This window comes from Chiloscyllium punctatum, chromosome 11, assembly GCF_047496795.1.
Source record: "Chiloscyllium punctatum isolate Juve2018m chromosome 11, sChiPun1.3, whole genome shotgun sequence".
Classification (NCBI taxonomy): Eukaryota; Metazoa; Chordata; class Chondrichthyes; order Orectolobiformes; family Hemiscylliidae; genus Chiloscyllium; species Chiloscyllium punctatum.
In genome coordinates, this window is record NC_092749.1 from 90829823 (window position 1) to 90942945 (window position 113123).

The 113123-nt window shown below is 40.9% G+C and overlaps 2 protein-coding genes across 4 annotated transcripts; one reads left to right on the forward strand and one right to left on the reverse strand.

Moving 5' to 3' along the window:
* Positions 1 to 6645: 6645 nt before the first annotated feature.
* mgme1 (mitochondrial genome maintenance exonuclease 1) lies at positions 6646 to 39209 on the reverse strand. 3 transcript variants are annotated; one of them, XM_072581231.1, is made up of 8 exons: positions 39115 to 39168; positions 35843 to 35902; positions 18564 to 18629; positions 18323 to 18433; positions 16504 to 17105; positions 15633 to 15846; positions 9829 to 9961; positions 6646 to 7486 (listed from the first exon to the last, which is right to left on the reverse strand). In XM_072581231.1, the coding sequence occupies exons 5-8, from the start codon at positions 17060 to 17062 to the stop codon at positions 7340 to 7342; spliced, it is 1053 nt and encodes a 350-aa protein (XP_072437332.1). In that variant the 5' UTR covers positions 17063 to 17105; positions 18323 to 18433; positions 18564 to 18629; positions 35843 to 35902; positions 39115 to 39168; the 3' UTR covers positions 6646 to 7339. The 3 variants fall into 3 exon arrangements, with proteins under 3 accessions (XP_072437332.1, XP_072437331.1, XP_072437333.1); XM_072581230.1 differs by lacking the exon at positions 35843 to 35902 and having other exon boundaries at positions 39115 to 39209; XM_072581232.1 differs by lacking the exons at positions 35843 to 35902; positions 39115 to 39168 and adding an exon at positions 20660 to 20679.
* Positions 39210 to 39465: 256 nt separating this feature from the next.
* Positions 39466 to 88625, forward strand: snx5 (sorting nexin 5). Its single transcript, XM_072581238.1, has 14 exons — positions 39466 to 39523; positions 39615 to 39663; positions 49698 to 49796; positions 58802 to 58912; positions 60121 to 60242; positions 60620 to 60743; positions 70297 to 70392; positions 72265 to 72370; positions 72510 to 72585; positions 75203 to 75242; positions 78807 to 78893; positions 82409 to 82568; positions 82648 to 82733; positions 87111 to 88625. The coding sequence occupies exons 2-14, from the start codon at positions 39625 to 39627 to the stop codon at positions 87159 to 87161; spliced, it is 1197 nt and encodes a 398-aa protein (XP_072437339.1). The 5' UTR covers positions 39466 to 39523; positions 39615 to 39624; the 3' UTR covers positions 87162 to 88625.
* The last annotated feature ends 24498 nt before the right edge of the window (positions 88626 to 113123 follow it).

The following is a 113123-nucleotide window of genomic DNA, read 5'->3' on the forward strand; positions in this document are numbered from 1 at the left end:
ACCAAGGCTGTAACAAGGTCAGAAGCAAAGTGAACCTGGTAGAACTCAAATTGGGCATCACTGCTAGGTTATTGCTGAGCACTGTTGATGACACCTTCCATCACTTTACTGGTGATCAAAAGTAGACTGATTGGGCAGTAATTGGCCGAATTGAATTTGTCCTGCTTTTTGAGTACTGGACTTACCTGGGCAATTTTCCACATTGTCAAGTAGTTGCCACTGTTCTACCACAGTTAGGTGGTTTTGTGGGAGTAAGGAAAAAAAAAGCCAAGAGATTTAGAGTCTCCTTAAAAAGAAAAAAAATGATGCCACTGTTGTAATTGTACTCTTAACAGCTTTGCTAGGGGAGCAGCAAGTTCTGGAGCCCAAGTCTTCAGTAATATTGCCAGAATATCTAATGCCTCCAACTACTTCTTGATATTACATGGGGTAAATCAAACTGGTTGAAGACCGCTAGCTGTACTGCTGGGGACCACTGGAGGCCAAGATGGATCATCCACTCAGCACTTCTGGTTTAAGATTGCTGTAAATGCTTCAACCTTACCTTTTGCACTGTTGTGCTGGGCTCTTCAAATCATTGAGGATGGAAATATTTGTGGAGCTGCATCCTTCAGTGAGTTGTTTAATTGTCCACCATCATTCAGGACTAGATGTAGCAGGACTACAGAGCTTAGATCTGATTTACTGGATGTGAGATCACTTAACTCTGACTATCACTTGTTGCTAATGTTTTTTGGCATGCAAATGATCTGGTTTGTAGACCAGGCTGACATCTCATTTTCAGATAAGCCTGGTGCTGCTCTTGGCATGCCATCCTGCACTCTCCATTGAACCAGGGTTGATCCCTTGGCTTGAAGGTAATAGTGAAGGCTGCGCCATGAGGTACCAGATTGCTTTGGAGCACAATTCTTCAGCTGCTGATTGTCCACAGCTCCTCATGGGCGCCAAGTCTTGAGTTGCTAGATCTATTCAAAGTCTATCCCATTTAACATGATGATAGTGCCACACAACACAACAGACGGTGTTCTTAATGTGAAGGTGGGACCTTGGCTCCACAAGAATTGTGAAATGGTCACTCTGACTGATACTGACATGGATGGATTCACCTGCAGCCAGCAGAATGGTAAGGATGAGGTCCAGAATGTTTTTCCCTCTTGTTGGTTTACTCATCACTTGCCATAGACCCAGTCTAGTATCTATGTCCTTTAGGACCCGACCAGCTCAATTAGTAGTACTGCTGCCAAGCCACTTTTAGTGGCATACATTGAAATCCCCCAGCCAGAGGATGTGTTTCTGCCATCCTCAGTGCTTTCTCCATGTGTTCAACATGGAGGAGTATTGATTCATTAGCCAAGGGAGGACAGTATGTGGTAATCAGCAAGATTTTGCCCATGCTGATGCCATGAGACTTCATGGGGTCTGGAATCTATGTTGAGGAGTCCCAGGGAAACTCTCTCCCATCCAAGAATATCATTGCAGAATTCCTCAGGGTGCTGTCCTAGGCCCAACCAACTTCAGCTGTTTCATCAATGAACTTTCCCCTATCATCAGCTCAGAAGTGGTATGTTCAGCACTATTTGCAACTCCTCAGACACTGAACCAATCCTTGTCCATATATGGCAGGATCTGAACAACATCTAGACTTGGACTGATCAATAGCATGGCTATCACTCAAATTTCCCACTATCAATATCAGGGAGAGTTGCTATTGACTAAAACCTGGAGCTGGACGAGAAGTGGGAGAACTGGCCACTCCCCTTTCACCTCTGATTGTTGACTTAAGGTTGTGACGACCTGTGAAACGATTCTAAAGCCCATCTAACGCACACTATTCCAATATCATCCATATGTTTATCCAATGACCACTTATATGCACTTAATGTTGGCAAGACTACTACTGTCACAGGCAGGGTATTCCACGCCCTTACTGTTCTTTGAGTCAAGATGCTATTTCTGACATTTGTCCTATATCTATCACCTATCAATTTAAAGCTATGTCCCCTCATGCTAGCCAACACCATCTGAGGGAAAAGGCTCTCACTGACCACCCTATCTAACCTTATGATCATCTTATATGTCCCTATTAAGTCACCCCTTAATCTCCTTCTCTCTCAAGTCCTTCAGCCTTTCCTCATAAGACCTCCCCTCTTGGTAAATCTTCTCTGCACCCTAATATTTCCACATCCTTCCTGTAATGCAGTGACATGAACCGTACACAATACTCCAAGTGCAGCCGCACCAGAGCTTTGTACAGCTGCAACATTACCTTATGGCTCCAAAACTCGATCCCTCTTCCAATTAAAGTTAACACACCGTACACCTTAACAATCCTATCAACCCAGGTGGCAACTTTCAGGGATCCATGGACGTGGACACAGAGATCTCTCTGCATATCCACACTACAAAGAATCTTACCATTTGCCCAGTCCTCTGCATTCCTTACAAAGTGAATCACCTCACCCTTTTGTGCATTAAACTCCAATTGCCACCTCTCAGCCCAGCTCTGAAGCGTATCTATGCCACTCTAAACTGCAACATCTTTCCGCACTGTACACAACTCCTACAACTTAGTGTCATCTGCAAATTTACTAACCCATCTCATCCAGGTCATTTACTGGGCTTGTATACTCTTGAGTTTAGAAGACTGAGAGGGGATCTGATTGAAACGTATAGGATTATGAAAGGATTGGACACTCTGGCAGGAGGAAACATATTTCTGCTGATGGGGGAGTGCCGAACCAGAGGACACAACTTAAAAATATGGGGTAGACCATTTAGGACAGAGATGAGGAGAAACTACTTCACCCAGAGAGTGGTGGCTGTGTGGAATGCTCTGCCCCAGAGGGCAGTGGAGGCCCAGTCTCTGGATTCATTTAAGAAAGAATTGGATAGAGCTCTTAAAGATAGTGGAGTCAATGGTTATGGAGATAAGGCTGGAACAGGATACGGATTGGGAATGATCAGCCATGATCATATTGAATGGCGGTGCAGGCTCGAAGGGCTGAATGGCCTACTCCTGCATCTATTGTCTATTTATAAAAATGACAAACAGGAGTGGCTCCAAAACAGATCCTTGTGGTACACCACTCATAACTGAACTCCAGGATGAGCATTTCCCATCAACTACCACCCTCTGTCTTCTTACAGCTAGTCAATTCCTGATCCAAAACACTAAATCACACTCAATCCCATAGACTGTGGAATTGAAGCAGAGACTTTTGTGGACAATGGGGTTAAGCAACCACGGTTTGGTCAATACAGCAGATCAACTGTCAACTTTTATTTTGAAGTTTGGATTTCTGACAAAGTAATCAAGCAGAAAAAAAACTTCCATAAATGATCAAACTCATGACTTCGAAAAAGGAAACTCTAAAGTAAAATCTAATTGCAGGGTGTGGAATGCTAGTGGAAAGCGGTTAATAACAGAAACACAAAGCCAATTACAGCTGACTTTCACGATTAGGAATGTTAAGCATCATAGAGTTGTTTGCTGAATCCTGTCTCTGCTAACTGGAAGAATGATGCTGAAGAAGGAAGGATTTAGACAGATATGGGCCAAATGCTGGCAAATGGGAGTAGTTCAGATTGGAATGTCTGGTCAGCATGAACAAGTTGGACTGAAGGGTCTGTTTCTATATGACTTTGACTATTTGAAAGGTGAGGGACAGAGGAGTGAGAAAAAAAAAGCATGAGAAAGTAGAGTATCACTATTACTAAACACATTTTACAATACACATATCAGCCGACGTTTCACTGAACCTTTTTCAGTGCAACCACTAAAGAAGCTGGAGAAATGCAGGGATTGAAACATATGGCTGCCTGTATCTCATTACAGGCCATTCTATAAAATCACACTGTACTTTTTAACATACTAAGCAACAGATGACAGCTCTACCAACCAGCATGTCAATATATTTGTCTCCATTCCAATTGTATAGTAACAAAAGGTTACCTCACTGGTGTATTTCCCATAGTATAGCAACTCATTGATGGTCATATGATGTCTGAGGTTCACCATAGATGTCAGCCAGTCACTACTGCCATGCCAGTTCAGCTCAATTAATAACACCTTTAGAAGATACAAGGCTCTCTTTTGAAGCTGTGGCTAGATCCCATTCCAAAATATAGGAATGTATGAGATATAATGAAAGATCTCTCTGGTTGTGTGAAGATATTAGCATGTGAGCTGTACCTGTGAACAGTTTGGAAGACAATAATTTGCATAATATTTTGGACCATCTACCTAGTAGATATTGGATAGTTATCCTTGCAGATCTTCACCCACATTTACTTTCAGTTCTGTACAATACTGAATATGGTCACTCTCTACAACCAGGTGTAATGCAATGTCACCTTTGGAGGGGCATGGCTACCAGAATGCTAAACAAGGCAGACATACCAGCACCCACTTGTGCAGCAGCACTTTAACTTTATTGGAAATCAAATACTTGGGCTGGTGCTACACAGCTGGCAAGCTTGCAGGAATTCTTGCTGACACATACAGCCACGTAACTGTAACACAGAATTTTTCAAGTTGCTGTATGGCAGTCAGATAGCCCTCCCACCATCACCTCATCCATTAATACAAATTCAGTGGAGCTAATTCCACCACGTTGCCAGTTTGTTTGTGCATGAAATGCAGTCAAATAGCTGCCAAGACTCTGCTCTGGCTGCCTATTCTGTAAACAACATCAGTTTACTGCTTCAACTCCTCTTTTGTTGAGTATCAACCACATCAAATTACTGGGTTAGGCTAGTCAATATTACATGATCCAGGGAAATATATTTGCTCCCAAATCAAGCTGACAACTATCAATGTCTGGTAATGGAAAGGGCAGGAGAACGAGGGAAACAGTGTCAACATCATGAGAAGTTGAGGCAAGAGTGACAGCCCTAAACAGCAAAGCCGTATTTCACCAAATATGGCATCAAGGAGCTTTAGCAAAACGGGAATTAATGGTAAGTAGAAGGAAAACTTTTTACTGCTTGGAGTCATGCCTTGCACATAGGAAGATGGCCATCTCAGCTTCAAGACATCACTACAGGAATTCCTCAGGGTAGTGTCCTCGAGCCATCTATCTTCAGCTGCTTCACTAATGACATTTCTTCCATGATAAAAGGTCAAAAGTAGGGTTGTTTACTGATGGCTGCAGAATGTTCAGCACTATTCGCGACTCCTCGGTTACTGAAGCAGTCCATGTTCAAATGCAATAAGATCTATAATAGCCAGGTTTGGTCTAGCAAGTAGCATTTCCATCATAGAAATATGATGGAAAGATCATCTCCAATAAGAGACAAACTAACCACCATCCTTGGCATTCAATGATTTTACTATCACTGAAACATCCTGAGGTTTACCATTGACGAGAAACTTATCTGGGAACTCCACATAAATACAGTGGCTACAATAGCAGGTCAGAGGCTAGGACTACTGTGGCAAGTCATTCATTGTCTGACTCTGCAATGTCAGACAATGTGTGCGATGGAATACTCCCCATTTGCTTGGATGAGTGGAGTGCCAACAACATTCAAGAAGTCGGAATTTTCCAGGACAATGCAGCCTAATTGGTTGGCACCACATTTTTACAAACATCTACTCCCTCCATCACTGATGGTTAGTAGCAGCAGCACTGTGTATTATCTCCAAGATGCATTGCAAAAATTCACTAAAAGATCATATCAGCACCTTCCAAACCCACAAACACTTCCATTCAGAAGGACATGGCAGCAGATACATTGGACCATCACCTGTAAGTTTTCTTCCAAGCCAGTCACCATCTAGACTTGGAAAATAATCATAATGTGTACACTGTTGCCAGGTGAAAATCCTGGAATTCTCCCCTAATTGTATTGAGAGTCTACCTACAGAACATGGACTGCAGCTAATATATGAAGGCAACATCACTACCTTCACCAGGGCAACGATGGGCAATAAATGCTGGCCAGCCAATGATACCCACGCCCTTTGTTAAGAGCATCGCAACTTGTTAAATAAAAAGTGGTCCATTTTCAGTGGTCCCAATTCAAAATTGTTCCAATTTCGTCCCAAATTGCATTGCAAAATATTGGAGATTAGATTAGATTCCCTACAGTGTGGAAACAGGTCCTTCGGCCCAACGAGTCCACACCGACCCTCTGAAGAGTAACCCACCTCTCTCTGACTAATGCACCAAACACTATGGGCAATTTAGCATGGCCAATTCACCTTACCTGCACACCTTTGGAATGTCGGAGGAAACTGGAGCATGTGAAGGAAACCCACGCAGACACAGGGAGAATGTGCAAACTCCACACAGACAGTCGCCCAAGAATGGAATTGAACGTGGGATCCTGGTGCTGTGAGGCAGCAGTGCTAACCACTGAGCCACCGTGCCACCCCATTACCGGAATGATAAATGTTAGCACAAACATCAAATAGGAACATGTTGATAAGAATGTCAATTCCTTGTACAGGTTTCTGCAACAATGAGCTAATAAATGTAGTACCACTGTATGATCAGTTGAGGGTGCCATGTCACAGGTTATTGGATAAATTCTGAGAATCAGCAAGCATCAGTTGCTCTCAACCATTCTCATTTATTAAATTCTTGCTTCCATTGACAGACCTACTGTGTCATATGGGTAAATGTTTAGTAAACAAATCCATTTTAAGATATATACGTTTTATTTAACAAAAGATAGCAGTTGAAACAGTATACATTCCAGCCAGCTAAAACAAGATTTCTGGGATGGTCAAAGTGCTGCCTTACAACAACACAACTACAAAGGCTGATTCTTCATACGACCCATTTACACAGGGCTGATGTTTCACCAAATGGGTATTTCAGTTTCAGTCCATTGTATTCGCTGAAATTCTGTGTCACTTTGATTACAGCATATTTGGTGGAGCTCCACCGGACTAGCAAATTGTGACGGGCTTAATATTTGCAACCCAACATACCTCCATCAATGCCACGAAGCCTTACAAATTCAGTCATCAGTACCAAGGATAAAGGTGAAATGAACAATACTAGATTTCTCACAGTTTGTTGTTTGTAACATCGTAAACAGATATAAAACCAAGTATTTATGTGGCATTTTTCAGGACGTCCCAAGTAGGTACTTTGAAACAATCATTGTTAAAGAAGATATGGCAGTTCATTCAAGGTTCTACAAAATGTGATGTCATAAACATAATAAGATGATACTTGTTTACAATTTCAGTAAACACCCTTAACGATACAAGTATTGATTAAACTTTGCACCAACACCTGAAGACTGCTCCATGAGATGTTTTTGGGAGCTGGGTCAGTGTATTGCATTGGAGTGCTCTTTCAGCCCTGAGACAGACTCCAGCTAGTCACGTGGAAGCATGAATTTGCTTCTTGTATTTCTCCAGCCGAAGCAGCCATTTCTTCCAGCAAGTGAGGAACAGTTCGCGGTCCATGAAGTGAGCATGTGCAGGTGAACCATCTTTGTAGGCCACCACAATCAGTCCCCGCTCAACCTGAAAGAAGCAAAAAAAAATGGTCTTGTCACTTCTAAAATAACACACACCAAGTTGAAGCATGAATAAATGCATTTTAAAAAAAAACAAAATTTGCTTCGAGATCCCCTCCAACAGGTGCTCACTTCCCAAGTTATTCAATGGTATATCATGGCACTGAGCAGCATTTTGGGAAGACTCTGCACTGAATGTGTTACTTCTATTGGTTTAGACAAGAAGAGATAATTTACCTTTGTCACAGTCACACAGAATGTCATTTATGAATTTGAAAAGAACTATTTTAACACTAATGATGAGGTGGAAACCTGTTTGGAGGGATTCAACTTTCTGGCGTGGGCTGATAAATGGCAAGTAGCATTCACATCACAAGTACCAGACGATGCCCATCACCAACAAGGGGGAATCAAACCAATGCTATTGAATATCAGAGGGCAATACCATCACTGAACCCCCACAATCAACATCTTAGGACTTACTACTGACCAGAAACAAAACTGGACAGCCATAAAAATACTATAGCTATAAAAGCAGGTCAGAGGCTAGGAATTATACAGCCAGTAACTCATCTCTTGCCTCCCTAGTAGCTATTCCATTACCCACAAGACACAAGTCAGGAGTGTGGAGGAGTACTCTCTGCGTGCCTTGATGAGTGCAGCTCCGACTACAATGAAGCAGCTCAACACTAACCAAGACACAGCAGCCTGGTTGATCAGAAATCAACCTACTCCATTCATTCCCTCCACAGTGGCAGCAGCATGTACCAACTATAAGATGCACTGCAGGAACTCACCATGACTCCTTTAACAGCACCTTCCAAACCCACAACCTCTAACACTCAAAAGTATAAGGGAAGCAGGTGGATGGAGCACTACCACCTGCATGTTTCTCTCCAAACTGTACATTATCTAACTTCAAACTATATCACTGCTCATTCACTACCAATGGGTCAAAATCCTTGCACTCCTTCACTGTAATGTGGATGCATTGACACCAAATGGACTGCAGTGGTTCAAGGCATCACCATGGAGAGGAAGATACAAATTAGATGAGAGAAATTGTTACTGTATCAATTAACATGGGGACCAGGAAGCAAAATCAGCTGGTCAGCAGTTTAGGAGAAGTAGGTTTGGAGGAGGAGGAGGAGGAACTGGGTTTCATAATCAAGACAGTAGGTGAGACAGGAAGGAAACAGAAACATGCAGGTTTGAGACGAGGAGAAGGAGGAGCACAAAAGGAAAGGTTGGTCAGGTAGGCTAGTAAAAAGAAAGTTTACAGCACAGGAAACGATCAGATTAATCTTGATCTTTGTGACAAACAAATGTCCATGAGTGCTTTGTACTTTTTGGGTGCAAAGTTGGAAGAAACAGTGATTTGTAGTATAGAACAGAAAACAGAAGTTGTTGCATTCCTTTGGAGAGAAGGGAGCAGAGCTTTGAAAGCATTATGAGGGGGAACAACCAGAATGAGAGAGCAAAATAGTTTTAATGGGGCCTGGGACAAAATCTGGTGGCAACTGTTGTGTCATTCAGCAGCTGCTGGAATGGTATGGTAAATGTATGGTTAAACATTTGATAGCTGAGATTTTGAAAGTGGAGCTGTAAGTATATTGGGATTAGTACCTTCTCCCTGAGGCAGATACAGGATATAGGGTTTTTCTATGGAATTGGATCTACAGCAAGACAAGGAAATGATAAAGATGTTTACACTCGTGATTAATAACAATGTGATTGGCTATATCATGCAAGATAACAAGGTCAAATGGATTGGATGATCCTCATGGAAAGAGAGCTCAATAATAAATGAGCAGGCAATGCAAAGGGGGAATCAGGGAGTTGAAAGGGAGATTGAAAATTTAAGTCATTCAATGCAGGTGCTGAACAGGGAAAGCACTAAAGGTATCTCAGTGGCAATTTTAAAAGAATCATACTGGGGATAATGAGCGGATAATATGTTTAAATGGTATTGGTTGAGAAATAAATATTGATCAGTAAATCTTTTCTGCTCTTATTTCAAGAATGCTGTAGGATCTTGTCCTTTCACTTGAAGGAAAAATGGGCCTTGATTTACTGTCTCTTTTGATAACAGCACCCTCCACAGCATAAGCAGTGCCCTGTACTGGAGTACTAGCCAACACATCAAGAGTGGGACTTGAACCAACAATCTTCTGAGCCGGTGGTAAGAAGTTGACAAAATGTGGTGCTGGAAAAAGCACAGCAGGTCAGGCAGCATCCAAGAAACTGGAGAGCTGACGTTTCAGGCAGAACCCTTCATCACGATCCAACTCCACGGACTATCTCCTAGCAGCTTACATCGAATGAAAGGGGAGATTAAAACTTACTGACCTGAAAGTTATAGTTATCATCATGGTTCAGGGCACCAGCATATGCTGCCACCTGAAGTGGGTTATCAAAGGTGTTTCGAAAATATGGTTTTGGCTTCTCAGAGGTTTTCCAGTCTATAACACACAACGTGCCCCTGCACAAGATATAACAATTAAAAGCATCTGTTAAACTTGTATTAACACTGATCCTGGAGTTCTTTTTGAAATAGTGATCTTTTACCTGAAAATTGCTCTTGCTGAAAGAAATCCTGTTTACGAGGAAGAGACTTATTATTGAAAGGCAAAAGCAGACTTGTTGAACCACGGACCTCCACAGAGCAATTTACTGCCATTCACCATTACTAATTCTTGAATATTCCTGTCAGCCAAACAATCAAAAAAAGCAGTTTCTTAAACTGGTAAAGCTAACATAGATTGCAGGGGGCCAGATTCAGTTGGCTTAATTGTTAGGAACAATTTCCCTCAAGTCACAGTAATTAGAAAGGGAAAAAGCAGTCAGGTTTTTGCTTCTCACTTTACCTGATAATTCCAGTTGGAGAGTTCATATTGAGCAGGGATAAGTCCAGGCAGGTTTGGTAGGTTTGACTCCTACCAAGACTATTTCTTGGCAGCTCCATTGATTGTTGGTGAAGCTTTGAGCCGCTAGCTGGTGTGAGCATGGGTAGCTTGGACAGATTGTGAAAGGTATAGATGATAGCTCAGAATTAAACTGCAGAAGATCAAATCTGTCGTCTACACCAGTTTCTTTTCAGTCTCACCCCCATGCTCATCCCCTTACAACTATTTCAAAGCTAATAGTGGAGAGGCAATTCAGGCTATTAAATATCCGGTACCCCTCTAGAAAACTTCCTCTGCAGCCTCTACCACAAAATTCAATGGCTTTTAATGTAAGATAAACATGAGTAGGAGCAAATCATACAGCCCCTCATCCCATTTTGCCAATCAATACAATCCTGGTTGATTTTCTGCTTTAACTCCACTTTCTCACACACTCCCCATTTCCTTCAATTCCTCAAGAGATCAAAGAATGAATGTGGAAGGGCCCAAGCTGTTTTAGTTGGACGCAGGGTCACTTACAAAAACTTTTTCAATTTAGTATACTCCACAAATTCATGAACTTCAGGTCTCAAACCCAAATTAGGGTCATAGTTACAGCAGATGAGGTTACAAGGTGCCCATCCTGCAAGACGGCACCCTACACTGCAAAGAGCATGCAGTCCTAACCTTGGTATCACACTCTTCCCCAGTTTGGAGGAAAGTCCTGCTCAGTGCCAACAGTATGAACAAATTTGGCATATGAGTTATTGATTCTCTCCTACTCCACTTTGTTATTATCCTGGATCCAGTCCACTGGTGACCTGATCCTTGGAATTACTTTTCATCTTTAAACCATTTATAATGGTCAGATGCAAGGGACTCTAACCCAGGAGATCCTGTTCTATGGCCTATATTGGAACTTGATGTGCACCAAGGTAGAAAGGTGGATTAACAAACTGATTACTCTGAAAAAGGAGAGAAAAAAAGGAGAGAGAGAAAGAAGGGAAAGAAAGAGAGGGGAATGGGTACCATAAAAGCAGTATGTGCGCCCTGGATTTGCTTATACAACAGGAGAGAGACAATATTTAGTCATTAGCTTTAGCATTATCTAAGATCAGCAAGTTTAAAAACAGTTTAAAACTTTTTGGGTTCAGTTTGAAGGAGACCTGACTTGGGGTCAGATGCATTAATTGATTCCCCTAGAAAAGTAGAATGTTCAGAGCAGTCATGGAAATAAATTAAAGCATTAAAGGTGTAGTTTGTGAAACCTCCAGACCCATGGATGTTTGGTTAGAACTCTGCAGGTTATTTAAGGAGAAAGTTTAACCTCTCAGTTGTGTAATTATTTGAGGAAAACAATCCACATCTCACAGAACAAAACATCTGCTGTAACTATGACCCTAATTTGGGTTTGAGACCCAAAGTTCATGAATTTGTGGAGTATACTAAATTGAAAAAGCAGGAGAAAGTGAGGTCTGCAGATGCTGAAGATCAGAGTCGAGATTGTGTTGCTGGAAAAGCACAGCAGGTCAGGCAGCATCCCAGGAGTAGTAGAATCGATGTTTCGGGCCGGAGCCCTGATGAAGGGCTCTGGCCCAAAACGTCGACTCTTCTGCTCCTCGGATGCTGCCTGACCTGCTGTGCTTTTCCAGCAATACACTCTCAACTCTCTGAAAAAGCAGTTAAGTTACACCTACAGACTGGATTGAGAACAAACATTTCTCTGGATTTTGGTTAATTGTAAGGTGATAGCCTTGGTGAGAAGAGGAGATTTTTTTCTTTACCAAGGATTTAAATGTATTTTGGAAAGGCAAGCAGTGATTAGAGATAGTCAACATAGTTTTGTGCGTGGAAATCATGTCACACTAAATTCAATTTCTGAAGTAGGAATAAAAAGAGGATTGATGAGGGCAGAGTGGTGGAAGTGATCTATATGGACTGCAGTAAGTTGTCTGACAAGGTCCCTCATGGGAGACAGGTTAGCAAGGTTAGGTCACATGGAATACAGGCAGAACTAGCCATTTGGATACAGAACTGGCTCAAACTTGTGATGGCGGAGGGATACTTTTCAGACTGGAGGCCTGTGACCAGTGGAGTGCCACAAGCTTCGGTGCTGGGTCCACTGCTGTACATCATTTATATAAATGATTTAGATGTGAACATAAGCAGTATAGCTAGTAAGTTTGCAGATGACACCAAAATTGGAGGTGTAGTGGACAGCGAAGAAGCTTATCTCAGATTACAATAGGATCTTGATCAGATGGGCCAATGATCTGAGGAGTGGCAGATGGAGTTTAATTCAGATAAATGCGTGGTGCTGCATTTTGGAAAGGCAAATCAGGGCAGGACTTATACACTTAATGGAAAGGTCCTGAGGACTGTTGCTGAACAAAGAGACCTTGGAGTGCTGGTTCATAGTTCCTTGAAAGTGGAGTCCCAGGTACATAGGATAGTGAAGGTAGCATCTCATATGCTTTTCTTTATTGGTCAGAGCATTGCGTACAGGAGTTGGGAGTTCATGTTGAGGCTGTAAAGTACATTATTTAGGCCACTTTTGGAATATTGCATGCAATTCTTGACTCCCTCCTATCAGACGGATGTCGTGAAATTGAAAGGGTTCAGAAGAAAGGATTTATAAGAATGTTGGAGAATGTGAGCTATGGGGAGAGGTTGAATAGACTGGGGCTCTTTTCCCTGGAGCGTGGGAGGCTGAGGGTTGACCTTACAGAGGTTTATAAAATCATGAAGGGCATGGATAAGGTAAATGAGGAGTCCAGAACTAGAGGTTTAGGGTGAGAGGAGAAAAATTTAAAAAGGACCTATGGGATAACTTTTTTCATGCAGAGGGTAGTGCATGAATGGAAAGAGCTGCCAGAAGAAGTAATGGAGGTTGATATAATTACAACATTTAAAAGGCATTGGGTGAGTATATGAATAGCAACGGTAAAAACAAAGACAGCGGATGCTGGAAACCAGAGTCTAAATTAGAGTGGTGCTGGAAAAGCACAGCAGGTCAGGCGGCATACGAGGAGCAGGAAAATCGATGTTTCGGGCAAAAGCCCTTCATCAGGAATAGAGGCAGGGTGCCTGCAGAGTGGAGAGATAAATGAGAGGGGGGTGGGGGTGGGGAGAAAGTAGCATACAGTACAATAGGTGAATCGAGGTGGGGATGGAGGTGTCCACTTGTCCACTCCACCCTCCTCTCTGACCTATCACCTTCATCCCCACCCCCATTCACCCACTGTACTCTTTGCTACCTTCCCCCACCCTCCTCTCTGACCTATCACCTCCATTCCCATAGGAAACATGGACCAAATGCTGGCAAATCAGACTCGATTAATTTAGGATGTCTGATCGGCATGGACAAGTTCGACTGAAGGGTCTGGTTCCGTGCTGTACATCTCTTTGACTACGTGTTCATCAAATCTTTTGAACAAATGTTGTATTTAGATAGTTTACTTTGTTTTTTTTATTACTTTGGTGTAATAAACTTGTTTTATTGTTACAAAAACAGAAATTGCTTGTAAAAGCTCGGTAGATTTGGTAGTATTTGTTAAGAGAAATCAAAGTTAACGTTTTAAGTTTGGCGATCTTCCTCAGAATTCAAAACTGGACCCGAAACGTTAAGTTTGATTTCTCTTCACAGGTACTGCCACCCAGCTGAGTTTTTCCAGCAACTTCTGTTTTTGTTTGACTTACAGCGTCCGCAGTTCTTTTGTTTACTGTTTAATTGTTAATCAATCTACAACCTCGGTTGTTTGCTTATAGAGTCATAGAGATGTACGGCATGGAAACAGACCCTTTGGTCCAACCCGCCCATGCCGACCAGATAACCCAACCCAATCTAGTCCCATCTGCCAGCACCCGGCCCATATCCCTCCAAACCCTTCCTATTCATATACCCGTCCAAATGCCTCTTAAATGTTGCAATTGTACCAGCCGCCACCACATCCTCTGGCAGCTCATTCCAGATACGTACCATCCTCTGCGTGAAAACGTTGCCCCTTAGATCTCTTTTATATCTTTCCCCTCTCACCCTAAACCTATGCCCTCTAGTTCTGGACTCCCCACCCCCAGGGAAAAGACTTTGTCTATTTATCCTATCCTTGCCCCTCATAATTTTGTAAACCTCTATAAGGTCACCCCTCAGCCTCCGACACTCCAGGGAAAACAGCCCCAGCCTGTTCAGCCTCTTCCTGTAGCTCAGATCCTCCAACCCTGGTAACAGCCCTGTAAATCTTTTCTGAACCATTTCAAGTTTCACAACATCTTTCCGATAGGAAGGAGACCAGAATTGCACACAATATTCCAACAGTGGCCTAACCAATGTCCTGTACAGCTGCAACATGACCTCCCAACTCCTGTTCTCAATACTCTGACCAATAAAGGAAAGCATACCAAACGCCTTCTTCACTATCCTATATACCTGCGACTCCACTTTAAGGAGCTATGAACCTGCACTCCAAGGTGTCTTTGGTCAGCAACACTCCCTAGGGCCTTACCATTAAGTGTATAAGTCCTGCTAAGATTTGCTTTCCCAAAATGCAGCACCTCGCATTTATCTGAATTAAACTCTATCTGCCACTTCTCAACCCATTGGCCCATCTGGTCCAGATCCTGTTGTAATCTGAGGTAACCCTCTTCGCTGTCCACTTTACCTCCAATTTTGGTGTAATCTGCAAACTTACTAACTGTACGTCTTACGCTCGCATCCAAATTATTTATGTAAATGACAAAAAGTAGAGGGCCCAACACTGATCCTTATGGCACTCCACTGGTCACAGGCCTCCAGTCTGAAAAACAACCCTCCACCACCAGCCTCTGTCTTCTACCTTTGAGCCAGTTCTGTATCCAAATGGCTAGTTCTCCCTGTATTCCATGAGATCTAACTCATGTTAATTTTTTTAAAAAACCTACCAAATCTGTCTTCATTCTGGGATTGGACCTGTCCGTGGTAACATCAGGAGAGATCTTGGCAGCTCAAGTATACCTGCCTAATTCCCAGTCATAAACCTCCTGTCCCTGACATTCAGCAACTCTCAAATTGATTTAATCTTACTGGCATAAATGTCTCCAAGAACAAAGGGTCTATTATCCTCACTGTTGCCCTATACCATTTGCAATTAATTCCTCAACCCACAGATACATAGCTTAGTTATGACTGTTGGGGATTGCATTGCTGTCCATGACAGCCCCCTGTTCTGCCAATTCTTGCAATACTCAAGCCCACAACGTAAAACATTAGATGAAAGGAATGCTGGGTCTTACCGATATTCTGCAACGCAGTCTACCAGCCCCATGTACTGTAATGGCAGATGAGTCACAACACTCTCCAAGACTCGAGGTCCTCTAATGTCTGCTAAGATTTCCTGCACACTGTGTAAGTACCCTGTAATTTCTTCATCATCAGTTTTTGGAATTTTGGTCGAGAGAAGAGTCTCCTCCAAAGCAGAATGGAAAAGTTTTCCTCGATTGAGAATATCTGGGGGAAATATCGTGTCCAACGTCACTAACAGAATGGTCACAGAAATTGACAGCACATTTAAAATTTGCTCTGGTCACTCGGATTGCACAGTCTTCCATACTTAACAGCAACAAGTGATTGTGTAGGAACTTCCTACATGGAGGAAGAGACTCCAGACAGTTACTGTAGGTTTCTGTCAGCAGTCAAACGGCTAATACAAAATAGCACAAACTAAATCCTGGAACAGACTGGGTAAGATAGATATATGCATAAGAGTGAATGGGGTGACGGAAGAGTGAAAGGAAAACAAGGTGAAAAGAAGCAAGTTCAAGACCATCTAAAAACGTCATCTCTTCTTCAAGGCTATATGAACAATTGGTCTCCAAGCAGATAGTTAATACAATGTAAACACTACTCACCAAACTACCTAATTTTCAGCAAAGTAATGGGATGACAAAAATCTCAAGCACAACTGTGACTGATTTTCCTTATTCTGCAGAAAAAGGAGTTGAAGGATATGCAGATAGTTGTGGAAGAATAGAATGGAAAGAGGTTCACGCTAAGCACAAACACCTGCACATACCTGTTGGGCTGAATGTTTGAGAATGGTAAATTGGATGAAACCAGGTCAACTCAGAGTGATCACTTCTACTCAGTGCTACAAGGAATACTTACTTTTTGAATACTCCTTGAAGCCATCTTGGCCAAGCTCAGTTATCATTCTCCTTTTCCATCGTTCCAAGTAAAATGCTTGCTCCAAACTCATGGTCAATTGCAAGATGCGTGTCACACTAGGCAAGCTGGTCTTCGAGTGATCCCCCTGTGACATTAACTGCAGCGGTAGTTTGAGCACAGGCCCTGGTTCACACTCAGTATTCTGACGTTCAAAGTTCAGAAAAGGGGCCAGATTTTGGGGGCTTTCAGATTCTGAATCTGCACTGGCTGATTTTGATCTGATGGCCGGTCCGTACAAGAGGTTATCCTCATTGAGCAGGGTCTCAGGAGTCTGAGGGCTGACCTTTGTTGAGACAACAGAGCGGACCAAAGAGGCATATTTCTTATGATTCACTTGCTCATACTTGCTGAGATCCTTTCTCTGACAATTAAGAGAGAGGAAGGTAGAAAAGCTGTGATGCTTGAAGACCAGGTCTTTCTGCACTGCATGCCAACGTTGTTTGAAAGAATTATCGAGTACTCTGCAGGTTGCAGTATTCAGCACTGCAGCGAATTTCATTCTCCAACTTGATGGATGGATGCACAGTCAAATCATCTTGATTCTACAACAGAATAAAGGGTTAACATTTTTCTCAGACACTTTGAATGTTTTTCTGACAATGTAATTACAGATGTACAGTTTGACAGTGATTTTGGAAAGTAATCAGTGAATTATCCCTGCATATGTATTGCATAGGTACATAATTAAATAACTTGCATTTAATGTAGCACCTTTCATGGCCTCTAGATGGCTCAAACCAAATCACATGACAAAATTAAAACAATTCTCCTCTCCTAAGAGGGAACTAAAACCGGATTAAATATGGAAGATTCAAATAAGATGCTAATTACTAAAACTGGCTCTTGCAGCAAATAATACATAATAAAGTATCCATAGTTAAAACCTTCTAGCATCATCTGAATACTGAATCAAAATTTGCCCTTAAAAAGGGTATTTTTGGAGACTAAAATTGTATTTAATGTAATGGCAATCCTTCAAAGGAATGATGACAACTGAATCAAAACTGGATCATTTAACATGCAGTACTAATCTTTGTTGCATCTTTAATTCCAGTATCTAAATCACAAAGATCATGTGATAAGAAGGTTTTATTCAGCTGGCAACGAGTTCACACACATCCACCACACACTATTTTCATCTAAACAAATTATTCATGCAGTCCAGATTAGTTATGGTCCTAGGACATGCACAACCTACAAGTCAATGAGAAAGCTTAGAATTTTTAAATGGTTTTCCCAGCTGAATTGCTGTGTTCTGAACAAGAAGTTAATGTTGTGTTGGAGATTCAGTCACCTATCAAGGTGAGCAGGTGGTTTATAGTGAATATTATCAATGGTTTAAGCAACCAATCATTTTTTCAGAACATAAAAAAGGCTCGCTAGAGGGCAGCTAATTTTGGATGATTCTTACTGTTCAAGCCATTAGAAGTTGTTCGCTCAGCAAGATTAGAAAATGAAGCATTTTAACAGTGCACTAAAAAGATTAACAAGTTATTAAGTGAGCAGCCCACTTCTCTTAAGTATCATATCAAATATGGTGTTTCACAATTGATTCAGATTAAAAAGCGCATTAGGATTATAAAATGTATAGCAATGTGGCATGGTTCAAAACATGTATATAATGATGTTCCAATAGTTACTGGTATTTTTACTTTCAATTTCCAACAAGTACTATATTTGTCAGATGTATTAAGCAGTTTAAGAACAATGTTAAGAATTGCTATGACGATTGTGATTAACTTGATTTCATTTCACATACCATTACATTGAAACTAGTTAAAGAAGAAAGCCACTGTAGTTCTTCAAGGATTAACTGAAAGATAGCATCCCCTGGGACTCAGCTTCAGAACTCTTGGTACCTTGTATATCCCTGCAAGTACATAAGATAAAGGGATGATCTGACTGAATCATTTAATGCAATCAAAGGATTTAACAAAATGGATAAGAACTATTTCCTCTGGTGGTAGAGTTCAAAATAAAAGACTGTAACCTTAACTTACCTAGCTTCAATTTTGGAATGGTGACATTAGGAAGCACTCTCGTCATATAAAAGTGATAGTAGAAATCTAGAACAAACAAGATGAGAGGCTAGGTCAATTAAAAATTTCAAATGTGAAATTAAAGGAATTCTGAAATGCAACTGTATTAGAAGGCAGGTTGGACGGAGTTAGGATGTAGAGCAGACATGGTCAAATACAAAGGGAAAATGGGGCAGGTTGCAACAACTGTTGCCGCACATGATGCAGCAGGAAGATGAGGATGAACTGAATCACTGTATAGATTTACAAATTGCAGCACACTGGTACGTGTCCCAGATATAAATCCTTGTTGGAACAATTCCCAAATTTGGGTGGGTCTACATTAACTGGACGAGAGAACATTGCAGATGGCCACCATAATCTACTATGATCTCTGTTCCTTTATTTTTGCCATGTCCAAAATTTGGAAGCTTTACTTTTTTTCCAAACAGCACTAATATAGTTACAGGCCATGTGGCCTTCAATGCTTCAGAAACAAACAAAAAAATTGGTCTCTAGTCTAAAAAAGGTATACCTGTCATTCAATTGAGCAATGTCACGTATGAATTTCAAGGCCAGTGCAATACGAGGTATAAAGACTCTATATCTCAATGATTTGCTGATGGAGTCAAAACAATATCCCTTTGGTCATTTGCAATAGGCAGAAAACATACTGTCCTCCACCATCCAATACTCAAATTCCAAGACAAAACATTTATTGTTAGTTCTAATTTAGCAATTGGGCAGCACTTGCTGAACGATCCAAACTTATAGCTATACTAATCACTAATAAGTTAATCAGTCAAACTCACAACATGGCTCATTATACTTGTCAAAAATAACATATTCATATGTCAGCAGGCATTCTCTGCAAACGAAAGTAATACATTCAAGTCGTGTCTTTTTGAATGACCCAGGTGCTTGGGGTGACTCCAGTTTCTTATTTCTTTCTCTTTGGTAATGCTTCAACTAATCAAAGTCAACATGTCAACCAATAAACAGTTTTTTCTAAAATTTAAATTGCTGCAACAACTTGAAATTTGATGCTTTTTCTTTTGTCCAGATGAATGGAACAACACAAGTGCTTTTGGCAACATGCGTCTTTTCAGCAACATAGCAAATGGTGCCATAAGATCATCCACAGGAGGGAAAAAAACCAGGAGAACAAACAATGGATTAGTGCCATTTTGCTGCCATTGCTAAACATTTCTTAATGTATCACTGTGATGCAGCAATATAGAATTACACAATCTTTAAGAAATCTTCCAAACAGCACAGTAAATTTACCATCTGGTTTGGTTAAGTTTGATTTACATAGAAGAAACATAGAAACACAGAAAATAGGAGAATGAGGAGTCATTTGGTCCTTCGAGCCTGTTGTGCCATTCATCATGATCATGGCTGATTGATCTAAAAACTGTTGAGTTGGACAGAGTGGTGATGGAAAAGCACAGCAGGTCAGGCAGCATCTGAGGAGCAGGAAAATCGACGTTTCGGGCAAAAGCCCTTCATCCGGACAAGCTTTATTCCTGCCCAAAACGTCGATTTTCCTGCTCCTCGGATGCTGCCTGACCTGCTGTGCTTTTCCAGCACCACTCTGATCTAAACTCTGGTTTCCAGCATCTGTAGTCCTCACTTTTGTCCATCCAACTCAGCAGCCTAAGCCTGCTTTCTCCCCATAACCTTTGATCCCATTTGCCCTAAGTGATATGTCTAACCACTTCTTCAATATATGAAATATAGAAACATTTTCATGATCTAGGCAAAACCCTGAATAGAATTTCAGCTCTCTTCTTCAGCCACATAGGTTATTTTGACTCAATAAAATAAAAAGTATATGAAGTGTGTTCCCTTATCAATATTGGGATTGTGACAATAAATTTTGGTAATGACATATTTATTACTGAAAGGATTTATTGAATATTCATATAAAGTCATTCAGCGCAAACAAGCTTTTTCTGTAACACTGGCTCAAAGAAAAAGCTTAGTAGTACCATTCACATACTCCCACCTCTGCTTGGACATATCCTAGCATTTTCTTTTAACAAGCATATATCAATTTTCCTTTTGAAGCTTACTGTTAAATCTGCTTCTACCACCCTTCCAAGAGTGCATTCCAGATCTTGAGTGCTGAGCAAAAATATTTCTTCTCATCTCCTCACATCTCCATTGTCTTGAATTTGTGTTCTACAATTATTAAATTTCAAACTCTTCATTAATAAAGTATCACATTTCTTTTTTAAAACACGGTTTACAGACTCAGTGACTTGACCAATGATTGAATGCGCATTTCAATCTGCATTATTCATTCAATTATATCCTGTATAAGCTCACAAATGTTGACCATGCCATCACTTAGGTTTGCTTGTAACCACTGCAGCTCTAATCTATACTTTTTGCATTGCTTCTTGCAATAATCTTGGCAAAGTGTAACTTTATACAAGTGAACAACAAACATTACTGCCAAAATGGAAAGCTTCAAATTAAAACTGACCAATAGTCCAAGTCGGTGGTCAAATTGAAGTTTCCTTTTTTTAAAAAAATGTTGGTCTGGTTAACCAGGAAAACAGAAAATAAGTAAAAGCAAAGCAGTCATAATATGTTTATACGCATACAGCACAGTCTGAATTGCCTGGAGCTTTGTGAAGCGTGATTCTTAATATTTTTTGATGGATTATAAACAGAGTTCTCCAGCTTCCTGAATTTGCATAAACCTCCTCACAGTTGTCAAAACAGCTTTAATTGGAAAGGGACAGACATGGCAACTTTGTCCTTAAAGAAACTGCCATTGGCCCATTCATCAGACTGCTTTCTTCACCTCATGAATGCTATCCTTGTCCGTTGGGATCTCAAAAGATACTGAGATTTTTATGCAACTCGGTATGGATCTTTAGGGATGTATCAATTTTACCAGTAAAGAACACTAAGCCATAGCATGTCTTAAAACTCCCTAGTTATTGATAAACTTCAGGGCACTTAAAAAAATTCAAGTTAATCAGGCAGTCAACTTGGTTTTGAAAAAGAAATGACTAACTAGGTTACTGAAGTTCTTGGTAAGAATATCATGTGTTGGAGATAAAGGGAGACAAGTGGAAGTTCTGTACTTAGATTCTAAAAGGCATGAGATAAGATACCACTTCAAAAGGTATTACTTTCATGGTGTAACATTTTGTCATGGCTAGAAGACTGGCTAGCTAACAGGAAAGTGTGCTTCTTATTCTTTTGATGAGGAAGAAGTAATGAGTAGTATGTCACAGAGTTCAATTTGGGGTCTCAACATTTTACAATTTAAAGTGCTTGAACAAAGGGGCCAAAGTTACGGTTGCTGAATTTGCTGATGACACAATGTTAGTTAGGAAGGTAAGCTGCAAAAGAGGATGTAAAGTGGTTACAGAGCATATAGATAGATTAAGTGAGTGGGCAAAGGTCAGCCAAATGATGTTTAATATAAGAAAATGTGAAATTGTCCATCGTGACAAGAATAATAAAAAGGAAGCATTTTATCTAAACAATGAGAAATTACAGAGAGTTGAGGTCCAGAGGGATCTGATGTCCTGGTGCAAAATGTTAGTGCTCAGGACCAGCAAGTAATTAGGAAAACCAACAGATTGTTGTCATTTATTGCAAGGGGAATTGAATGCAAATGGTAGGGAGATTATGCTTCAGTTACACAGCAGACTGGTGTGACCACATCTGGGGTACCATGTTCTGCACTGATATCATTATTTAAGGATGTAAATGCATTGGAAACAGAATAGAGAAGGTATTCTGGATTAACACCTAGAACGGGTTGGTTGTGTTCTTAGGAAAAGTCAGACTGACATGGCTTGTATCTGTTGGAGATCAGATCAGCAAAAGGCAAGTTGATAGAAACATATGAGATCCCAAAGTTCTGAAAACACTGCACTGGAAATGCTAACTGTTTCTCTCTCTACAAATTCTGCCAGACCTGCTGAGTTTTTCCAGCATTTTCTGTTTTTATTTAATATTTCCTCTCAAAGAAGAATCAAAGAACCAGTGATCACTCTTTAAATAAAAACGGACAAAGAGATCAAGATAATTTGTTTTCCTCAAAAGATCATGAATCTTTGGAACTCTGCCTCAAAAAAAAAGTGGTGGAAGTAAAGTGCCTTTGAATATTTGTAAAGCAGAAGTAGATAGATTTTTGTGAAACAAAGTAATGAAGGTTAGAAGGTGGAGAAATCAGATCAGCCATCATATTACTGAATAGCAGAGCGGACTGGAGAAGCTGGGTGTTCTATTCCTGCTCCTAATCCATAGTTACTAACCCATTCATAGTACTCTCTGACCAACTTTGGTCCTTAGGTGCCAGGACCGTTCACTGTAGTTTCATCTGTGCTGCTGGTAACCACTTCAGTAAAGGGCTGTCCTACGATTGATGTAAAAGGTACGGTCTCAAACACTTCCAGTATTGTCTACAATGAATGTGCTTGAAGGATCGACTTCTATTTTCTGGTGCTAAAAAGGGCACATTTCTGCCATGTGAGATGGGTTTAAAGAGCACAGAATTTCTTATTTGGTTTCAGGAGTAACTTTGCTCACTGAGCTGTAGGTTTGATATCCAGACGTTTCATTACCTGGCTAGGTAACATCATCAGTGGCGCCTCCAAGTGAAGCAAAGCTGTTGTCTCCTGCTTTCTATTTATATGTTTGTTTTGGATGGGGTTCTTGGGTTTGGGGTGATGTCATTTCCTGTTCGTTTTCTGAGGGGTTGATAGATGGTATTTAGATCTATGTGTTTGTTTATGGTGTTGTGGTTGGAGTGCCAGGCCTCTAGGAATTCTCTGGCATGTCTTTGCTTAGCCTGTCCCAGGATAGATGTGTTGTCCCAGTCAAAATGGTGGTTTTTTTGCCTCCGTGTGCAGGGCTATGAGGGAGAGAGGGCCGTGTCTTTTTGTGGCTAGCTGGGGTTCGTGTATACTGGTGGCTAACTTTCTTCCTGTTTGTCCAAGTAGTATTTGTGGCAGTCCTTGCAGGGAATTTTGTAGATGACTTTGGTTTTGTCCATGGGTTGTACTGGGTCTTTTAAGTTTGTTAGTTTTTGTTTGAGAGTGTTGGTGGGTTTGTGTGCTACTAGGATTCCGAGGGGTCTTAGTAGTCTGGCTGTCATTCCTGAAACTTCTTTGATGTATGCTAAGGTGGTCAGGGTTTCTGGCTGTGTTTGGTCTGCTTGTCGTGATTTGTTCTTGAGGAATCTGCGGACTGTATTTTGAGTAATCTTATTTGGTTGCAATGAGACTGGCATTTTCATAACACCTTTTAAGATGTAAGGAATTCCTAATGCATTTTACACTGAATTAAGCAATTTTGAAGTATAATCACTGCTGTAACATAGGGAAACAAAATCCATTTTGTACATAGCACCCATAAACAGAAATATGAATAATGAGCAGATAATCTGTGTTAGCAGTGTCGGTTGAGGGTTAAATGTTGGACAGAATACATATAATAGGCAGGCAGTTTTGCGTAAAGAGGAGCTAACAGCTCCACTGCAGTATTAGGTGTGTAATTCTTTAGCATTCATATATACCTTCAACATGATTACATTCTGTTCATTTGCCTTTGGTCCCTTTAGTGCTTTAGTCACAATCCCCTCTTGAGAACTCCTATTTTTTCAGACTGCTTTGTTCTCAATTGTTACACCGGTCATATGTTGACACAGCTCCATAGAAAAGTATTTGAATTCATAAGCAGATCACGATACAGAGAGAGGTGGCATGAAAACCTTTTATTTTGGGGGGGTGTGGAAGAAGCTGGGTTGAGGGAAAGAAAGAAGCAAGAGTCCACTCACATTTGTAGTCTTACTGAGCTATGGCAGCAGCTTTCTTTGCAGAGCCCTTAATGCCACTTTTTTTTTGTGCAAACTAGATAAGTAGTGTGCATGGTTTCATTTAGAAGAGTCTGCATTGAAGTCAGTGCCAATTCTCACAAACCTAACTACAAAATGGACTTACAGAGGAACTCTGAATAAATATCTTCCTGTGTTAATAATTCTATGTTGCCTCTTTTTTTTGTGAAAAGATACAGTACTATTGGAATTACTAACTTACACCTCTGACTTAAACAACATTCACACCGTCAGTTTTACAAAGCCTCTTTGAAGTTATGGCACATGTGCATATGTGTACATTTGAGAAGTTAGGAATCTGATACGTTTGGGTACAGACTCAATGGGCTGAAGGGCCTCTTCTGCAGTGTATGATTCTAAGGGTTCATGTGGACCCTTTCAGCTTAGTCTAGGCAGTTCAAGAGATGTTACTCCACTGCAATCCAGCAATTAGTAGTGTAGGTACCAGTTAGAGGCATGGCACTCATCCACAGATTCAATCAATAAGCACTTCGACCTGGACCCAATATACCAACCACTGCAGCGGACAGCTGGAACTGACAACTGGAAGTGGCAGGTACAAATCACTATAAATGCTGGAGGAAACATCACAGAAGCGCTTCACAGGTGGCTCCCAAGCACTGAGGATGTCACCGAGACAGGGGACAAAACGTTTGCAACACAAATTCCCAGCTCAGAGAACAGAACCACAACAACGAGCACCCGACATACAAATCTTCTCCCAAACTTCGAATACCAGTTAGAATTTAGCAATTAATGTATACTTTATTTCAAACATTTCACAATTGGCCCTGCACAATAATACCAAAATGATACAATTGAACAGGAGATGGATGTTGAAAATGAAAATCTGCTTCCCTGGGGAGGCTGACAAGAAAGGAAAGATAGAGACTTATTCTAATAGGAAGAACTGTTTTAATTATAAAGGAACAGCTTTTTACGACAAGACACCTACTCACTATAATGCTAGTTAACACACACGACTGTGTAGAAATATACAAACAGCAGTCACATGTTTTACATGTTCAAATGTATGTTGTTGAAAGCACTTTTGGCAATTTAGTCAAGAGTCAAGTCAAAATATGCATACCTATTACATTTGATAAAAAGACATTTTTAACTGTCTTAAAATTCATGTTCAGCCAAAAGGTAAATATAATTCATATAAAGTTAGAATTTCATTCGACATTATACATCTTTATTGCAACTGTACAGAAAACACTGCAGTCTGACATTTGTAATTAGCAAAGAAACTGCTGTCCAAGATAATTTTGTAATACCATGACAGAAGATGCACAACTGCAGATCCAAAGTCTTCCACTAAAACTAAATTCATGGTCACCCAGTAACATTTTGTTAAAATGGTTTAGTTGTCTCATACTCAAGCTTTTTTTACTCTAAGCCAGAAGTTACACAGGACTGGTATCTATTTTAAACTTCAACCTCTTTTCTTCCCAATAATCTCCTTCACTTAAACATTGTCATTCTTTTGCTGATGATTTAATTCTCTGCTCACCTTTTTTGCTTGCACTCCTCAGAATTCTTACTCTCCCAGCATAATGATTTAACAGCTCAATAAAGAACATAAAAAAAGATGCCATTCGCCTCCTCAAGCTTGCCTACCATTTATCAAAATCACAGCTAATCTACCTCAGGCCTCATTCCTGATGAAGGGCTCCTAGCCAAAACATTGATTCTCCTCCTACTCAGATGCTACATGATCTACTGTGTTTTTCCAGCACCACACATTCTCGACTCAAGTCTTTTGCGCCAGCTCCTCATAATGCACCTAACCTACACATTCCTGAACACTATGGACAATTTAGCACGGCCAGAGCACCCAGATGAAACCCACGCAGACATGGGGAGATTGTCCAACCTCCACACAGACAGCAGCTAAAAAAAACAGCAGCTAATGAACTTGAAAGATCCTATACAGACACAAGCAAAACTAACGTCATTTACAAAATACCGTGCAAGAACTGTAACAAAAACACTACATTGGACAAACAGGCAGAAAACTAGCCACCGGGACACATGAACATCAACTAGCCACAAAATGGCATGACCTCTCTCACTTGTATCATTGCATACAGATAAGGAAGGACACCACTTCAACTGGGATAACACACTCCTCCTAGGACAAACCAAACAGAGACATGCACGCGAATTCCTAGAAGCACGGCATTCCAATTGGGGCTCTGTCAACAAACACAGACTTGGATCCCATCTGCCATCCCCGATAAAAAGTACAGGAAATGACATCACCAACCAAAGGAAACCCAAACATATGAATAGAAAGCAGGAAACACCAGCAGTGCTTCGTCCGGAGGCTCACTGAAGATGTTACCGATTATGGTGACAAAACGTCTGAAAATGAACCTTCCAGCTCAGCAAACACACCTCCATCCAGAACCTCAACCTGAGCTACAAATCTTCTCCAAACTTGTCCACACAGACAGCTGCTTGAGGCTGGAATCGAACCGGGTCCCTGGCGCTGTGAGGCAGCAGTGCTAACCACTGAGCCATCGTGCCGCCCCTTGTCTTTCCTTTTACTTTTATCGAGCTACACTTTAAAGCTTTTTTTTTAAACTAAGAAACCAAGCCCTACAACAATACACTACAGTGGGCTATGAACTTTATTTCATTGTGTATCATTTTACTTACAAGTGGGGAAAGAAAGATGCTATTCCACAGAATATTATATATTGGACAAAATGATAAAGACAGTACTGATAACTTATGGCATCCCTTTAATGGGATAAATAACATTCTGCTATAAATGCAAAATTGCTTAGTCCATTACTAAGTTTTATCATAATAACATTACCTGAGTGCTGAGCATTTGGAATCAAGGAGCTAGTTATTCAATATCAGCTGCTCTGAAACAGATGTTGATTGCACTTACAACTACCCTGCTGTTAAGCATGACATCATGGAACCTTTAGTCACATCTTGTATTTTTTGACTTTTCCTAACTGATAACGGAAACAGACTGAAACTGAGATTTAAACCAAACCTTCTTAGGATAGAAGAGAAGGGGAGATTGAAAGGAAGTCAAGTAGGTAAGGAAAGGATAGCTGGATATATCCCAAGATCTCTTCCTCAGATCAGAAAGAAGGTACTGAGGATGGAGGTGAAAACTGAAGGTCTAAATGTTCCATTGTAATAAAGTTGGACACCTTTGTTCAGAATACTGAGAACTGTGAGTGAAGCCCATGGGATTTTCTCGGGTTCAAAAGAATGAGTTCCAAAGGGATATGTAAAGCAAAATCTCACAGATAAAATTGTATCTTTAACTACAAGCAGGGAATGGAGGTAAGAACAACTATGAGTACAGGTGATGTGAATAAGGTAGATAGAGATACAAAGAAATTTTGTCAAAAGGGATGACAACATGTTTTACTTTAAATGATGTGGCTAAACCAAAAACTGCATGAACGGGCACTGGAGGTACTAAAACTCTTTTATAGGTGAAGGATCAAGTTTTCTTATAGAAAACGCAATAAAAGCCAAAGTGTTAGTAAAGGGAATAAGTGAAGAATATACCCGGATGCACAATGTTAACTCAGCATGCTGTGAATGTAAGAGTTCATCAGTGCTGTTAACTTCCTAAGCTGAAAGAATCAACAAGATTTTTCATACTACAGAAAGGTAAATACATTCACGAAAACATATTTGTACAATCTTCTGACAGTGGAATTGGGTACCTATAGAGTTGACAATGCCTCCTCTCTTTCTAAAATTGATCTAATGAGTACCGGCAAGTGTTGTTCAAATCAAGGGTTAAGGAGATATCTGCTTTAGTCACACCAAATAGATGGTATTAATGCCAAGCTATGCTTTGTTGGGTAATTTAATGTCTCAAATGCATTCCAAAAAGTTATGAATCAAGTCATAGCTAAAGCACCTAACCACGTAAGTTTATTTAGATGATTTTGTAATGTACAGCCCACATGTAAAGAACAGGTAAAACAAAAAGAGGACCTCTTTAAGCAATTGCAGCCCACTCGCTTGGTTATAAATCTGGTCAAAAGTGTATTCACAAATGCAAGAGCAACTGTATTGTACAACTGTATGACACCAAAATAGGTGGTGTAGTGGACAGTGAAGAAGGCTGTCTCAGCATACAACAGAACCTTAATCAGATGGGCTAATGGGCAAAGGAATGGCAGATGGAGTTTAATTTAGATAAATGTGAGGTACCGCATTTTGGTAATACAAACCAGGGCAGGACTTCCACAGTTAATGATAGGGCCGTGGGTAAGGCAAAGAGACCTAGGGGTGCAGGTGCACAGTTCCAAGAAAGTGGAGTCACAGAGAGACAGTAGTGAAGGCGACATTTGGAATGCTTGCCTTCATTGGTCAGAGTGTTGAATACAGGAGTTGGGATGTCATGTTGCAGTTGTACAGGATTTTGATGAGGCCACTTTTGGAATACTGCATACAACTTTGGTCATCCTTCTATAAGAAGGATGTAGTTAAACTTGAGAGGGTGCAGAAAAGATTTACAAAGATGTTGCCAGGATTGGAGGGGTTGAGCTTTAGGGAGAGGCTGAATAAGGTGGAGCTCTTTTCTCTGGAGCAGAGACTGACTGGTGACCTTGTAAAGGTTTGTAAAATCATGAGGGGCCCAGATAGGGCGAATAACCGAAGTCTTTTTCCTAGGATGGGGCAAGTCCAAAAGTACAGGTCATAGGTTTAAGGTGAGGGAGGAAAAGTTTTAAAAATGACCCGAGAGGTAACTTTTTCACGCAGAGGGTGGTATGCGCGTGGATCGAGCTGCCTGAGGAAGTGGTGGAGGCAAGTACAGATACAACATTTAAAAGGGATCTGGACGGGTACATGAATAGGAAGGGTTGTGAGGGGTATGGGCCAAATGCTAGTGACTTGGGGTTAGGTGTGGTCTTATTGCAAGATGGACGAGTCAGGAGTAAAGAAGCCAATTGGGGTACTTTTTCAAAAAGAATATCAATATCATCAGAAGAAGTGCTTTTTTGTGAAAAAGGAAACTTTCAGATTATCACTGGCTCTTCAATTCTTTGAACATATTCAAACAGTTGCAATGAAACATTCATCCATATGGACCATAATCTGCAAATATTCATGGAAGAGTTTAAAACTCAAAATGCAAGACCGATCAGGTGGAGTCTATTGATTCAAACATTCAACATAAATATTGTTCACACTGCTGGTAAAGGTAATGCAATCACAGATGGTTTGTCCCGCATGCGAACTGATGAAATACATTAAAGGATTTAAGAGATGATAAAATATTATAAGACTATGGGGAGAGGGAGAAAGGATAATTGCATGTAACTCTTTATTTTGTTGTTTTTTGTATGTCACATAACTTGCGATAAAACACACCTTTAAAATGGCATTTCATCTTTCCTAAGTGGAGATTCGCAAAGACTATCTTCTTATTCCCTTTGTTTTTAAACTAAAGGAATATAATACTTTAAACCAAAAGGAGACTGTGCAAAGACATGGCCACAGTTTTAGAAACCATTTATTGGAGCACATTGTATACAATTCACAATGTTGCACTTTTTACTTAGAGGGAGAGCAAAATCAGAGACTATGGAACCAATGGGTTTTCAACTAAGCGACAACTGCTTGACACAATGTTTTCATTGGCTCTTTACTGGGTGGCAATGGCATTTGAGAGGCTAATGAAGCAGACAACCACCCAACCTGTAAAGAGAAAGCATAAAAAAAATGTATATGGCAGATCAAATATAATGTGGGTAAATGTGAAGATATGTAGTTTGACAGAAAGATGATGAACTGAATATTAGTTAAATGGAGAAAGACTGCAGAACGATATAGCACAAAGGGATTTGAGAGTTCTTGTGCATCAATCTCAAAATGCGAGCATATAAATTCAGCAGGTAATGAGGCGGCGAAAGGAATTCTGGCCTTTATTTCAAAGGGAAGGAATGAAAAAAAAGGATGTCTTGCTAAAACTACACAAGGCACTAATCAGGCCACAGATGGAATACTGTGAACAGTTATGGACACCTTGTCAAAGGAACAATATACTAACATTGGAGGCAGTCCAGGGAGAATCCCACCATACATGGTGGACCATTTTATAAAGATAAGTTGAGTAGGTTGGGCCTGAATTCATTGGAGTTTAGAAGAATGTGAGGCGACCTTATTAAATTACACATGATTCTCAGGAGTCCTGACAGGGTTGATGTGAAAAATTCCTTCCCCTTGTGGGGGTATTTAGTACCAGAGGGCATAATCTCAGATTAAATGTTGCTTATTTAAGTCAGAGGAATTTCTTCTCTTAAAAGGATAGTGAATCTAAGGAACTCTTCACCGCAGAGGGCCGTCAAGACTGGGTCATTGTATACTTAAGGCTGAGATAGATCATTTTTCTTGATTAGTAAAGGAGTCAAGAGTAATGGGGAAAAGGCAGAAAGGTTGATCAGAGAATTATCAGATCTCATTGTGCAGTGGAGCAGACTCATGAGCTTAGTGACCAACCTCTAATAATTTGGACAATTTCTAATTATCATAGGTTACAGTATCATGGTCAGCTAAGACTAAAAAGGCACACAGGACCTAGCATAGAGGATTGCCTGGGAAAACAAAATACATCTGCATTTGCAACACTGAGAAAGCTTCTTAAAGGGGGTTCTACTCACTTGAAATTACTAGTTTCCCAGCTTACATTAGAGGACTGAAAACCTAATCTAATTGCTGAATAATTGAAAGTAACCTCATCATAAACCAACCCTTTCCCACCAAACTGCTACCCACCACTAATCTGCTTTACTCAATTAGCATCCTACCTGCCCAACCATGTGACCTACTAGAAGCACTTACCTGGCATCCCAGTCCTCACCCACATAACCCCAGCTCCTTTACTTGCCTTATATAGCTTCTTTCCTCAGCTGCTGTCAAATTAACTCCAGGACCATTAAAAAGTTTAACTACTAGCAACATGTACTAAAAAGAGTGCACATCTTGGCCTACATTGCTCCTGCACCAAAGAGATTTTTCCCTGGTTTCCTCCAATGAATGCATTTGAGACAAACCAGTTTCAGAATTCTGGATGGAAAGAAAAACAACACACAAAGTCTGGGCCTGAGCATATTCCCATACCGCCCACTTAAAAGTAACCCACCCAGACCCATTTCCCCTTGACTAATTACGTCGCAGGCGGCACAGTGGTTAGCACTGCTGCCTCACAGCACCAGAGACCCAGGATCAATTCCCGCCTCGGGCGACTGACTGTGTGGAGTTTGCACATTCTCCCCGTGTCTGCGTGGGTTTCCTCTGGGTGCTCCAGTTTCCTCCCACAGTCCAAAAATGTGCAGGTTAGGTGAATTGGCCATGCTAAATTGCCCGTAGTGTTAGGTAAAGGGGTAAATGTAGGGCAATGGGTCCGGGTGGGTTGCGCTTCGGCGGGTCGGTATGGACTTGTTGGGCCGAAGGGCCTGTTTCCACACTGTAAGTAATCTAATCTAATCTAGTCTGTAATAGAGGAAGTGGGGGTTAGGTAAGGGCAGCGGGGAAGTGGGTCATCAATAGTTTCCTGGTAATGGTGTCAAAACATCAGGTGATACTTATCATGCAATCTTCACTGACAAGCTTGACTTAAATAATCCAAATAATAATTAATAATTAAACTTCTAAAATTTCAGATCAAATCTACATGTGTACACATGCCTAATATGATAGCATAATATGTTTCATGTGTAACAGCTGTCAAGATCCATTCATGAGTAATGCAGCAAGCTATGGTTCATTTTGTATTATCCATCTGTAACTGACATCTGTACTGTTCACATAAATAGGATCTAAAAATGGTACAATATGGAATATAAATTTAACTAACTTGTGAACTATGACATTCTACACAAATTGTCATAGCTGAAATATCATACTTTACATATCATTTTGAAGTTTGGAGTTACTCACAGACTTTTCAGATCTGTACATTACACAAACACTGCTGATCTAATCTGACTTTCATGTTGCAAGGTAAGTGCATAACAAGTCCAAAACTTCAACATGTACTACAAGCATTGCAAAGTTAACTTATTTGTTTATAAAAGTTTACCTTGTCCAGCAGACCTAACTTAAATTTCCAAATCATGCAATGTACCTGATTTACGCCCTTTGCTCTTGTAGAAGCAGGAAGGAATCTGCCTCAAGTCAATCTTTTCCTTGGGGGGGCAGAGGGGGGGTGTTTGCATTGCTGAGACCAGAACAGCTAGCTGTTCACTCAATCATGCCTTCTGGAATCCCCTACTCCGAGAACTGCGCAGTTCCCAGTCCTACAATAATCTGAGCTTGCCAACACCACACACCATCCTGACTCAGGGCTGTCTGGAGCCTCTACCCATGACCTGGAGTCAGCCTGCCAACCTCCCCCCCACTCTCAAGGCTTGCCACACCAGTGCCCTCTCATACTCAGATGAGTGACACTCCTGCCCAACTCAATGCCAAAGAGTGGTCCAGACCAACACCCTCCTCACCAGATATCCTAACCCTAAACAACCACCCGGTGCAGCCGGACAATTCATCAGTTATGCTACTCCCTGGAGTACATGCCAGGTAGATAGGATAGTGAAGAAGGCGTTTGGTATGCTTTCCTTTATTGGTCAGAGTATTGAGTACAGCAATTGGGAGGTCATGTTACGGCTGTACAGGACATTGGTTAGGCCACTGTTGGAATTTTGCGTGCAATTCTGGTCTCTTTCCTAACAGAAAGATGTTGTGAAACTTGAAATGGTTCAGAAAAGATGTACAAGGATGTTGCCAGGGTTGGAGGATTTGAACTATAGGGAGAGGTTGAATAGGCTGTCTTCCCTAGAGCGTCGGAGGCTGAGGGGTGACCTATTGGGAGGTTTATAAAATCATGAGGGGGCGTGGATAGGGGAAATAGACAAGGTCTTTTCCCTGGGGTGAGGGAGTCCAGTACTAGAAGGTATAGGTTTAAGGTGGGAATGGAAATATTTAAAAGAGACCTAAGGGGAAACTTTTTGGAGGAATATGGGCTAGGTGCTGGCAGGTGGGACTAGATTGGGTTGGGATATCTAGTTGGCATGGACAAATTGGACCAAAGGGTCTGTTTCCATGCTGTACATCTCTATGACTCTATATGCACACCAATATACTGCAAATCCATACACAGCAAAGATGCTCAGGCAGTGGTAAATGCAGACTTTGAACAGTCTCCTCACTTGCTACCAAGAGGAATCCAAGACAAAAGGTTATCCCAGAAAGCCATCAGCCTGTGATTAGGGTATTATTCAATGAGGGAAAGTTGGCCAGGCTGGGTTTGTAGCCAGAATTTATAATGAGAATTTATCATATTGAAAATAGATGATTCTGCAGCAGCGCTTGATAGGGTGCATACTGAGAAGATATTTTCCCTTGACAGGGAGGCTAGAACTAAGGGCACAGTTTAAGGACTTTGAGATAGAGATTATTTTTTTTAATCTCAGAAGATTACTCGTCTGTGGAATTCTCTTCCTTCGAAAGTAACAGAGGCTGTGTCATTGAATATGTTCAAAGTGGAGTTAGACAGATTTTTGATATAGGGGAATAAAGGGCCTTGGAGGGCAGATGAGAAAGTGTCATTGAGACCACAACAAGATCAACAATGATCTTATTGAATGCAGAAGTAGTCTCTGCTAAAAGATAGACTTGCCATTGAGGCAGTGCAGCAAAGATTGACCAGATTGATTCCAGGGTTGGCAGGTTTGACATATGAAGAGATATTGGATTAACTGGGCTTATATTCATGAAGATTTTCTCTGGGGGGGGGGGGGGTTGGGGGACACAGGAGGAGGCCTCATTTAAATATGTAAAACTTTGACAAGGCCGAATGTCTGCTTGGAATGTAGGAATACCACCTTTGACTAGGTGTCCAGAACATGGATTCATGGCCTCAGGATACAGGGCAAAGCATTTCAAACTAAGATGGAGAATTTTGTTTTTCATTCAGAATGTGGTGAACTTGTGGAATTGTCTGCTGCAAAAGACTATAGAGGCCAATTCACTGAAACAGATATTTTGAGGCTAAAGGTGTCAAGGGGTAAGGCAGCGACGATCATATTGAATGGCAGAGCAGACTTGATGGGCCAAATAGATAGAAACTACTCTAATCAACATTTCTATGTTTCCAAGGTCAGCAGGCAGTTTTTACAAGGATGGAAAAAGACCCTTCAGTCCATCAAATCCATGTTGGTCATCAAACATCCAACTATTTTAATCTCATTCTCCAGCACTTGACCTGAAGCCCTCTAAACCTCCTGGTCCTTAGGGGCCTGGGTGGGTTGCTCTTCAGAGGGTCGGTGTGGACTTGTTGGGCCGAAGGGCCTTTTTCCACACTCTAAGTAATCTAATCTAAAGGTATGCCCCTGGATTACTGACACATTTACTCAGGGAGAACGTTTCTCCCTACTTGTGCCTATGTGAATCAGAACCCCTTCAGCTTTCTCTGCTCTAAGGAAAACAATCCCAGCCTATCTAGTTTCTCTTCATAGCTAAATCACTCCAGCTCAGGAAAGATCTTTGTGAACCTCTTCTGCGCATTATCTAATCCGAACACATCCTTCTTGTAGTGTCGTGACCAGAACTGTACAAAATAATCCAGCTGTAGCACACACACAGCTCCATCATAACCTCCTTTTGTATTCAATGCCTTCCTAACCACCTTATTGACATGTCCTGCTGCCTTCAATGATCTATGGGTATGTACACCAATATCCCTCTGATCCTCTACTTCTCAAGGCCCTATCATTCAACATGTAGTCTCAAAACACATCACCTCACTTTTCAGGATTAAATTCCATTTGCCATTGTTCATTTCATCTGAACAGCCCAGTCTAAACTGTCCTCTGCTCTGAGCTTTTCACCTCACTATTTGCCACACCATCAATTTTCGAGTCACCAGTGAAATTACTGATCATATCTCCTACATGCATGTCCAAATCATTAATGTACACAACAAACAGCAAGGGACTCAGTACCAAAACCGATGGTATGCCACTGGACACAGCCTTACAGTCACAAGAAAAGCATTCGACCATCGCCCTCAGTTTCTTGCCACTAAGCCAATTTTGGATCCAATTTGCCTTGAATCTCATGTGGTCCGCCATGAAACCTTATCAAAAGGTCTTACTGAGGGCAATACAGACTAGATCAACTACTCTACCCTCATCTACACACCTAGTCACCTCCTTGAACAATTCAATCAAATTTGTTAGACATGATTGCCCCCTTACAAAACCATGCTGATGATCCTTGATTAACATTTGCCTCTTCAAACAGAGATAAATTCTGTCCTTCAGTATTTCCCCCTCACTCCCAAGTCGCCCTAACACACGTACTGGACTCAGTGGTCTGTAGTTTCCAGGCTTACCTCTACCACCCTTCGTGAATAACGACACATTAGCTGATCCACAGTCCTTTGGCACCCTTCCTGTGACCACAGATGATTTGAAAATTAATGTCAGAAACACTACAATCTCCTCCCTTGCCTCCCATAGCAACCTTGGATACATCTCACCTGATTATCCACATTCACACCTGCTAAAACTGCTAATTCATTTCCACCCCAAGGTTAATTTGTTGAACTATATTACAGTTCAGTCTCTCCAATTTCTAGACCTACATCATCCTTCTCTAATGTGAATTCCGATGCAAAGTATTCATTTAAAATCATAGCTTCATCTTGTGGGTCCACACACACTACCACTTTGGTCCCTAACGGGCCATACTCTTTCACTGGTCATTTTCTTCTAATGTACTTTTAAAAATAGCAATTTTGGACTTCCCTTAACGTTACCTGCTTTTTTCTCACATCCCCTCTTGGCCTTCCTAAACTTATTTTTAAATAACCCCTTGCACTTTAGGGCATCCACTCTTTGCACCTTCGGTATCTACCATTAGTCTCCTTTCTTTCTCCATATCCAATCCCTTAATATCTAGGGTCTTCTGCATGGTTGGTCCTACTCTTCGCCTTTATGGGGACATGTTGACCCTGCACTCCCACTATTACCCTTTTTAATGTCTCCCATTGCTCTGATGTGGATTTTCCTGAAAGTAGCAGCTCCTGGTCCACTTTGGCCAGATCCTGTATTAAAACTGGCCTTTCACCAAATTAGAACCTTCAATTCTGGTCCTTGTCCTTAACCATAATAACTTAAATCTTACTGAATTACAGTTACTATCATAGAAATGTTCCCCCATTGCCACCTACCCAGATTTGTTTTTCTAAAATGTGCTGGTTAAGTGAATTGGCCACGCTAAATTGCCCGAAATGTTTCGAGATGTGTAGGTTAGGTCAGGGCAAATATAGGATAATAGGGTAGGGGACTGGGTCTGGGTGGGTTACTCTTCAGAGGGTTGGTGTGGACTTGTTAGGCTGAAGGGCCTGTTTCCACACTGTAAGGTTTCTATTCTATGAATTAAATCCAGCACCACCCTCTCTCCCGTCAGACTTAAAAAAGCTCCACGATACTCATTTTAAGAATTTTGTCTCCTTTTGGTTTTTAACATTTTGTTCATCCTAGTTAAATTGTGAAATTTGAAATCCCCTATTATTACACTCTTATTTTTGCATTTTTCAAAGATTTGCCTACATATTTATTTTTCTCTGTCCCTTGACAGGTCGGGGGTCAAAGTACACCTACAAAATGAATCCTCTCTTTTTGTTTTTAAATGCAAATGGCTTCATTTGGAGAATATTCCAATTTTAATTTTTTTTAAAATGTAACCTATTTTTCTAATCAACCTGTTCAGAGATGCTATAACACATCTCTGGAACAGATAAGACTTATACCTGAGCCTCATGGTGTAGTTATGGACACTACCATTGCATATCAAGATCCCTCGAGGAATGTTCTAAGATAATTTCTCTCTAATGTAGTAACTGACTCCCTGATTAGCGCTGTGACACCACCTCCTCTTTTGTACCCCATCATCTCATGTGAACATGGTATGCCCAGAATATTGACCTGACAGTCTTGTCCCTCCCTCAACCAGGACTGTGACAGAAATGATATATCTCCATGCAATAATCAACACTCAACTCACTTGCAAGATTCCTTGCATTAAAATAAATGCCATTCAGACTTGCCATGGTCCTTTGTGCCTTCACTGGGCTTGCATTACATTTTAAATTGACTTGGTTCATTTAAACTCATCCACGCTTCACACTCTACTGTACCTCCATTCTACATCCCACACCCCTAACAAATTAATTTCAACTTTCACCAACTGCACTAACAAACCTGACAGCAAGGATGTTAGTCTCATTCTGGTTCTGGTTCGGCCTTATACAGGTCCTACCTTCCCCAGAAGCAAATCCAGTGATCTAGGAATCTGAAGCCCTCCGTCCTACTCCAACTGTTCAGCCACGCATACGAGCATGCTTCACCATTAATCATTCATAGATTATAACCTTTGAAGTCCTGTATTTTAATCTGCTAATGTCTTGCTGCAGGACCTCATCCATCTTTTTACCCATGTCACTGGTCCCAACATGAATCGCAATCAGGCTGGGGCTGTTTTGCCTGGAGTGTCGGAGGCTGAGGGGTGACCTTATAGAGGTTTACAAAATTATGAGGGGCATGGATAGGATAAATAGACAGTCTTTTCCCTGGGGTCAGGGAGTCCAGAACTAGAGGGCATAGGTTTAGGGTGAGAGGGGAAAGATATAAAAGAGACCTAAGGGGCAACTTTTTCACGCAGAGGGTGGTACATGTATGGAATGAGCTGCCAGAGGAAGTGGTGGAGGCTGGTACAGTGGCAACATTTAAGAGGCATTTGGATGGGTATATGAATCGGAAGAGTTTGGAGAGATATGGGCCAGGTGCTAGCAGGTGGGACTAGATTGGGTTGGGATATCTGGTCAGCATGGACAGGTTGGACTGAAGGGTCTGTTTCCATGCTTTACACCTCTATGACTCTTGATGTTCCTAGAAGCTTGTGTCCAGGATGCAGGAAAGCAAGGATAAATTTGAGACAATTCTGGAAAATCTGGGGACAACAGGCCATCCTGTCCACTCCGTTGAACTAGGTAGTGCAGAACCAGGGTAGGCTATTTGAATCAAAGGTGAGACTTGTTTTTCATCCAGACAGTAGTGTGTGCTTATGGAATGCTCTGCCACACAAAGCAAGTTGAATGTATAAGAAGTTAGATATAGTTCTTAGAACTACGACTATCGAAGGGTATAGCAGAGAAAGTGAGAACATGGTATTAAGTTGGGTGATTAGCCATAAACATATTAAATACTGGAATAGGCTCGAAGGGCCGAACTGCCTACTCCTATTTTCTATCTAACTGCCAACGTTCCATACAACCTTATAGGTTTACGCAACAAAAATCGGTTGATTTGTAAAGTTCTAAATGACCTTTAGTATCCACTATCCATATTTTTTTGGAAGATAAAAAGAGTTTCAGATTCCCACTCCATTTAATGGGGGAAGGAAAGTGCTTTCTAATTTAACTTAATTTCCTAATTACACGCCCCCCAACCCCATATGGACCCTCCCGATTGATCAACACGGCCCACCAACACACAAAATAGCAGCAGCCTGGGCTCAAAACGGATGCTTCTTTCCTGATAGCAACGGAACGACAAGATCAACACATTAACCACAAGCCCGAATAAATTTAAACGGACTTACCGCCCAACGGCTCCCGCCGCCGATGCACGGTCAACACGCTACGAGCTGAGAACGCGATCAGGAAGCGGCACCTATTGGGAATTGTAGTTCAGCTCTCCGCTACACGGGGCAAGACGACCGGTCAAAGGCACTACAACTCCCAAAGTGCATAGCGAAGCGAGGGCACGTTCCTGCGCTGGCGCAGTCCGATGCTCTCAGAACTTGCAGCGTGCGCCATGAACCAACGGGCACGCGCGGATCGCTGCGATTTGCCGTAGCCTGGTCCCGCCCCTACCAACCGTTGACTGACATTGATCTAGACCAATGAAATTTCGTAATTATGCGAGGGGGCGGAAAGCTGTTTCACCATTAGGAAGGCAGTAAAGGCGGGGCTGTTGAGCTGACAAGAGTGTGGCTGCTGGTGGTTGAGGTCGGTGGGATTGAGTTGAGTTTTTAGATACGAGTTATTAAGGGAAGAGAAGTTTGTTGTTTGTTTCAATGTTTAATGTTTTCTTTTGCAGACGAGTAGCAATGTCTGACAGACCTGTTGACCTGGGTGAGGGCAATAAGGTATGTGAGGTGTGGTTTGAGGAGCAGTCTCTTGGCTGTTTCCTGTTTGTTCATAAACAAATGCCTTCAAGGTTTCTACAGCAATTTTGGGTATTTTATATAATTTTGCTCTTAGTCCCAAATGCTTATAGTTTAAATATGCTGCAACTGTATATCTCTTGAGTATGGGTCATGATAGTTTTAATGGAAAGTTGTTATTGCATTTCTACTTTTGTCTGTAGATCTGCTTTTTAAAAACTGGTAACAATCTTTATGGTAGTTATGATGTATTTAAAAGTTCGTTATTGATTATTAACAAATATCTATTTCAAACTCTTGCTCCAATTTTGATACTTCATTGCCCTGTAGCTTGACTACTTTTTGGCTTTACTTTCTGTCACTTTGCCACATCCCTTTTTTTTCAATTCAAAATAGTTATCCTATTTTGCAACAGTGACTCGATTTTTGAAGAGCACTGTATGTGGCTGTAAAGTGCTTTTGGATACCCTGAGTTTCTGAAAAAATGTTTTTATGTGGTGCCTCTTCATGATCAAGGTACATCCCAAAATAGAGTTGTTATTCTTGAAGTAACTTTTCATCTGTAACTTTGTAGCCATACAAAAAACCTTTCTAAGAGGAAAATCAAATGCTTAGCAAGACTTGAACTTTGAAAATGACTTTTTTTTTCTAATCAACCTCTGGATATCTCTGGAGCAAGTGGGACTTGAACCTGGACTTCCAGTGTTTCCAGTGCACACTATCAATGTGCCACAAGATAGTCTGACTTCTCTGTTTTCATGAGTGGTGCATGGCTCCACTCATGAAAATTTTTGACTTTCCCTTGACTGTAGATTGTAACTAAAATAGAGTTGTTTAAAACTGTCTACTTTATTTGACAACTTAAACATTTTTAGGTATTCAGGGTAGTCAGGTATAAATAGACCTTAGAACAGCTATTGAATATTCTGAAAGAAAATCATGGAATGATATAGCATGGGAAGTTATTTGACTTTTTGGCATGGTTAGCAAATTAGTCCCATATCTCTTTTTTTTTGCTTTTACTAGAGAACCTTGAAGTCATTTTTGCTTTAAATATTAATTCAGCTTCCCTTGAAAGGTACCAGTGCATCTGCTTCCACTATCCTTTTCTGGCTGTACACTCTAGATTGCAAATGGCTGAGTTTAATTTTAAGTTTCTTGTTCTTTTGCCAATCACCTCAAATCTATGTCCTCCAGTTACTGAGCTACTGCAAACAAGTTCTACTTAGCTATTTGAACACTTGTCCTCTTAAACCTCTCTGCTATATTGAGAACAACCTCAGTATCACCATGTAACTGAAGTCCCTTGTCACAGTACCATTCCAATAAGTTTATTCTCCCTTTCTTCAGCCTGACTTCCTTCCTAATGTGCCCATAATTGAATAACTTTCCAGCTAAAAGGTAGCCAGAATTTTATAAAGGACTAAAATAACTTACACTTGTTTGTGTTCTGTAGCTTTTTATAATCTAAGAATATTATGCTTTCTTAAAAATACTTGGCTACACAATTTGTAATTCCATTGTAACATCAATATAATTTTTAAAAAAAAGTCCTTCACAGAAGCATTACTAAAGGACTATGTGCTACTGAGCCACATAAGCTATTGGCTCACATGACTAAGGCTCTGTCAAAAAGGTTTTAAGGAGTATCATGATAGAGGAAAGCAAAGTTATAGGGAGGAAATTCCAGAGATTGGAGCTTACACAGTTGAAAGCACAACCAGCACTGGAGCAAAATCTGAGACACCCAAGGCCAGAAATAAATGAGTGCAGATATCTTGCAGAGTCCTCTGGATAAAGGAGGTTTCAGCGATGGAAGAACTTAAAAATTTGAGAGAGAATTTCATAAGAGGTTTCATGACTGTGGGCCACATGGGCTGAAGCGTTGGATGAGATCAAGTTTACCGAGGGTCGAATGTGATAAGGTGACAGCAAAGGCACTGACAATTTCAGCAATAGATAAAATAAGGGCTCAATTCAGGTCAGTGGATGTAGCTGGTTGTGCTGATGCTATGAACATGTAGTCAGACGTTCAACGAGTTAATAAGGCACCAGGATGCTAAGCTGAAGCCCAGACCTTTTGCTTAGGTAGATGTGAAATGATCCTGTTTTGCTACTTTAAACAAGAACAAGGTAATTCTTTTGTGCCTTGGCCAATATACATCCCTCTTTAATTAAGCAGTTATTGAATTGAATTGAATTGAATTTATTGTCACATGTGCGGAGGCACAGTGAAATGCTTTTGTCTTGCAAGGAATACAGTTAGATCAGAGATACCTAAATAATAGGTAAGCATCAGCAAAAATAAAAACACAGGTCTAGGTGAATGTTAAGAGTTTGAGTCATAGAGATTTACAGCATGGAAACAGACCCTTCAGTCCAACTCGTCCATGCCGGCCAGATATCCCAACTTCATCTAGTCCCACCTACCAACACCTGGCCCATATCCCTCCAAACCCTTCCTATTCATATACCCATCCAGATGCCTTTTAAATGTTGCAATTGTGCGAGCCTTCACCACTTCCTCTGTCCGCACATTCCTTATATGTACCCCATTCTGTGTGGAAAAAATTGTCCCTTGGGTCTCTTTCCATGGGGTGGGACTCCCCCACCCCAGAGAAAAGACTTTGTCTATTTATCCTATCCATGACCCTCATGTTCATGATTTTATAAACCTCTATTCATTCAGTATCCTAACAACAGTAGGATAGAAACTCTTTCGAAACCGGCTGATGCGTGTGTTCAGATTTCTGTACCTTCTCCCCGATGGTAGAAGTTCTAGAAATCATTGCCAGGGTGGGAACTTTGAGAATGTGGGCAGCTTTTCCTTGTCAACGGACCTGGCAAATGGATTCTATTAATGGGAGGTTGGCCTTTGTGATTTGTCCAGGCTGAGTTCAGCACACTCTGTAACCGTCTCTGATCTTGAATGATACAGTTGCCATTACCAGGTAATGATACATCCAGACAGAATGCTTTCAATGGCGTACCTAAAAAAAAGTTGGCTAAGGTATTCTCCATCATGCCAACTTTCCTCAGCTGCCTGTGGAAGAAGAGACGTTGTTGGGCCTTTGTAACCAGTGCGTCCACATGAAGAGTCCAAGAAAACTTGTTGTGGATGGCCACTCCCAGGAGCTTGACACTTTTCACCCGTTCTGCCTCTGTGCTGTTCATGTTACTCGTGCCCCCTACACATCTCGCTGAAGTCAGTACAGTTAATGAGTTCCTTAGTTTTGCTGGCATTGAGAGCTAGGTTGTTCTCAGTGCACCATTTTTCCAGGTCTTCCACCTCCCATCTGTAGTCTGTTTTGTCGCCATCTGACATTCAACAGACTATGGTGGTGTCATCAGTGAACTTGTAAATGGTATTAGTCTGGTATTTGGCGATGCTGTCAAGGGTGTTCATTGGGGGGGGGGGGGGGGGGGGATGGGGGCTGAGGGCTGAGTATGCACCCCAGGGGGGCTCAGTGTTGAGTGTTAGTGAGAATGAAATATTGTCCCCAATCTTCACTGTGGCCTGTGGGTTAGGAAACTGAGGATCCAGTTGCAGAGAGTGGGGCTTATAATTACATAGTTATTATCCAATTGCAATGTTTCCCACATTGAAATAGTGGTTGCACTTCTTCCAAAGTACTTAACTAGCTGTAAGGCATTTCGAAATGTCGAATTGTGAAAAATTTAAATATAAAGTGTAAATGCTGCCTAACTTTGAAGATTGTAAGCAGGCTGTCAGGGAGATGGATAAAGCTAGTAGCATTGGAATGAAGTGAGGTTCAAAACATTGGAGCCTTTTACTTCCAATATTTCTTTGGAGGAAATTCCTGCTCATCCAGTAATGGAATTACATAAGCAGTCTGATAATTTAGCAAGTGAGAAGTTGAGAGAGGTGGTTGTGGAATAAAGCTGAAGAAATGAGGGCTAAGGAGAGATCCTTGGGGACAGCAGTTTGGAAGCAAAAGGAATTTCCATTGTATGTGGAACTCTGGTCCCAATTTTGATTTATAAAAACGGTGAGGGTAATCTCAACTATGCTAAAAGCTGCTGAGTTGGGAAGGGAGAGAGTGGATACAGTCAAGCCACAATCACAAGGTGTCATTGAGAGTTTGGCAAGAGGAATTTCATACCGTGGCAAGGATACAAAATGGTGTCTCAGGAAAGATGGAAATAAATGTTGTCAACTCCCAAATTTTCAAGGATTTCAGCGGAAGGAAGGTTGAAGATAGTTATGGTTGAAGGCCATTGGGTTCAAAGGTTGTGTGGGCATTTATGGGGAGGGGTGATAGATTTAGAGACAAGGCCAGTATCTAAAATGTGAAAATTGTTTAGAATGTTTTTGTTCATTGGGACTACGAGGATATGTAGGGTAATTTGCAAGTTAGGGGGAATAGGTTTAAGAGAGTGGGCTGGAGGGGTGTGGAGCACTAGAAGACATTTGGTCTAGTGGAGGGGGAGGAACAGCAAAGAAGCTGATTGTCAAAACAAACTTACTGACAAATGTGTGCTTCCTGCATTTACTGAATTTACTACAAAGATTTATTTGTTTGCCCAAGATTTGCTGCTCCTGAAACCCCTTTTATAATTTTATAATTTTGCTGCTCCTGAAACCCCTTTTATTGCCCCATCTGTTATTTCCCTGAAGTCTGTTACTATGCTAGTCATTATTTACTTCACTTTGGGTTTTATGGTATCTGAATTGAAGTTACTCTGTATGCCCAAGTCCAGGTCAGTAATATTGATCAAAAAGAACAGCAGCCCTCATCCCATGAAATGCCAATGTAATTTCCCTCCCTTCTGAAAAATAACGGTTCATCATTATCTCATTTGGTGTCCACTCTGTCACTACCCCTTTAATTTCTTGAGCTTTTAATTTTGCAGAATGATTTGTGGCACTTGTTTTCAATCAAGAGCCCACTGCTCTACTCTGCTTCATCCAGTAATTAAAGTTATCCAATTTTGCTGGGATTTCATTAATTAGCCCATAGTTTTCCACATGCCAATTAGTTTTGTCCTGGGATTTTTGTCGTTGTCTGTGTAATGGAAATGTTTTCATAGGCTGGGCTGTAGTTCCTTGGTTTATCCCTCATCTAGGGGGAATAGTCAGACTTTAATATCTAAACTGTTCAATCCTCTAACACGAACCACTATTCTAAAGTAATGATAGGACTGTTCCCCAATGCCTCAGCTCGCAAATAGATGTCACACACGAGGAAAATTCCAGGTTCACTCACAGGCATGTGTTAACTTCTCTCTTGGCTTGCAGCCAAATAGCCAAGACTGACTGGAAGGATTGAGTCTTTCAAGGTGTCTGCTCCAGGTCATTATCAAGCATCCTCTTGCTGAAAAAGTAGATGTTGGTGAAAGACAGGATTGGTTTTATTTGTTATACCATGTCAGAGCTCAAAATGAATTGGAGAGAAGGATCCTGAGCAGAGTTTAGAATGTTTAGCTTGCTGTAGTCTGGAGTGGTTGAGGTACTTGGGATAGATTCCTTTAAGGGGAACTGCAAAGCTTGAGAAAAAGTTTTTGCATTTCTTTCAAAGAAAAGCTTTCTCATTTTTTTTCCCCTCAAGATTACGGTTTGTTTCCTGTGTTAAAGAAACTCTGGCACAACTTTCAGTCAACAAGTTGTGTGCAACTGTATTTGATTATGCTGACATTATCGCTGTGGATTACTGACAGGCAAGCATTTGGTGTTGTAATTATAATTAAATCCATCTCTTTTGCAATCTCCATAACTTAATTCCCATATTTAAAGTGGGTTGGCATTTATTTGTCATGGTTTGTATATTAATATTAGTGTCTAATCTATCTTCTAGGAAGCTGTGCAAACTTTCAATATTGTGTGAAATTTACATGAAGAATAGGGTGTTGTTTTCAAAGACTGATGCTTAGTAACCTCCGATTAAATTTTTTTTGAGTCAGTCATAGAGATTTACAGCACAGAAACAGACCCTTCAGTTCAACTTTTCCTTGCCGACCAGATATCCCAACCCAATCTAGTCCCACCTGCCAGTACCTGGCCCATGTCCTTCCTATTCATATACCCATCCAAATGCCTTTTAAATGTCGCAATTGTACTAGCCTCCACCACTTCCTCTGGCAGCTCATTCCATACACGTGAAAAAGTTGCCCCTTGGGTCTCTTTTATATCTTTTCCCCCCTCACCCTAAACCTATGCCCTCGAGTTCTGGACTCTGCCAGAAAAGACTTTATCTGTTTATCCTACCTGTGCCCCTCATGATTTTATAAACCTCCTATAAAATCACCCCTCAGCCTCCGACACTGCGTATTCAACCTCTTCCTATAACTCAAATCCTCCAACCCTGGCAACATCCTTGTAAATCTTTTCTGAACCCTTTCAAGTTTCCCAACACCTTTCCGATAGGAAGGAGACCAGAATTGCATGCAATATTCCAACAGTGGCCTAACCAATGTTCTGTACAGCTGCAACATGACCTCCCAACTCCTGTAGGAGAGCATACCAAACACCTTCACTATCCTATCTACCTGTGACTCCACTTTCAGGGAGCTATGAATCTGCACTCCAAAGTCTCTGTTCAGCAACGCTCCCTAGGACCTTACCATTAAGTGTATAAGTCATGCTAAATTTTATTTTTCCAAAATGTAACACCTTGCATTTATCTAAATTAAACTCTATCTGCTACTTCTAAGTCCATTAGCCCACTGGTCAAGACCCCATTGTAATCTGAGGTTCCCTGTTCAGGTTATTTAAATTGCTGTTCAGTATCAGTTATGTTAGGCTGAGCCGCATTAATAGGTGAACCATCATGCATCTGCTCCAATGTCTGTGGGGCTCCCAATAGTTCCTATGTCTCTGTAATAATGCATTGGGTTCTGGCATTGAGAATAGAACAATGAAAGTTGCAGCGGACATGCAGCTGTAAAGACTTGTTGCTTGATAGCAATGCTCATCAAAATAGTAAAATGACTGTTGGGGCTCAGTTTGGTCTAAGAACAAACTGGAGTGGGATCAATGGGAATTGACTTGTTCAAGTTATTAATAGCCAGTGAGTTTTTGTGGTGATTTCTCTGCTTCTATGGGAGTCCTAACTTGTAGTGTGCATTGAAAAGAGCAGTTTCTTTGCAGCAAGTGACATGCTCTTACAAGTGTTTTATACAGCTTCTCTAGGAAATCCATCGATGATATGTACTGACAGAATCTCATAACATGAGGTGAGGTGGGAGGCATACAGATGCTTTGGCTTTCTTCTGTGGAGTAAGCATTCCACGACAGGAGCAATAAATGTTGACCATGGCACCAGGAGGAATGTCCCTCTTAGTACCAGCAAATGTTTTGCCTAACTGAAAGGCCTGAGTTTAAATTCTCCTCTGAAAGATGGTTACTCAGCAATATTTGCATTGCTCATGCGTCAGCTTGGATTTTGTGAAATAATAAAACCATTTCAAGGAGACATTGGCCCACCTATTAGGAAAATAATCTTCAGTTTTATTAATTTAAAACTAAAAATCACCCTTTTATCATTTGTCTAAAGTGCATTTTTAATTTATGCATTGATATAAAGTTTTCTTTGAAAACAATAATCATACTATTACGTCTTTACACCAAACATCATGTGTTCTTGGCAGATTAAATTTGCACTCATCTGCCCACTGTCAGTGGGTGGGGAAGTAAAATGGGATTGTGCTATAAGATTACTTGATTTAATAACTTCACTCTTACTACAAGAGTTTTATTAACAGTGCATTATAGAAATTTATTTTGTCCCATTTCCCCCCTCAGTCGAAGCAAAACACTCCGAGAAAGGGAGAGAGAACGATCGTTCATGTGCATCGGGGCATGAGTTCTCGGTCTTCTCTGGAATAGCAGTTTCTTAATGAATTATTTTGTCATTGTTACAGGGAGGACCATCCAGATAAGGCAACATAGATATTGATTGGGTGATCATTAAAATCAGCGAGCAACAACAGTAAAGATTAAGCCATCTGCTGTTACACATTGTCCTTAACCTTAATTGGCTTCACGTAATGAATGCTTTTTACCTTGTTAAACTGACATTACATAATAAATTATTTTAATATTCTTAAATGGCTCTACATGATGAATGCTTTTCCACCTTGTTAACCCAATACACTTGCCTCCAGCACCCCATTGTTAACTGCAAGTTCTTATCTGATGAGTCATGCTCAGCTGAACCTTTTGTTTCACAAAACCCGTAACAGCTTTTTCCCTACCTGCTCATACCCGATACACATTCTCAATTTGATAAATCTAATTCTGACTACTTATTTAACTTTCTGACTTTTTTCCTGTACATTATAAGTATGGCAGGATACTTGTTTTGAAATATTGTAAACCAAAGATGATTGTTTCAAAAGTGTGAAATGCTGGAATCGTTTAGTATGCCAGCTAATATCTACAGAGTGAGTAACAATTAATGATTCAGTTCAATGACCTTTTATCAAACTGGCCACCATCAGCAATGAACCATGTTTAAGCAAAAACAGAATGGGGTAAAGGGGCCAATGAAAGAATAAAAAGATGTCTGGTAGGATGAAGGGTCAAAGTGATGAACCAGTTGTTGTATAAAATCTTTTCTCGTTATGAAGCCTTGTCTTAAATGAAAGAGAATTGGAAGCACAGAAGTAATGTGGTAGGAAGGAGACCAGAATCGCACGCAATATTCCAACAGTGGCCTAACCAATGTCCTGTACAGCCACAACATGATCTCCCAACTCCTGTACTCTGTACCCTGACCAATAAAGGAAAGCATACTGAATGCTGCCTTCACTATCCTATCTACCTGCGACTACTCTCAATTATTCATCAGGACTGAATGTTAAGCTGCAGAGCCTTGAACTGATCAATTGACTGTGGTGTTGCTTAACTATCCAGTTCAGTACCACCATACTGTTTCTATTAAACAGGTTTGTAGGACTTGGTCTAATGTCACCTGGCTGGTATCATTTCTAAAGACTAGTGCACTCGTGTAATCTGCATTGATCCATGGTAGATCTCCTGGCTTGATGGTTATTCTTCAGGTCAGGTAGCATCCAAGGAGCAAGAGAATTGATGTTTCGGGCATGAGCCCTTCTTCAGAAAGGGCTCCTGCTCCTTGGATGCTGCCTGACCTGCTGCACTTTTCCAGCAACACATTTTCAGCTCTGATCTACAGCATCTGCAGTCCTCACTTTCTCCTGGGTATGTTTCAGCCAAGCAATGTTCGGCATAAGGTTACTGACTCATCAGTTGAGGAAAGATGGTAGGTGAAAATAACCTTGAGATCTTGTCTGTGATTGAACTGATTTCTGGAAGCTCTCTGAAGTTTGGACTCAACATTGAGGGCTTTCAGGGCCACTCCCTTTTAACTCTTTACCTCAGTGCTCCCATCTCTGGTATGTCTGTCCTGCCTGTGGACAGGACGTAACCAGGGTAGGTAACAGATGTCTGGGATGTTGGCTGTAAGGTTTGATTTTATAAGTATGACAGACTGTTGCTGGACTAGAGTGTAGGATAGCTCTTCCAATTTTGGCACAAGTTCACAAATCTCTCATGGAGGAAAAGCAGCAGCCAACTGTCACACAGCAAGAATTCTCAAACAACAATACGATAGTGACCAGATTTTCTTTTAAAAATGGCAATTGGGGATCTATATTGGCCCCAAGACATTAGGGAGAGCTCCCTTTGCTCTTTCAGTTGTGGCTCAGATCTTTTTGCATCCATCTGAGAGAGCAGACAAGGCTTCAGTGTGACATCTCCACTACAGGACAATGTATTTAACTTTCAGAACCAATGAGAGTAATTCTCACTGCCTGTGCCTGGTATTCGAATTATGATATCCAATTTTTAAAAATGATATTGGGAAGTCAACTTTGCCATGGCAGAAAGTAATTCTGTATATTGCTTTCTATTTGAAAGGTGCTAAGATATCAAATTACTAATTTGTAATTCTCATCAGGCCTCATGTAAAATTCCACATTACTGTATACTGTCTTGCATCGAGTGTAGCAAGTAAGTGTCTACTTTTTGCTTTCAGCTAGCTTCAGTCTCCATGGAGACAGAGCCCTCCATATTGGTTGATATTCCTGATGCTCTGAGTGAGAGAGAGAAGGTTAAATTCACAGTTCACACCAAGGTAAGTCCCCTCCTTCATGTGTACACAAAGTATAAAAATGTCTAATTTCCATCAAAGCCATTCTAAACAAAATGAGATAAAAATGATTGACTGGAATAGGTGCCTAGAACTTTCAAAAGTGAATCTTAGAAATGTCATTAGAGAAAAGAATTTGCAATATATTAAATACCAACTGTTTACCATCCTATGATACTTTAGGTAGATGGGGAAAAATGGTTCTTTAAGTGTTATTTAGTAAGATTTTTAATAACTTGATCAGCAAAGCTGTCTGAATGTATGATTTATTTCTATGAATCTGTTTTCCCATCAAGACTGAGCCGTCAGTTGAAAAAAGCAAAATTTTGAAAAACTCAGGCAGCATCTGTAATTGGTGGGGGAGTGGGTCTAAACTGAGGTGAGCGGGGAGAGAATTTGTTCTTGCTTACTAAGTGCAAACTAAACAGGCTATACAGCTGTGAACCTATCATTCTTTCTGAAGAAAGACACAGGGCTGCTAATAAACTCCATTGTTTTAGGCCTGAAAATTTCCAGGGGATTACAGGTCAGCCAGTTTAACATTGCTGGAGGAAAAAAAAGAATCATTACGTAGGCAGGCAATAGAACAACTGGAAAGAGGAAATATAATAATGGATAGTCAGAATTGATTTCGAAGGGGAAAATTCTGCTTAACTAACCTTACTGAACACTTTGAGGTTTGAGTGGCAATGCAGTAGATACGTTTTGTCTGGATTTTCAAAAGGCCTTTGATAAGGTCATCCATAATAGCCTAACGAATGATTTGGGAAATATGGAATCTGAGATTGGAGGTAATGTCTCCTCTAATTGACGCCAAGACAAAACTGAAAGAAGCGATAAATGGCAATTATTTAGAAAGTTCAGTGCTGGGACCACTGCTGTTTTTAGTCTAATGATTAGATTAGATTAGTTAGTGTGGAAACAGGCTCTTTGGCCCAACAAGTCCACACTGACCCTCTGAAGAGCGACCCACCCAGACCCATTCCCCTACATTTACCCCTTCACCTAACACTACAGGCAATTTAGCATAACACTTGGATTAATAATTTTAGAATTTGGAATCAAAACTCAATTTATGTTTACAAATGATGAAATTGGAGGAAAAGCTGATACTGAGAAAGGTTGCAACAAATCAGAGCATTACCAAAATAAGGTTCAATAGATAATTTGAGTTAATGTATTTTGTGAATTCAGTAATTACAAGGTGCAAGTCTAGCTGCAGTAGAACAACAAATCTGCAAATAAAAATACAGTATTCACTAAAGGTTGTGCTACAGGTTAGCAAGCAAAGTCTTAAAGTTAAATACTGCAAACGTCAACCCATGTTTGTGGCCTTGAGTCTAGTTTTTGCATGTTAGCATAAGTTAAACCCCACCTTTAGTAGCAAAATGCTTACATTAGACATCTCAATTTTTCACACCAAAATGCATATTTTACTTAGCAGTACTTTAACAACTGAGGTCATTGTTTTGGATGCCAATAAAAATGAAAGTGACACTGTTTTGTACTATTTATTCAATAAACTGTCAACAATTTAATATGAATGACTTATGGTTTTTGTCATGTTTAAAACGCCCACATCGTGCCTTTATGCATTCTGCATATAAGCTGACTGCAGTTTTTTTTTCTTTGAGGAATTTTTATGTTTTGGAGGACAAGCTGCATTCTGAACCCCAAGATATAGAGTCTTAGAGATGTACAACATGGAAACAGACCCTTTGGTCCAACCCATCATTGCTGACCAGATATCCCAACCCAATCTAGTCTCACCTGCCAGCACCTGGTCTATATCCCTCCAAACCCATCTAAATACCTTTGAACCTTGTCAAATGCCTTACTGAAGTCCACATAGATCACATCTATTGCTCTGCCCTCGTCAATCCTCTTTGTTACTACTTCAAAAAACTCAATCTAGTTTGAGATGTGATTTCCCACACAAAGCCATGTTGATTATCCCTAATCAGTCCTTGCCTTTCAAAATACACGTACATCCTGTCCCTCAGGATTCCCTCCAATAACTTGCCCACCACTGACGTCAGGCTCACTGGTCTATAGTTCTCTGACTTGTCCTTACCACCTTTCTTAAACAGTGGAACCCATGTTAGCCAACGTCTTCCGGCACCTCAACTATGACTATCGATAAGATAAGTATCTCAGCAAGGGGCCCAGTGATCACTTCCCTAGCTTCCCACAGAGTTCTAATTTGGAGAATATACTTTGAAATGTAGGGGAGGTCAGCTAAACTTGTATAGAGCACCATTTATGCCAGAGGGAATACATTCTGTTTTTGAGATCATCTTGAGGCTCTGGAGGTGGCACAGAGAAGATTTGCTGGAGCAGTACCAGAAATGAATAGGTATGTATCAAGAAACATTGTCAGGCTGGACTTGTTCTTTCAAAGGCAGAGGGAAGACCTAGTGCAAGTCTGTCACATTATAGATGCAGAATATCTTCTTATATGGAAGAGCATTGCAAAAGACAATTGATATAAGATGGTTACCAAGGAATTACGGTTTGGAATTCATGAAACCTCTTTATACAAAGAGGTAGCAATCTGTAACTGTTAGTGAGTAGTTGAAGCAATAATACAGTTTTAACATTTTAAAGGAAAGTTAGGTCATCTGTGGGATAAAGGAATAGAGAATAATGAGGAAAAAGGGGAAGTGTATTCAAGTGAAGCATAAACTCTGAAATAGGTTCAGCCAAATGTCGCATTTCTTTGTTCTACATAAGCCGTTATGCAAGCAACTGAACTCAGCTGATATTCGGACATTGTACCATTGCAGAAATCTCATTTAGCCTTAATGGGTAAATAACCTATCTTCCATTAGACTATGTTCTGACAGAAGAGTGGACCAGCTAACTTACTGTAAGCACTGTCAACAGACAGCTGTAATCTGAGGAAACTATAAATAGGTTCTCGACTTCATGACATTGCTGCCATGTGATTGCTGCATCATATTCAATGAACCTGTACGCACTGTTTCAGTTCCTTCAAAAAGTATTAATTATCAAACGCATCAACAGTGTGTACTTTACTAATAGACTAGTAATCATAATTATCAGCTCTATTCCTTTGCTTGCATTTCTGAACTTTCTGCATACCACAAAGGATTATGAATTACACTTTCCCATCAATATACTCAAACATTGAGTAGGCTTAATAAATGTGCAACGGTTTTCTTATTTCTTATTAAAAGTATCCTCGCAACGTTCTGACTCTTACCTATCTAGTCAAATACTCTTGACTTAATCTGCTTCAGTTTTTTTTCTGTGCTTTATGGAGCTTTTTGTTTGTCTCTAGCTCAATTAATATCTTTACTAAATTATTTCTCTCCTAAATTAGGTCTCTTTTACTATTAAGAAAAGAATCTAAGGCACTGCTTTCTCTGCTTTTATGATCACAAAACTCGACCCACCTAAAAATAACATTGAGAGTTCTGTTTTTGTCCTGTTATAATCATCTGAATTTCTTAATGGCCATTTTTGCATAATAAACTGAGTCAGAAGCTGGTGCCACAGTCATTTTAGTTTTTGGGGGTGGCTGGGAGAAATTGCCTTGATTGTTCATTTTTCACGCTTCCCTTTATTTGCTAGTTCTTATCTCAAATCTCAAGTGCAGATGTTGAACAAACCCTTCCTTCAAGATAAGTGCTTTCAGCTGTACTGATAAAAGCAGTAGATCAAGGCATACAGCTCATTTATAGTGATGTGCAAAATGATGACTAGGGAAAAACTGTAAATGGCTTAAAAGGAAGTGTTTTTGAAAAGCTCTTTGTGGTTTATCTTGATATTTGAAAAAAGATTCTGAGCATTAACATTTTGGAAGATAAATGTTTCTGATAACTGATGAATGTAAATAGTCAAATATTCACAGTGACAAATCATAATGACCACTTCAAGAGATAGACACTAGCTGCAATTTAGGGTACCTTTCATTGTCCACTACTTCCTGGGAACTGAAAAACTATGCCATGTTCTTCACATCCTGCAACACACCGATTAGGATGAGTACCTTGCCAAGAAATTCCTCATGCTTCCACTTGTTTTAAGCAACCACCAAACATCAGACAGATCATTGTTTGCAGCAAATTGCCTCACCTTCAGGACAACACCATACAACCTGTCTCAGTACATACTGCAAGACTTGTCAGTGTCTACGCAGATAATACCACCATTACACGTGGGTCACCACCCATCCATGAATGCAGCAGGTACTTATGCGACTCTGCCAACGTTGCCTATCTCATACGCTGCAGGCAAGGATGCCTGAGGCATGGTATATTGGTGAGACCAAGCACAGGATGTGGCAACAGATGAATGGACTCCACGCAACAATCATCAGTTAGGAGTGTTCCCTCCCAGTTGGGGAACACGTCAGCAGTCTGGGATGTTCAGCCTCTGACCCTTGGGTGACATCTTCGAAGGCAGACTTCTGGACAGGTGACAGCACAAAGTGGCCAGGCAGGGGCTGATGGGCAAGTTCGATACCCATGGGGATGGCCTCAACTGAAACTTTGGATTCGTGTCACACTACAGATTACCCCACTGCACTATACACTCTCGCATGCACAGGTGTGTGCGCACGCTCCCTCTCTGACTTCTGTGCCATTATGTGCTCTCTCAAGTTTGCGTGGTGAATTTGTACTTTCGGAATTACGTTTTATTTTGATCAAAAACTGCATAAATCCGTGCAAAATTCTGTAACTCCCACTTTAGAAATTGAATCCATCTGACCTAACATTGGGACACAGACGCAATTTAACTTCACACTTTTTTTAATGCATTATCTGAGTTGACACCTATTGTTAAAAGCTGTTTTGAGAATGTAACTTTAAAAAGGTTCCGGGGGTGGGGGAAAGGGAGGTGTGTGTGTGTCTGTGCGTATGCGTATGAGGAGGGTCTGTCTAAGTGTGCGTAGTATAGTGGAGTCACCTGTAGTGTGAAATGCTCTTGGGTTCATTTCATGTTACAGGTGACTGCACTACATTATTCTTGTGCGCTCTCTCTCGTACACACAGACCCTCTCATATACACACGCTGTCTCTGTCAGACACACCCTCCACACTCAACCATGCATACACCTTCTCACAGGCTTATACTCTGTCACATTCTCACACGTGTGTGCACAAATAGTCTCCTGCTCACTCTCTTTCCACCTCCTATGCGTGTGTGCACACCAGTCTATAGGGTGATTTTGCATTTGCAGATATATTCTATTTTCCTCCGTGCTCAATCTGCAGGCAGTCAATCCATATAACACATTATAAATTCCTACTTTGGAAATAGAACCAGTCTGAGTCAAGATTGGGATACAGACCGACTCTAACCTCACACCTTTAATACATTGTTTGAGCTGAGATGTCACCTTTTTTACATAAAACCTTAAGTTACTTTGGGACCGTGACTTGAAGTTCTGGGATTTACATGTTGATGAACCGAAACCTGCAACCCATTCTAAAAGATGAAAGACTTAACAGCAATCTAAGTGTGTTCAATACGTTGTCTAAGTTGCATGACAGAGATTTTGCTATAATTTGATCCTGCCCCACTACTTTTGTGATGGAGCAACACTTTGAAAGCTAGTACTTCCAAATAAACCTGTTGGACTATAAGCTGGTGTTGTGATTTTTAACAAGGAAAGGTCAGAAGACAGTGTATCTTGTATCAGGCAGATGTGTTCAGCTCTGTGGAGAGATTGGAGCCTTGGGAGTGAGGAAGAAGTTCTCTGCATGAAAGAGACCAGTGATTTGGAACTTTGCCAGCGTGTGTCTAAAGCGCTGATGGAAAATGTTCAGAAGCAGAGTTCCACTGATATGCACTGTGGAAAAGAAGGTCACCAATGTGTGAGACACCGATCATTTTATTGGTAATGGTTTAGAAATTAACCTTCAAGGCGAAGTCTACTTGTTTTTTGTTGAGTATCTATTATGCTTTTGTTGGAAAAAAAACAATTTTGAAGAACTTGTGCTCGAAACATTGACTCTCCTGCTCCTTGGATGCTGCCTGAATTGCTGTGCTTTTCCAGCGCCATACTTTTTGACTCTGATCTGCAGTCCTCAGTTCCTCCTGATTTCCAAATATAAACCTGTTGGACTATAAGTTGGTGTTGTGATTTTTAACAAGGAAAGGTCAGAAGACTGTGTTCTTGGATCAGGCAGATGCGTTCAGCTCTGCGTGGAGAGTTGGGAGCCTTGGGAGTAAGGCAAACTAAGGCAAAATGCATCAAAATGGGTATCCCTTTTGAATTCTGCGCCAAGCAGTCAACCTTCTTGTAACTGAGCATTTTATATCAAGCCACTGAGCCTGCAGCTTGAGTTGTGTGGAATGAAAATTGACACTGAAAATTCTAATAAAAATGTTCAGTCAGGCTCTTCCAGGGATGAGCTTATGCATGTTATAATACTGACCAAGGTACCGAGCTGCTGAAACTGTGCTAGTTGCACCTTTCCTAGCTTCAGGATTGTGGAAAACCTTAGTGAAATTCATGCTGACATCTGTTATGGTCTTTGGTATCATTTGGCCTCTGGCCAATGTAAAATGTGCTCCTGAATGTCATTCTAATTGTGAGAGAGAGAACCTTTTTTTGTACAAGAAGCTGCGTGGAAGTCTTATGGTTTTGTAGAATTCTACCATGCAGAAAGTGGCCATTGGCCGCATCATTGGGTAGCTTTTTCAAAACAGCAATGATTCCTCCCTTTTTGAAGTTGTGGGTTTGTTCACCAAGCCATTGTCCTGCAAATGTTTTGTTGCCTCGCTGGATGACAATGTATCTTTAAGGTGTTGGTGGCCTGTCCTGTCTGCTATTTCTAGTTCTGTGTTTGTATACAGGGTCCAGTTCCCTGTGTCTATTGATTAAATTCCAGTTGGAGGGCTAGGCTTCAAGGAATTCTCTGGCATGTCTCCACGCAAGGATGCTTACATCGTCTCAATTGTCCTTGTCTGTGTGGTTGGAAATGTGTGCTGGTTGTGTCTGGCAGTGGTGAACTTAGTTTGTGCACTCGCATGGTCAGTTTTCTTCCTGTTTGTCCCACATAGTGTTTGCCCTGTTGAATGTGGTTGTTGGGTCTTTTAACCTCCTGAGCTGGTGGAAGGTTTACTGGTTTGTGGGCCAGTAAGGTTCCTCACTTTGCTTTTCCTGTATCCTTGCAAGTTTCCCTGAAGTATTTATTCAATTTTCTCTTCTAAGGTGTAATTGAATCATCTACATCATCCATCCTGTAAGAATATTTACAAACTAGTGATATATGTAGTGACCAAGTCTTGTAAAAGTTATTTTGGGGCTGGCTTGTTTGCTTTACACAGCTGGGCAAAGTAGTAGCAGTGAGCTTCACATTGATTTCAAGCTGTCTTGTCCTGTGCATGGTAAATGTTGGTTTTTGAGAGAATAAATTGTTCTTGGGTTTCAGGAAATTAGATTGTTTGATGTTTTCCCACTGCTAGAGGGCTCCATATAATATGTGCTGTAACAGATATATCTTCCAGGGGTTTTGTCTGTATGTTTGTGAGAAGGTAGAATTTGCCTCTTTTAAGAGGGAGTGCTCTCTCTTATCAATAGTAGATTTGTTAGCCCACACTTGTTGGGCAGAAAACCTCACCCCATCACCAGGGACTGACTTGTACAATGGTCTAACTTAGACACATTTATGCTGGTTATGATTCTTTTTTGTGGAATAGTACCAGATTTGTCAAGGTGCAACTTAGTCTTTGGTTATCTCTCAAAATAAGAATTTCTAAAATTTGAATTTGCACCCATGTAAAATACAAAGCAGGTTCTTTATATTTAGTAACTTCTGTGGATTTGCAAAGATGGTTAGCAGAGTTCCTTGTTTTTAAAGAGGTCAGCTAAAAGGACTGTAGGGATGTTTTATTATAAGTGCAGACCACCTGTCTGGGGCTGGGTTTATCATGATATCAGGTTTCAGCTTTTGCTTTGGAGTTTGATTATTTGTCTATCTTATTTGGTGATTAACTTGGGAAAGGATAATAACTAACTTCCCAGTTCAACACTCCTGTTTCTGAAAAATCTCTTGGGGGTCTCATCTGGTGCTTGAGGCCCTGGTCCAGTCTGTACCTTGACTATCATCCTGATAGATCCAAAAAAATTTAATACTATTTCCTGAGTGGGTACATTGGCAAAGATCCTAATAACAACATCTATTTGTATTTATTGATGACATCCTTTGTATAACTGAACATCACACCAACAGCCCCAGCTGAATATTCCATGCCTTTAAATTTTTTTTTGTTGTTTTCCAAAGTGTGGTGTTCACACAGCGAATTTCTGAAGAGGCAAGTCGTTTCTTGAACCTGTCATTTGGGTTGTTCACAGCAGTAAATGTTATGCTTTCATATTACAATTTATTAACCAGTCTTGCATTGTCATTGACGAAGTCTTGTCTATAATTGGTTTTGTATTTTTAAAAAATCTAGTGGTGGGATCTTTAATACAAAGAAAGCATCTAATTGGCCATGTCAGGAACTGTGTAAATCAATTAAATTTATACTGTGACCCATGGAGTCATGATATTAGAGAGAAACAGTGCACTTCTCCCATCTCAGTCATAACACAACTTAACATCCAGCATTTGTGTTCGTTTTGAAGATTTTTCAATGAGTCCTATGAATTAGCTTTATAATAATAAAAGGCTTGATGACCAGCAGAATTTGACATTGTTGCCCAGAACGGAGAAGATTTCACTGCAAACCACCAAGTGCATCCCTTTTGTGAAGGCTTTTTAAAATTTTATTTGGTTCTGCTTATCGGGTGGCACTTACTGCATCTTAAATTTGGCAATCAATTCTGGATTTTTTTTTAATAGTTGGGAATTGGGCATAGAGTGATGGTGGAAAATTGTTGGCCTTTGAAATGTGGGTGGAGCCAGCAATTGCTGCTAACTGACAGTGGTTAAAAGTCTTTGGGCAAGAGATGAAGAACTCGGTGTGCTCATGATTTGGGATATGCTAACATTTGATATCTTCTCATTCAGACCACCCTGCCGTCCTTCAAGAAATCAGAGTTCTCAGTTACCCGGCAGCATGAAGACTTTGTTTGGTTGCATGACACCTTGGTCGAGAACGAAGATTATGCTGGTATTATTGTGAGTAGCCGAAAAACATTTAACAGTTGCTGACCATGTAACTGCATGTGATTAATGTTTCATGTGGATACAATCCATTATTTTCTTAATGGTGAAAAAGTCAAAGTCTGGAAGAACAAGATTTGTGTCCAGGTAAATATCGCTGAAAGCAAATAAAAGCTGACAAAATCTAATGAAAATGGCTGAAGGAATACCTGTATTGGCACTTATTTTTATGGTGACTGCAACAAAACAGGGGAGGGAGTGGCATTTCAGAGAGCCAGAGTTAGACTTCATCTGGATTTGTTTATGAATCTAATGAAGGCCTAGGAAGTTCAATGCGGATTAACCCTTTCAACTTGGCATTATTTAAAATTAAAGGGAGAATTGTATAACGATGACTTGTATTCCCTTGAGTTTAAAAGGCCTTTGAAATAATAAAAGGGATGAAGCAGGATAGAAACAGTGAAATGATTTCTTGGAAAAGCTAAAATCAGGAGCAACAACTTTAAAATTTGAAAGTAGGCCATTTATAAGTGAAATTGGAAAATAGTAATCCTTTCAAAAAAAGATACGGTCGGTTCTGCTATAATGTGTGTTTCTTCAACAAGAATTGGCTATAATGCGATTGAAGAATTTTAGACCGTTATTTGTAGAATATGAACTTTCCTTACCTGTGTTAGTTTAAATGGTGCTGCTATTAAGTGATTTTCTTTAAATGTGGGGTCATACAGGAACAGAACTATTGCATTATATTGGAACTGACTGTAGTGAAAGTTTTTAACTTTGTTTCCAAAAGAATTAGTAATCTAGCAGTCAACTAAAGCTTTCTATAGATAAGCAGATTCTAGACATTGAGGGATATAGAGCAGAGGTTCATAGTGAGAATTAAGATACAGATCTAGAGGAATACTGGAAGAAGTTCAAGGGGGTGAATGACTGCTTGATGTTTTCTACTTAAATTTGTGTGTAGCTTTAATGATCTGTGTTAAAAATTTTTAAAAATGTTCGTGTTGAAACATTGAACATGGGGTTAGACAAAATTAAGTATGAAAAGGAATCAGATTTCATGTGATTTGTAATTGTTTTGGAGAAGTAGAGAGTATTTGGATCTTATGCAGATGCATTTTTGGTGAGGGAACGTAAAACATATTTTTACTGAAAGTATTTATTTTGTTGAGGTCAACCTTTTTAAACATGTCTTTCCTTCTTACTCCACCTCCACTTAGATACCTCCAGCACCTGCCAAACCAGATTTTGATGTTGCAAGAGAAAAGATGCAAAAGCTGGGTGAAGGGGAAGGCTCCATGTCGAAAGAGGAATTTAATAAAATGAAGCAAGAACTTGAAGCGTAAGCGATTGAGAAAAATGTCATCTTTTGATTTGTGACAAGTCCAATCTCAGCTGTTACACTCAAGTTGGAGTACAAGCAGAGATGGGAGCTGGTTTTAAATCTAATGCAAGGACAGGGAATAGGCTGACTAACAATGTGATTTTTCTTGTTGAAGTACGACTGCTGTTTGCATTAAATTTGGTCAGAAATTGAGTACAATTTTTAAGATGCTGTTTTAAAGCCAAATTTTGCCCAAGAATTATTGATTTTGTAAATATGACCTAGTCATTATTTTCACTCCGTCAAACATTTAATTTATGCAACAATTAGAATCAATAATTTGTGATTATCTAGTATAACTGATTCTCACTCTCTTCCTCTTTTTTTGGGTTTAGGGAGTACTTGGTTGTCTTTAAAAAGACTGTGTCCATCCATGAAGTCTTCCTTCAGAGACTTGCAGTTCACAGTGTGTTGGGCAAAGACCATAACTTCCACGTTTTCCTGGAATACGACCAGGATGTAAGGCACTTAAAAATGACACTTTCTTCCTTGAAAGCCTCTGAGGCAGAATGTTCTATCCTTGGCTTTATTTTTGGGTGGGAGGAATGTTGATGGTGAGAAGTGAGAGCTAATTCAGTTTCTCTAAACCAAGGTTCAAAAATTGATGACAACCAGTAGTTTTGTTTCAGATTGGTAGTACTGCAGGAAATGTCTTGGTCAGAACAGGTTTTAATTTAAATCTGACACGCTTTGATCTACAGAAGGAATTACTAACTTTAACACTTCTGCACAATGTAGTCCTATCCACTTCGTTGATGCATTAGCTTTTATTCATAATTGTTCCTTTGCCTCTTTGAATAATGCTACACAAAGGCTAATTGTGCCATAACAAGCGTTCTCTTTAAAGGCTATCCAATTAGTCTCACCCCACGCTCTTTCTCCCTTCCTCTGCACATGTCCCTTCTCAAGTATAATTAAGCAGTTCAAACAATTCCGTCTGCTGTGCTTCCATCAGCATATTCCAGATCATTGTGATGTACTGCTTTTTAACAAAAAAAACCCCTGGTTTTCAACGAACCAAAAAAAATTGAAAACTGGATGCTGGAAATCAGGAACAAAAAGAAATACAGAAATTGCTGGAAAATCTCAGCAAATCTGGCAGCAGCATTTGTGGAGAGAAAACAATTATCATTTCAGGTCCAGTGACTCTTATTCAGAATTGCTAGCAAGGAAAGGGTTGGTATTTATGCGGAAGATGTGGTGGGGAGAAGGGTGGAGTAAATAAAAGGAGATAGACAAAGTGGCTAAAGGTCAGTCTGGGAGAATGAATAGCTGCTAATGGGAATGATTAGCTAACAATGAGTTGTGTGCACAGACTGAGTGACCACCTTGCAGAACATGTTCTGTCTGGAAAAATGACCCAAGCTTCTAGTTGCTTCCCACTTCAACACGCTGTGGTTCCTGGCCAACACCGCTGTCTAAGGCTTGCTGCAGTGCTCCAGTGAAGTTCAGTGCAAGCTGGAAGAACAGCACCTCCTTTTCCAATTGGAAACTGTGCGAACTCCCAGACTCCATCTAGAGTTAAACAATTCTAGGGCTTGAGCAACTTCGCCCATGTTCTTACCCCAACCCCATCATGTGGACTGCTACCACACGCAACCCATTGTCAGCTATTAATCCCCATTAGCTATTCATTCTCCCAGACTGACCTTTTTATCTACTTATTTGTCTGTCCAATTGTTTCTCTCTTTTGGGCTCCATCTCCATTTATCATTTCTATTCTCCCTCCTACCCCCACTACATCCTCAGAAAAATACCATCCATTCTGAAGAAGGGTTACTGCACTTGAAGCGCTAACTCTGATTAGTCTCCACAGGTGCTGTCAGACCTACTGAGTTGTTCCAGTAATTTCTGTTTTTGCTCATAGCTGTGACTCTGCTGATTTTTGTAGTTATTGCTTTCAAAATTTTTTTTGCTGGGGAAAACATGCTTTTAGTAATTTCAGGTACTGTTTATATTAGAGGGAGTTAGCAGGAGAAGAAACATTTTGTGTTGTAGCTCTCCATACCAGTCTAACCAGTCTACTGACTATGAACTAATCTAATTGATGTCGAAGAGTGTGGTACTAGAATATGACAGCCGGTCAAGTAGCATCTGAGGAGCAGGAGAATCAATGTTTCGGGCACGTGCCCTTCATCAGGAATGAGGCTTGTGGGCCTAGGGGTCTGCGAGAGAAAGGGGAGGTCGGGGTGGGAGGTAGCTGGGAATGTGATAGGTAGATGAAGGTGGGGGAGAGGTTATAGGTTGGAGAGGAGGGTGGAGCAGATAGGTGGCAAGGAAGATGGACAGGTAGGACCATTCAAGAGGGTGGTGCCGGGTTGGAAGGTTGATACTGGGATAAGGTGGAGAAGAGGATGATTGATCTCATTGAAGTGGTTTGAAAGTTCTTACAGTCTCTGTCAAGACTGATTCCTTCATAGAGAAATTTGAACTTTGAATTGTTGGCTGACAGGTTAAGATTTTGTTTTTAAAAATCTTTACTGTATCAAAAGACTGAGCACATAATTGATTAAACACCATTTCCTTGCATAATTAGCTTTTGCGTTTTGAACTATAAACAGTTTCTTCTTAAGTGTCACTTAAAAATCACCGTCTCCTAGCTAGCAGCCTATGGTTTGTCTTGCTTCCATTTTACTTTCCCAGCCTTTCCCTCATTCAAAATCCTTTTTTATTCACTCATGGGATGTAGCTGGCTAGGCCAGCATTTATTGCCCATTCCTAGTTGCCATTGATGGTAATGGTGAGCTACTGCCTTGAACCATTGCAGTCCCTGTGGTGTAGGTAGACTCTTGTACAGTTAGGAAATATCAGGATTTTGACCCAACAATACTGAAGGGCTGGCAATTTATTTCCAGGTCGGGATTGGGAATAGCTTGGAAGGTAGTTTTTGGGCAGGGGTTTCCCATTTATCTGCTCCCCTTGTCTTTTTTTTAGGTGGTAGTGGTGTGGGTTTAGAAGGTGCTGTCTAAGAGTCTTGGTGAATTTCTGCAATGTATTCTTGTAGACAGTATACACTGCTAATACTGAAGTTGTGATGGAGACACTGAATGGCACCACACTTACAAACAGTCAAGCACACTGTATTGTCCTGGATGGTATAAAGCTTCTTATGTTGTTGGAGCTGCACTCACCCAGGCAAGTGGAGAATATTCAATCGCCCCCCCCTGACTTGCACCTTTTTTTAGTTGGTGGACAGGCTTTGGAGTTAGGGTTTAGATCCTCACAAACCTTTATTGAGTTCTTTGAGATGGTGACCAAACAGGTGAATAAGTGTAAAGCAGTTGATGTGTATTTGAATTTCAGTAAGGCATATGAAGTTCCCCATGGTAGACTACTGCACAAAATACAGAGGCATGGGATTGAGGCTGATTTAGCGGTTTGGATCAGAAATTAGCTAGTTGAAAGGAGACAGAGGGGTGGTGGCTGATGGGAAATGTTCATTCTGGAGTTCAGTTACTAGTGGTGTACTGCAAGGATCTGTTTTGGGGCCACTGCTGTTTTTATTTTTATAAATTAAATAGATAAGGGTGTAGAAGGATGGGTTAGTAAATTTGTGGATGACACCAAGGTCAGTGGAGTTGTGGATAGTGCTGAAGGATGTTGCAGGTTACAGAGGGTTATAAGCTGCAGAGGTGGGCTGAGAGGTGGCAAATGGAGTTTAATGCAGAAAAGTGTGAGGTGATTCACTTTGGAAGTAGTAACAGGATTACACAGTATTGGGCAATTGATAGGATTCTTGGTATTGTAGATGAGAAGAGGAATCTTGATGTCCAGGTACATAGATCTAGGTTGATAGGGTTGTTAAGAAGGCATACAGTGTGTTAGCTTTTATTGATAGAGATTGAGTTTCGGAGCCATGAGGTCTTGCTGCAGCTGTACAAAATGCTGGTGCGGCTGCACATGGAGTATTGCATACAGTTCTGGTCACCGCATTACAGGAAGGATGTGGAAATGTTGGAAAGGGTTCAGAGGAGATTTACTAGGATATTGCCTGGTATGGAGGGAAGGCTGAGGGACTTTATGCTGTTTTCGTTAGAGTTAAGAAGGTTGAGAGGTGACTTAAATGAGACACAGAAGATAATCAGAGGATTAGATAGGTGGACAGTGAGAGCCTTTTTCCTTAGATGATAGTTAGCATGAGGGGACATGGTTTTAAATTGAGAACTGATTGATATAGGACAGATGTTGGAGGTAGTTTCTTTACGCTGTACGAGGGGTATGGAATGCACTGCCTGCAACAATAGTAGACTCACCAACGTTAAGAGCATTTAAACGGTCACTGGACAGGCATATGGACGAGAATGGAATAGTGTAGGTTAGATGGGCTTCAGATTGGTTTCACAGGTCGGCGCAACTTCGAGGGCCAAAGGGCCTGTACTGTACTGTTATATTCTATGTTCTAGAGGTAAATTACTTGCTGTAGGATTCCTAGCCTTTGACCTGCTCTTGTAGCTGCAGCATTTATATGGTAGTCTATATGGTCATTCTAATCCCATTTTCCAGCACTTTGCTCATAGCCTTGTAAGCTTTGGCATTGCAAGTGCACACCCAAATATTTATGAAACATTATGAAAGTTTCTGCCTCAACAACCCTTACAGGCAGAGCGTTCCACATTCTCACCGCAGTCTGCCTGAATTTTCTCATATTTCCTCTAAACCTACTGCTCCTAAGCTTTAAAACTGCCCTGGTTATTGAGCCCTCCAACCAAGGAAAAGTTCCTTCCTGTCTACCCTGCCAATAGTTGTGTATGCTATGTTGTTTCTGATGTCTTAGTCAAGGTCTAGTTTAATTCCTCCTTCCCTTTCTAGTGGTAGGTAGAACAGGGTGGCTTGTTAGGCCATTTCAAAGGGTAGTAAACCGCACGTCATAGAGTCATAGAGATGTACAGCATGGAAACAGACCTTTCGGTCCAACCTGTCCATGCCGACCAGATATTCCAACTCTATCTAGTCCCACCTGTCTGCACCTGGCCCATATCCCTCCAAACCCTTCCTATTCATAAACTCATCCAGATGCCATTTAAATGTTGCAATTGTACCAGCCTCCACCACTACTTCTTGCAGCTCATTCCATACGCATGCCACCCTCTGTGAAAAAGCTGTCCCTTAGGTCTCTTTTATATCTTCCCCTCTCTCCCAAACTTATGCTGTCTACTTCTGGACTCCCCCCCACCCCAGGGAAAAGGCTTTGTCTATTTATCCTATGCATGCCCCTCATGATTTTATAGACTTCTATAAAGTCACCCCTCAGCCTCCGCTCCAGGGAAAACAGCCCACCCAAACCCCTCCCTATCGCTCAAATCCTCCAACCCTGGCAACATCCTTGTAAATTTTTTCTGAACCCTTCCAAGTTTCACAACATCCTTCTGATGGGATGACCAGAATTGCACGCAATATTCCAACAGTGGCCTAACCAATGTCCTGTACAGCCGCAACATGATCTCCCAACTCCTGTACTCAATACTCTGACCAATAAAGGATAGCGTACCAAATGCCACCTTCACTATCCTATCCACCTGCGACTCCGCAGGCTAGTGTGTGCAAGGACAGCTGGTTCCTTATATCGGAAGGATGTTTGTGAATCATTTGGGGTTTTACAACAATCCAAGGATGGTTTTACAAAGAACAGTACAGCACAGGAACAGGCCATTCAGCCCACTAAGACTACATCAACACGTGACCCCTTTCTAAACTAAAAACCTTTTGCCTCTGTGGTCTGTATCCCTCTATTCCCTGTACATTTATATCTATTAAGATGCCTCTTAAGCATTTGCTATTATATCTGCTTCCACCAATTCTGCTGGTTGTGCATTTCGGGCATTTTCCACCCTTTGAGTTTAAACAAAAAACAAACTTGCTTTTACCTTAAACCTATATGCCCTATTAACTGATATTTCTACCCTGGGAAAATGACTCCAATTATTCACTCTATTTGTGCGCCTCATGGTTTTATAACATTGTTAGGTTGTGCCACATCCTTGGTTAACTGAAAACAAACCAGTTGTTGTTAATATCCTCCAAACCAGGTAACATTCTGGTAAACTGTTTCTGTACCCTCTCCAAAGCCTCCCTCACCTCCTTGTGTGGTGGCCAATCCTGTACACAGTATTCCAAATGTGGCTTAACTAAAGTTCTATACAGCTGCAAAATGACTTGCTAACTTTTTACTTTGTGCCCTTTTGAAGGCAAGCATGCTGTTTTCTTGATCACCTTCTCCACCTGCATTGCCACTTTCAGGAACCTGTAGATCCATATGCCTAGATCCCTCTGGTGCTACTAAAAGTTCTGACATTTGCTGTATACTTACATCCTACTCCTAGATGTTCCAAAATGCATCACTTTGCCTTTATCTACATCGAACTCTATTATTTTGTGGCTGTCATTTGACATTTTTTAAGGCAATATTTTTATTGAATTTAAATTACTGTACCTTGCAGTGGTGGGATTGAAACCTCAACACAACCTGGCTCTCTGGATTACTAGTCCAAAGGCAATACCACTAGGCCATCACCACCTCTGGTACGGTGGTCAAAGAACCTGGCATTGGGAATGTTGTCCCACAGAGAACCACTGTCCTGCCCTTATTGCCAAACCCCTCTTTCCCTCACCACAACTCACTCCTTCCACCATCACTCACCCAGGATCTAGCAACAATAGTAGGCTTTTAGTAGTGCTGTACCAGTAACAGCTGCAATTTCCTCGATAACACTGTTCAGTAGAGCTTTGGCCTTTAGTCTGCTCCAGGGTCCTTTATCCTGACAGAAGGCTTTACACCGGCCTTTCTTGTGTCTAGCTGGTATGTGATGTGACAGGCCTTCTGAAACTGGTCTACACAGCTTTCCAATCAATAGTTGCAACTCCTGTCACCTCTTTCAAAAATGATTTTGTTTGAAACTGCAGTTAAAAGGCTGCTATATTAATCCTTGAATTGATCAATGGTATCTGCAGCCTAGAAGAGCAAATGCAGTGTCTAAAAGCCAATAAAGCGACAGGCACTTGTGTCCAAAACCTTTCTTCGTCATCCCCTGGGAATCTCGTTCTAATGCTGCTTGATTATTTAATGGTATCTTAAGAGTTCTGTTTTTGACTTGTGTGCCAAGAACGTTAGTCTGACTGCATTGTTAAAACTAACATCTTAATATATGGTGAATTACAGGCAGTCAAGTCTATCTCTATACATCTGTCAGACTTAAATATTGTACTTGTATGCAAATGTTGGCAGGGAGGAAACATTTATTTAAAAGTTGAATGTAATGAGTAACATTAAGATTCTATCACATCAATCCAAGTAGATGGCATGTTTGAAAGCCTGGCTGATCGTCAAGGGGTATGTAATGAGCAATTATTTTCACTTATTGAATTGGCACCAACTGACAAACCTGTGCAACTCTGTGGGGACCTTCAAAAAGCAAATTATTTCAGAGCACTGCACAGTGGGTGTTTTCAACTATTTATTCCAACAATTAAATGGTATCTGTATGAATTTTACTCCTTGATACCGAGCGCACAATATTACAGCATTTAAAGGTTCTGCTATCTGAATGTTCACTACGTTAATAAGGCTGGCATACATTAGCTAGTTCTTGCTCAAGAATATGCTAATGGGTTACTTCCTTAAGCTTTTTAAAAATATATCTATATATAAATACCCAGTGGCTTTTTAGGCCTGTCAGATATGTAGTTACCCACATAGTGTGCCTGGTGTGAACCAGACTAGCAGGGGATGGCAAGTTCTCTTTTGTGGCTCATTGGAAGCAGTTGAGGTTATGGGTTCAGGTCTCTTGCTAACACAATGCAGCACTAGTGAATGTTACCTTTTAAATAAGACATTAAGCCCTCTCCTACTGTCACTCCATCTGAGCTATACAAAGAGGAGCATGGGAGCTCTGTACCTGCTCCTGGCCCATATTTATTCTTCAACTGAAACCACTAAGCACATTTGTCATTGAGAGAGGTAGCTTTGCAGAAATTGGTTGCCATATTTTTATACTGCAAAAGTGACTACCAAACACTTAATAGGAAAAGTGTGGGAGCTTGAAGGATCATAACAAGCATCACAGACGTGCAAGGTCTTTCTTTTCAGTGTAGATATTGGATTTTTATAATAATTCAGCACTTTTCCTTAGTTTTGCAACTTAACCAGGGCAAGATTGAAATTCTGTTTCAGAATCTTGAGCATAATCATTTGTTACTCGTAGAATTATTCTTTGGCTGAAACTGAAGAAAATCAGAAAAGTGGAGAGTAATGGTAAGTGATGGTGTTTTTCAGACTGGCAGCAAATATAGTGGTGTCACTAGCAGTTGATATTAGGACCACTGTACTCTGCTTTGTATTCATAACCTGGACTTGAGTACACTGGGCATAATTTTAAAATTTTGCAGATTGTATAAAACTTAAATGTAATAAACAATGAAGATAGTAGATAATTTTAGGAAGTGTCGCCTATTGAGGTCAGGCACATAGCTAACGAAATTTAAGAGGGAAGTGTGATGTAATATGTTTTAGTAGGAAGAATGAGTGGGGCAATATGAACTTAATGGTAGGATTTTAAAGCTAGTGCAGGAATCTAGAAACTTTGAGGTATATGTCCCAGCATTCTGGTGTACAAGTTGAGAAGACTTAATAAATATGGGCTTCTTCACTTTATTAATAGTGAGAAAAAGTGTAAACATTAAGTAGTTATGCTCACTAGTTTGGTTTCAACTAGGGTAATGTTCAATTCTACTTTAGGAAGTATGTGTAAGCCTTGAAAATGGAGGAGAGATATTAGTTGTGGGATTTCAGTTCTGTGGAGAGAATGCAACTAATTCTGCACTTGAGGGAAAAGTTGAGATTTGATAAAAGTATGCAAAATTGAATGTTTTGATACATTAGAAAAGAAGCTACTTGCTACAAGCATCAGTTGATAGTCCAAGGACACTGATTTTTGCAAGTGTTTGGCAAAATAATTCAATGCAATTCAAAGATGTTTTTTTAAAACGCTATCAAGTTTAACGTAGAATGCTCCCCGTGACTTTTGAAAGGAAATAGGATATTTTCTTGATTGGGAGAGGTGGGTGGAAATTGCATAGCTATTGGGATGGAGCTTAGAAATGAGATGTCTTGGATGACTGAATCGATTAGTCAGTACAAGCACAATAGGCAGAACGGCCTGCTTCACATTGCATCATTTTGTGATTTCCTTCAGTTAGTGCTTTTGTTATTTTTTGTGAAAAATATACAGTAATTATAGCACCGAAGGAAGCCATTCGACACATTGTGCTAGTTCTTTTAAACAGTTGACCAGTTAGTCCCAGTATTCCCGTTCTTTTCACAGCCCAGCAATTTTTTTCTGTCTATATAGTGATTCACTTGAAATGGGTTTTTTTTTTAGAAAGGCACTTGAGGATTGACAGGTCTACTCTACTGTTAACTTGACAAATTAATGCTAACATTATTTAATACCTATGCATAATTTCATAAATTGGGGCTCTAGACCTCATGTTTAATCCACAAAGTTGTTGAAAATACCAGACAATCTTAGCAGGCCTGACCACATGAGATTTGAAACTGGGTTAATGTTTCAAGTCTGACTGTTCTTCAGAGCCAAGGAATCTTATTAACCCTGTTATTCTGTCCACAGATGTGGCCAGACCTGCTGAGGTTCTCCAGCATTTTCTCTTTTTACTTCAGATTTCTAGCATCTCAGTCTATGCTTTTGTTACAGTGAGATGATATTCTGGGCTTAAAAATACACAATGTCTGTTTCTGCCAGAATCCAATAACTTCAAGTTTCATCCTCAAAAATAAGTGGTGATTTCATAGATGAACAGAGTGGGAGGGATCTCATGCCAGTTTTTGAATCTGTGCTAATGTTTCTAAGCACATCCTGTAAACTGAGCTTCCGCTGTCTACTGGAAAAAGCTGTTCTCAAGCTCAAAGTCCTTCAGGTCCGCAACTTTGCCCTATTCAAGTAAATCATTGTTAATTTGTATTTGACCTGATTATAACCACCTTCTGTTTGTATCTTAGCTAAGTGTCCGAAGGAAGAACACAAAAGAGATGTTTGGTGGATTTTTGAAGAGTATGATGAAAAGTGCTGATGAAGTACTCGTCTCTGGAGCCAGGGTAACTTTGGCATTAACTCACTTTTAAGGAGTATAGAAATTTGGGATATAAATATAACTTAGATAATGCCATTTATATTCAGACAAAACTTAAATTTATAAGACAACATTTTTTTTTGACAAGCTAGTGTCAACTTTTGAGTGACATTTTTGAGGTTGTTAAAATCCATCCTGTCATAGGCTCGGAGGCCCAAATAGCAAGCTACTGTTTCTGTTTTTTCTCTGTTTCTAATTGCCTCACTATCACAGCTGGAGAAAGTGAGGACTGCAGATGCTGGAGATCAGAGCTGAAAATGTGTTGCTGGAAAAGTGCAGCAGGTCAGGCAGTATCCAAGGAGCAGGATTCTCCTGCTCCTTGGATGCTGCCTGATCTGTGCTTTTCCAGCAACTCACTATCACAGCTGCCATATCAGTGACTGGTTGCCACCAATTCCACCCACAAAAGTAGGACAAAAGTATATTAACCTCTATGGATATGACCATCAACTTCTGCACACTAATCAAATTTATCAATTCATCAAAAATAAGCCAATATAAACCTGCCTCTCGCATCTCCATTTTAAAAACTTCCTCCTCTCAGGTTAAACCTGTGCCCTCTACTATTTAAGCCCAGACGTTTGTGAACAAGACTCTGCCTCTCACTAGTTTTATATACCTCTATCAGATCACCCCTCAGTCTCTTACTGCATTTAATTATTAGTATTTACAACACCAAATTAGATCCTTTTTTTTGCTTCACAAGCCTCTTCCCATTCCTTTTCATCTGACTTTACAATCTTTCCTCTTATTCCCTTCTTCCTCCTGTTTATCTCACTTCACTTAATCTAACTGTGCCAGCATATTCAAGCAAAGGCTTGAATAAAGCAGGACAATGCCAACAGATCCCATGGGTCAAATGTACTGTTTCTGTGCTGCTAAATGCTATGCAATGTTACTGTAGATTAAGCAGCGTTCCACTGTAGTTTAGCAATTTGACTGTGCCAGAGCTGTCTGAAGCTGGATATCTTTGGAATATGCATGCCCAGTTTAGGCCCTAATGAAGGGAGCGAGTGAGGACTGCAGATGCTGGAGATCAGAGTTAAGAATGTGATACTGGAAAAGCGCACATATCTGGCAGCATCTGAGGAGCAGGAAAGCCAACGTTTCAGGCTTATGTCCGAAAAGTTGATTCTCTTGCTCCTCTGCTGCCTGACCTGCTGTGCTTTTTCAGCACCACACTCTTGAAGAGTTTCTAATGAAGCCTGGTTTCCCACATCCGCTTGGAACTTTAGCACCTGTAGTCAAGGCTGTTTCAAGAGGGGAATTCTGATATGCACTATTTTAATGTGGGCCATAGAAATGGATATAGGACACGCTGCTTTTTCATGAATATTCTATCATTCAATTTTTAGATATGGTAAATCTAACTTCTCTCCAGTTTGGTTCCATTGTGCTTGATAGTTTTGCCTAGCAACAGTCAATCTCCCTTCATTCTGAAATAAATTTATATGACCATCGAACTTTTAAAGTTGAGATGTCTGTGGGGTGGGGTTTTGAGATTTCCACTTGTCTTTTAGCAGAACATCTTGACATCTCACTTGAATGGACTTATTCTAATTTTATGCTTGACACTAGGGTCATAATTTATAATATGCAAAATTCAATTCAAAGTGGCTAGAATGTGGAACTTGTTACCACCTCAGGTGGTTGAGGAGCATAGACTGAATGCAGTTAAGATGGAAACGAGAGAAACAAGTGTTGGGGACACTTTTTAGATGTAATAATGAGAGGAGACTTGTGTCAAGCACAAAACTGACCCAGACCTGTTGGGTGTGCAGTCGTCTGCTGTACCATACATGTTTCTCAAAGTAACCTTTTTTTTTCCTTTGTGCAGGATGCCGATGAGTTCTTTGAACATGAGAAGACATTTCTTGTAGAATATGGCGTCAAAATTAAAGACTCAGCAATAAAGGCAGAAAAAATGACTAGAGTTCACAAAAGTATGTGTCAGTCTGCCTGTTTATATTTCACTAGCTTTTGTTTTATAAATAGCTTTTATGCAGTTTTCTTCTTCTTAAAAAAAAAATAGAGTTGACTGCCAACCCTGCTTATTTTGATTGGCGCTGTCTGTTTCTCCAGATGTTTCTGATGATTACCTTAGTTTATCCTCTTCCTTGAATGAACTTGCAATAGACAATAAAGCTCCACTGAACAAGTAAGTCCTTTTCTCATCTACATGATCATATCCTGGTTGAGCCTGAGAAGTGATGTGCCCTCGTTGCAAACTCCCACAGACTTGTTTCTTGTTTCTTTTTCCTTTTTTTAAAAAAAAGAAATGAAGTATTTTCAGATGCCCTGGAGTAGCATTATCTACTTGTCTCTAGTCAAGAAGGTAGTGAGATGAGCTTCTGCCTTGAATCAATGCAGTCTGTGTGTTGAAGGCACTTCAATAATCCCATTCAGTAGATGTTCTAGGATCTTAACCAGCAATGCTGTAACAATTGCAATGTATAGTGTGGCTTTTCAGAATTGGTGATGGTATTACCATGTAATTGCTGTCCTTGTCCTGTTTGGTTCTTTTGAGGTATTTAGAGAGTGTTGTCCCAATTGTTGTAGTATGTCCTGGAGACAATGTACATTGATGATAATGAAAGGTTATGGATGTTCAAGATAGATGGGCTAGCAATCAAGCATTGAGTTTTCTTTTGCCCTAAAAGTTGCAAGTATAAAAGTGCCTCAACTGTAAGGAGACCTTTTTGAAGGAGCTGTAGAGTTTGGGTGACCTGATTTGGGAAAGAGCAAGCTAGGTTAGAATATTACAGTGCAGTACAGGGCCTTCTGCCCTCTGGTTTCACAGGTTGGCACAATTTGAAGCCCATCTAAGTTACACTATTCCATTCTCGTCCATATGTCTATCCAATGAGCATTTAAATATTCTTAAAGTTGGCAAATCTACTATTGTTGCAGGCAGGGCATTCCATGCCCCTACTATTGTCTGAGTAAAGAAAGTGCCTCTGACATCTGACCTATATCTATCACCTCTCAATTTAAAGCCACGTCCCCTCATGCTAGCTATCACAAAATGAGGAAAAAACCTCCCACTGTCCCCCCATCTAACCCTCTGCTCATGTCTCTATCAAGTCACTTCTCAACCTTCTCTCTAACAAAAATAACCTGAAGTCCCTCAGTCTTCATAAGACCTTTCCTCCATACAGGGCAACATCTTAGTAAATTTTCTCTGAACCCTTTCCAAAGCTTCCACATCCTTCCTCTAACATGGTGACCAGAACTGTACGCAATATTCCAAGTGCAGCTGCACCAGAGTTTTGTACAGCTGCACCATGACCTCATGGCTCTGAAACTCAATCCCTCCACCAATAAAAGCTAACACACTGGAGGCCGCCTTAACAGACCTATCAACCTGGATGGCAACTTCCAGGGATCTTTGCACATGGACACTGCAGTCTCTGCTCGTCTACACTACCAAGAATCTTACCATTAGCCCAGTACTCCTTTTTTTTAATTTCTGTTGCTCCTTCCAAAGTGAATCACCTCCCACTTCTCCACATTAAACTCCATTTGCCACCCCTTGGCCCAATGTTGCAGCTTATCTATGTCCCTCTAACCTGCAACATCCTTCGGCACTATCTGCAACTCCACCAACTTTAATGTCATCCACAAATTTACTAACCCATCCTTCTATGCCCTCATTCAAGACATTTATAAAAATGACAAACAGCAGTGGCCCCAAAACAAATCCTTGCAGTACACCCAGGACCCGAGGATGAGCATTACCATCAACCACCACCCTCTCTCGTCTTTCAGCTAGCCAATCTCTGATCCAAACCCCTAAATCACCCTCAATCCCATGCCTCTGTATTTTGTGCGATAGTCTGCTGTGGGGAATCTTATCAAACGCCTTACTGCAATCCATATGCAGCACATCAATCACTTACCCCCATCCACGTGTTTGGTCACCTTCTCAAAGAACTCTAAGGTTTGTGAGGCACGACCAACCCTTCTCAAAACTGTGTTGACTATCCTTAATTAACTTATTCCTCTCCAGATGATAAATTCTCTCTCCTATAACCTTTTCCAACACTGTACTCCGAACTAAAGTAAAAGCTCGCTGGTCTATAATTGACAGGGTTGTCTCTACTCCCTTTCTTGAACAAGGGGACAACGTTTGCTATCCTCCAGTCTTGTGGCATTCATCCTGTAGACAATGATGACCTAAAGATCAAAGCCAAAAGCTCTGCAATCTCCTCCCTAGCTTCCCAGAGGATCCTAGGATAAATCCCATCCAGCCCAGGGGAATTATCTATTTTCATACTTTCCAGAATTGCTAACACCATCTTGTGAACCTCAATCCCGTCTAGTCTAGTAGCCTGAATCTCAGTATTTGCCTCGACAACATTCATTTTCCAGTATGAATACTGATGGAAAATATTCATTTAGCGCTTCTCCTATCTCCTCAGACTCCATGCACAACTTAAAAGGTGTCTAAGTAGAAATACAAAGGGGGAAGTGAGCTGGAAGGTTCATGTATACAGTACAGAAGAGGTCCTTCAGCCCATCAAATCTATGCCACCAATCATTCTGCATAATAATTAGAGAGCAAGAATTTGGGGCTTGAAAGTTGTTCCTCTGTGATATGTGTAGCATAGACAGCATTCAGCAGGTTTAAATTGGGAGTGGCAAGTGTTTCTTTTAATTTTTATATTCATTACCGGGTTAGCCCTTTGTATCAAACAAAATTATTGTTGAAGAGAAAAATAATGTGAGGAATACAAATTATTCTTAATGAATGAAAATGTGATTTCTCTTTCTAGCTACTACATGAAGCTTTCAGACCTGTTTGAAAAGCTCAGGGTAAGTCTGGATTATTTCAGTGCTAATTAAAAAAAATTGCAAACAATAACTTGGACATAAGTTTAAAAGTTGCATGTTATTCATAGGGATTCACTATTGTTTTGTAGTGCTTTGCTTAAGGAAAAGGGTGCATCTGTCCCACCATTCTGGTAGCTGACAGGTGACCTATAACAGAGCATTTGACTTGGAAGGAGTAGGCTATTTGGTCCTTCCAGTATGCTCCACAAGAATTGTAAGTCTTAGCTCCATATCTATGATACCCTTGACCAAACTAATCTGTCAAACTACAAATATTGGATGACTAGATTTGCTTTACTTGCCACAACCTCCTTAATGATTTTAGGAATTGATGCCAAAATGTTGGCTGGTACTTCAGTGTTACATAAAGGTGAGATCACAATGAGCAGATGATGGTTTGAATACTAACTTCAGATGAAGCAACTCCTTTGCTAGTTCACTTATTTTTGAATAATGTTACTAAAAATCTCAAACTTTGATTGTATTAATCTGAATCTTCACAAGTATTGCTGTCATTGGAAAATCTCTACTTCATGAATTTTTCATTCGCTTAACTGGGCAAACCAATTAAGTGGTATGGTTTCTTGATTGATTTGAGAAATTTAGTTCTCTGGTTATTTATTCACATCCTCGCTGAGAATCAACGAACAGTTGTTGTAAGATTGGAGTTAGTGAAACCCTCAGAGAAAGATGGCAAGAGTTAATTTACTGCTAATTTTTTTTTGCCATCTTTCACTTTGTAAGTTGCAGAGCAGTTACTGAGAAATCCTTTAGTGAGCCTTCATGGCTTGTAAAAAACAAAAAGTGCGAATGAGTTATAAGTTGCAGGATGCAATGAGAATATTGAAGGGTTTAAATGTTTTTGGTTTGATGTAGTAGTTTTGTAATCCCTGTTGAATCTGGACAGAACAGTTTGTAGGAATAATAACCATGGTTACTGTAGTCTCCTGGACTTTGATTTCCATTTCCTGAGGTTTTTGCCTATTTGTGTCTGGGTTCTTATCTGTTTTTGCCTTTCCTGGGAGGTTCCTTTGCCTCCAACTGGTTTGTGGGCTAATGTGGTGCTTCAGGCATCTCAACAAATGGGGCAGGCATTTCTGTCTGTTATGCATGTCATTTTAAAAGGCTAAGCTTTGTTTCCTGAATCAAGGGAGGAAAAAGCTGAGGAACATCCAAAGTAATTGGAAAGAGCCAAGGAAGACCATGCGAAACGTCAGCTGCACTGAAGATGTGCCATGTCCATTTAGGAAAGGAGACCATTTGGCCATCACATCTGCTGCAATCAATGAAGATCTGATGACACTAGTCCCATTTTCCAGCTCTAGGCCCATACTTGTGGAACCTATGGCATTGCAAGTGAATGAGCGCAGCAGGTCCGGCAGCATCCAAGGAGCAGGACAATCGACATTTCGGGCATAAGCCCTTTAGGAAACGGGACTTGTGTCCGAAGCGTCGACACTCCTGTTCCTTTGATGCTGCCTGACCTGCTGTGCTTTTCCAGCAACACATTTTTCAGCTCTGATCTCCAGCATCTGCAGTCCTCACTTTCTCCCAATGCAAGTGAACATCTAGTTACTGAGGTGTGTTTTGATCAGAATACTGTAAATCTGGTTGCACAGGAACTTAGGAAGGAAAGGGAGAAGGAAACTGAAGCCTTATTTTTAAGAAAAGTAAAGGACTTGGTTAAGTGCAGGGTTCCAGCACACTGGCACAATATGACGTAGGCTCTTTAGGAGTGAGACTGGGAAATGTAAATGGATCCAGCTCTCCACTGTCCAAATTTAAATTGTCTTGACTGAAGGATTTTTTTGTTGTTCAGTAAATATTTTTAATGGATATGGAACAAAAGTGTATCAATGGAGTAGTGAAACTGAAATGCTGAGATTTAAATGAATACTGGAACAGGTATAATGAGATGAGTAGCTGCTTCCCTTCCTTCTGTGTCTATCCAGTGAGGTGTTCATGTGTGTTTTATAATCATCAAACAAACTTTTTTTTTGGTGTAACTCTGTATTTTCTTTGCTACTGTCCATACCTGATGCTTGCTTTGAGCAAGAGTCAAGATTTAAATTTGAGGGCACAATCTCTTCCTTACTGAGCCCTTATACGTTTATGCCCAGTGTGGTGGTTCTCAATTTAAGCAAAGGAAATTCCAATGCTCTACATGTGAAAACCCATGTCCTAATGGCAACAGTTTTGAATTTATTAACTGAAGAAAGTGTACTGAACCAAACTGACAGGTGGAGGCATAGCTCATACTTGTACCATGAGTGCAGAGAAGTTCATTCATGATCCTTCATAGTTTCTGTTCCAGATGTTGCAATAGAGCTAATGCTAAACTGCCTATCTAGACCAGATTTGGACCCACAATGACTAATTAGTTGCCAGTTTTTGCTGGTTACTGAATTTTTAACAATTAATTCATGTGCAAGACTCGGTGAAAACGGCTGACCGAGTAGATCAAGAAAAGGACTTTCAGGAAATTTTATCTCTAGGTAAAGTGGTTCAGTTCCTTGATCTGTCCCATTTGCAACTCATGCAGTTATATTGTATGGGTCCACAGGGGTATGTGAGCAGAAGCTTTCATCGAAGAAACAGTTCCTGCTGAAAAGACTGTGTGCAAAACCAAAAAAGCTCCTCCAATGGAGAAACCAGAGGCTGTCAAATCTCATCTTTTCAGGATTTGGTCATCATCCGAGAGATGAGTGAGCGATAGCAGCATAGTGGATGTCTACATTAGTTAAACCTTCAACCAGGTTGAATAAAGTCTGAAACAATTGGATGTTATCTCAGGTCTGGTATTATTGCCATTCAATCCTCTAGGTTCAGCCCTCTGAAATAAACTATTTGCCATGGAAACAATAATTAAAACTTCTTTCCAGTGCAAAACAAATTCACATATACATCACTGACAAAGCTACTGTTTATTACCGCGACTGTAGTTAAGCAACAGAAGATGGTGGGTGACTTCAAAGTGTTACTGTCTGTGGTGAAAGTGTTCCTACAATCTCTTAAAGGGAAATCTTGGAACTTCCTACTTACCACTCTTTTTTATTGTTTTGTGTATGAATTGGACGTGGTACCATGCATCTGTTTTTGTTCTAGATGTAGTACGTGCATTTGAGGGGTAATTTAAATACCTTGATGAATTGCTGCAGTGTGTCCAATAGATGGTACACAATGCAGTCACTGTTCTTTTTGAAGGTTTGCCATCATGCAAACCAGCAAACGGGCTACACAAAACAAAAAGAAACACTTCATCCACACTCTAACATATGGAGTGATTTTTAGGTTATTGCCTGAAGAGCTGATCAACCACCTCTGTCCTTGCTCCTACATCAGCTAACTACTCTTAACCATACCGATGATTTATTATTACTGAGCACTTATTACAGCTTTTTTTGATGGACAGTGGAATTTGAACTTAAAATTACATGTTTAAATTTCTGGTTTGAATTGACCTGATGGTTAAACTGGCTTATTAACAAAAGATCCTTTTTTTAAATGATTTATTTCTTTCTCTTTCCACACCCCCACCATTCACAGAAAGTAGAAGGAAGAGTGTCAAGCGATGAAGACTTGAAGATGACAGAACTGTTAAAATATTATATGAGGGATATACAGGCAGCAAAGGTAATATAACTGAGGCATGTGACTTTGCCTCTAGGTTTGTAATTCTGGAAGCCATCCTAGATTTCAGGATTTGTTTCTAATATTTCATGAACTATTCTGTTCAGCCCTTGCCAGGTTTTCTGGCAGTTAAATAATGGTGCTATGATTTTGTTTTTTGTTAAAGTAAATAGGGACTATGATTGCTGTTTATCCTCCCTGTGTGTATTTCCTTGTAATATGGATATTTTTGAGTTTTCTTTTAAAGATTAGATTTCCTACAGTGTGAAAAAGGCTCTTTGGCCCAACCAGTCCACACCAACCCCCTGAAGAGCAACCCACCCAGACCCACTTCCCAATGACTAACACACCTAGCACTATGGGCAATTTATCACGGCCAATTCATCTTTGGACTGTGGGAGGAAACCCATGCAGACACTGGGAGAATGTGCAAACTCTACACAGACAGTCGCCCGAGGCTGGATTTGAACCCGGGACCCTGGTGCTGTGAGGCAGCAGTGCTAACTACTAAGCCACCATGCTGCTAAGATCATCTCGCAATTTTTAAATTAAATTGATCTTTATCGGAATGAACAAAAATACATTCAACAACTCATCCTTGTGCTTCTACCATAAGAGTTAGGAGCAGAAGTAGTCCTAAAGCCATCAAGTCTGCTCAATCATTCAGCGAGATCATGGCTAATATAAGTTGCTCCATTCCACTTCCCTGTCTGTCTTCCCAAAACCCCTAATACCCTTACTGACTTTAAAAATCTGCATAGCTCTTCCTTGAATAAACTTAATGTACTGACTTCGGCTGCCCTCTGTGACAAAGAACTTCACAGATTATCTTCCCTTAGAAGAAATTCCTCCTTTACCTGTTTTAAATGAATAATTCATTTTTTGAGATTAGTGGTGTAGGGAGGGTCATTGAATATTTTCAACACCTGAGGTAAATTGACACCCTTAATAGTCAGGACTCAGTATCAGGGTATAGGTAGGAAAATAGAGTTGAGGTCACGAGCATCTTGAATAGTGGCATAGGCTAGAGGAGCCATTTGGCTCCATTCCTTATCCTAATTACTATATTCATATGAACCTTACAGCATTAGAATGGGAATCATCATTATTATCTAAGTTTTTTGGAAGAATTATCCAGCTATTCCTATACCTCTATTATTTTCCTTTCACCCTATAAAACTTTTATTTTCAAGTTTTAATCCATTTTCCTTAGTTTAATCTGCTTCCACTACCCTTTACAATGGTGTATTTCAATGCTGTATTTGGAAAGAGATAAAATTTTAAAAATCCTAATTTCCATTCTACTTCTTAACTAAATACTGATTCTTAGTCAAAGTCCTTTTTTTGGATTCTCTTCCTTAAGCTGACTTACTCTGCCAAAATTCCTAATAATCCCAGTGTTGCAATATGGCCCTTGTGACTAGGATAACAGCAAATTACTGCAGATGCTGGATTCTGAAACCAAAAGAGAAAATGCTGGAAAATCTCAGTAGGTCTGGCAGCATCTGTAAGGAGAGTAAAGAGCTGAAGTTTCAAGTCAGTCTAACCCTTTGTCACAGCTTTGACAAAGAGTCAGTTAGACTCAACGTCAGCTCTTTTCTCTCCTTACAGATGCTGCCAGACCTGAGATTTTCCAGCATTTTCTCTTTTGGCCCTTGACTAGTTTGGAAGCATTGCATCATATTTAAGAGCAATAGGAACACTTTTATTATTTCATTCATAGCTACACAATATTTCTTCAACACATTGTTAACAATTTCCAGCTAGTGGATAGTCCTCTGGTTTTGTTTTTGGCGCAACTTAAGAGCATTGTAATGTTTCCCCTCAGAGTTGCCGCATGTTCCAAGCGTAAAGACTGTAAAGTATTCTCCAAAAATGGGCTGCATTTTCAACTTTAGCTTAGCTACTGGCACTCAATCCTCTTAAAGCTTAGAATTAGAAGTCATGGGTTCAAAACCCCTTTAGAAATTTAAATACCCAATCTAAATTTATACTTCAATGCTACATTGCCAAGTGATGCCTTCACAAGTAGACATAAAAGATCCTATTTTGAAGAAGATTAAGTTAATTTTTCCCTGCCAGTCAGTATTTATCCTTAACTGAAATCACCACAGCAGATTATCTGGCCATTATCCTAGTTCTGTTGATGGTAGTTTGCTTGTGCAGTTTGTCTGTTTTAAAATTATAGATTTAAATAAAATTTATAGCATTCCTTTTCAAGGGATTGGTCTGATTCCAAAGCTATCTGTGAAATTCAAACTATTGAATCCAGCAGTTTATCAAGTATTGTTTAAGTTTTCAGATTGGTAAACCAGGATATCACCGGTAATATGAAGTGATCAGGCACCCCTGGCCTCACTGCAAAGATTATCTATGGTGCATTGCATTTCATTATGGAGTCAACAGTGGTATTAGTATTCCAGATAAATTATGTAACAAAACAAAATTTAAGCCAAAAGGGTTTTTGATGTAATTCCCTTCCTGGTATTTGAACATCCTAGTCTAACTTACATTAACCCAGATTTCAACGAGGCAGAATATTTCTCTCATTTTAACTTCTAATTCCTCCTTAGATTGTGCCCTCTGCTCTGGATTCCTTTTAGTGTAGAGCTAGGCCACAAGGGACTTTTTCTCAGTGGGTAGTGGAAATCTAGAACTGTCTTGCAAATAGACATGCTGAATAAAGCATTGAGCCTAAGAGTTGGGAGGTCATGTTGCAGCTGTATAGGATATTGGTTAGACCACTTTTGGAATATTGCATGCAATTCTGGTCTCCTTCCTGTCGGAAGGATGTTGTGAAACTTGAAAGGGCTCAGAAAAGATTTACAAGGGTTGGAGGATTTGAGCTATAGGGAGATGCCGAATAGGCTGGGGCTTTCTCCCTGAAGCATGGGAGGCTGAGGGGTGTCCTTTTTAGAGGTTTATAAAATAAGGAGGGGCATGGATAGGATAAACAGACAAGGTCTTTTCCCTGGGGTGGGGGAAGAGTCCAGAGCTAGAGGGCATAGGTTTAGGGTGAGAGGAGAAAGATATTCGAGACCTAAGGGGCGACTTTTTCATGCAGAGGGTGGCGTAAGCATGGAATGACCTGCCAGAGGGAGTGGAGGAGGCTGGTACAATTGCAGCATTTAAAAGGCATCTGGATGGGTATATGAATAGGAAGGGTTTGGAGGGATATGGGCCAGGTGCTGGCAAATTGGACTAGGATAGCTTACGATATTGGATCAGCATGGATGAGTTGTCAGAAGGGTATGTTTTTGTGCTGGACATCTCTCTGACTCTATAACAACAATAATGAGCAAACCAAGGTAAATAGACTTAACCAATCCAACTTGATCTGATTTAAATGGCAGAACAGTAAGGGGCTGAACTGCTGCCTTCTGTTTGAACAGCATTGTAAAATTGAGGATTACAAAGTTTAATTTAATGACCTGCATTTAGACTGTACAATTGGCACTGAATTCAAATAGCTGTATTTTATTAAAGTATATTAATGCAGTACTTTTCTATTAATCCAGGATCTTCTGTACAGGAGAGCAAGGGCTCTTGTTGATTATGAAAATGCCAACAAAGCCTTAGATAAGGCTCGAATGAAGGGTAAAGACGTGAAACAGGCAGAGCTCCAGCATCAAATGTGTGGTCAGAAATTTGAAAAGCTTTCAGAGTCTGCAAAGCAAGGTACAAGATCCTAAATGTCTAAGGAAATACTTTGTCACAATGTAAGGATGAAGATTAAACTTCGTTCTTCTGTTTTCAGAACTGACTGCATTCAGAGCCAGGCGAGTGGGAGCATTTCGAAAAAACTTGATTGAAATGACTGAGCTGGAGCTGAAACATGCCAGAGTGAGTAATACGCAATGGACCTGACTTTGTTTATTGTATAAGAGCACATGCCAGCACTGTCAACTATTACCCACAGCCTATTGTTAATATTTGCATCCTGAGATTTACCCTTTTCATCCAAAAAACTGCTTGCAAGTGTACTGCAAGAACATCAAATTATGCTGAGATCAAGTTCATTTTTTTGTGCAACAAGCATAAAACTGCACCAGGGGGCGATATTGTAGTGAGTGAAACTACAACTTTTGCTCCTCTACTCAAAAGGTCCATTTTTTTTTGTGTATCTAATGCACAGTTCTGGACTCTGCACCCATATTCCCTTTGTATTAAGGATCATTCTCTGTTATTTAACACATTAACTTCATGCCAGCTTTCTGTAGAAACAGTCTAGCTAGACTCTCTTGCCCTTTTCTGCAAGTTCTTTCCAATTGTTAATTATTTGAGCTAACTCCTCCACTCTCTGTTCCAAATCATAATATTTTTTAAACAAAGTGATGTAGCTGCCAGAGGAAGTGGTGGAGACTGGTACAATTGGAACATTTAAAAGGCATCTGGATGGGTGTATGAACAGGAAGGGTTTGGAGGGATATGGGCCGGGTGCTGGCAGGTGGGACTAGATTGGGTTCGGATATCTGGTCGGCATGGACGGGTTGGACCAAAGGGTCTGTTTCCATGCTGTACATCTCTGACTCTGTGGTTATTTTATATATCGCCTTAATTCAGAATCCTCTTCTCAGCCGTTCCATCAATGGGAACCGTAATGATTTTGAACATCTGTATTAGATCTCCCCCCAACTTTCTCTAATGAGAATAGCCCTAGATTCTACAATCTAGTTGAATAACTGAAGTCTCTCATCCTTGGATTCGTTCTGTTAAATCTCTTCTGTACTCTTGCCAAAGCTTTTGTAAATATCCTAAAATGTGACAAGGGTTGGGCACAATACTCCAGTTGGTATCAAATCAGTTTTCTCAATACCACCTTCAGTCATTTATGAACATGTATTCATAGGTCTTTCTCTTCCTACCCCAGTTTGTGAATTTTACCTTTTTAGTAGTCTTGTATGCGTCTTCAAAGAGGAGGTAATGCAGTTACAGTGAAGGTAATTCCCTCAAACGGGAAAGGCAGAACAACCAAATCCAGCACGCTTTGTTTGTGAAAGGAGGTAGAAATAAGATTAAAGGAAAAAATGTGCTTATGACAAGTATCAGAAAATAAAATTGAGAACCCTGGGGAATAATCGGTTCAGACAAAAGGTGAAAAAGCAAATAAAGCAGGGGGGAATTGAGAAAAGACTATCAGCCAATATAGAGATGTCCCAAAGTTGTCTTTGGCCACCATAAATAGTAAAAGGAGAACTGGTGCTAATTTAGGGAGCAGCAATGGGATTTAAAGCTGAAAGCATAACTGGGGTGTTAAATGGTAAAGACAAATGCAAAGAAAAAGATGGTGACAGAGGAGAAAACTCTGTTCCTAGAATGATTTGAAGTTGATAAGGCAGAAGTGTTGGATAGACTGCTGAATTTAATGAGGCACCACGACTGGATGAAATGTATCCGAGGATTTTGAGAGTAGAAATTGCAGGGCAGTAGCCGCAACCTTTGTCTTCTCTGGATTCAGGGAAGGTGCTAGAAGACTGGAAAATTGTAAAGAGTATGAATTTATTCAAAACAGAACTGTAAATCTAAGCCCAACAATTGCAGACCAGTTAGTTTAACTGCAGTGATGGGGAAGCTTCTAGAGACCATTATTCTTTGTAGAATTGCTAGTTACGTGGAAAAATGTGGGTTGATTTTAAAAAGTCAGCCTGAATTTCTAAAGGGGAAATCGTGTTTAGCCAACTTGCTGGAGCTTTTGAAGAAGTAACAACAGGCTCATTGAGGGAATGCTGTTTAATGTAGTGTGTGTGGACTTTCAAAAGGCATTTGAGTACCACAACGGACTTGATGAAAGTTAAGGGTCAGGAACACAATTGGTACAAAATTGATAGGAAATAGTAATCATCAATGGGATTTTTTTAGGGTGAAGGACTCTCTCTCTTTTTTTTTCTTTCCTGGTGTACATTGATGATCTAGATCTGCAAACTCTGAAATAATCCCGTGCATGCTGGTACTAAACTTGGCAAATTGGAAGCCGAGGAGGATTGTGCAGAGCTCCAGAAGGGTGTAGACAAATTGGATAGGTTACAGATAGGTTTACGTGCAGAGTTGTGAAGGAATTTAATAGGAGCATTGAAATACAATAGAATTGTACCTCTTTAAGGGGAGCGGAGGAGCAACTGACCTCCACAAATCAATGAAAGTGGCAGGACAGTGTAGTAAATAAAGCGTATAGTATCCTCTGCTTTATTAATAGGGTCATAGAATACAAGAGCAAAAGGTTGATGTTGAACTTGTGTAATGTACTCATTGTTCCCTAGTTAGAGTATTGTGTACAGTTCTGGGTGCCACATTACATGCGCACTCTCTCCAATACATCCATAAGTGGTTCACAAGAATCCTTCCAGGAATAAAGAACTTCAGTTATGAGGATAAATTGAAGTTGGGACTGCTGCCCTCTGGAGGAAGAATACTTCGAGGAGATCTGATAGAAGTTTACAAAGTCGTAAGTGGGTGATTTGGGTAGATAGGGAGAAACTGCTGCTGATGAACAAGATCATCTCTTTGAAATTGCATTCTTATTAGTTTCACATCCCTGTTCTTTTTACACTTATCATTTTAAGTATTTAATGTCTTTTGAAAGTTTTTGTAATTTGAATTCCTCTTTCCCTTCAGTGTCATAGAGTCATAGAGATGTACAGCATGGAAACAGACCCTTCGGTCCAACCTGTCCATGCCGACCAGATATCCCAACCCAATCTAGTCCCATCTGCCAGCATCTGGCCCATATCCCTCCAAACCCTTCCTATTCATATACCCATCCAAATGCCTCTTAAATGTTGCAATTGTACCAGCCTCCCCACTTCCTCTGGCAGCTCATTCCATACACGTACCACCCTCTGCGTGAAAAAGTTGTCCCTTAGGTCTCTTTTATATCTTTCTTCTCTCACCCTAAACCTATGCCCTCTAGTTCTGGACTCCCCGACCCCAGGGAAAAGACTTTGCCTATTTACCCTATCCATACCCCTCATAATTTTGCAAACCTCTATAAGGTCACCCCTCAGCCTCCGACACTCCAGGGAAAACAGCCCCAGCCTGTTCAGCCTCTCCCTGTAGCTCAGATCCTCAAATCCTGGCAACATCCTTGTAAATATATTTTCTGAACCCGTTCAAGTTTCACAACATCCTTCCGATAGGAAGAAGACCAGAATTGCATGCAATATTCCAACAGTGGCTTAACCAATGTCCTGTACAGCCGCAACATGACCTCCCAACTTGTGTACTCGATATTTTGACCAATAAAGGAAAGCTTACCAAACACCGCCTTCACTATCCTATCTACCTGCGACTCCACTTTCAAGGAGCTATGAACCTGCACTCCAAGGTCTCTTTGTCAGCAACATTCCCTAGGATCTTACCATTATGTGTATAAGTCCTGCTAAGATTTGCTTTCCCAAAATGCAGCACCTCGCATTTATCTGAATTAAACTCCATCTGCCACTTCTCAGCCCATTGGCCCATCTGGTCCAGATCCTGTTGTAATCTGAGGTAACCCTCTTCACTGTCCACTACACCTCCAATTTTGGTGTCATCTGCAAACTTACGAACTGAACCTCTTATGCTCGCATCCAAATACATTATGTAAATGACAAAAAGTAGAGGACCCAGCACCGATCCTTGTGGCATTTCATGCCATCATATTTTGATCATAAATTGCCCTTGTCGTGGACTCAATGATTTGAGCCTTATTCTGTACCATAATGATTTTATGACTCTATTCCCTTTGATAAAAGTCACACAACGTCAACCTGATGAAAGAGCAGCGCTCCAAAACTGGTGCTTCCAAATAAATCTGTTGGACTGTAACCTGGTGGTGTTTGATTTTTAATTATAGACACCCCAGTCCAACACCGGCATCTCTAAATCATTCCCTTTTGATAATTTTATCAATTACCTTGAATCTCCATCCTTTGATCATGCAGCAGTTTCTCCTCTCTACTCACACCTCCTCAAGTTTGACCACCACTATTACACCTTCTGTGTTCCATGAAGAACAATTCCAGTTTCTCTAGTTTAACAGCCTAACCAAAGTTCCTAATGGCAAATATGGTAAATGTCCTGTGCACACTTTACAATGTCTTAATTCCCTTCCTTGAAATGTGGTGCCAAATAAGTTTAGCATGGCTGTTTTTTGTGCTCTGTTTTTAAAACTGAAGTCGTTTAAACAGCTTTGATCAACAAATTCTGCAATCATCATAAATTTGTGAATTCTATTTCTTTTAGACCAATGTACAGATGATACAAAATTGTCTGGCTGCGTTGATGAGTAATTAGTGCCATTCGACTGGATGAGGTCAGGAATCCTCTTTTGACCCACAAGAGAAAATTTATAATTTGCAACCTAAAATAACTGCACATCTTTCTGCATGGAATAGGCTATGCGTGCTCCTATAGTCCTTTTTATGGCTTGTATTTCTGCTGCTGTGTAACTCCTAAAAGCTTGAATAATGTGCAAAGTAATACCTTTTTCAAAAAAAATGGAAACATTGTTCCACACAAGTGCCTGCTGATTGTAGAACTTCACAGTGACTTCCAAAACTGAAGCTGGACCAAATTTTGTATGTTCATATTCCTGTACATTGCTTCAACTTCATAGAAGTGTGGTATAATGGAGATAATTGACAATAATTGTCATTCAACTTGTACTTACACCCAGATTGTTTAGCCAATGCTTTAAGATCATGTTTGGGGTTTTAACAAATCTTCCATTTCATTCTGTTCAAGATGACCAAATTAGTACTGCTGGTTTCAGCTAAATGACCAAAATCTTCCCATTTTAACATTCCATTACTCCAAAGCTCTTTCCTTCAAAAGTAACTTTTTTGTATTTATTCTAATTTTCTGAAAACTAAGCTTGGAGTTAAAAATAGTTATGCTTTTGGTCCCTGGGTTCAATTTTTAATATTGATTGAACTTTAAACAGTTATGCTAATAGAAAACAAAAGAGCTATAATGCTGAAGGCATTTCTGTAGGATTGTACTAGTTGTCTGGCACTTGTACAGTTAATTGTGCCCCACCCTACCCCCACACTTTATCCTCTCTGCAAAAGCAAAGCCTTTAACTTAAATATTTTATATGAAAGATTTAAACTGCAGAACACTTGGAATGAGTGCCTCTCTTCTACCAATGAATGTTTTAATTCTCTCCTCATACCAATCTCAGTCAAAACTCCAGTTTGACTTTCTCATTTTAAAGGCTTACTATTTTGGATCACTTTGTCAAAAGAGTTTGAAATGCAAGTGGTGCTTTGTTACTCTTGCTTTTCTTTCCTATCAGTTTGGGTTTGGAGATGAAGTGAAATGAGGAAATTCAGTTTTCCATCCTAACAATCTGGTTGAGCCATCGGGAGAATACGAGGCCAGACGTGTCAAGTCTGTCCACTTATCAGCTATGCACTCTTCAGGAAATTCCACTTTTAAAGCAATATGATGAAGGGCTGAGAGAGCTTGTCTTTCCTATGTCTTACCCTTGATGAAAAGAAGAAGCCAAATGCAGGATGTGATTTTGATAATTCCTGAAAGTTATATTGGAGAAGAAATTGGAAGGTTTTTGTTAAAGCTCTTGATTTGTTTTGTTTCACATTGGTCTATGTCCTCATCTGCAATTCCTAATTATTAATGGAGAACAGAGGAAGTCCAATGTGAAAACAAAAATTGAGATTTTACTACATTCAGGTGCACTCTGGTTTTGTTTTTGATGTCAGTGTATGTGCATAAATGAATAAATGCTAATAATGTTATGACTTGGCTTGGCTTGAATTATCATGCTGTGGGAGGTACCTGTCCCTCTGTCCTGCCACCTGTCCATCTCCTTGAGTAGGCCTTTGCTTTTCTATTGCACCCAAATTCCTGCAACCCCTGCCTCTCACCAACAAACCAAGACCACCTGGAGAGTTGATCTTGTCCATTGCCTGCCTTTCCAAACTAATAGTATTTCTTTGAGACATCACCCTATTTGAGGGTGATGGTTTTATTGGAGACAAGGTTTGTTAGTTTGCAAATGACACTAAAATTGGTATAATGGACAGTTAAGATTACCTAAGGTTTCAAAAAGATCTTGATTAATTGGGTCATTGGTTGTATGCATGGCAGATGGAGTTTAATTTCGATAAACGCAACATATTGCGTTTTGATAATACAAACAAGGACGGGATTTGTACAATTAATGGTAGGGCCCTGAGTAGTATTGTAGAACAGAGACGTAATGGTTCAGGTACAGAATTCTTTGAAATTTCCATCACCGGTAGACAGGGTAGTTAAAGTGTGCAGCACACTTGCCTTCGTTGCTCAGACCATTGAGTGCAGGAGTTGGGATGTCATGTTGATGTTGTATGGGACCTAAGTGAGAACTCTTTTGGGATGCTGTGTGCAGTTCTGATCACCTTGTTATAGGAAGGGTATTACTAAACTGGAGAGGGTTCAGAAAAGTTTTACCAGGATGTTGCTGGGGATGGAGGGTTTGAGATAGAAAGAGAGACTGGGACTTTTGCTGGAGCATAGCAGGTTGAAGGGTGACTTTGAGGTTTATAAAATCATGAGGGGCATAGGTAAGGTGACCAGCAAAAGTCTTTTCCCTTGGATGAAGGAGTTAGAAACGAGAGGGCACTCTTTTTAATGAGAGGAGAGATTTCAATAAAACACGAGGGGCAATGTTTTTTAAACACTGGTTCTAATGTGGAATGACCTACCAGAGAAAGTGGTGGATGTAGGTACATTTCCAACATTTAAAAAACATTTGGATACATATGTGACTAGGAAAGGTTTGGAAGGATATGGGTCAAGAGCAGGCAGTTAATTTGAGAACATTGGTGTGGATTGTGTGGACTGAAGGGTCTGTTTCCATGCTGTCGGACTCTATACTAGCTAGCTTGGTCAAACTTGCACTGTCAGTTCTGATCTATGCTCAATGTCCTAAAGGTGGAACTGAAACCAGCCAAAAAGTAGCAAGTAGGTTGTGATGTTTGGTAGAATTTCTATCTCCAGATGATGCAATTTCTAACAAATCTGTTCACAAATTTTGGTATTGTTTATTGTTTCACAGATATTTTGCTTTAGTCTTTTCTTCCTGAAGACATGCCTGTGCTGTTTTCAGTAAAGATGCTTCCAAACTGCTTTATAGTTTCTATTTATTGATGTCAATCATCTACTTGCCAAGAAGCAAGCAAATATCACCTAGAAAGTGAGTTGGTCCCCTCCTGTGATATAGCAGTCAAACACATGCAGTGGTTAAAGCAGCAGAGTTTGCTCTCCTGAGTCTATTTGAGTCCATTTAAGCACAACTGGGGGCAATGGAAACCAGACACTGCACAGTTTACCCAAATTTCTTCAGATTCTGAAGGGTTTGGGTTCAGTCCTCACTTTATACTCTATCGTGTGAGCAACAATCATTCTTAAAGTAGTTTTCATAAACTCAGGACAGCCCAAAAGCATTTTATCCCAATGAACAACTTTACGGAAATGTCGTCACTGTCATTTAAGGAGGCAACTTTGTACACATCGGGATTCCACAGACAGCAATATGATAGTGACCTGGTTGTATTCCTGTCAAAATATTAGGTGGATTCTCAGGTGAATCAAGGCTGAGAATCCTTGATCCACCTTTAACTATTGCCTTAGGGTTTCTCACTGGAATTTGAGCTGATCATTCATTGAAGATGAATTCCCAATCTTGAGGTGAAGACAGAGAAATCTAGCCACTGGACACGTGGCTGTTGAATCTAAATGCAATGAGAGAGAGAACTAACATTTTGTTTGACTTTCCTGATTTCCAGTCCAGCAAGTTGCTGGTTACCCATTGGCCTTCAATAGATGTGTCGCACATCTTCAAATGGCTGTAATCTAAGCTGTTTAGACACAGTATCATTTCAGTCATTTACTGATGTTTGTGCTGATACATTCAAATAAAAGTTGGATTTAAAACAAAGCCAGATCGTGAGGTGCCCTTATGGTCCCTTGAACTTGCTCTGCTATTCCATACGATAATGGCTGAACACCAATTGCAGTTTCCCCCTCTATCCCCCATGTCCTTTGCCAACAAAAATACTTCTCTTGACTAAACTAATGAACTGAGCATCCACAACTCTAACATGGAGAATTCTGATGATTTACAATGTTGAGTGAAGAAATCTTTCCATCTCCGTACTCCAAGGCCAAGCCCTTATCCTGCGACGTTGACCCAGTTCCGCATGCTGTAGCGAGGTTAATGCTATCTTGACATTTACGCTGACAAACCCTTAAATATGTTTCAATGAGATGACCACTTGTTTTACTAAACACTTGAGAATGTAGGCCCAATATGCTTGATCTTCACATTGGTCAACTCTGTCAGGATCAAATCTAGTGAGCTTTTATTTTATTCACCTCCACCAACCCCTGCCTCAACTCAAAGGTGTATTTCTGATGTCAGCTGATCATAGCTATACAATATTCCATGATATACAATACATGGTATATAATAATAGCAGTTGCATGATTTCAAACAGTGCTACTTCACTGATATTTTGGACAGGCAGCTTATATATTTACTTTAACAACTGCCTTTAATTGACTGCTAGAAGTCTACAGGAAATTGCTAGGAGGAGAGAAGTCTGCGCTAGTAACGCATTGGCAGAAAGCAACAAGTTTTTGCATGCAGTACATTCCTGACTTGTTGGGCATTTTATATTGAATTCATTACTGACTTCTCTGGCAGCATGCTTGGAAAGTGCTGTTTACACCAACACTGAGGCCAATTCCAGGCTGGAGACATCTAGGCATCAGTCAGTAAGGCAGCAGGAAGGCTCACGCCGACTTTGCACATGAACTAGGCAACCTCTGGCAAAGGTACCCAGACACACTAACAGTTGTTTGTAACTGAACACTCCTTGTCACAAAATGGAGAACATTGAAGGGAAGTGGAAAGATTTGTAATCTGACTAATCAACTGACCGGTCATGATGTGTATAACCCTTCTGTGGCATGGCCACTTTTATATTGACTTTATAGGTTAGTCCTATACAGTGGGAGGGATTTATGGGCTTACAGTCCATGTGATGAGGTGGGATTACTCTGCTTCTGGACATGAGTGCGGTTTGCTTGATCCAGAATCTGGAGTTAGAGCTCATTGGCACTATTGGGATTACCTGGGAGTGTGTCCAAATCTTGAGCCTCTGACATGAGCTCATAATATGAAGCACTTGTTTAGAGGAGAGACTTGTGGCACTCAGTGCACCTTTTGTTTGATTTTAACAATATGCAAATTTTGCATTGCTGAAAATCATTTTTCTCAGACGTGACATTAAACCAAACTGTTTACCTTTGAGTGTGGATGTAAAACTGAAGTGTTCTCCCAGACCAACATCTTGAAACCTTACCTGTTTGTGGGAGCATAGGAAATGCACCTTTTCATAAAAGTTGAATTGCAGCTATCAAAATTCAATTCATTCTTTCTTACACGTTCAGCTTTTAATACGTAGCCAAAGCATCTGCAAGCACTCAACACTTTAGGAGCTGATGGTTCATGTAGTTTGCATTTTACGTGTAGGCTAAATATTTTTGGAAGCAACTTTTGGGAGCTGGGTAAATTGTGGTTGGCAAGTGCCCAACTGGTTGGCTTCCCTGCCTGGGGATACATCTCCGCACATCTGTCACAGGGTCACTGGACCGGAAACGTTAACTCTACTTTCCCTCCACAGATGCTGCCAAGACCGGAGTTTCTCCAGTGATTTCTGTTTTATATTTATTCTTTGTTGTAGCTGCTGCCATTTTAGCTACTGTAGAAGTGGCAACTAAAAGTTTCCTACTTAAGGAATCTAATTCTCAAGATAAGGGCAAGTATCGTGTGACTGTGATCACATGAATAACCAAGAGCTTGATAGAAAAAATGTTGTACAATTACAGAAGGAATATCAAAATCCATTGCCCCACCTGGCTTGAGACAGATTGATACAAATGTTATGGATGAAAAAATATAAACATGGTAAAAAGAATCCTGTAGATTTAATTTCTGTAAACGTTCTGCCTCTTTAAACTTTCTTGGAGTTTTGGTGCTTATAGGTGAAGCTATACCCTTCAGTTCAGCCAAATCGTTTCTAAAATTCAACTCTGTCCAAAGTGTTTCTTAACTTTTGCCACCTTTCTAGACATCAAGTCATGTTCCAGCTGCAGTTTGTACGAAGGAACTGGGTATATGTTCCACTTATGCTATTTATTTAAAAAATGACTTTCAATACACTCTCTGGAGGAAACACTAATTCTGCCTCCAGCCAGTTGAGTAGCTCCTCTGTCTTAATTTTTTGTCAGTTTAGAAGTCCTTTTTGAAGAAAAAGGGCTTATCTTTCCTGTTGACAAAGATTCTCTATATTTTTCAAAGTTTGTGAGAAGATTTGTAGCTCGGGTGCTCGTTGATGTGGTTCTGTTCGCCAAGCTGGGAATTTGTCTTGCAAACGTTTCGTCCCCTGTCTAGGTGACATCCTCAGTGCTTGGGAGCCTCCTGTGAAGCGCTTCTGTGCTGTTTCCTCCGGCATTTATAGTGGCCTGTCTCTGCCGCTTCCGGTTGTCAGTTCGAGCTGTCCGCTGTAGTGGCCGGTATATTGGGTCCAGGTCGATGTGTTTGTTTTTTCACCTTTTACACCTCTCCCAGCGACATTTACCTCTGGTTTCATAGTTATAATTAAAGCGATAATTTGATGTATTGTATTTTCCTTGTGAATTTCTTTCTTGGACTCGCTCTTCCCAACCCCCAGTAAATCCCCTGGGGTTCACTTGCAACTTCCAGCATTCCCAACAAACGTGTCTGGGCTTTGTTACAAGTCAAAACACTTGGGCCATAAATTTTCACTTCCATTCTCAAAACCTTCCTTTTGACTTGGGAGGGGAGTGGGGGAAAAGATACTGGGACATTCCCAGCTGTCCCTTCTCTACTTCCTTTCACACTCCTGTCTTTATCTTTTTTTTGTGTGTTTATTAGGGGGGGGGGGGGTAACAAAAGATGGTTTAGCTTTATTGATAAGGTCATAATCCTTATGCATTTGTGCTGGCTGTTTTGCAGTTGCTGCATTCTAGTCTTCAATATAGGTTCTAATGATTAAAAGTAATGAGTTTTTACATTCTTCAGGATCTGATCTCTGAGAGTTTCATACATGGTATTTTCTCGTAATGCCCATAACTACCAGTCAAAAATATTTTGTGTAACTTTTTTTAATTGAATGATTTATTGTCACTTGTATTTAACAAATAAGTACAGTGGAAAATGTAATATGTCGCCATGCTCCACTGTCATTTTGATTTACAGACAATATTACAGACTGAAATTAAGAAATAAAACTTAAATATAAGTAAAAAGAGTTCATCCTCCTCCCTCCTTGTGCTCTGCTCATGTGCCCAGACTGTTCCTTCAATTTCAAAACTTTTGTGTGTTTCCTTCAAGAACCCATACACTCTAAATAGCCTATGAGAGTGTGAATTTCATATGTTCAGCTTGTCAACTGCACAAAATCCAGTTTCCCTTTGGCCACTTCATTTGTTTCATTATTTTCTCAGATGTCAGAGAGAATACCTGCACATCATTTTCTTTTATTTGTTTTATAATTTCTGTCAATATTTCCTCCTGGACTTTACATTATGATTTGCATTTGCCTCATCACCTTTGCCCAGTCACCTTTTGCATCTGAAGTTTTATTAACTGCATTATTTTAACCTGGTCTCCCCTATCTCTCTTCCTTTATTTTTTCCCTTTTCTTTACCTCTATCTGCTGAACCTCTAGCTCTAGCTTTTTAAATTCTTCTGGATCTCTTTCTTTCTTCAAGTCTTTTTGTCTCCATCCTTTGCAATTCCAATATGTTTTTCTTCTCTACCTCAAGCTGCCTCAATTCTTTTTAATGTTCAACTGCTTTAACTAACAGAATTCTCACAAATTTGTTCCCTCTTGTATTTCCACCAATATCAAATGCCTTGTCAATGTTTCAATTACTGTTGCCTCCTTCACAATTCCACCTTTAGTTTGCCAGTTGTAAGAGCTTGACTTTTATTATCAAGGATACCTCTTTCCACTGTAGGATACTATTGCCTTATGCCAATGCCACTATCTTATGGTATAAGAAAACTGGTAGGTGTCCTCTTATCCTTTATCAATCACCTTTACTTCACATTCCGTATTACGTACTCCATGTTTAATACATCCAACAGCCAGCTCCTGATCTTAGTTATGTATGCAATAGTTTCATTAAATGCAGTTATCAAATTTGTATACTTACCAAGTATTTTTGGAAAAGATTAACTCCCTCCCATGTTGGCTTATAATGATTTTAAGATTCTTGTTTGTTTACATTGTCAATTTTAGATTCTAGAAGATTTGCCATATGGTCTGGAACACTTTTTTTTGGCATGTTTCATAAGTTGAATTTTGTGGATTGTGAAACACTGGCAGTCATCCATGGACACCTTGCACCAATAAACACTGATTTAGATTTCTTCTCCTTGGCAATCACTTCTGCAGATAAATCGAACCAGCCATCTGTGGTGATTTAAATCTGGCTTGGCATGTTCAATTTTATCCTCCGGTTATTCCGTTGATGGTGTTGAATCTTCAGCCTGAAAGTCACTCTCTTAAATTTCATTAGATTTGGATAAATGCTTGAATATTTTATCAGGAGATTCATTGTTGCTTTGCCAAGAGTTTTGCCGTGCCCCTGTAATAGGTTCATATTCAGCATGTTATTGGTTCCAATTGAGTACAAATCCACTTTCAGGAATCCACATGCCACTCTCCCCAGTTCAGTGTTTGCACCAAGAAGATGTATTCTGTAGCAGGACATGAAATTCTGCAACTATGGAGCATTATCAGATTGTGAGCTGGACTTGGTCAGAGGGTCGGAAATGAGAACCCAACTGGATGTGGATTTATCAGGGCAGTTCAAAGTCAGATTGGCTAACTTAGAATAGTGTAGGAACAATATCTGCACATGTGTGTGCCCATAGTTTAGTGAAAAACTGCCATGTTAAAATTTAGAGAAAATTATTTGTCATGCCAGATTTTATTTTGGGATCTGGTTTGTCCAGTAGTAACATCAATTGGAATCAGAACAGACAATACTGAAAACCAGTGAAGTAAAATCAATCAAAAAAAACCAAATGACATTCAGGCTTTGATCCTTTGGGGGCCTGAAAAAAAAAGGGGAAGTGATGCTTCAGTTGTACAGAGGCTTAGCAGAACGCCTTTCATTTTTGGAACACTCCCCTCTCGAAGCTTGCGTCAACCCTAAAGGTTGATTGAGAATTATCAGGGATTAAAATGGTTACGTTATGAGAAAAGGTTGCTTGAATTTTGAACAATATTGAGTTTAGGAGATTGAGGTGAATTTTAAGTTGATTTGATAGGGGAGGTTGAGAGTGTGGTGCTGGAAAAGCTCAGCAGGTCAGGCAGCATCAGAGGAGTAGGAGAATTGACGTTTTGGGCATAAACCCTTCATCAGGAAATTATAGGGGAGGTGTAGAGCAGATAATTCATTATTGGTGAAGAGGCATACTCATAAAATTAGAACTAGGATATTGATAAATGAAATCTGGGTCCATTTTCACCACAAAAAAAACAGGCAAAGAAATCTGGAATTCTGTTCTTCCCATGTGGGCTGCGATATGTCAAGTAGCAAACCATCTTGAAGGTAACAAGGGATTGACAGAAAATTCCAACAAATGTAAAAAAATATCCTGTATGATGCTAGGATTCATCCCATTCTGCATCTTTTTTAGCCATTTGTATCTAGCTCTGGAACTCATTACTTTAGTCCATCCTGTTTTCCTTCTGGTCCTTCCATGCCCCCACCAGGAGGCATATTGCTGTAGTATTTTGCTTAAAATGTATAGGCCTTCCCTCCATTCTCTGGAGAGAGTGTTGGGGCTGGCTCTGACCTCATCGTTAAATTGAACCTTTCATGTCTTTTAAAATTATTTGTGTTGTAGATGTCGCTGACACGTATTATCCAGCCAGAGTGGTCCTTCAGAAAGTGAGCTGCAGTCCTCTCAGTCACTGTGAGCTGTGTGGTAAAGGTGCTCCCATGTTGCAGTAAGGTACGGAGTTCAAGGACTTGGATTCAGCAACAGTGAGAGCACAGTGAAACATCTCCATGTTGGCATTGGCAGTGTATGTAGAGGCATAGTGTGTCAATGGAGTATAGTGCTGTAGCTGTGGGAAATCACTAGTTTGAATGGGAAAGTGAAGCTACATGTTACAGGGGCAGAAAAATGAATGTTTATCTGTTCAGTACAATATTCTAGAAATTGGAGTTGTCATCCTGAAATTCTTCCTTTTCCTGCTAGATGGTGCTAGAAAGTTTTTTTTAAAAAGTGTCAGTATTTAGCTCTCCTTTCATTTAAAACGCAGTATATTAGGAAGCCGCATACAATGGAGAATTGCTTGGAACCTGAGTGTTTATCTCGAGTTTCCATGAAATCTGTCTACTACCAACTTTCACCTTTTAGGCTCACCGTGCTTTAAGTATTCGAATGAATGACTGACTGGCCCACAATATTTTTGAAGTTTGGGCACCTGAACAGATTTAACTTTGGCCCACGTCACACACTATGAAATCCTGCGTCTTTACATCCTGAAAGAAGTGTGTGTTTACATCCTGGTTCAACAGGACGTGCTTGTTCCACACTCACTGCTGCCAAGATCTGATCGTCTGACTCACTTCTTTGTGAAGGAGTGTTATGTACTTTTTTTTTCCCCTGCAGAGAAATCCGGCTTCTAATTGTCAAAGTTACCAATTAGAGCAACGAGTACAGGAACACTGGGACTTGTATGTCCTGTCTTTGAGTTTATACATGTTCTTGGATCAACAAAAATAATCTAAAAGGGCATTTTTAAAAAAGTAACTTTTTAAACTCTGCCTCAGTGGTGAGAATGTGGAATTTGGAATGGTGTGGATAATAGTGTAGAAACATTTACTGGGGAACCAGATGTGGGAGAAAGGATATCTTGCCAGAGCAAGAGGAAGTAAAATGAGAAGACAATACTGTTATAGATTCGTTGGGCCAAATGGCCTATTCCTATGCTGGAATTCTATGCAGACTCAGTGATTAACTTACAATGAAAACTCTTCACAACTGCAGAGGCTGTCCAAAATTTCAGGGGAAGTTAGTGTTATGGAGTTGTAACAATGTTACAGTTGTACAAAGGTTTATCAGAATGTCTTGTGGAGGACCTTTCATTTCTGGATGTTGGCCCAGTGGATGGATGTGTCAACTGTGAAGGGACGGCAACATTGATTCCAAATGGTCAGAGACTGAAAGGGTTAAGTTGTGCGATAAGGTGAATTTTAAGTTGATTTGATAAGGCAGGTGTAAAGGAGATAAATCATCTATTGGGGAACAGGCATACTCTCAAAAATAGAATGAGGATATTGAGAAGTGAAATTTGGATCCATTTTCACCATTTAAAAGAAGTAGGAGAACTCTGGAATTCTGTTCTCTCTCTTCTTCCCACCTCCTCAACTTCCCGAAAGGCTGTAGAGTTTAACTTAGGGTACAGGAGACTGACAAGAAGATCATTATAAAAGAAAAGGCTGGAGGTAACAAAGGCGTAATGGACAGTTTCAGGAACAGATGAGCTAAGACCAGGTTGGAAATAGACAATATTACAGAGACAGAAATAGGTCTTGTTTATGACTAATTAGGTTACAAACACTTCAAAGTTGATTTTACTAGTGGTTACCAGGGAATTTTACACCTTCACTGTTACTGACACATACATAGAAGTGAGAAAATAAAGCAGATGCTGTTGCTTGGCAGCAGTACAATTTCATCTTCAAGCACTGCATTCTGGGTAGCCTGCTTTAATGGGATGATTCTCTTGACCACAAATTAGATATTACCATTTAATTAGTGAATGTGCTTTCATCTCCTTGGTACAGATTTTTGCAAACAAATATGCAAATTGGTAAACTAGAATTATTTCATACTGATCTGTGCTTTTATTGTTGTGTCAGGCTGAGTAGGCAAGATCTAGCAGTATAAGTCATTTAATGTTTTTCACCTGAACATGCTCCTTGTAAAATCATCAACGTGATATGCTGCAGCAAGTATTTTGACTGAGAGATTAGCATTCACTCTGGTTGTGTTGTGATGAATCTTTTTGCAATTTGTCTGTTCTCTGGATGCTCAGTTTTTATAAGATGTTGGTCAAAACAAAAATGGATCCCAATAGTCCTGAGGTGATTGACTGCCTACTGTTGTGGTTTCCACAGAAACCATGGCTAATTGTATCAATTGCCACCTTGTTATTGACTCTTCAATAATGAAAGCACTACTTTTAGTCAGATATAGAATCCCATTTCACTTACTTGTGAGTTAATGACTGAAGTTAACATTTCTCCAATAAGTGAAACAGCTTTAAGATCCTATAGGTTTTTCTGAGCTCTGTTTTTGCTCATGTCAGTTTATTTCCTCTTAGAAAGCTAGTGCATAAAGGTGAGCAATGGTTTCAATGTGCTGCCCTTCCACTCCCTCCATAAGGTGGTGATGGCCTAGTGGTATTATTACTAGCCTATTAATCTAGAAACTCAGCTAATGTTCTGGGGACTCGAGTTCAAATCCCACCATGATGGAATTTGAATTCAATGAAGAATCTGGAATTAAGGGTCTAATGATTGGTGAACTAGATGGGTTTTCCCGACAATGTCCTTTAGGGAAGGAAATCTGTCATCCTTACTCAGTCTGGACTACATGTCACTCCAGACCCACAGCACTATGGTTGGCTCTTAATTGCCCTCTGGGTGATTAGGGATGGGTAATAATGCTGGTCTAGCCAGAGACACCTACAGCTCATGAGTGAATTTTTAAAAATAACTCAAGTAGCATGATGTCTCCTACAGTCTATTAAAGTAGATGAAGAATGACTAAACTAGGTACTGGTGCAAAGGCCAGTGCCTCTAGCTATGGGAAAGGATGGTAGAATAAAATTTTAAGTAAATGATAATCTCAGATGTTTAAGGGTTATAACAAAATACTCAAAGCCCTCTTAAAGACATTTACCAGGCTACAATTATTGATGTTCGTTTATTATGCACTGACTGAAAGGTGGTTGTTCAAAATATAATGACTGAGAATTGAAGACAATCTCTAGCTCTCTATAATTTCTCCACCCTCACTCTCCTTCCTCTAGATACAAAGTTCAGCATTCCCCTACTCTGTGGGTGGGATTTCCATTCCTTAAAGATGGCAGGAAGGGCAAATAATTGGTTAGATTGGCTCTAAGACACTTGGCCACTTCTTGTAACTCAGCAATTAAACTTTAAGCAGCAAGATTAATGGGTGACCTTTCCCTTCTGCCATCAGTTAAAGCAAGTGGCCCAATTAATGACCATTTATTGGCTGGGATACCCTTCCCAACTGGTATACGTGGCCTGCATGTCAATATGGGGGACCTCTGCTTGTCCCAGTCTGCGAGGCAGTTGGGGATATGGTTGATGGGGAAGGGGAGTGGCAGCTGAAAGCCAAGCCCCTGCCCTTGCTTCCACTCCTGACTTCCCAAGGGAAGTGATGACAAGAATTCCAGAGAACACAGGTAATGTTCTAGAGAGGAGGGTTCAAATCCCAGCACTGTAGATGATGGAATTCTGATTAGACTTTTTAATTTTAGTTTTATTTTAAACTAATGATTATGAAGGAACCAGTGTTGATATTTGGAAAAACATATCAGGCTCAATAAAGTTCTTTAAGGAAGGAAATCTCTCTTGCTTACCTAGCCTAAATATTGACTCTTAACTGCCCTCTGAAATGGGCAGAAGTGGATACGGCAAATGCTGGAGATTAGAGTCAAGATTACAGTTATGCTGGAAAAGCACAGAAGGTCAGGCAGGATCCGAGGAGCAGGAAAAGCGACATTTTGGGTAAAAGCTCTTCATCTGAAATGACCCAACAAGCCACTAAGTCATATCTAAGTCTCAAAATTCTAACAAGAAAATCTCGAAGGAATGAAACTGGATGAACCATCTGACATCAACTGATGACAAGGGAAAACACAGCCCTGACAAGCCTGCAAAATACTCTTAGTAAGATCTAGGGGCAAGTGCCAGGATTGGGAAAACTGTCTCACAGGCTCATCAAGCAACAGCCTGACAGTCATGCTCAAATAATCATAAAAATAAACAACTCAGGACACTGAAGATCTGAAACAAAAACAGAAATTGTTGGAAAAACATGGTAGATCTACTGTGGAGAGCTGTGGAGAGATTCTACAAATATCCCCACACTCGATAATGGGGGAGCCCAAATCATCAGTGCAAAAGGTAAGGCTGATGTATTTCCATCAATATTCAGCCATAAGGCCAAGTGGGTCTTAGCCTCCTTCAGAGATCCCAAGCATCACAGATGCCACTCTTCAGCCAATTTGTTTCACTTCGCAGATATCAAGAAATGGATGGAAGCACTGGATACTACAAAGGCTACAGGCCCTGTCAACATTCAAGCGATAGTATCAAAGACTTGTGCTCCATAACTTGCTGCGCCCCTAGCCAAGTTCTTCCAGTACAGTTCTAACAATGGCATCTACTGGATAATGTTGAAAGTTGCCCAGTACATAAAAAGCAGGATAAATCCAATGCAGCCTGTTACCACCCCATCAGACTACTCTTGATTATCAGTAAAGTGATGGAAGATGTCATCAATAGCGCTATTAAGCAGCACCTGCTCAGCAATAACCTGCTCAGTGATGCTTAGTCTGGGTTCTGCCAGGGTCACTCAGCTCCTGACCTCATTGCAGCCTGGGTTCAAGCATGGACAAAAGAGCTGAATTCCAGAGATGAAATGAGTAAGAGCCCTTGATATCAAGGCATCAATTGACCAAGTAAGACACCAAAGATCCCTAACAAAACTGGAATCAGTGGGTATAAGGGGGGAAAGTCTTCACAGTTGGAGTTATACTTGGCATATAGGAAGATGATTATGGTTGTTGGAGGTCAATCATCTCAGCTCCAGGATATCACTGCAGGAGTCCCTTGGGGTATTGTCCTAGGCCCAAACATTTTCAGCTGCTTCAACAATACCTTCCCTCCATAAGACATAGGAGCAAGAGGACCTCCTAGTGGGTCTGCTCCTGGGCCTGGCCAAACTGGCCATAAACAGGTCCAGGCAGTGGGCTGTGGAGGGGATTGTTATGGCTGATTATCTGCCCCTCTTCTGCAGTTACGTTTGAGCCTGGGTATCCCTGGAGAAGGAGGACGCAGTGTACACCAACTCCCTAGAGCTGTTCAGGAAGAGGTGGACACTGCAGGGAGTTCAGTGTTTTATTTCCCCATCCAACTCTTGATTTAATCCCTGCCCTCCCCTTCACTGTTTGATTGCACAGCATTGCCCTTTGTGAAAGGCACTGCTTGTCACTGGCCACTCGGGTGTTTCTTTTCTTCCTGGTGATGGAATATAAATAAAAATTTATGCACCTGTTGTTCTTCACCTGCACACACAACATGGGTGCTGAGGAAAATACAAGTATGCAGTTAGGGGGTAGGGTGGGGGGGAAAAAAAAAAGACATAGGAGCAGAATTAGGCTGATCAGCCCATCAGGTCTGCTCCACCATTAGATCATGGCTGATATTTCTCAACCCCATATTCCTCCCTTCTCCCTGCAACCCTCCTTCCCCTGAAGAATCAAGAACCTATCTATCTCTGTCTTAAATACGCTCAATGACTTAGCCTCCACAGCCTTCTGCAGTAATAAGTTTGACAGATTAACCATCTTCTGGGTGTCAACATTTCTCTCCATCTCTGTTCTAAATGGTTGTCCCTTCTGAGGTTGGGTCCTAGTCTCTTCTAATAATGCAAACATCTTCTCCACGTCCACTCTATCCAGGACTATTCTGTAGATGTTAATCAGACCTCTCATCTTGCTAAACTACATCAAGTACAGACCCAGAGTCCTCAACCACTCCTCATCCCCAGGTCATTCTTGGCCCCTTCCAATGTCAACATATAATTCCTTAGATATAGTGCCCAAAACTGTTCATAATATTCCAAATGTGGTCTGACCATAACCTTTTACAGCCTCAGCAATACATTTCTGCTTGTGTATTCTAGCCCTTTTGAAATGATAACTAACATTGCATCTTCCTTCCTAACTGCCAACTGAACCTGAATGTTAACCTTAAGAGAATCATGAACAAGGACTCCCATGTCCCTTTGTGCTTCAGTCTCTGAAACCTTTCCCCATTTAGAAAATAGTCCATACCTCTCTTCTTCCTACCAAAGTCCATAATCTTGCACTTTTCCACATTGTATTTCCATCTGTCCCTTCTTTGCTCACTCTCCCAGTCTGTCCAGGTCTTTCTGCAGCCTCCCCACTGCCTCAACACTATCTGTCCCTCCATCTATCCTAGAGTTATTTGCAGACTTAGCAAAAACACCCTCCATTTCTTCATCCAGATGGTTAATGCATAACTTGAATAATTGTGGTCCCAGCCAGGATCTCTGGAATTCCACTAGTCATCAAAACAGTTCCCTTTGTCCCAAATCTCTGCCTTCTTCCAGTCAGCCAATCCTCTATCAATCCTTACCTTATTTAGCAGTCTCCTGTGCAGCATCTTGTCAAAGGCCTTCTAGAAAGCCAAATAGATCATTGTTCACTGGGTCTCCTTTGTCTAATTTGGGTGTTACCTGCTCAAAGAATCCTAACAGATTTGTCAGGGATGACTTCTGCTTGACAAGGTCATGCTGACTCAACCCTACTTTTTCATTCACTTCCAAGTACTCTGCAATCTCATCCTCAATAATGGACCCTAAAATCTTACCTCATTCCTGAAGGGCTTATGCCCGAAACGTCGATTCTCCTGCTCCTCGGATGCTGCCTGGCCTGCTGTGTTTTTCCAGTACTACATTTTTCAACTCTGGTCTCCAGCATCTGCAGTCCTCACTTTCTCCTAAAATCTTACCATTGAGGTAAGAGGTCAGACTAACCGGCTTGTAGTTTCTTATCTTCTGCCTCCCTTCTTTCTTAAAGAGGAGGGGGTTATATTAGACATTTTCCTCTGGAACCCTCCCTGACTCCAGTGATTCCTGAAATATCACCACCAATGCCTCTACAATGTCTTCAGCTATTTCCTTCAGAAATCTGGGGTATAGTCCACTTGTTCCAGGTGATTTATCCATCTTCATGTGTTTCAGCTTTCCCAGTACCTTCTCCTTTTGACGGCCACTGACTTTCCTGAAGTTCTGATAAGCTGTTGGTATCTGGCACTATGAAAACCAATGCAAAATCCCTATTCAGTCCCTCTGCCACTTCGTCCTCAATTTCTGTTTATCCAGCTTCATTTTTGTGCTGTTCAATGTCCACACTTATCTTTTAGATATATAAAAAACCTCGCAGTCTTCTTTCTCTCATGTTTCATCTTCCCCCCCCCCCCGTATTGTTCTTTTCAGTTATGCTCTCCTGGTTTTAAAGACTTGGACTACATTTCCCAGGGTAACCTCTGGGTCCTAAGGCTTACCTGCAGCCAGCCAGCATACTAGTTCTCCCTCCTCATTCATCCAACCCCACAATGCACCCTTTGCCTCCACCTCTCCCTCTTCTCCTTATTCCACCCCCCCCCACTCCCCCACTCCCCCACCCACACCCCTCCCAATCTCATTTCTCTCCCCCACTCTTCCCCCCCCCCCCACCACACCACACCCAACCCTCACCCACCACATGCTATCACCCTCCTGCCCCCTCCCACCTTTCAGCCCCTTCAGTTCTCCCAAAACCCCACCCTTGAGTCCTGCCACATATCTCCTCCTCCTCGCCGACATTGAACTGTCTGAGGCCGAATGATCTATCCTCAGTAAAGGGCTCACGTTAGTGCTCCTCTGTCCCCACCTTAATGAATTCCAGACCCACCAAGACCTGGAGCTCTTCTTCCGCTGCCTCTACCTCCGCCTCCATGCCTACTCCTTTGACAAAAACCCCAAACCTCCCTCTGAGGATCTCTTCGCTCACCTCCAACATTCCACCTCCACTTGGTCACCACCCGCTGCCAGCCTGGTACCCACCCTAGACTCCTTCATTGCTGACGTGACATCAGCCACCTCAATTTCTCCACACCCCTCCAACCTCACCCCCTCTGAACATGCAGCATTCCACTCTCTCCGCACCAACCTCCTGTTCACTATCAAACCCGCTGACAAAGGTGGGGCAGTGGTGATCTGGAGAACGGACCTCTATGTTGCAGAAGCCAAACGGCAACTCTCCGACACCACGTCCTACCTCCCCCTTGCCCACAACCACACCATGGCACATCAGGTCAAAATCACTCGCACTGTCTGTGACCTCACTGCCTCTGATGATCTCCCCACCACTACCTCCAAACTCAGTCCCTAGCCCCACACTGTCCAGTTCTACCTGCTCCCTAGATCCACAAGCCCAACTACCCCGGCCGACACATTGTCTCCATATGCTACTGCTTCCTGAATTCATCCTGTTCCGCCCCGACTCCGTCCTCTTCCCCCTTGGTCCAGACACTCCCCACCTACATCCACAACACCAACCATGCCCATTTCTTCAGCAACTTCCAGTTCCCTGGCACCCAGCGCTTTATCTTCACTATGGACATGCAGTCCTTATACACGTCCATACCGCACAAGGATGGCCTTCAGGCCCTCCACTTCATTCTCTCCAGCAGACCCATCTAGTCCCCCTCCACCAATACCCTCCTCTGCCTCACTGAACTAGTCCTCACCCTTAATCATTTTTTTTTAAACTTCTATTTCCTCCAAATCCAGGGGTGGCCATGGGCACCCGGATGGGTCCCAGCTATTCCTACCTCTTTGTCGGCGACGCCAAACAGTCCCTCTTCAGCACCTACACAGGCACTGTGCCCCAGCACCATCACCATTCCATTGATGACTGCATCGGTGTCTTGCACCCAGGCTGAATTGGAGCAGTTCATCGACTTCACCTACAACTTCCATCCCACCCTCAAATTCACTTTGCCCATCTCGGACACCTCCCTCCCTTTCTTGACCTCTCCATTTCCGTCTCTGACGACAGTCTCTAGACGGAGATTTACTACAAACCCACAGACTCTCATAACTACCTGGACTACACCTCCTCCCACCTAGTATCCTGCAAGAACTCCATCCCGTTTTCCTAATTCCTCCACCTCTGCTGCAACTGCTCAGATGAAGAGACATTCCACTCCCAAGCATTCCAGATGTCCACCTGTTTCAAACAACATTCTTTCCGCCCCTCTGTCATCCAGACAGCCCTCCACCGCAGCACCTCCATTCCCGTTTCACTGCTCTAAATCATCCCCCCAATGCAATAAAGACAAATCCCCCCCTTGTCCTCTCTTACCAACCCACCAGTCTCTGCATCTAACACATCATTCTGAAACAGTTCTGCTAACTAACTAGACCCCACCTCCAAGAACATCTTCAACCCCACCCCTCTGCCTTTCGCAAATATTGTTCCCTTTGCCAGTCCTTGGTTTGCGCCACTCTCCCCACCAACCCCCCAGAACTCCCAAGTACCTCCCCCTACAACCAGAAAAGATAGAAAACCGGCTGGCACACCAACCCCCACCTCCATCCAGGGCCACAAACAGTCCTTCCAGGTGAAACAGAGGTTCATCTGTCTCTTTTCCAACCTAGTTTACTGTATCAGGTGCTCCCAATGTGATAAACTTAGGGAATGGTTCACCGAGCATCTCAGCTGGGCCCGCAGGGGCCGGCCAGACCTCCCAGTTACCATTTACTTCAATTCCCCCAATCACTGCCCTTCCAACATGACCATCCTTGGCTTCCTCCATTGCCACAATGAACCAAACCATAAATTGGAGGAACAACACCTCATCCTCTGCCTTGACAGCCTACAGCCCAGATGACTCAACATGGAGTTCTCCAATTTCAAATACCCCCCACTTCCTTTCTCCTACTCACTTCACAGCTCTTCCCCCTCCCTTCCACTACTCCCGGCCACCAACTGGATTCATTCCTCCTATCGACCAACCAGGTCATACCCCCTGCCTGTCTTCACCTATCTCCAATTCACTACCCTGCCCCCACCAATCCCTTTATCTGCAGCTCCCCTTCTACCCACCCCAAATTCTGAAGACAGGTTAGACTTGAAACATCGACTTCTCCACCTCCTGATGCTGCCTGGCTTGCTGTGTTCTCCCAGCCTCCTGCTTGTCTACCAGTTCTCTAACTTCCCAATCATCTTCACCACATTTTATGCCTTTCTTTTGCTTTTATGCTGTTCCTGACTTCTCGTGTCATCCATGGTTTCATCATCTTGTCCCTTAGTATCTTTCATCTTCCTTGGGATGAATTTCTGCTGTGCCTCCTGCATTACCCCCAGACACCCCTGCATTTGCTGCTCCCCCATCTTCCCTGCTGGGGCTCCCTTCCAATCAACTCTGGCCAGCTCCTCCCTCTTGTCATTATAGATGCCTTAACTCAATTGTAATACCATTACGATCTGATTCCAGCTTCTCCCTCTCAAGCTGCAGAATGCATTCTATCATATTATGGTCACTGCTCCCTAGGGGTTCCTTCACATTAAACTTTCTAATCAAGTCTGCCTCATTACACATCACCAAGTCCAGAATTACCTGTTCTCTCAGGGGCTTGACCACGAGCAGCTCCAATAAACTATCTCGTAGACATTCCATGAATTATTTTTCTTGGGATCTGCAACCAACCTGATTTTTTCCCAGTCCTCCTGCATGTTGAAGTCCTCCATGATTATTGTAATAGTGGATTTCTTACATGTCTTTTCTATCTCCTAATTTATTTTCTTCCCCACATCCTGACTCCTGCTAGGAGGCCTTGCCATAACCCCCATCAGGGTCTTTTTTCTTTTGAAGTTGCTGAATTCTTCCCACAGATTCGATGCCTTCTGACTCTATATCACTTCTTGCTTTCAATGTAGTTTCAATTCTTACTAAGATGGGAAATCCACCTCTCTCCATCTGCCTGTCCTTGCGATAGGATGTGTATCCTGGGATATTTAGTTCCCAGCCCAGATCCCCTTGCCCACTGTAATACCCACAACATTGTACATGCCATTTTCAGTCTGCAGTACAAACTCATTTACCTTGTTTTGTCTCCTTCATGCATTTAAGTACAATATGCTTAGACTGTCCCCCCCATAGTTGTCCCCTGATCTGCTGTGCCTGAAGTTCAATTCCTGACCCTTTCCGTACTCTGTCCTATCGCTGGTGCTGGAAACTTTACTAACCTCTGCTGACCCCCTCCTCCACTTCATCCATCATTTCCCATGCAACTGAAGCCTCTGCTCCCCATCCATTCTATTTAGCTTAAAGCCCTGTCCAGTCACATGATTTGTCAGGTGTCTGGTCCCAGCATAATCCAGGTGGAGCCTGTTCAATGAGAACATCTCCCTCCTTTCCCCAGCATTGCTGCAAATGTCCCATGAATTGAAAACCCATTTTTCCCACGCCCAATCATTGAGCCACATAATTACCTCTTCAATCTTGTTGGCACTGTGCCAATTTACTCATTGCCCAGGTAGTAAGATTATTACTTAGAGATTGTTACCTTTTTGGTAATGCTTGTTAATTTAGCCTCCAGCTGCTGATATTCCTCTTTCTACCAATACCATTAGTACATACGTGGACACAACTGAATCTTTCCCCTCCTCCTTCAAGTTCCAGCCCAGATGAGATATCCTGAACCCAAACACCAGGCAGGCACCATAGTCTTCGGGCCTCTCAGTTCTGGCCACAGAGAACAGTGCCTATTCCCCTAACTATACCATCCCTGATTACAACTACACTTCTCTTTTCTCCCAGGTCTTAAACAGCTCATGAAGTCAGAAGTGGATATGGTCACTGATAATTGTGCAATGTTCAACACCATTTGTGATTCCTCAGAATCTAAGGTAGTCCATGTCTAAATGCAGCAAGATCTGAACAACCTCCAGATTTGGGGTGACAAGTGGCAAGTATCATCCACACCCCACACTGTCAGACAATGACCATGTCCAACAAGAGAATCCAACCATAGCTCTTTGATACTGAATGGTATAACCATCACTAAATCCCCCAGTAATAGTATCCTGGGGGTTTCTATTGTGATGATGCTGCTTCTTTAATAAAGTTAAGCTGTCATAGAGTCATAGAGATGTGCAGTACTGAAACAGACCTTTCGGTCTAACTCATCCATGCCGACCAGATATCCCAACCCAATCTAGTCCCACCTGCCAGCACCTGGCCCATATCTCTCTAAACCCTTCCTATTCATATACCTATCAAATGCCTTTTAAATGCTGTAATTGCACCAGACTCCACCACTTCCTCTGGTAGTTCATTCTATACACGTACCACCCTCTGTGTAAAAAGGTTGCCCCTCTCACCCCAAACCTATGCTCTCCTGTTCTGGACTCCCCCTCCCCAGGGAAAAGACCTTGTTTACTTATCCTATCCATGCCCCTCATGATTCTATAAACCTCTTTCAGGTCATCCCTCAGCCTTCAACGCTCCAGTAAAAACAGCCTCAGCCTATTCAGCCTCTCCCTAAAGTTCAAATCTTCCAACCCGGACAACATCCTTAGAAGTCTTTTCTGAACACTTTCAAGTTTCACAACATCCTTCCAATAGGAAGGAGTCCAGAATTGTATGCAATCTTCCAACAGTGGCCTAACCAATGTCCTGTACAGCTGCAACATGACCTCTCAACTCCTGTACTCAGTACTCTGACCAATAAAGGAAAGCATACCAAATGCCTTCTTCACTATCCTATTTACTTGTGACTCTACTTTCAAGGAGCTATGAACCTGCACTCCAGGTTCTCTTTGTTCAGCAACACTCCCTAGGACCTTATCATTAAGTGTATAAGTCCTGCTAAGATTTGCTTTCCCAAAATACAGCACCTCGCACATTTATTTAAATTAAACTCCATCTGCCACTTCTCATCTGATCAAGATCCTGTTGTATTCTGAGGTAACCTTCTTCACTGTCCACTACACCTCCAATTTTGATGTCATCTGCAAACTTACTAAATATACCTTTATGCTCAGATCCAAACTATTCATATGAATGACAAAAAGTGGAGTTCTTGAGTTTTTCTCAAGAGGCATTGTAAACTGCAGAGGTTCTGAATCGTCTGGGATTTGGGGTCTTTGCTTTTGGTAACAGATACTACCCAAGGCAACAATCAGGGAAAAGGCCTTTAGGTTTTTTTTTAAAACAGTTGTCCAATGATAGGGGAGCGGCCGGTTCTCCCAGTTCAGGAATTTTTCTAGTTTGGTTTAGTTTTAGTTGGGGACCCGGAGAAAGAGCTGCAGTGGAAAGTTTCCATGCTTCAGCAAATGATCCTGGCTGATCCTGTCGACATCTCCCCTGTAAGAACCTGTGATGGAATTTACCTTTTTGCCAAAGGGTGTGTTTATGAGATGTTGCAGGGAATCCGAACAGCTCTTTGTGAAATTGCAGGGGATATCATGTCGGTCAGGTTTTCAAATTGTAGTTATTCTAAATTCTGTTTTATTTGAAGCCAAGGAGTTTGACCAGCTGCATCACTCTTGGGATATCCACTTACATCTGCCTGAAACAGCTAAAACTGTGTAGGATCTGGGCTACCTTCTTAAAATGTATTGTGGGGGTCTGGCCTCGTCCATAACATTATTGATCAGAAACTGAACTGGACTAGCTATATAGATATAGTGGCTACAAGATCAGGTTAATGTCTAGGAATCTTGCAGCAAGTAACTCCCCTCCATAATCTCCAACACAAGACACAATGTGATGGAACATTCCTGATTTGCCCGAATGAGTGCAGCTTCAACAACACTCAAGAAAAATGATATCATCCAAGCCAAGCCAGACCACTCAATGGCGTCACATCCACAAGCATCCACTCCTTCCACCACCAATTGTCAGTAGCAACAGTGTGTGCAATCTACAGGATGCAGCAATTCCAATTCACCAAGGCTCCTTGGATGGTACCTTCCAAACCAATGATCACTTACAGTCACAAGAACAAGGGCAGCAATTCCCCTCCAAGCCACTGACCATTCTGACATGGAAATATATCATGTAACTTCAATGTTGTTGGTCAAAATCCTGGAACTCCCTCCCTAATAGCAGATATACTAATGGAGTGCCTCAGGGTATGGTGCTGGGCCCATTGCTGTTTGTCATCTACATCAATGATTTGGACGAGAATGTACAATGCAGATGACACTAAAATAGGAGATATCATGGACAGTGAGGAAGGTTATCAGAAATTGCAGCAGGACCTTGATCAGCTGGGGAAGTGGGTCAAGAAGTGGCAAATGAAGTTTAATATAGATAAGTGTGAGGTGTTTCATTTTAGAATATCAGTTCTAAGCAGGTGTTTCATGGTGAATAGTAGGACCTTAAGGAGTGTATTGGAACAGAGGGACCTTGGAGTTCAGGTGCACGGTTCTCTGAAAGTGGAGTCACAGATAGACAGGGAAGTGAAGAAGGCTTTTGGCACACTGGCCTTCATCAGTCAGGGCATTGAGTATAGAAGTTGGAAAGTTATGTTGCAGTTGTACAGGACGTTGGTGAGGCCGCACTTGGAGTATTGTGTTCAGTTTTGGTCATCTTGCTATAGGAAAGATGCTATTAATTTGGAAAGAGTGCAGAAGAAATTTAGAAGGATGTTGCCAAGACTCAACAGTCTGAGTTATAGGGAGAGGTTGGACAAGTTAGGACTGTTTTCTTTAAAGTGTGGGAGACTGAGGTGGGGGTGGGGGAGTGGGGGATCTTACAGAAGTGTGAAACATCATGAGAGGCATGGATAGGGTGAATGCACTGTCTTTTTCCCCCCAGGATTGGGGAATTGAGGACCAGAGGGAATCAGTTTAAGATTAGAGGGGAAAGGGTAAAAGGGAAGCTGAGGGGCAACTTTTTTACACAGAGGATGGTACGCATATGGAATGAGCTGCCAGCAGAAGTGGTTGAGGTGGGTACATTAACATCATCTAAAAGGCATTTGGACAAATACATGAATAGGAAAGGTTTAGAAGGATATGGGCCAAGTACAGTGAAATGAGGTTAACGTGGATGGATATTTTGGTCGGTATGGACCAGTTTGAGCTAAAGGGCATGTCTCAGTGCTCCATGACTCTATGAGTCTACTGAGTGATTCACCACCATCTTCTAAGGACAACTAGAAATGGGCAAGAAATGCTGGCCAGCCAGTGACACCCACATCACAAGCAAATTTTAAAAACTGCAACCATAGCCTGTCAACCTTTAAAAATTAACACTGATCAACTTACCAGTGCAGATTTTCACAGGGAGGAGAAAGTGAGGACTGCAGATGCTGGAGATCAAAGTCGAGAGTGTGGTGCTGGAAAAGCACAGTAGGTCTGGCAGTGACGAGGAGCAGGAGAATCGACGTTTCAGGCAGGAGTCCTTCATCAGGAAAAATGTTGTTTCTCAGAGTTGCATAGCCTGAGCTTATTGCAAGAATCACCAAAGACTTCTGGCATCTGATTGGCTGGCAGTTTCTGGCAGGGAAAGACTTCAGTGTGGGGTTCAGTGATACACCAAGAGGTCCAACCAATGTTCAACTCCGAGTGTCTGACCGGTGCTTGATCCAATGGGGTTTCTCACTGGTTGGGGTAATGTATTAGTCACCCCTGAAGGTGCTCACCATTATACCCAGAGCAGAGAACACTAAATCAGCCATTACTTATTTTCAGTACATTCTCACTACATTGCTACATGAGCACCCCTCCCCCTTTGTCTGTTAAGGATAAATTCCTTTGCAACATCAGATTTGGATTTTCAAGAAAAGAATCTGTAACTGGGAGGTTTTGACAATAGTGATCTTTGCTCATTTTGAAAAGCTACTTAAATAGTCAAGAGACCAGACTGCTGAATCCTGTAACAGGATGTGTCTTTTCCCAATGCCAATGGGTTTATTCTTTAGCAACCGTTAATGAGCAGTATGTTTAACTCTGTTACTAACATAATTCTGACAGTGAATGTTCTTGTCCATTTATAGATGGAAATATCAGTACAATTAGGCACAATCTTTAAGTGTTTTCATTTTGAATGCACTGCTCTGAATTACAGGAAATCTTTCTCCCAGACAGACTGGGAGTGCCCTTAAAAGTTTTTGACCTTAAATAATACTAATGTGAAAATTTGTTTCTTTGCTTTGATGCCTAAGTACATGTCAGACTAATTCTAGCTTCTGATTCTACATTTCTGATTATGGTTTCATTTAAATACTGTTAAGCTCACAGTAAGGTAGGTTTGTTGGTGATGGGAGGGCTTAGGCTGAATTTT

What these genes read in the sequence shown, in the direction of transcription:
- mgme1 (XM_072581230.1), bottom strand. Translation starts at nt 17,062, where the DNA reads ATGAAATTCGCTGCAGTGCTGAATACTGCAACCTGCAGAGTACTCGAT. An exon ending in CTTCAAGGAGTATTCAAAAA is followed by an intron (nt 15,847 to 16,503) that starts GTAAGTATTCCT and finishes TATTTCCCCCAG; the next exon opens with ATATTCTCAATCGAGGAAAA. An exon ending in ATGATAACTATAACTTTCAG is followed by an intron (nt 7,487 to 9,828) that starts GTCAGTAAGTTT and finishes TGCTTCTTTCAG; the next exon opens with GTTGAGCGGGGACTGATTGT.
- snx5 (XM_072581238.1), top strand. Translation starts at nt 39,625, where the DNA reads ATGTCTGACAGACCTGTTGACCTGGGTGAGGGCAATAAG. An exon ending in TCCTGGAATACGACCAGGAT is followed by an intron (nt 60,744 to 70,296) that starts GTAAGGCACTTA and finishes TTTGTATCTTAG; the next exon opens with CTAAGTGTCCGAAGGAAGAA. An exon ending in ACCTGTTTGAAAAGCTCAGG is followed by an intron (nt 75,243 to 78,806) that starts GTAAGTCTGGAT and finishes CACCATTCACAG; the next exon opens with AAAGTAGAAGGAAGAGTGTC.